Source organism: Battus philenor, unplaced genomic scaffold (genome assembly GCF_028537555.1).
Source record: "Battus philenor isolate CCGP_79_NKW_IND1 unplaced genomic scaffold, ilBatPhil1.0.hap1 SCAF_12, whole genome shotgun sequence".
Classification (NCBI taxonomy): Eukaryota; Metazoa; Arthropoda; class Insecta; order Lepidoptera; family Papilionidae; genus Battus; species Battus philenor.
This window is the reverse complement of record NW_027181674.1, coordinates 7,480,129-7,624,307: the sequence shown is the minus strand read 5'-3', so window position 1 is coordinate 7,624,307 and position 144,179 is coordinate 7,480,129. Positions and strand designations below refer to the sequence as shown.

The window sequence follows — 144,179 nt, the reverse complement described above, 5'->3', positions numbered from 1 at the left end:
TTAAGAATTTAACATGTATCTCGAAAAATAATTGGTAGCCTGTGCTCCAAATTGAGAAGAGTTTCCTCGCTCTGGTTAGCATCTACCCTAAACATATATCCATATGATTAATGACATCCGCAAAATCACCGACGTAGCTTTAAGATCTATGTAAGAAGCCTATGCCCAGCAGTGGGCGTACATTGGCAAAGGTAGAAAAAAAGAAAAAGACGTCATCATTTGTCCAATCGCGTCATCAATCTCACGGCTGTGGTATATGAAATTCTTAGAAATTGTCTCACTCTGATCAGTGTTAGTATAGTGGCCTAAAGAAAAAACAAAGTAAATCGTGAACTACATTTACCTGCATTTGCTTGAAGAGTCTAACAGTAATGATGTAGTGATAAGTCTACTAATATACTTTAGCTATTCCATAATTAACAAATTTGATGAAATTGTTTTTCATTTACTAACGTATTTTGGAATTCTATTTATTCTACCTAATTCGACAAGAATACAAAGCAACAAATTTAAATTCTCCAACTAACATGACACGCTGACTGGTGAAATAGACTGAATAGTTTGATGTTCACAAAATAACGTAAAATTGGAAATTCCGGCGGGAATAGCAATACGCATTCGGATGTCACACTTCAAAGTGGACAGGAAAAATGTTTGGTATTTATTCTACTATGCGAAACTGGATGAATTATATTATCATTGAAATTGAAATTGTTCTTTTCGTTTTGGTTAAAAATTCGAAAATACGCGACGGTGCTAAAAATGTTGAATTGGTTCATAAGCATGTTAAATTCGAAAATGTTTTATTTATTAATGTGTATTGCTTAACAGTTGGCAGCTGAGATTTGTTTTACGTTATTAGTAATACTAATTTGCTCAAACAAATATTTTGTGTACGTCTTTACATATCTATTTAAATATACATTTATTTTTGCTATATAATAATTGCGCCTTTCGATTATTAGTTGTTCATTTCGATGGCACATGGTTTCGCCGATCAGCAGTTCCGCTTACATAAAACATCGAAAAATGTTTTTATTCTTGGATTTCAAATTTTAAAAGACAAACTCTTCTATCGTAAAAAAATACGATAGAAGCGTTTGTTTTTTGACAGAACCTCAGGGCTCTGTCAAAACAATGAGAATATATTATAGCAGGGAATGAGCAATAATTTGAATTTGAAAATTTGCTGTATACTGCATAGCCGGTAGTAGCCAATTGGTCAAACCATCATAGGAGGCAAATTTGGTTCCCAGCGGGGGTCTTTTTTTTTTTATTCTTTTCAGCTGATATCAACTTCAAAGCTTATGCCTTACCTACCCCTACCCTGCCATACCCTAAAAATGTCCATAGGAACATATACCATAACGGCAAGCGGGTTGGCAATCGCAGTACGCGTATACGCAAAGGATGCTGCTACAAATTCTTTGAAAAAGTGTTTTGTGGGCAAAGTAAATTCGATGTAATTAATTCACAAAATAAGTCGAACGCGTGACTATCAATCACAAGTCTAAATCTTGTACCGCCTGGCTACTAATCGCTTGGCATAATTGTAAAAATATACAACATCGCAACCATTCATTAAAAATACGCCATAAATTAAAAACAAAATGCGTGTGACGTATGAAAATCTGTACTAGGCTCGCATAGTGAATAACGGCCTTCTCTCAGAGATGAAACTTACATTGCGGGGCTAACAGCCTAAACCAAAAATGATTATTATCAAAACAAAATCTACAAAATGAGAGCTAGAAACTCTCAGAGAAAATTTTCTTGAAGATATGACAATCTTGTCTATTTGTGAAAGAATAACTAAAAATATGAGAAAAATTAGCAATATTGTATTTCTCTAGACTTAGTAACTCTTTTTTTGCACACTACACTCCCAAATAATAACTCTGAATTCTCATTAAAGAAATTTAAGTTCATGACATTAGAACTTGTAAACTGCTTAGCAACCTTGTAAATGATTTTTGAATTATAAAAAACTTTGAGAATATGATGCTCTGCCAATTGTGTTAGGATATAGTAAAAGTGACCACGAAAACCATTTGAGTTTGTTGTGGGCTCTTCTCAGAAAAGGAGTTGAAAACCAAAAAATTAAGTCAATCCTTTTTTATTTAAAATGCCCAAATTTCAAGAAAATAAGAAAGATAAACATGGCTAAGTACTTATTTAACGTATTTCGATTTAAGCTTAAACTCAATTATTCTCTTAATCTGAAATAAAATATTTATATATTTTCATGATATGTATGTATATATATATATATATGTATTTTTATTATATATATATGGATATATATATATATATATATATATATATATATATATATATATATATATATATATGAAAGTATTTATAAATTTACATATAAGTAGGTTGTTTTTGGTTAACACGGTTGGATAAACAAATTGAATGGTTAAAATTTCAAACAACAAAAAATATTAAGCAAAAACATTTAACCAAATGATAGTCTCTCCAAATGGAAGATATTAAGGACTTTATTCGGTTTTCCTTATTGCAGAAAAAGGTTCGTAAGTAATCTCACCTTACCGACCTCGCAAACTTTTTGTTGCGATAACATGTTTAGTCCATCTGAAACAAAATAGAAAGCCAAACATCTGGGCTTTATTCGCAACCTTTTTGTCATATTAAATCGGCTGACGGGAACTTATTGGCTTAATCTGTTGTGTACTATATTAGTTTACAACTAAGCTTTCTTATTAATGAGAGATTTCTTATAGATCTTGAACTTAGGCAGATATTTCTAAGAACGAAGATTTGATTCCTAAATACGGCTACAAATTTCTGACTTAAAAATATGAAATAACAACAGAATATTCTTCAAAATTAACAAAAAAACCCAATATTTATTTGAACGCAAACTATAGAAACAAAAAAAATCGAGCTAGCTCGGGCTTTGATATGGGTCAAATTCCAAATATTTTTCCCGATCTTTTAGGTGTGAGAAAGCTTGGTGCTAAATAAATAACTCATATTTTGTTTGATACTCGAATACGTCGTCAAATTGATGGGAGCCATGAAATGGTATTGAAATTTGGTGGTGATGGCACAATGCTGTATTTGTCAATATCACAGTTGACGAAACTTCTTAGATCTAGTATAGTGATTTTGAACACAAAATAAAATCTTCACATAGAATGTTTCTTTTAGTAGAAATGCCCAACATATTTAAGAGAAAAAAGGGTAACAAAAAAAATAGTCGCCTCGTTCTTTACTTTGGTTTCAAAGTTTCAACTATTCGTTTGCTATAGGTAAGTTCAAGAACAGCATTAAAACAGAAGAGTTTTCCTTCATCAGAACTAAACGCCAGCGCATTCGGCCAATCAAGCAACCGAGTATTTGACCATAGCCGATGGGGAAATGTTCGCGCATCCTCATTATAGTCCTGACTTAGCACCGTGTTATTGTTGTTGTTACACGTTATTAAAAAAACACTTAATGGAATAAGATTGTAACATGCTAAAAAAGCGAAGGCTGCGTTCGAAAATGCCTTGAGAGGACAATGGGTAAAGGATGAAAAAATCTCTAAGGAGGAATGGGTCTTACTACTGTTACTCACAATAGTTTTATACCTTTACAGTGTACCATTGTCAAAGGGGCTATTCAAAAATAAACTTATTTGACAAGATAATATTTATTTTAATTTTTGGTATTCCACATATATACTTACTCACCCCATCTTTATACAAAAATACTGACAGCGGTAAATTACTAAAAAAAAGTTTAAATGACGCCGTTATAAAATAGTGAATACATAGAACATCATAGCGCCGGTCACGAACTCGTATACATTTTAAAAACTTTTTTGACATAAATAATAAAAACGTTCATACATTTTTACGTATAAATATATAATATACACATAACATTAACAACAAATTTTACGCCAAGCAGAAATTTCTACCCATTGCCTATTGTTGTCAACATAAGATAATAACACGGTTCACGAGGAGAGCGGCAAATGTAATTATGTAAGTTCCATTGCGAAATTGTTCTAAGCCGCTTGACAGTAATTCTATTCGAGACCACAATGTGTAGTTCGTAGCGTCATCATTATACATACAATTGTAATGCCAGGGTTTATCGCCCTAAATCCTGGAACAAAGAAATTTTCTTTGCATGATTAAAGTTTACTTTGAGAAACAATGACGCTTTTGGAACAATACATATTTCATTTATATTTATTTGAAGGAAGTGAAGAACATTGGTATGGTGTGATTTTGAAATTCTTTAAAATTATTGATCAAATTTAACATTTAATAATTATATAAATTTCATACAACTACATACATACAACGTACCATATTAACACGAACATTGTCTGTAATTCTATATTTTAGGCAATACCTTCATGTATTTTTTTATTCGTTTCATACGGCCGCTATTATACTTTATAACACAGAGTTCTATATTACGATATACATATATGTCACTTGAAATCCCTTATTACCTCAAGGCATGAGATGTTGCCTCTCGTTAGCTCTTTCGGTAATATTAGCTATAGAGCCCGACACTCTAGTGTATATGATATATCTTGAATGAAATGTTTTACACAATTCCACAATTAGTTGTTACTTTGCTAATAACACAGTTTTTCTTAATATTCTAACCATGGATTTAAGTTTAAACATATTTTATAGACAAATTTAAGAAAAAAGTGGCTGGGGTAGCAAAAAGGGGTAACAAGAACAATTGCAAAGAAATTTAACTAACCTCACGTAGGTTTTATCAATCTTGTTAAATTAGTAATCTAATATCTCACTTAACAGTCCGGAATCAAACATTTTGCAACAATAGAAAAAAATCTAGATCCCAACTTGAGATAAACGCAATACTGAGGTTTTCGAAATTACTAAATTTGCGAATACTAAATCTAAGAAAAATGAAAATGTAATCGACTTAGTTTAGCAGCAGGCAAGTTAAAGAGGAAAAGCCACATTGCGCGCCAAATGATGGCCACTGGGGTGTTAAGGTTCTAAAAGGAAGACTACGAACCTGCATGTGAGCGTAGCGTAGCGTATGATGGTTATTGTCGTTACCTCGATAATTTCCAAGCTACAACATTTTTCAAATTAAAACATAGTAATACTTTATAATACCAGCAGATACCTATTTCGTTAGACCCTTATTACTTACGACAGTAAAACGTGATTCTCTTAACAAATATCTACGAACCACGGAGAGAGCTATGCTTAGGATTACTCTCCGAAATATATAAAGGATTGGTAAGTTACGTAGACAAACGAGTTACCGAAATAGCCCAACGGATAGTCAAGTTATAGTGGTAGTAGGCAAATCCCATAACGCCCGGAACATGCTTTAAGATTTTGTTGTGGAGACCACGAACCAGCAAGCGCAGCATTGGATGTTCAACCACGAAGTTAACAGACAACGTTGTTAAAGTCGTCGGAAGACGCTGTGGCTTCCAACTGGTCCTATGGGAAATCTTTGTGGGAGGCATATAGCCAGCAGTAATAATAGCTGAAATGATGATAATTATGAGACCAGTGATTTTAATACAAAGCCTTGAGTTCTTCTCTCGAGTTGTCGTCTTCTAATTTCGTAATATACAATTTATTTACAACCGTTAAATTTAAAAATAGTTTATTATCTTACTACAGACCGGTACTTTTTTAAAAAAGATAAATAACGGCTTCTAAGGTATGGAACATTTTAATCCGTCACGAACCATAATAGTGAAACTGTTTTCATTGTTACAAACAACAAAGATAGTGGTACGCTAACTCTTATCTCACACGGTTTATTTGCACAGCGAGAATATATTTTACTACATAAGCAATGCGAACTTTGCTCTTCAATGTTTACATTGTTTTAGAAAACAACTGGACGAATTTTCATTACGTCCATGTAATCTTTAATTCCAGCTGCATGTTGTATATTTGACACTTCTCACCAGCATACTACTTGATGTGTTACGCTGCTAGCCATCTTGTCTTTGTGTAGCTTCGTCGAAATTGAGTTCAAGCAAACAGAGGTCCGTGAGTTAAAAACTTTAGTCTGGCTGATCGAATTCTAGTTTCAACGATGACGCTCGTTATTTATTTAAAACTTAATACAATACAGCATAGTAATAAAATCAATAAAGTGAGTAAAAGTAATCTCAAGAGACATTTTCTTAACAAAAAATAAATTTCTTGCAGTAGTGTGAATCTTTAAATCTCTGAAAATAAATATATTTTAATTGTATATAATCAAGAGAGTAGTGTTATATGATTAATATAACCAAACGTATGTGTATTAATATTTATTGATTAGTGTAAGATTTTTGTATAAACACCAACGTTAAAAATAATATTATAAAATTGAGTTTTCGTTTTTTTTATTATATTTCGCTTATATAAATTGTTTCGCCATTTTGACTAAAATTAAATCTTAATACATTAAATTATTCAGCCATAAAATTGTACATTCATTATGTACGCGATATTTTCCCCGTGTAATGTAATAAAACTTAATTGGATTTTCAGAGATTTAGGTATTCTTTCTGCTACGATTTTGATGTTATAAATATTTCCAAATTCAATACGAAGATGACTTGTAAGTCTTATGCAAATTAAAAAAAAAATAAAGACAGGTTTTATTATCTTTTCAATGTTATTATTATCAAAAATTTAAACCAGATCATGATATTAAAAAATGACAATTTCTTTTACAATTGAATACAAACATGTTGTCATAATTTATTTGATTAGTCACAAGCTTGTACCTTCCTTCAGATCGTGTTCAAGGAAAGTTTATATTGCTTTTTGACATTCTCTCGGTGCTAGTGCTGAACAACTTTCCTTGCTATAACTAAAAACTGTGCTTCAAGCTGGATGGGGCGTCGACACGCAATTCCAACAAGTCTCTGCCAAGCGATCGTAAAATCTTCCTTGGAAAACCGATCTCTTCCCGTTGACTCATATGTACAAGGAATACACGTCCTCGAAGATCGCAGCTGTTATTATTTATCCAAAATTCTAAAAATTAACGCCTTTTTCCGCCGACTTCTATATTTCTTTATTAAAATTTAATGTTGCCAACCCGCATATCCATATCATGTGCGAAACGTCTCAATTAAATTGAAACTAATATCCGATCCCAAATACCCTACAATCTTACCACGGTAATGGTATGTGAGTTATCCACCACCATTGTGGGTGGTTTTAGCAACAGGACCCTGAGGAAAATAAAGTTAGGAGAGCGCTGAAAGTAAAATTAATTGAGTAGCTTTGTTACATACAACTGTTGCAGTTTTCTAATTCTAGCACAAAGGTGACCAAAAGTAAAAAAAATAATTGCAAGGATAACCCCGAATATTTGTGCTGACAAAAACACCTTCTAGAACATTTCCTTATATACAGGGCAATAGCTACCGTCAAGATAAGTAAACTAGTACCGCTGACTCGATCACTGTAACATCGTGACTAAGAAATAAATACATTTCCTTCAAATTCTAAAGACACCACCCTCCCCTTAGAACATTTATTATTTTTTTAAATATCCGTATTTAAAAACAACAGCCGCCAGACAACTGTTCATCGATTACGAATGTGTCACGGATAATGAAATTTTTTATGGTAATTTCTAATTCTTATTAAGACCGTTCACTGGCATCTCCCTTGGGCTAACCTGCCACTGAACAGTTCACTTGAAGATGTACCGTAGATGAATATTGCGAAAGACATCATTCATATATTACCGATACTGGGGACGCGTCATATCCTTGCAATGAAATCATATGATTACCCCTTGTTTTTGAATATATGTCAATGTATGTAGTAAGTTGAAAATATGTTAAAGCTAAAGTAAAAAAAGAAACTTATAAAAAAACATAAAAACATCTCTATTCTTTACGTCGCATTTTATCGTACCTGTCTTTGGCAATGTGTATTGTTTCGGCAACGGTGGTATCAATCGTAGACTGGATCGGACCAGAGGTTTGCGACCTCGCGGTAGTCGTGCACTTTTCCAGTAATCAAAATTGTTACCAAGTTGTCTCCGTTTTTCCTAGCTTTATGTTAGAAAACACTTAAAAAACTCCGTTTTCATATAACAACGGCGGGCGGACAGTCGGCGTTCAATCAGTATCGATGTGTTATTATAGATATTTATCTTTTCAACCTAGCAGTTTTGCAATTTAATAAAGTGTGTAAATAAATAATCTTAATACAATAACATTAAACTCATTCTAGTCTACACCGTTTCTCTAGGTTTTTCAATCTATTTTTATTCTGGAATGATATTTATTTTCGTCTAGACATGAAAACTTTGAAATTAAATTGATTATTTTATGTGTTCAAACTTCATAAAGACTAAGAATATTGCTTATAAAACTTTCTAAATTTAGTTGGTAATGGTATTGTATATACGAATAGGCTGATCATTGCGGTTACACACAAATCAATCAGGGATCTCGTTATATATTCATTTATAACGGCACTAATACAAACGGTGATTTCCATCAACCAAATCATTTCATATATTATTAACGGGCAATTGTAAAACCGAATTTTACGAGACCTAAATTACGATTATTTGAGTTACAACTTTTAATTTTAATTTAACTTTTGATTGACGTATTTAATAAACATTTAAAATTAGGTACAACATAATTGTAACTTTTCATTATTAATCAAATTTGTTTATCTAATAAATTATAACGTGTAAAGAAGCGTTCACACCTAACTACATGGTTGGAAGGCAAATAAAATACCTAATGCCGGTGTAGACATTTAAAAATATTATTCAATAAGAAAAACTGGATTTGATTGCTTATTTTTAACGTATTACATGATTGAATGTATTATTTTGAAATGTATTACGTTATCTTTTTTTGCAAGCGTATACAGGGTAATTTATTATAGGTGCAAAAGCTTTAAAGGGATCATGTATTGCCCGTTAGTTCTCAATTAATTTCACTACAAAAAATTATTGAGCTGTCGCATTAAAATAACAAATATATTAATGTAACATATTCAAGAGTAGTCACTGTACAAACGCGACTAGAAATACGAGAAAGGGTATAAAACTTTTTGCTCACAAATTAAATATTTTTTCCATCAACTTTGTATTCTCCCCCATTTAAAGCTTTTACGCCAACACAATCATTCTGTACATTTCGTTTTTATATTGTATTTAAAGTTCACACAAGAAGATAAAAATCGCCCATAAAATGAACTAAAAAAAATCAAAACCAAAACTATTTCATTAACGACTATTTATGTAAGTACGAAAATTATACTTGAATGTATATGAAAGTGATCTAGCAAAACAAAAAGAAACCGGTATCAACCATGTATATTCTGCTCTAGTCCGTCGTATTGATGTTAACCTTTTAGTAACCGTTCAAAAAAGCTACAGTCATTTTTTGTCATGTCATCTCGAATATGTTCATTGAAAAGCCTTCAGTTGCAATTTAATATTATAAATGAACTCTGCCAGTTACGTTATCAAACAGCAATTTATGTCTAAAGTAAACGAAACATGTTATGAATAGAATTAATTTCCCAAGCGAGCAGCAATTTAGGCCTACGCTTCCAAGAATGGATCGAACGTTATAACCTCTTGGGACATTTTGTTTTAATAAATAAATTGTTTTTCATAATTTTATACAAAAAATCAGTAATGGATCGTTAATGATTTATTTTAAAAAATGATTATGATGAAATGATACGTTAAAGACTTAAAACTATACGAAAGAGTATGCGCTGCCATTGTGTATATATTTGATGCCTTGATAAAATAACAAACACTTAGTAAACGGGTTTAATCTTTTTATTATATTTACACTTTTGTGTGTTAATTATTACTTCATTTTAAAATGACAAATACGAGCTTGAATGTTAAACCGTTTTTAATTTAAATATTTTACTTTTCCATTATCCAGCATTTATGTCTTATAGTTTTAAGACGTGGTTGTTTAAGGTGGGCCTTATCAGAATGGTCCAAGTCACCCAGAAAGCAATGTGGAAAGCGGTCCTTTGAGTCTCGATGCAAGATCGAATTAGAAATGAAGAGATAAAAACTACGTATTAAGAATATATGAAATATCTTGGTTGCCACAACACACTCAATAAGAATAATATTTTATTGATACACGGTTGAAATATGTGACACAATTGACTATAAGTGATTTTTGATTGTTATGTAAACTAAAATACATAAAATAACACTGACAAATTTATTCCTTTGTTCTAAGAAGCCGTTTAATTATATTAAATCGATCTAGAACTCAATAATAAGCAATTACACTGTTATTGTAAATTTAGTTCAAGAGTTAGCTTTCCTTTCCGCTGCGATGTTTTAACTAGGTTAATAATTTTGTATAATTACTACCTATTGGTTATTAAGTTCACCTCTCAAGAACGTTCTTGCTATGGAAATTTACCCTGTTAAGGTTTTCATCTAACTGTCTGTTTTATTATTACATAAAAAAATCATCTATTTACTCTTTTATTTCAAAAACTGTGTACCCAATTTAGCAAAGTTACTTCTTAAAAGAATTCTATCAATTTATGTGGAACATAAATTCTTAAACACGGATTCGATCGACAATAAAAGACGAAGACATCTTCGTTCCATTTACCTATACATACAAATACATACAAATACATAAATACCTCGTTCTTTGATTTCCTCGTTTCTCAATTTTAAAAGCCAATTTACTAAGCAATCATAATTTAAATTAGATCTTGTTAATTAAGGTCTATTTAGGGAAGACAAATAGTAAAAATAAAACAAGTTTGCTGCTAAAAATAAAAAGTGATGATCCAAATTATGTTTAACGTTATAGTCTTTTTCATTATTAGAAATAATTATTATCCTCATTTGAAAGAACAGGTGTTAGCGCTTTTAAGGCAAAAAAAAACAATTAGTCCAGTAGTATTCCAGTAGTTTCAGCATTATATAATTCAAATACATATAATTTTACAGAATTATAAACGAATTCTTTGATATTTTTTATCCATTTCATTATTTTTCACATTGTTATTAATTGGACCTACAAACGATTTTCTTGAACATTTACTCTTTCTTTTAATTCGAATAACATTCTATTATGTGCCCCTTTTTAAAAACGTTAAAAGACTTTCATTTTATTCCCTTTTTATATATTCGTGAATCGTATATTTGACGTTTCGGAAAACAAAATAATAGAGAAAAATTTTACACATGCTCGACTCCATTAGCATTGATACAGAATATTTAATCTAGTTTCCAAATTCAATAATAAAATTATACAAGGATTACACTTATATTTGAAACATTTCCCTAATAATAAACCTTAGAAGGGCAGTGGTAGTCTAACGGTAGGGAACCGACACTTGCGATTGTGGTTCCGTGTTCTATTCCCGGGATACAATCTTATATATACTATGTATTCATAATATAGAATTGCCACTGCTCACAAATAAGCCTCCAGAGGATGTCCAGCAGCGTCCTCTGTGTACCATTACACCACATTGCGATCGCTAACCCGCCTGCTATTTGTGTCTATATATAGATCCCCCATAAATATCTTTGGGGGAAGCCTTGCATTGGTCGTTTATTGACTAAAACGACGAAACCTTAGAATCTAAAAATCTCTTCGTAATATTAAAAAAATAACAACTCTCGTAAATATATATTTAAATTTAATTTCATTGACAATTATTATAATGTCTTGTGTTAAATCTTTATAAATAAAATTTCACATAAACACATTGTTCATTGTTTATATAAATCCATTTGATAATTGAAGCCAAATAGAAATAGTAGAAGACCATACATTTAATGCTAGTGAATTTCTCCTTTCGCTTCTAACACCAAAAGCTTGTTGAAGTAAAAACTAATTAATGCTGATGGTACGACTGTTTCTGCAAAGTTCATTTTCAAATGAAATCATTCTTTTAATATAAATCTGTTATATTTTTATTAAAGTGCATCCGTGTTTATCACTTTGAATTTTTCTTTTTATTTAGTTCAATTGAACACATTTTGATTACGTAAGACTTTTTTTTTAAAATAATTAATGGGTTAAAATTACTTATAATTAAACCCTAAATTATTTAGCGGTTCATAGATTTTTGTCTTCCAAAATTATTCAACATAGTTTCAGCATTACATGAGGTATAATTAGCATAGTGTAGTTCAAATATCATAATTTTTCCATAACCAAGTAAAAACAACTCAACAGATTTTAAACTAATAAAATCTCTAATCAAACATTAACATAAAAAATGTCAATGAAAAATGCTGAAAAAATGAGGGTATAAATTAGATTGATTGGATGGATTATAAAACGTACAATTTTATGTGTCAAAGTAAATGAGAATGCGGAATTAAGCAGTAATTTCCAAAGAATCTTATTTAGTTATTTGTTTTTGTTTTTTTGTATTTTACCATACTTGACATAAAAACCGTTTTATTTATTTTAGTTACATTACCCTCGTGTTCAAGTTTAAAAGTGGCACGGTCGAATAAAGTAAGTAGGGTCGGTATTCAACGGACATTTTGACTTTTGTTACCTTTTCTTATAAAATTATGATAAAAAGGGTTTGAAAGCAATTCTACTCGACTTTTAAAGTTTTACCCAAGAAAATATGTTCAGTCCATTAAAAACAAAATGGAAAGTAAACATCTATGACTTTTATATCTGACCCTTTTCACTGCATTAGATCGCTTTGTAAATGTATAAAGCCTTTTATTCTTTAAAATCTTTTGAGACACGTATTTTTATAATATGTAACGGAGTTGAGGGCTCTTAGAACGTTTTTAAAAGTCGCGATGTCAAAAATCTCTGAGATCAAAACAACTCTGGCTGACAGTACAAACATAATTTGTATGATGAATTTCATGTATCTTTCCAAAGGACTTATGTAGACTTATCGATATGAAGTGAGATTGACAGCAGGTTTAGAGGGTTTTAATACCCTTATGACCTCTGTGCTCTTTACACTCTCTAGGAAATAAACAGTTTACAATGGATAAATGAGCACCAATGTTTAAATTTTATCAATGAGGAGAAATTTGGTCATCTTATTGGTGATGCCGTCTGAGCCAGGCTCTTTATATATGGTATACGTTTAGGATGAGATCAACAAGTCCGTCACCCGTGATTGGATCAATATCACGCTATCTCATTCCACCTGTAGGTGCTATGTGAACATTGCCCCTCCAGGCCTAAGAGGAGGCAGGCATAATTTCACATACTAATCCAGTTAGCGGCTTTGAAATTTTTTAAAATGCAATATGTGTCCATTCGGTTTCGGTGATGTCAATATACGTTACGTCACGTCTCTTGCTATTGATTATGGCTATGCGCCTTCTAGCTTCATGTTGGAATTTAGTATATGCCTTCGATTAGAACTGGATAGAATCGGATAGCAGCGCATGGCCGCGTTCTTGCAACTCAGAAAGCATCTTACGTCGTCTGACATCGACCGTTGCAAATTGTCATCCACTGCGATCTGCTTCGAGTAATGCTTGATGTCAGATTTTATATCCCTTTTTAGTGTATTTGATGAAGAGGTTTGTGGGACTTGCATCGTCTGGACTATGTGACGATCGAACGCACCCGATTTTAATGTTTGTAATTGTAGTGTTGCCGGCGCGTTTGTATACCCCAAACACGACTTTTAGAATATTCATATGCTATCAATAATTAATTTTCAATTTTCAAGTGATTTTACGACGCGATCACGCGGATGTAATATTATATATTTTAGATATATTAACACATAATATATACGCACTATGTAACTGAATAACTTACTTAGAAACCCACAAGAAGCAGCTTAACGCTCTCATGAACATTTTAAGAGACAATTTAAAAACGAAAACAGCAAATTAAACCCGCTTTTGCCGATTTATAATAAACTTTTCCCATATTATCAAAAATTCCAAAGTTAATTCGTTAGATCGTTAATTATTCACATTACCTTAATTTAAAATTATAATCAGACGATCGACCAAAAAATTTATGTTTAAATGTGTACATAAATTTGTGATGCACTTTGGGGAACAATAAATTTAATTTACTGGCCCGTGTTTTCTATCGCGATCGTTGCAATTCTCCAACGTACAATGCGTTTGGTTTTTAAACAAAAACATATCATATCATTTTTATCAAAATATAGCGTTCCCCATTTTATTTATTTTTTTCTTTTGTCATTACGTTGGTATGTATAAGAATCACAACAATATTAATAAAATGAATGATTCGCGCGAATCAAGTTTTACGATTAGTTATAAAATTGTTTAATTTAATATTGTTAACATAATAAATCTTTATCCATTTATAACATTTAAAGAAAGCACGATTTCGGTTAACTTATTAAAGTCTTAACTAAGTAAAGTCTTCAATTCATTTGTAATCTCTATTAATATGAATCTGAATTGAATAAAACTGATAAGAATCTGGCTAAAATAATACGTGTTAATCATTACATTATAAATTTTCTAAAATCGCTTACACTTCATTTATTTTATCTATTTACTTATTTATTTAATGTCGTATCAGGATGACTTATTTCTTTACACTATATGACCTGGGTTTTATATCTGATTGAAATATTTAAGTACATATTCATGTATTTTTATATACCATAATTACAAAAAAATTAATATTTAATTATATAGTAAGACGTCAAGTTTGGGACATCGACAATGGTGGAGAATTACCAATAGGACCGTTCGGAAGCGGGTTGCATTCAGCGCCCTCTGACTACCTTAACAACGTCTTCTAGCCATCCACAGGAGATATGTCTTGACAATTATAATATTGTTAAAATAATTATAGACGATATTTATAACAGTCAACTTTTAATTGTACACGACTCTTGAATTGTGACCAGCCCACGGCTACAGTTTGCATCCGCTACGACAAGGTTACTAGGTCTACCTAAATTTTCTCTATTTTTGTGCATATTTTGTTGAGTGGTTTTTCAACCAAACAACCTAATATGTAATGACATATATATTTAAAAGTACTTAAAATTAGATATGTACAATTATAAATATGACTAGCTTTGTCAAAAGTACTCGTTTACAGAAACAGCTCAATACACAACCACAAGAAATTATAGTTTTATTTACATGAAAATTGACATAAATTCTTTTGATCATAAAGAACAGGGCTCGGTAATATTATTGAAACATGGATCAAAAACACAGAGCTACACTCGTAGTTAAATTTACTAATAATAAACGAGGGATGGATTCAACGAAATAACAACGTCCTTCATGTATGATGTATATCATAGAGAAACTACCAAAAGAAAATCTCAGGTATATGTAAAACTACAATACGAATAGATGTATATAGGATTTTATTGTGATGTCTATCTGTTTTGGGTTACAATTATAGAATAAGAAAACTGATAGTATTTAAAATCATTGAGTAGCATGATAATATACCAATGATTATTTAAGTAGATAATTTAAAGCTAGCCAGACTAATCATATTCATCGTTGTCAACTCAGAAGAAGAGTTCAATTTTGTTGAAGAAGAAACTTTATTCATTGAAAGACGTCAGGGATACTCATAGATTTGCAATAGGACCGATTGGAAGTGATTTACATCCAGCATCTTTCGACGGCTTTAACAAGGCTGTCTGTCCACCATGAGGGTCCCTCCTGCGCTTCGCTTGCCGACTATGTGGCGGCAGCGACCATCTATTCCTTTTGCCACATAGACCACGTTAGCATTCTTACTACCACTGCAACGTGCCAATTCACTGATCTATATCGTTTACCTTCATTTATCTGTTCATTCTCTTTGTCACTCCTCATTCACAATAGAATCTCGTAGAGAAACCCCAAGAATAGCTCTTTCTGTGACTATTATGCTTGCCAATGATACCCGAAATACGAGATCACGTTTCACTCCTGTAAATCATCACTGATAACACACATTGGTAATAGACATATTAAAGAACAATTATAATATCCAAACAAATCTTGAGCAGAAATAATGAAATCGTGTAAAGAAATAATTAGTAACTTTTGGTGAACTTTTATTGTTTGCCTCAAAACAAAATCTTATACGTAACAGAATCTTCCAAGAATATCGACATAAAAAGAAACTACAGTCATGTTTCGGCAATATTTTATCTCGAATTCATAACGCAATATTGCTTGCGGGAAGTGGCCACACATGCTCCTAACAAGACTGTATCGGTCAATATCGTGTACATCAAATATACCCTAAATAAAAAAAAATTATAACATTGTATTTTTTACATTTAAACAGATTATTTTGTTTGTAATTATTATGGGTATTTCATTATCTATTATTTAAATCGTTACTGCATTCTAGAGAGCGCATAGAGACTAGCATAATAATTTTCACACTGCTTCACAACTGCAGAGAAATCATAAGCCGTACCAATTTGATATTAATAATTTATATTGAACATTTAACAAAATTATATGTATTCATCTATTTCCTGAAATGTTCCAATCAGCATTATTTAGTAACAACTGTTTGTCACAAAACATATTATAAATAGATTAAGAAGAAACATTACCATTTTTTACAATTCGATAAAATATTTTTAAGATATAAGGTATAAGAAAAATATTAAGTAAATGGAACGGAAGTCAAAAAAAAAATTTGCCTTCGATTCCTATTTTCGGCAATTGCTCTCATATAAATTGATGTTTGGCGGTTCAACAAGAACCCTATTGCAAGTAACGGCGTAATAAAACCCACTTGGTCCTTAACTATTTAGGGTGATATATTTTAAATGTTTTATAGCATATTTGAGCAGTGACAGCCCAGCGGTAAAGAATTGAAAGTTGTTATCGTGGGTCGCGGGTTCAATTCCCGGGATAGAGGCTTAAATATTATTCACACTTTTTTGTTTAATTATAAATAATTGCTACTGCTCACAAACAAGTTTCCAAAGGATAGGCAACGGCGTCCTCTACGTATCATAATACCACATTGCGATGCTGCCAGCCAAGCTTGGCGATTATAGTGTATCCCCTCATAAATATCTTTGGGGCAGGCCTACACCTTTCAGTGGGCGTCTATGGGCTGAAAAAACGACGATAGCATATTTAAAGTTGACTTTATAGATTATTCCTTTTACATAAATCTGTATTTAATGACATGTTTGGTTAATATAACCTATGGCCACATAAAGACTACAAACTAAATTTCTATTTTTTAAAAATCATTCCAAAATTAAAACGTCTTTAAGTTTGATAATAGAACAATAAATTGCAGCAGAGAGTTAAAACGTTTTATGTACCGAGCACAAATGAAAAAGGTTTTTTTATTGTTATAATATGATATTCTACTTTATTTAAAACCAAATAGCCGCAAAACAATCCCGATTAGAGTAAATAAAAGTATGCTGGTATATACGTCTGTCCGATAAACATTTCGGTTTATAATTTGTTATTCGTAACTAGCTATTCCTAATTGCTTTACTTTGATTTGGATAGGTTAAATAAAACAAGAGGGAAAAGAGTATATTTATAATCAATTGTTTTAAAACACACCATGTCGCATTCGACCGACACCTTTCATACATATAGTTTTTATCTTTTGTTATAGCAGGTATAAAAATTCGTACAGTCAAAATATGAACTAAAACAAAGCAACATTGTTTCAAAAATTCAAAGCAATCGGAAAAAATTGAAGCCTTTTCTTTTTGAATGAATCCGTTCTTTCAAGTTCTATTCCTATTTACATACTTTTTTAAAGCTTCATATATCTCGCCTGTGTACGCACCATTCACATGTTCACGCCGAGGTAACTGTTTACCTTTCATTGGTTAAATCAAGCAGATGATGAAGGACATAAGGAATATCATTTAATAAAAATAATTAAAAAAGCTCATTCAAAATTCGGATTGCTTCATATAAAATTTAGTTACTGTTTACTATCTATTCCTGCAGACTTTGTACTGCCAGAAGTTGTCAATCTATCGCATTCCAGTAAAAAAAAATCAACGTTACATATTTCAGAGTGAACACTTTATACATGGCGATTGAAAATAAGCGTATAAGCCTTAAGAGTTTTGCTAACAAATGCGATATATATTCACCTCATATAAGCCCTACATTCACAACCAATCACTCTTTATGTTTTGGAAATTCTAAACATAGTTATAAAAACAAAACAGCTACGAGTATTTATAAAATATAAATTTATTCCCTCATAATACAAATATTGTACGCTTTAATTGCAACAAGTAATAAATAAATAAATTTATTTGCAACTTCGTTTGTCCGTAAAGCTTTCATCAAGTAGTAGCACAGGTACGCAACAATTTTAAAACATTTTATATATTAAAGAAATAAACATTAATTGTGCATTCCATTTAATAGAATTATTTAAGCTACTCAGTTTTAATGGATTGAATACTAATTGAAAACTGTTTCGTAGATAAATTTTAATTAAAAGCATGTTCCACATAATAAGACATTAATAATATAATATATGATTAGTTAGTACCCCGTTTTGGAAATAAATACAAATATGTATCTATTTTTTTAATTAATTAAACAGTGCTAGCCCAGCGATAGAAGACTGAGACTTGCAGTCGCACGTCGCGGGTTCGATTCTCAAGATAGTCTTATGTAATTCACATGTTGTGTATTAATAATACAGGATTGGGACTACTCACAAACAAGTTCTCAGAGGGTGGTCAGCAGCAGCATACTGAAGTTAATAGAAAATTGTCACAGTTATTTTTTAGAATAATAGTCAACAAAAACTAAGAGAGGAGTAAGATGGTGAAATAGTCAAATAACTATTGTCGTTAGCACAAAATTATGAACTGCATACATAATACACTGCTAAATGGCAATTAGTCCATTTGTAACCATTTAGTGTCGTATGTAGTGAGATATTTTTAAAATAAACAAAAATTATTATTTTAACTGCTAATAACTACACATAATCTATACGTACTTAGAATTTTCATTTAAAGATATAATATATTTGTATTAAGATAGTCTGTTCTTCCCTGAACGGATACATATATAAAATGAGTATTATTAAACAAAAAATAAAAAAGTTTATACGTGTGTGTTGGTTCATGTATGCGCGCCCGCAGGTTTGTGTATGTGTGTGTGTTTATGTGCGTGTATATGCACATGCGTGTGTGTCTTATATTTGCTTGAGTTATATAAAAGGTGTTTAATATCATTATAAGGCTTATAATATTAAACAAAAAAATGTACAAACAACTATTTTATTATTGGTATTCTAAAATAATGCCTTCGAAAATACCATTTATTAAGTGAAGGATAATAAATCTTGCCCAAAAGTTTTCAATTATACTCAGGTCCCGATCGTACATTGATGTATCACTAAGTTAATAGCTTGATGACATTGTCACGAGTAAAATCGATAAAGTAGATTATATCCACTATTTTACATATAAAGCATATTGTTCTGCTATCGTTCGGGAATTGATTATTGTATACTATAATAACCTATTAACAAATTATTTCTGAGTGAAACGATCCTACCTCATCAATACTATTCATTAATAATAACAGGACAATGTTTGTACAAAACAGGACCATTAGCCAGTTTAATTGAAATGGGTGGGACAGTGTGCATTAATCATCACCCTCGTGACACTGGTTTTTGATTATTGTTGAACGTCAATCTAAAAAAGCTTTCAGCGATATCATTCAATGTAAAATGTCATTTGTTTCACATTGTCTTAAAATAGAACGTTTATTTTCCTGTTCGTGGTTACTGTATTGTATAATGTGCGCGGAAGTGCTAGTCACCGCCTATGGTAAGAGATCGCTGAGATGGTGAAAGGGCGCGGTTTTGAAAGAGTACGGGAGATGTACACAAGATATTTGCGAACAGATAACAGATAATCTTTTGTCTGTTTGCCGTCTCGGACACTCTTGAATCCGAATGCTTAAACAGTAGACCAACTGGCCAAGCTAGGGTTACCTCAAGGAGGCCCTTAAGCCTTGTCATCCTATAGAGAGTCCACCTAGCCAGTCTTAGGTCTCTCCTAATTCATTGAAATTTAGCGGCCCATGCAGGGAACCACCGTACTTCGCGATTATTATATAGGTTTAGGCTAAGCGCCTTCTGACTCCTGTCCCCTCAAACTTGTGCAATCTGCAAATGCCAATTTAGCAGCAATATAAGCCAAGTCTAAAAAAAAATTATCTATCTCTTTTGTCTCTCTGTTTTCTGACAGGTCTTTCGCAGACATGCAAGTCTTGTTTCATTTAAAATTATTTTATTAACCGTTATTTGCATATGAAAACAGTAACAATTAAGTGATTGTCGATTAGTTTAATGAAATATTTTTTTTAATTATAAATAGTTATGTGAGATTTAGGAGATCGAAACCTAACTCATTTTTTTGTAAAATATGATCTGTATTTTTATGAGCGTAAAAAATCATAACTTCATCATATTAAAATTCATTGTAATTTAAAAAAAATTCACCCTACTATCGCCATTACCATCATCATACACATGTTAATATATTAATGTGCATAAAAGTAAGCAAATCGCTTTCAAAGAAAGCTTCTGTCCTAAAAGAGACATGAAAAATTAGGCTTCTGAAGGATGTAAATTTTCAAAAAAGGCTATATTTTTTACTTTTGATAAACTGCTTAGTTTCGGACATACTTCGTGATTAGATAGGTCGCCAATGTTAGTAAAATTTATGACATGTTTGTTTTTGTTTCAGAATTTACAATACCTAAACATGTTGCAATTTTTTCATCTTTTTACGCGAAATGAAAAATCGCGTATACTATTATAATAAAAAAAGTCGAGTATTGTTAAAATTAAAGTATAGTAATGGTAATAAAACAAAAATATATTTTATCTGTCTTTTGAAACATTACATCAATGCAGCAATAAAAAGAACTTTTAATCATAACATCATCCAGCTACTTAGCAAAGAATTTTCGACAATATTTATTTTCAAAAACTAAAATATCTTTTGCAAAGTAGATACATATACCTAAGAAAACGTCTTTGTTATGAGCGCACTTGGGTTAACCTTGAGTAGTTCATGCTTAAAAATTTTCAGTAGCTCGTCGGCCAAAGAGTCATAAACTAAAATTATACACCATTATTACACTTAAAATTTTCAAAAGATTAAGTTGATTCAAAAGAAAATAAGTAATATAAGATTTCCGACGAACCGTTTTATTTAACGTATTTAAGCAATTTTATTTATATTTTTCTATTTCACATATAAATCGCGACAGGTGTCTGGGATTCAATCCTCTTACCATCCATTAAGCTCTGTAAACTCACAAAGCTCCTTTTAAACAACATGACTTTCAACTTTGTAGCGTCCATGCTTAAACTAAAACGTAATCTTTAGTGTGAAAAATTCCATTGATATTTGTTTGCTGAGAAGCCATCTTCGGGTTTTTCTTACTTTATTTGTAAAGGTTTAAACCTTTTAAAAATATATATACACTTTTAACTTTTATATGTACATATAAATGCATACATACACATAACTAAATGACAATGAGTATATTTACCCATGTTATGTACAAACTCTGCAGAGTCCTACATATAATCATCATTTCAATCGCGTAAGAGAAGGCCATATTTATGGACATTTGTAAACTATCACTAATAGACCATCAACATCATTTTAGCCTTAGGACATCCAGTGTTGGACGCAGCTTCATCTAAGTTTTTCCAATAAGACCATCTGAAAACGACCTGCACACGGACAAGCTTCTCAAGGGGGCTCCTTGTGAATGAATGTCTTTCGCTGCGGTTGCCATTTGCATTAATAGTTCAACAGCATCTTCCTACATTCTGCTAAAACAAAAAATTAAAAGTCAATTAGTAATCAAACGTGTTGTATACAATTAATTTTAATCACAATAATTACGTTTTAAAAATATAACAACCATACGGGCGAGCCACAGCGTACCGCATCACTTTACATAAACCCTCACCGTTAAACATTTTGTGTAAACTACCTAAGTGCAGGCGGCTGCAATACGCAGCCTTAGATAAAACCTGAATTAGTTTTTGGAAAATCCAAAGTAAATTAACTGAGAGCACATTCCATTTTTAAAAAAGTATCAAAAATTCCGAAACGAATAAGTTAAATGAGATTAAATGAAATAACGATGTGTAACAAGTGAACACGTACCGGTTTACGATGCACAAATAACCGAAAAAAAATATAATAGCTTTACAATCGTTAAAAAACTATAATTTGATTGGAAGAACTGTAATTATACTTTGAATAAAAATGATCACAATTACCATCATATCTCGATCACAAGAGAAGCAATTAAATTTTTCTATCTAATCTATGCTAAATCTTTTATTTTTACTCTTTATCTAGTGGACGTTGGGTCCAAGATTGCTTTTAAATTGAATTGCTTTATAAAGACATAGACTTGGCAACGTATTTGCATTCAAGATCGGTCTATGAACAGTTCCTAAAGATATTTGAAAATATTTAATAATTGTCCTATGATGTATTTTTGCATCAGCTGGGTTTTTTTTACTTAATGTTATAAAAGCTCTTATGTTCATTTCATAATGACGCAGATTTATTTTATCTGACATGAAAACACTGCATATCATTGTTTTAATCACATATAATGTTATGAAATCCTGTGCAAAATGTGAAGTAGAGCGTTAAATAGAAGCTTGATTAAAACATTGTACTCAAATAGTTTTTATTAAAAAAAATAAGAAAAATGTTTGCTAAATTTATAATATTAAAAATTCATTTATACAAATGTGCAAAACGATCCGGAATATTAATATGAATACATGTATACTGTCATTAATTTATTAAAAAGGTATTAAAATGAACAATACCTGACAAAAAAATTGTTTTTGTTGTCCCAAGCAGAGCATACGAAACGAAAATTCAATGCCATAAAGGCCCTGCAAACCATTGTTGTCGCAGACAGTTAATTTAAATTCCCAACTTGTGAAAGGAAACAGTAGAAAATGTGAAAAATAGGCGTTACAATTCCATTGTGTTAGGTAGCTCTGTAGTTAAAAAATAGAGAATTTTAACATTTATGACGTTTAACTTGAAAATTGTGACAATAAAACAAAAAACTCAGAATTATGTTGGTTTTTGGCAATCGTTATATTGATTAAATAAAAATAAATAAATAATTATGGGATAAGATTAAACCGGACTTTGCCTTTTCTCAAAAACATTGAAACATCACATCAACAAGCACTAAGACTTTGTCAACGAAATAATTAGAAATAAATTCATAGTAAATATGTATATGGTGGAGATATAACAGCGAACACCGACTCATTTCTTAAACGGCATTGCAAAAGCACCACCAGTAAGTCTTAATCATTTATAATATGGTTAGGTACAAAATGGAATCTATATCAACAACAATATCAAAATCGTCAAAATACGTCAGCGTGCTTAAATCTGTGGCTGAATGAGTAAAATTAAAACTTACTATTTTTAATTAGCTTACTACTTATATTGTTTTCTTATCTATGTAAATATATACATATACATCTACATATTCATTTAATATTTAATGCTTATTTTGCTATTCTATGTTATATTAATTGTATTATGTTCTTAATAATCAACTCTACTATTATCCATTTAACTATTCCATTGGAATAATATACTTTTTACTTACACGGTTAATATAGCATTCTTTCATATACACTTTTGTAAGCGATTGAAAGGAACAGATGAGGTTATTAGGCAATAACAATTGTCATCATCTTCATCATTTCGGCCACAGGACATGTGGATGTCCAGCAGTGGTGCTGGACATAGGCAATTATAAAGAAATTGAAATATTTTACATACATAAACAACTTGCACTAAAGTTTTAATAGGTTTTATTAAAAACACTGCAGTGGGCGTCTATCGGCTTATATGATGACGATAATCATTGTCAATACGACTAAAAGTGAATGGCTAACGTAGTTTAATGATTATTAAATATTTTATTTGGACGTAATATATTTAAAATGATTTCAGGCTTCGTGAGCTTAATTAAAACCATTATCTCAACTGCCTGTATAAACATTCGCTCATTAATTATGTATACTTTACATTCAACGTATAACCACGCTGATAAGTCATATCCAAACATTACCTTTTGATTGATATAGAAATCAAAAACAAATCTGTACATTTATATAATGTAGTATATAAATGCAAGTGTTTGGAATAATCCGTATAAGAATAGGTTACCAAAGGAAGGAAAATTAATTGATTTGTTTTAAATGATTTTCGACTGTAGATTTTAAAATAAACATAAAAATACTAAACGGCTTCAAGTTTATTAAATTATAAAAGTGTTTGTATATAATGAAGAGCAGAGATGTATACTTGTGCTTATAATGATATGATGGACGATGGTCCATATACTCGTATGTATTGTATTTTAAGAGCACTGTTATATAATTTTTATTATATATGTATGTGTACATATGTATTTCCAACACTTATTTGTTGATCACCTTCTCTATTTTTCCTTATTAAGCCCATTCAATGTCATCCAAATTCCATCCTATGGTTCTCTGGAAGAAATCGCCGCTTGCGATCAGACCGCCCTTTGTAATTAATTCTTTTGCCTTTTTCATTTTATGCCGTGTTGATGTATAATAAAGGGGTGCATAAATAAATAAAAAAGAGCGTCTGAGCGGCTAATATCATAGTGGCTATAATTACTATCGAAATATAGTAAGTAAATATTATGTTCATTAATTCATTTATTCATATTTGGTTCGTTGTATTTAACTTTTGAAGCTTTTACAGCATCGTAGAACTCTGGGCTCACCGATCCGGAACACGCGAGCTAGAAATTGTGTTACGAAATTATGCACACTTAGTAAAATTCAAGGAGCCTAGTATAGCACTAAATTACTAGAGGTAAGCCACATTAACCATTCGGCGAAAGCCCTATTGGTTTGGTCACTTACTAGTACTCGATTATTACGAACATTTCGAACCAAGTATTTCTAGATCATTTTTCTTCTTTTCTTATACTCCTGCGATAAAATTACGAAAACAACAGTAAACAAAAAAACAATACAATAATTTGTTCTAACTTAGGCCTAATGCTTTAAACAGTTAATGATTAAAATTGAATACGCTAAATTTTTACCACAAAAACAATATGTTCCATATACCTTAATAAGAACCTACACAGTGTGACTGCTTTTTTTTATATTTTAGTTAATGGTCCCTAACTTCATTAATTTTACGTACATATCACTATCGGCAAATCGGCTCCAAAGCACATTATAATCTTTATAATAACTACAAATCAATTTAGCAAGCTTGATATAGGATGATTATAACAAAGTTATATTTATTAGACTGCAAGATAATTAAAACGACATTAAATCTTGTTCAAAACGTTATTTATTAATTCAGTTCACTTTAAATTTAAATTCATAATAAATTTATTCTCATACGCTTTTACACGTGCTTTTGAACCGTAGATGGTTTTAACGTTATTAGTAGAAAGCTACCACCGGATCGGAACGTTGATCTGTTAAGAAGAGTCAACAGTGTCTGTATTAAATAAAATTTAACAATTTTTCATGTGTTCATTAAATGACGCAACAAATAAAATTCTATACACTTCGATCTACATTAAAATGTCTTCAATCCTATGATAAGATTTATTTGATAATGTACTTTCAATTCTACTTTTAAAACTAAGAAAAAGAAGGTCTAAGATATCTTGTGAGAACAGTATTATCTGTACACTCAGATCCATGAAGGATTTATTAACTTTTTGAAGACGAAATGCAGGTGTATTACGCTGTATTGTGTGTTTACCTTTTACATTAAATAATACGCAAGTACGATTGTGGTGAACCGACGGCATAGTCAAAGGAAGTCGCTGGATACGGGCAGCGTAAGACTGATCATCGTGGCGATCTTTGGAGAAGGCTATGATATGATGATGATGTTGATGGTTATTGTGATCTTTAAAATTGTTCATGGTCACGAAGTTTCAAGAACTTTTTCCTTGTAATTTTGAATAGTAATTATAACATAGTGCATAAATGATATATTAATTATATTTACAATCCAAGGTTTTGATCAATACATTACAAGCACTTTATGCATTATATATTGTACATAAGATTAAACAGTGCTTACACTTGTTTCCGTGATGGTTCAGTATATTTACCGCACTCGTGGGAAATTCACTCTGTTTACACCATTGTTGGTATTTTCAATCTGGCCATTAAACTACAAGCTTTACGACCAATATCTCTTTACAAATTTATCTTTGATTTATTATCAAACTGTAGTTTATTATTAAAGTTTTTTAATATAACATCTATTAATATAACGTTGTCCGTTATATAAAAGTCTTTAATTTTTTAGTTAAAGTGTTTAATTGTATCGATAATTTCAGTAATAATGTATTTTCAAGTTAAAGGAAAATTAAAATAACATAAATAATAATACATTTCGTTCATTAAAATCAAATTAAATCTTTCAATTTATTTTATTTTAATTTATATTTACAAAGTCAATACCTAATACGCGAATATTATGCAGATAGAATGTATTCTCATTTTATTTAAACTTAAAAGTAATTTCTCTTAAGCATAAAAACCTTTTTCTCGTTCAAGATGTCGAAGACTCCTTTTCAATTTTATGGATTAAGCTTAAAGATAAAATTTAGCTGTTAAATGGCAGCTCATGTATTATTAATTATAATTTTTCAGCGGGTTACTAAAATAAATAATATTTCATTGTTATTTATATTTTAAAATTTTTCGAAAAAAAATGTTAAAAACTTTATCTTCAAAATATTTTTTTTAATTTTCTTAGCAATGTATACACTGTCTGAGTGAAATTCTGTGATTTAAAATTATATTTTCAGCTTAAAAAACATTGCAAAAGCAAAAAAGTAAAATTAGCCCGTCGGCATAAAAAATAAAACAATGTAACTAAGATATCGTTTATTTGACTTCAATCTTCTGCGAGGAACAGCGAAGAGGACAAAAATAAAAAGTAACGTACGATAAAGCGGCCGTATCTCAAATAAAACCACGGCAACAAATCTTCAAAAAGAAAGGAACATCTGCGACCCCTACTACGTTTTAAATTTTTATCTCCAAGGTCGTATTTAAGGTATTTTTAATGGACTTGATTTTTTCTATTGAAATAAGCATATATTATACATGCATATTCTAATAGTACATAAGTACATATGGTATTTATATAATGTTAAATTTTGTTATGTACCTGTACATATATATATGTTATATTTAACCCATTTGGACGTTACAAGGAAGAACATTTCTGAAAGAAGGGATATTTTGTATGGTGATGACAAGACAATCGGAAAATAATGATGTCGTCAAGTAGTTAAATATATGAAATTCTTCTCATCCCCAATTTCTTGCCGCCTGCGATTCCAGAATGCAAATATTAGGTTTTTTGACTGACTCTTTATTCCGTAAATTGATGTTTCATCTTTTAGCGTTAATGAAAAAAATTTAAACTGTTACTAGATAAATATGTTACTCGACTTAAATTTAAACTAATGATTGCCTTTCTTATCCTATGTAGCAAGAGAACCCTGAGAAGCAAGAGAAGCTTCATTAACACTTTAAAAACGAGTCACAGTTAAGTTCTAATACTCGTGGTATGGATAGAGCTCATCATTGGAGGATTTGCGAATGTTACGCTCGCAATTTGTTTCGAAATCTAAAATTGTCTGCATCTTTTTTAAACATTTGCTTATCTTAAATATTTCCATGTTTACGAGGGACCTTTTACGAAAGAAATATGTTTTTGGCAAATATATTCATTTTTAAACAAAGTAAACAAATAAATATATTTTATTTATCACACCCAATACTATGTAGTTGTTTACCAAATAAATGCAATTGCATTACTTCTGAAAGTTTGTTGGCAAGCCTTCAAAGGAAACAACAATTTTGTAGATTGCATTTTAGTTTCAAATTGGTAACAATAAACACGGTTATCGCCACACGTCAAAATGTCAAATGCAACATATGAGCTGGGTTTATCGCATCTTTGGAGTATTTGTTGGCAATCTACCACGAGGCAGGAGTATTGCTTTTAGATGCCTTTAAAGATATTTGATAGCAAATAATATTTTTCTTGAATATGAAAATCGTACCAAAAATAACATTTTTCTTTGTAACATCAAAAATTTTCCATTACCTGTTGAAAAATTCAATTTTCTGTTGAGAATTTAACGAAGGACGAGCATTCATTCCATCAAATTATGTCGCCGTCGTTTCAGCAGACGACCAATGCAAGGCATAGGCCTATCCTACCCAAGTATATCTCTAGGGGAATATATCATAATCGCCACGCTTGTCAGACGAGTTGGGGTTCGCATTGTGGTATTAAGTTACGCAGAACACAACTACTACCCATCCCCTAGAATCTTGCAGTGGCAATCATATATAATCAATGCACAGTGTGCATTAAATGAGATTGTACTTCAGAATTGAACCCGCGACTTACTCTTACCTAGCTTACTCTACCGCTCGGCTACCACTGCTCAAATTACGTAGATTTATATTATGAAACTTTCATACAGAAATTGATTTTTTTAACGTTTTTGTTAGATCCAAGTAATTTTTCTGGACACAATACTTCAAAAATAAGAAATAGAATGGGCTACATTATAACTTCAATAATGTACTAAAGTTCTGGGTTAGAAAATTTATTATAAGGAAAAGTAGATAGACCTCACCATAATTAATTATAAAAACCTAAGATTTTTTTATACACTCTTAAAAGGTGATAAGAAAATAGATATATTTATCACGATCTCTATTTTACTTTCATGTACATTTTTCGTATAGAAAAGGGAAAGTTTTATATTAGTCTCTTACAATTTGAACCTTTTTACTTTAAATTATCTACATTTTCATTTCATCATCGTCATCGGTATTGGCCGATATGTCAATTGAAGCCCAGTGCAAGTCATAGGCCTCCTTCAAATATCGGCGCGATGACCGGTCTTACACTGCCCACATCTAACGACTTCTCGCAACCCTTTTATAAATCATATAGTTAATTTTATTTGTATAATTAAAAGGAAAATAATTATTTGGAAAATATAAGACGTTTAAATATGGAAGATGGTCCGGAGTCATATTGACATAATAAACTTGAAAATGATATCATATGAGTACGAGTATTTAATACATTACACATTATTTAAATTGCGCGCATTCTTAACAATAATAGTGATTGTTTTCGAATTTTTAATAGGAGTTTACACATAGCTTGTCCCGAGTCATAAAGCTTACAAACCTTGATCGAACTGAAAAACCTCTTAGAAAGAAATTGTTAACAGTACCTGATGTCTTCATACCTAAGGAGTGAAAGAACTAAACTTGAAAATTCGATGATGTCTAACTTTTCACAAAAAGGTCCAAAACCAACAACTAATTCGCCTTTGTGCAATTTAAAAAAATGTATTCTAATGAATAAATAACTGAAAAAGCTTAAAAAGTATGTTTTTTTTTTGTATTTTTAATTCAAATTTTGCTTCTATTGTTATGCACAAAATGGAAAAGCAAAACGTAATTTGTTCCGTGTCAATCGTGTTTGTTGAAATATTGTTTTTAAAAAGTACTGCGTCCTATAAATGTATGAAATGTATCATGTTTAGTACTGACTTGGTTAATTAATATCTATCTTGTGTCCAAAATATCAACATTTTGTTAATTCATTATTAAGTAGTGTTCCTTGGTAAATAGATTTATTCTAAATCTATATACTATTCAAGAATCTTGGATAGATAGTGTGTAAAATCCGCTTTAACAAATTTATTTAACATGTTACATTAACCTTTAATATATTTATGTCATTCTTTAATTTAAGTTAATACGTTATTGTGAAAAACACTTTATTATGATTACGCAATTTCTTATTTCGGAATACATTGTATTTGGCGTAATATACATTAATTTATTAAAAAGTAAGTAAGCATTCACGCTTTCAAAGCTTATAACATATTACCAATCGACCTGTAAATAAATAGTATATTTTATAAAGAAATTTAAAAACCTATTTAATTATTATTGTACCTTTAAGCATTTGAGAATTATATTACAAATTACAAGCATACATTAATTACAAATTTATACACTTAAAAGAAAATTTTAACTTGGATTTATCTATTTCATGTCCTATTGTCATTATTATTGTCTTTATATTTTATTAATATAAATGGAACAATATTTTATGTACCTGAGATGATCTGAAGATCTAACTTTTACGCACGCACTATTTTTAAGAATTCCTGATATTTTGTACATCTTTGCATTTACGTTGTTGTTGTGCCTTAAAAAAATTAAAATAAATAAAACAAAATCCCATTTCCTCAAAATCGTGTACTTTTGTTTTGGCATTACGCAGGCGATGATGAGACAATGTCCACGTGCGTATTAGTAGTTTCAACACATGTGGCGTAATTATTGACAAATAGCAACAACTAAAATAAATAGCTTTGTGCTAATTAACAGCAATTGAAATCACGTCGTTAACAAGAAACTGTGACAAATGGACTTGTAATTACGTACTTTATCAACATATTAACATCTATGTAATTACTTCGTACATCATTACGTATATATACTTTAATCTTTAAAAAGTTTTATTATTTATCATTTTAATAAAAAATCGTCCTTTAAGTTATCCACACATGATGTTAACAATTTGGTTTGGTAGGAGAGCTCCACGTCGAGCCGGTACATTGACCTCGACTTGTGCTGTCACTCAAATCGAGTTTAGCTTTAATATTCGTTGCCCTTGATCGTCGAGCTTTAATAACTGACATACTTAACAAGAGTACTGTTCGGATAACTTGTGTAAGGCTATAGTTACTACAACATGACGGTATTACCGCCGTCTGTGATGCGAACCAGAGAAGTGATGAAAAAACCTCCAGCAATGCTCTTCTATCATTACTACGGGTGAATATACCTGCTACGAGTTAATATCAGGGCTAGTAAGTAATCATTATTAAATGTTTTTGATATAACAAATAAGAATTATTTATAATAGTACACATAACTATCTTAATTTAAAATAAATTAAGCAGTCATACGGAAAATATCTATTCATAAATGTACTATAAAGTAGTAAAAATTACAATAATTACATTCGAGTTTCAATGATAGCCAATCAGGTTCTACATTATTTCTTTGTTTGCACCATAATCGACAATAATTTTTAATTCATTTTATAGCTATGATTAGTATCAATGTTATAAAACTCACCAAGAAGAAAAATAAATCCATTAAGTTTTGCCTTTTGACACAAAGACATGAAGTCGAAAGGCAAATCAGAAGCCGTCTAAGATAGCGCTGCGGATCTTACATTATCCGACAAGCACAAGTGCGCAAACATTATTGTATTCCCCTTTGAATGGCGTCGTAGCTAAAGCCTATCAATATTATCTTCACTGGATTTTTAATATTTTTCACTGTATTACATTACATAAATTTAATAATCATTTAAAATCGAAATGCACTTTTTATTTTTGTTAAGTTGTAATAGAGAGACTGTTTCTATTGATGTTGATGCGATTAGCCCGGGAGCTTTTACAGCTTCATCGGCGCTGAGTTCACAGAGCTGAAAGGTCCATGAATTTATCAAAAAAAGTTCCTGGGCAGTCGTACTTCAGATGCATGATAATGTTCGCACGTTGTAAGCAGGTCTATCCGAGTAGAGGTGAGTAGTGCGTTTGATATGTATGCGTCTTGGGACGGTAATCCGCGAGAGGATCCGGATCCTCCCGCAGATCGCCCACTTTGTTCGCGATTAAGGGGCAGAAGGCTGCCCCCCAATACGAATCGTTTTAGTTTATGGTATTTTTGTCAGCAAGAGAAATTACGACACTAGTTTTTATTTCAGTGAATACTGTACAAAAATCATGAGATTGTACAAGATTCTCTTTTTCATCATTTTTGTCAGATAGAAAGAGACTATCACTGATACATCATCAGCATTTTTATCATTTCAGCTGTTGGACGTCCACTACTAGACAAATGTTTCCTCCATAGATTTTAAGCAGAACCGGTTGGATAGGGTCTGCATCCAGTGTCTTCTAACGTACTTAACATAGTAGTCTGTTCACCTTGTAGGACAGAGAACTTACAATACTAAATCTTCCTACTCCATGCATCTTATCCCTACGGAAGATGGTGACCCTTTTTGGAAATTTTGACGTGCACGTCCGTGTTACGCTATCTGTGCCGGTTTTCGGCGTTATGTATTGGTCGACTACCGTGATATCCTCCATGGTTCGGGTCTGATCGGACCGCTAAACTAATAGCTACACTAAAATAACACAAGTAATTGAATCAGTTTATATAAAAATAGAAAAAAAAATATTTTCAAAATATCATATAATATAAGGTATAAATATCTCATACAAATTGTGTGGGAACGCGATGAGTTATGGTCGAGTTAAATTTCACACTATATTGTTCGAGTAATTGACTTCCCGATCACGTCTCATTGGTAAGAATATTCGAGCCACCTGTGCTCGTATTCTATGTGGATTTACCGCTTCGCCTCATTCAATAAACTCGAATCTAAATTCGAGGCGAACGCGTCGGAATATGTTTCGAATCGATTGTGAAACCAATATTCATGCATATAAAAAGTTTTATATAATAGGTAACGTTTGTCCTGCTAAGCATTAACTACTGCTTTATTGAAGTTGTAATAGGTTTGTTTAATTATTAACTTTTAATAGATTGACATTCATTGACTAAACAAGAAATGCCTTCTTATAGACAAAATCAATCGAAATTTGAAGAAATTCGAATCTTCGGGCAGTAAGTTTTAAATTTTTACTGCCAGGTTTTGTCTGAAACTCCAGCAGGGATATTTACGCACAGAAATTGATTTAATTTCACCTGTATAATCCTGTGGTTAAATTGCTTGTGTGCAAGGTTCTGAGAGGCTTATGTCGAGTGAGGATATCCTACGGCTGAAATGGTGATGATAGCGCTTTTTTCATACCTTATCTACGTTTTGTACTATATACCGCTTTAATGTTGTTTTATTTACTATACTAGTAAAACTTTTCTTGTTAAAATCTGAAAGTAAAAACGAAAAACCAAAACAACAAAAAACAAAAATCATAAATACAACAGGTTCGCCCGCTGACAACACAAAAAAATTTGAGCGCTGTTTCCAGAAAACGCTGAACTGAACGTACAAATTTATGACTATTGTACGTATAATTTTTTGCACTTTTGTATCTGTTTTGAAGTTTAATTATTTGTATTCAAACCAAAAATACCAAAAATAACCAACCTCTTTCGAAGAATCGTCTGATTTGCCAGCCTTTAAAAATATCTATGGGTAACCGTTTTGACTCGTTTGTTGTTACAAAATACGTTTTTATTAATATGTATTATCAATAATGATGTATGATCAAATCATTCGAATAATATAGGTCTTTTTACAATACAATTTCTAACTAGATTAAGTACAGAAAAAGGTATTTTTATTTATTAACATAAGCAAACGATGCGTAATTATCATTCTATTAGAAAAATTATTGTGACGTTTTATGTATGGTAATTATTGTGACGTTTTATGTTTTATGTATGTTTTATTCTTGGAATAAAAATCACAACTAGGTTTTGTTATATAAAACTCTGAAAACGTAAATGAAAGCCGTAAAACTTTGAAGCAATCTCATTTCCTTAGTCTACAAGTCATTTCTCGGTTTATTGCGGGAAGCCTCACGCAGATTTTGATGAATGTTTAGCTCGTAGAAAAAAACTTCAGTTCATTTGATTTCATTTAAGTTACGAAAGTCCAGAAATAAATTAGCATTTATTTGCAATTAAAGGTTTCTTATGTCGTCGGTCAACCTAGTGGAGAGGGTTAATCAGGCAGCATCTACCGGCTCCAAAACCTTTCGGCCCTAACGGCCCTCGGCTGCACGAGCGATGTGTGGGGTACCTTTGCTATTTTCTTTATCGGAGGAGCAGTTCTACGCTCTGTCGATGACTTTGGATCTTCTACGTATCACTTTATTTCTAATTCAATCTCGCAGCAAAGCTCCGAGCAAATCTCACTCCATTGCGTTCTGAGAGACTTTGAATCTTCTAATAAGATCCTGGATGCAGGCGGTGTAAGACCGATCAATGTCTATGCCTTGTGAGGAGCATCTATCAGCTGATATGAATGAAAGGTTTTTCATGTGTTCAGTCATAGATTTCTCCTGTATAGTAATGATATATACTGATTAAACTAATGAAAAACCTAAAAAGAATAACAAGTTCAAAGATGCTAAACATTATTAACAAAATTACAAATTATGATATAATGATTTATATTAGGTAGAGGAAATCCAATTTATGGAAGCAGCTGAATAGCCCAATTGCGTATTCTTGGCGGATGCGAAGTTTGCTCATTAGCTTGATTACTGCCAATTTGCTACCTTCTTAGAGAAATTGCGATAAACTGTTTCATTTAGATAGAAAACAAAATTTAAAAATGTTGTTCTTTAGACATACTTGTTAAGAAACTTCAAATAGTGTAAATCGTTCGTTATTGTATTTCAAAATTTAATACTGCAAGACAACAGAATAAAATTTCAGATGGGGTCGACTTTATAATAATTTTCAAAAAAAATTAAAAATCTATTAGCGTATTCGATCTAATTGTAATGGAATCGCACATGTATCCCATTGAAGCTTAAATTAAAATTGTTTCACGTGGAAATGTTTTATTAATTTGGACCTTGGTAACAACAAAATAAGGGCCAATTTTTTGTAATTCCTTACGGAATAACTTACTGCAAATATATACACACAAATGTATATATATATGCATATATATATATATATATGTGTGTATATACATATATATATATATATGTGTGTGTGTGTATATATATATAAAGGTCTCCGACGTAGCGAAGAGAATTGTTCGTCTAAAGTGGCGGTGACCGCCACTGGAGTCGAAAGGTTCTCAGATTACGACCACGAACTGACTGACTGGTTTCTGATGATGATGATGTTGTTAGCCTTGCGGGCTTTCACAACTTCGTCGGACTCAGAGCTAACATTTACATACTATCCTACTGCTGACTCTCGGCGCGTGTGTGCGCTGCAAGAGACTAGCTTGTGTTGCTGTGGCTTTCCTCCTTCGATGTTGGTGTTGGAGTCGGCGTCAGCTTTATCGGTGTCTTCGTCTTCATTTCTTCTGTGATGATGATGATGATGATGTCTTCGTTTTCTTCTTCGATGTTTTCTTCTCGCTACTGTCTCTTGGCAGTAGCTATTCGGTGCGCCCTCTTCGTCGGGCGTGTCCTGGCCACCTTGAATGTGGTCTTCTTGGTGGTGGCCCCCTCTGATGTTTACAGGGGTATGACCACGAAATGCGGCGTTAGCAGGCCCCCCACTGACGTGCACCAGTGACGTTGTCAAGGTCGCGTGAAGTCGGTGGAATCGGGCAGCGCAAGATTAGTCATTGGAGCGATCTATAGGTGATGCCTATGCCTTACAATGAAATATTTGAAAATTCATATATAAAAGATTATATATACATAAAAACTTGAACTAAAAATTATTTTTCGTTTACGCCCGAAGAAACAATAGCTAATAATAAATTGCACATAAAAACTCACTGCGTGTTGTTTAAACGAGAATATGATTTATGCAAAAACATCAGACCGTAAAAAGTTATGTATTGTACTTTTGACAACTTTAAGCGAAAATATTAAAAATCTTTTGCTGTGCTTAATTTATGGCCAAAGTTTCGCAGCGGAATTTCAAAATATGTTTTTTGATAAAAAAAATTGTAAATTGTTTATGAATTAAAAATAATACAAAATTTTCACAGATTACATCTTGAATTATATATTACTTTAGAATTTATTTTATATTACAATTAATTTCAGTTAATAGGGCAATATTGTAAAAATAAATTACACAACTGTTAACAAACAATTCCTTAAAAACATCATATTTATTTTTAATAAAACTTATTTAAACTATAACAAATAACTTTATATGCTATCAGTTTACGACTACTACGTCATTTTGATTTAAGTTGGTAATTATATATAAATATTATAAATTAGTACGTACGTAGATATAAGTTTTTAGTTCACGGGCCCTTATGTTTCGGCGAACTCTTATCGATGAAGCTGTACAAAAGCTTAACGGCTAGCGGCCTTTACATCAAAACATCAAATGCTAAATATTAGTATATCTTAAAATGTTTTCAATAAAATATTAATTAAACTATTATAAATGTTCTCGATTATTTATTCCTATTTTAAATTCTAATGCAATATTGTAGTTTTAAAAACATCATAGCTTATATTTTCAAAGGAATTAAATTGACTTTCAGCTCGCGTTGCTTATATGGCTGCACCGAATCAATTGCATCTCTGGTTAAGAGATAAGTAGCTATAAGTTAGTTGTGTGAGCTCAGAGAATGGGACATTAAATTGTAAAGTGGCTTTTATTTCGTTTAACTTTCCTTACTGGAACATGAGAAGGGCAGCATACTTAAAATTATAACATGGTTTTATCTTGGAGTCTTAAATTTTATTTCGCTTCATCGTGAGCTCTTGAGTAGTAAAAGACTACAGCGTAAAACATCCGCATAAATCAGAATAGTTGTGTTTATTGTTTATATTTCATAGTATTTTATACTATTACTTTGGTTTTTTTACATATTGACAAATAAACTTAATGTTAAACATAATATTAACCTTTTGTGAAACTATAACGAAGAAAATAATAATAATATATTAAGATGAACCAAATGTACAAAATTCATTTGCAGAAATATGAGACGCCCTCCGTATTTATTGTGTTTTTATCTCAAATAAATCAATTTGAATCTCAGTAAGTTATGAAGCAAGTAAAATAGATTCGTTTGCGAAGTGACATGCTAAAAGCTAAAGCGAACACCGCGATATGAATTATTCACATAGAAAATTGTGCAGTGTGTTCCGTATAACCGTACGTACGACAGCCAACATACTCTGCGCGGTTCTAAATGTCTTATAAAAATTAGAACTGCAGTAATTTCATACTATATAAAACTTTCATGTATGCAATTAGTTTATTACAAGAGAAAACCGTCCATTACAAATTTGTTTTTTTTTGTCATTTTTTAACAACTTTGTATCTGTTTAAGAAATTATGAGAATCAACTAGAAAACTATAATGAGAAATCTTTACATTCGATAAACAATTTTCTGGTCAAGATATAAAGATATAAAGACCTAAAGATATAACCCCCCCCCCCCCATTCTCTTTGCGGGTGAAATTCCGAGAAATTCTGAGCTGACTCATTGCCGATAGGAATTACCATCATCATTATGTCCGCATACATGCGCCTGCACTGCAAGGCATAGTACTCCCCTAAGAATTGCTACAATTACCGGCGCTGCCCCCATCCAGCGATATACTGCGACCGTAAGAATGTCGTCGGAATCTACGAAAGAAATATTTCTACTAAAATTCAGTATTTAAATCTTATGATTAGTAGAAGAGTAGAAATTATTAGTAATTTATGCAACGGGATATATTATTTTATTTTACTCGATAAGTTACTAATGAAAATATCAATCTTAATACCTAATAAAATAAAAAAAATGGCAGATCGTGCAGGAGATCGAAAAAAAAGACGAATATCAGTGTAAATCATTTTATTCAGCTAATCAAATACATGTTAAAACAAACAATTAACACAAGTAAAATAAACTCTTGTTACATATAAATAACAAAAGAAAATTAAAGGTATTGTATACAAAAGTTTAACTATGGTAAGTTGAGATAAAAATGAGCAAAACTGACCAGAAACGTTGAAATAAGTCTATAAAGTAAAACGTTTTTGAACTGATACCCAAATAATAACTATACATAATTATTTTTTATACTTTTTTTTAGCAAAAAACTTTGTTTGCATAAAAAATATGTTAAGCTAATTTTAATAAAAACTCCAAACATTCGTTAGTGACAGTGTAAAAATATATGTAACTCATTTAGACTATTGGTCGATCTGATTTTACGTATTGTAAACTCTAACTAAAATAACGATTTACAGCACCATATTACTATTTTTTTCTTTAAAGAAACCATAAAGATATTTCTGTATTTCACTTAATATCTTATGATATATTATACTTTTATAAAACAACGTGATAAAAATCTGTAATTCTGTATGTTTATCTATATTTACGGTATGGCATATATATTACAGTAAGCAATGTCTATATAGAAAGACAATTTTTTTTAAATTATTATAATTTTCTCAAAGTTTTGTATGTACATTCATGAATAATCTATTCAAAATAACTTTGTAAAGTTGCACAACCTCGAATATTTTTACAACCACTTTTTTATTATCTACCGTAAATTAATATTTTGCGTTTGTGAATAACTAAAAGTAAAAATCTATTTCTTTGAACAGCAAATTGAATAGATTAAACTAAGTCCTACAAAGTACACATTGACTACTTTCTCTTTAGATTATCAGGTATGTAGTTATCTTTGCCCACTATTCCAGTGCCGCCAGAGTCTCCCAGCCATGGATATCTAAAAAAAGAATACAAAATAAAATTTTCTGTAAAATTAATTTGAGGGCATTTCCGTAAAATAAGTTTTAATTGATATATAATGATAATCTTGTAGTAGAGCTCACTCAAAAATGAAAATTTAAAAAAAAATAGCTTACTGATGAGGACACTCAGTGCAAGTCTCCATATATCTAGTGTCTGTAAAATTCGTTTCTGGGTGTTTAAAAGACAGAGCGCATTTGTTGGACAAATTGCAAGGGGCTGAAGGCAAGTCACGCTTGTCGCATCTCCAAGGTTCATAATTGTTAAGCGCTTTTGCAGGCTTAGGATCAGTGATCCAAGTCAAAGCTTGAGTAACCGTCACGAACCATACGTCGTTCCTAAAAAGTAAAGTCGATTAATACATTGGTTTTATATATTCCTAAACAGTAAATGTAATATTTTATGTATCTTTCACTTTTGTCTATTTATTTAGATCACTTTTTACACTTGATGTAAGACCGTACTTAATGTTTTAGGCATTTTCTATTTGATAATCCAGAGTCTTATAGAGATGACAATTAGGCAATGTAAATGTAATAAAAATTATAAATACTGTACTTGTTATATAATTCCTAATAAACCTACTTTAAATAAGAAGATATATTATATATAGGATATAAACTTGTCGATCTGAACTTCGTTCTGCCTAACAGTAAATGAATGAGTAAATATCGAATTGACAAAGAATGCTTAGCAATAATGTCGCTGTATTATTTTTTTTTCATTTAGGCTATATCTGACAAAGCGTATGCGGATAAATCGATATTGTTAAACTTTTTAAAAGACGTGTTGTTGTTGAGTTTCGTCTCCACAACTATAACATCTTTTGAAGTGGAGTCAAAAATAAAAAAGATGTTTTTAAAAAGCTGACAGTCAACAAGAGCCCTGTTAAGATTTCCAATGTTAAATAGATGAATTTTGTCTAATTTCATTTTACACGGCTGACTATTGTTTTTTTTTAATAATCCTTAATTGAGAAATATCACATTTTAATGCTTATTATCCTATTCCAGACGAAGACAAAAAAGGAAACACAAAAATCATAAAAATTAGCCTACCAATTTTTGAGCTGTAACTGGCAACTACCACAACATGTATATATTGATTACACATGTACTATTCTTCAGCCAATGTAGTCTTGACCTTCTTTTAAACCATTACGTAAACAAAAGACTGCCTCTCTAATTTCGGCGGGGAATTTATTCCATCGTTGTATGATTTGGACAGTAAAAGAAGAATCAACAAAGTCGTATTTGCGAGGACAAATTAGCAAAAGATTATCTAGCGATCGTAGATTTCTCTCGTTACTTGAGTCAAAGAAAATAAATTTTCTTTATTTTTAACTATATTTACATAACTCGTAGTTAACCACAAGCCAATGTCGATGATATTTTTATAACATGACTCCAATATAACTATCTATTAAAAATTATATTCAATTATTTCGTGAATTCGAAGGTGTCATAAAGATGAACCTGTAATTATTGTTTACAATTTAAATATTCTCCTGTGATACTTGCTACAACTATAATGCTAGACAAGCTATAGTTAAGACACTTCTTTCCGATTCTCCCAATCACTACAAGAATCTTTTATAGATATTATGATGCCAAATTTCTGTTTTTTTAGTCAGCATATGACTACCAAAAAGGTAATATAGTTTTTTTTCAATATAATACCCCTTAATAGTAAATTTATCTTTATAGGTGTGGGGACAGTGTTTGGCTTACAGATCAGCTGCCCAACGGAGAAACTTGTGCAGGCCGTGTTCAAGCTCTTTAATCTGGAACCAGTTAGTGTGGAAAGGCATCATATAGGGCGCACGATTTTGCTCGTAATGCCTGTTAAAATCTTCCTGCAGCCATTCCAGCACCTACAAAAAACATTGAACTTACATTTTATTCCTTTAAAAATTTACTAATACGATGCAGTTAAACACATAATGCACATTGAAATATTAAACTTAAACGTTTGTACATTAGTAAAACAGATTAATATTATAATTTCAATAATAATTGCAAACTCAAACTTAATACAATTGTTGTGGAGTAAATTCATACGTCAATTTTGATAGGTTTAGTAATAATGGGTTTGGTTTATTGTTTTGTATGAAATGTATTTAGGCTATTACGAATTTCCATGAAAAGAGACGAGATTTCTATATGTTATCGAAAGGATCCGGCATAGCTTAGCGGGTTAGCAAGTTGAAGTAACAGTAGGTAGGTTACATGAGGCCCCTGGGGCCTTAAAGTTCTTGAGTGAAGACCACAAACCACTGATGCAGCGTAGGACATCCACACACAAGGTGGACATAAAACCTTGTTCCGGTCGTCTACGTCTACTATATGGGTAAGGTTTATATCAAGCAGTTGACATGATGATGACCATGATGTGCGATCAGCTTTTATATTTCAATGTGCTTTATACCAACCGCACTATGCCAGGTGATATCGGACTATTGCCACATTCGTCTCATCACTGCCGCATAAAAACATATCCAATTCCTTATTTAAGTAATTAATCGACTTTAACATTTTTATTTATAATGAAACATGTTAATATGTTTTCCAGTACTTTAGTTTACAATACTACTATTTAAATAATGGTAATATTATTAGGTTAATATGTTTATAATAACAGATTAAGTTACCTCATCGGAGTCATGATTGTGTAGAACACATTGATCCAAATAAGGGCAGTGTCCACCCTCAAAGGATTCCACATAATGTGCGTTGAAGGGTACCTCCCACAGACCTAGTTAGATAACAACTTTATTAACTTATTTTCCGATAAGGCCACCGCTGGTACTTACAGACCTCCCGAGGGTTTCGAATTATTCCTCGAATAATATCGAAGTAATTTACTAAATAGTTTATTAGGAAAGTTTTTGTTATTTCAAATACCAATTATAGAGTTATTTTTGGCTGTAATGCTAAATGGTGGATAAAAATACTTTTCTTTTCGTGACTTCTTTCATGTCATTTACCATAATACATGATATTTTAACATTGAGATAAATAATTTACTTACCAGGAAAAGATTTTGTGGGACAAGTTCCCGACTTGCATTCATGTGCTATCTTGTAATCTAAAGTATAAGGCCACACTGGTATCGGTAGTGGCGGAACACCAACAGAGCTATCGTAGATATATCCAAAGTCTTCCAACACCTGCAAAAAACATTATTAAACTAGGTTCTAAGAATAAAATAAATATTTAATAACCTTAAAATAAAGTATATTGGATAATTTATGTATTATATATTATCCACTTTAAGGCATCCATGAAAATTATAATAAGTACAACAAGAGCACAAATTGATAAAAACTAGAATCAAATTAAACTTCCTTATAACGACCTCTTCCAACTTAAAGCTACGAAGGTTCTTAACGAGTCCTTACCTAAGAGCAACCCACAATAAACACGGACAACTGTTTTTGGTTATTTTTAACAGTAGTTAGAGCAATTTATTCCCAAGCTTATCGATAAAAAAATGTTAAAGTTTTATTACTATATACTTTTTATAAACAACCTACAATTATTTACATGATGTAGATAATGATCATAATTAAATTTCACACATTCATTAGTTCATTGTACAAATGGAAATATGTCACTATTCGGTGTCTATTTATTATTGTATTCATTGGTTTATCATTATTAGGTGAATGGATATAAAATGCCGTCCATGGTAAAAATTTTCTGTTAGATTGCGATTTTATATAATATATAATTCACATTTCTGAGTTCCAATTAGCGAGAAACATAATGTGTTAAAAACATTTTAGGTTAAAATACGACGAAAGCATGTTATGCATCATATTGTATTACAAAATTTTTTAGACATTAGACACTGTAAGATGTCGTCACTGTATATGTATGGATAGATAGTTTACAATATTTTTAATTATTCCGCCTTGAAACTTATGTTTTAACACCAATTATGCGCGTCTATTCCATTTTGTGTAATATAATGGCTGGCATGTGAATTAACAATTCAATTTCAGTATAATTTAGACTGCGTCGGAAGTAATTCCCGTAGAATATATGCAGCTGTTTATATTGCATCTGTTTATATATTTAACAGCGTGTGTTATTTAATATAGTAACGAAAAGTGTGGATATTTACCAACAAATGCGATGTGATGTTTACTTGTGGTATTTAGCTAACACTTATGCAAATGTACTCTCTATTCCAGCACAGTCGAGCGTACAATTTATAAATAACATTGCATATATTACAGAAATGCAAGTAGATTTGAATTTATTGATTTTGTGCATTGAATTCATGTGTTTTCTTGGTTACATGTTTCTATTCTCAATCATTAATTTTAATTAAAAACTAATAACGTTTTAATTAGGGTTTTTTTAATAATATTTAGTTTGTTTAAAAATAACTAATCAAAATCGGTAAATTTACATTCTTAATATTATGTTATGCGAGATGGTATCAGAAATGTAGAGATCCGCAAAAGAATCAGTATTGCTCATAGAGTCGCTAGTGCAATCGATGAGTGACGATCACGAGCCGGTTGTGCACTAGGTGGATGAACGATATAATTAAAATCGCGGCAAGTCGCTAGATGCGGGCAACGTAGGACTGATCATTATGACTGCCTTTGGGCAAGGCCTATACATATAGACCGACTTGATGTTGATGATGATATCTTATTTTTACCATTAATATTAATCATGGAGATAAGGATAATTTGTATAACAATAAATTTATATTATAACGTTGATTTACAAGTAGGTACATCAATTACCTTCTCATTCATGGTAACGTATTTAATCGTAAGTTTGGCCGATGTACATGATGTATTTAAATGACACATGCTAGTGACCTAATTGCCATGATAGGTAATACTAGTATTTCTCAATCGACTAACCTTAAATTGCGTATTTCTGCCAGGCTTTAGGAATGGCGCTCTTGCTCCAACGATTTCAGTTCGAGATATGTTTGCAAATTTCTTAAGTATTTCCCGCATACCTATCATCTCTCCTGCCCATTCCTCGTATCCTTTATCTTGAAGTCCTTGTTGTTGGGAAATTGTACCCGTAGCGATCTAATAAGGAAAACATTCTCAGTCATAAGCTCTGAAAAAAGTTATGGGTATACCCATATAAGACGTGTACACATTACAAGTTTTTACGCTGTCTTTCGTAATTTTTCGCTTACCTTATAATACACCCGAATTAAAATATTTCGTTTTTGATAAATAAATTATTTGGTATTATGGCTTTATTTTCTCTTCAAAGATACTGTATATACTGTACAGCAGTTTTATTAGATATAAGCTTGCATAATTTTATCTAGGACAGTATATATCTACCATAAGCAAACATATATAATTATAAAGTTTATTAATAGTAATATTATACGTAACTAATGTAAACTTATATTTTGTATCGCTATTTTGGTGTACCCATTTAAAATAAATAAATATTAAAATTTGATACGTAACCATTGCTTTGTAAAATGAATTTAGCAAGGAAGATATGAACCAAATAAATAATGCATAAAAATTTACACAAACATTATAATAAAATTGCAAATAATAATTAATTAAACTTACCTCATGGCCATCATGCGCCAATGATTGAACCATAACGTAATTGCTGAAAATAAAATAACCCATAATTAAACAAAGAACAAATTATATCTCTGGCGTATATTGCGAGTAATGCTTTCGTACATTGATGCTTAATTATGTTAATTTGCATACAAAATAATTAAACGTATTGCATTGAAAGTTACATTCGTACAAGTTTACGTAAATAATTACGATTACAATTTGATATGTTTTATTAAATAATTATATAAATCAGATGTATCTATCTATTGGTCACTGAAAAAAGATTAACCAATACATTGTTATGCATATTAATACATGGTTATAGGTCCGAACGCTTTAGAGAGATGAATGTAAAGTTTATTTTTAAGCAAAAAGCTTTAAAGTTTTTCACTTAGTTCCAATCAACATGTATAATGAGATCACTCTGAAATATTTTCGTTGATTTTATGTTCTTAAATGAAATGCGACACGCCGATAACTTCTGGCAGTAGAAAATCTGCAGTAAAACTAACTAATTTTTAACTAAACCCAAATTTCGGTAATGGAAATTTCTACTATTGTATAAGATTGTCATTAATTGACAGCTAATGAATTATACATTTGTCCTTTTAAATATTATACACCTATAAAAAACTTAATATTAGCCTTGTGTTATAACCTTCCATATCGGTGGGTGTCAAGTTTTATCCAAAGAAATGAAAGGAGTCGGTTTTGGTAGAACGCTTATATCTCCCCGATTACCGGTTCTAGAATCTGCACGTTTTTCAATGATTTTTATTCTAAGTTAACTAGAGTGACGATCTTAAACATGACCACTGATCACAGGGCTGTGACCATTAGTCACCGCCCTTTAAACTCGTTTAAACACTTTACATTTAGAAAAAAAAATTAATGTAAAAATTAATTTATATTTAAAGTATATATTCGAATTATAACTTTAATTATAGACGAAATTGTAAAAATAGTTACAATTTGCGATTGATATTGAATGTTGTAAACGTCAATTGTAAATACAAATGAGTAAATAAAGACATACAATAATTATTGATAAAATTTCAGGGTCTAACATGTCTGGTAAATACAATGAAATATTAAATATACTTTAAAATAAAATAAAAGGATTAAGTTTATGATTTATTGAGTAGAAAATATGTCTCTATTTCGTATTCAATGTACTAACTTTAAAAATACTAACTACGGCCTAAGTGACTTAATTTCTTTATTTTATTAGAAAATTTATAAGAACTCGAACTAAATAATTAAACTCTTAGATTCAATCTTCATGATATAATTTTAACTACATTAAGTGTTTAAAATTTAAATACTTCATAAATATTAATAAGATTACGTAACAACTATTTAAGAATTTGACCAGTTAGTACTAGAAAAACATTGATTTTACAACGACTAATTTAAAACACGGTCCTTGAACAGAAGTCCACTGTAAACAAATGTCGTTTTAAATGCACAGACGATTCCTCGGTATTGACCCTGAGCATATGTACCCTTCACGGACGCACGGGGGCAAACGTGCGGAATTTCAAGTTGTTTTGCATTAATTCCACACATAAACGCATCTAGTTATCGGCACAACGACCGCGATCGTCTGTGAATGTTAACAAGCGAAATAGAGAATAAAACTTCTTTCACTAAAACCTCAAGTGCATTTTTACTTATTTTAATTATCTTCAACATCTCTTACATAACTATGTAACTTTAAATCATTTTGTAATTGTTTTTCCTTTAAAGTTGTCAAACATCAAATAATAATGATATCGTTAATGTAGTAAACAATGTCAAAACAAAATTTAATCAATGAATATTGAAGATAATTTTTTACACAATGCTTTTGTTTCATTTTTTAATAGATTGATAATAATCATTACCTGTATTCGTGTGAAAGGAAGAAAGTTCCACGAATCGGGCAACCGTTAGGATTGCGTATTTTGCCGTTAAAAACTTTCCTGTATAAATCGTAATTATTCAAATTAACAGCACCGTCGAAAGTTAGCATAATTATTTGCGGCGTCTGCAAATAGAAGCAATCCTTGACAATCCATTACTAAAACTAGAAAGCAAACAATTATATCTGTACGTGTATGCTCATAACTATCGTTATTTAATGAGTAGAAAGTTTGAGTGGTTATTAAAATCATGTATGTAAATCGATTTTGAATATATGTTACATCTTGACACACAGTCATGAGGCAGTTATTATTAACACACATTTTGTGGCTCCAAACCCCCAGGAATAATAGTTCCGTCTTTGGAACAAAAGCAATACGGCAGTTGACATTCCGCAGGATCGCATTTCGTCGCTAGGTCTGTTGGCGCCTCTGTTATCGGTGCTGGAGCTAAAACACAAAAAAATTTTGAACATTAATTAGTCATCGTCGTTTCAGTCGCAAGACGTCCACTGCTGGACTTAGGCTCCCCCACAGATTACCAATAGGATCAGTTGAAATCGGTCTCCAACCAGCATCTTTCGATACTTAAAGCTTTCATTTTACTATATCAAATAAAGACCTTGCTTAATTTCGTTGTTCATCTTTAAATTAAGTAATGTTACATAGTTTATTTTCCTTTTATTTATTTACTCTGTAGTTTTCATAAATAAAAGAGTATAATCTGTTATATAAACACATATATATATATATATATATATATATATATATATATATATTTATATATATATATTATGTGTGTGTGTGTGTGTATATATATATATAAATATTCTATTTTGGTAACATTTCATTTAATTACAAAGTTTGTCGAGTAAACAAACGGTAAGCTACATTTGTTTATATCATCCATTTATGATATAAGGAAGAAAGGTTTAGAAATTGATTAAATTTGGTGCTGAATATGTATTTTTTATAAAGAAAGAACAAGAAAATATAACAATATGATCCGGTAGAATGAAAACGTTAAACACAATGAACCATTGTAGCAACATATTGTATTCTGAGAATGAATCTTTAATGCGTTTAGGAATTCCCACAACGTACTCGGTTTCCTTTCCATATGGGCACCAGCACATAATCCGATTTTACTTACTTCAGTGAACGGGACGTGTGTTGGAGACGTTCAATTAATAGACTTAGAGTCGTACTCACTTGTGGAAATGGGACCGCATCGTGCCTCGGCTTTAAATGTACAATACTTGCTAATATCGTCGAAATAGAGCCCCGAGGGACATCTATTCAAATACGGGTACCCGTCGACACACTGTAAAACAATAAGTTCGTAAAATCAAATATGAATAGAAGGGACAATACCCTGATTACATGAAACAAAGGCACAGCAGACGAAAATTATAATGGAAGATGCTATTCACGAACAAAATAAATAAAATACATACTGTTAGTATATAAAATGCCATAAGCAATTAAACACAACATAATCATTTCCAATTAAAACACTCTCAAAATTCTTGTTTTATTTTCTTATAAATGTAATTGACTGTGGCATATTAAAAAATTTAATATAACACGTTATGTCTATTAAATTATATTTCATGAAATGGTAATCGTCAGAACACAATAAATACTAATACGTGTGCGTGTGCATGTGACCAAAATTTCTAGGTTAATGAAAAATAGCGCTATTTTGAATCAATTATTGAAAAATAAAACAGATCCTGCTAACTTATCACTATCCATACTAAACTATTTATAAATAAACTATATTTATAACTGTAAATTTATACTTTAAATATGTATACATTTTTATACCCGACCTATCAGCCTAAGTATATACCTATAGTATATTTAGGTCGCCCTAAGAATGTCGATTTGTTTTTGCAGAAAATTTAAAATTATCTCAGATATTGGATCATGAAATAAGCTCCGTATTATAATAATCCACACATATATCATCATTTGGTATGACGATATCATTGTTAGACATTAACAGTAAATGTCAACATTCTTCCTGGTTGTTATCGATCCTCATGATCGAAATATGAAAGTTTCCTAAAAAAGCTTAATCTTCAAACGTCTCTCTAATATTATACTTATCTCAAACATTATATGAGAACAAACTCAAGTTCATATGCTTAAAAATTTTCAAGGTGCTACATTGTATAGAATGGGACAATACAAGCCAGATTTTTATCAGCGTAATAGCCAGGTACTGACTCACACACGGGGACAATTCCGAATCTTTTTGTTTTAATCTCTTCTAAACTAACATACACATTTAAAAGATTCAAAAATAGAATCAATGTTTAATAATATGTCTATTATGTTGTTAAAGAAATCTCTGATTAAACGTTTGCTATTTGATAACTACATCTTAGCGCAAAATTTAGCATAGGTAGAGTAAGAGGAATTTTATTCTCGCTAGTCCCGATACCTCAAAAATTAATTTATTAAAATTTATAAAACGTAATCTAGATTACTTAAAGCAATTACCATTTTTTCTAATAAGACCTACGACTTGATTTTTATCTCTTAACCAATAGGGCATCTTATTATATTAAAACAATAATAGATATGAAAAACTAGAATATATATCGAAGACAGATATGCGCAACTTTTTTATTTAAATTAAATACAACAAAGCAGTTATCCAAATGGAATGTACAAACAAAACCAAGAATAAAACGTAAGGTCAATAAGACAATAATAAAGACAGAATAAACAATAGGATTTATATAATAGCCAGGACTTGTTAGAAGTTGGCATGTAATCACAAACAATGTAATGACAAAGCGAGGATAATCTATACCCCGGTAATTGATAAGCTTTGGCATTTATTGGTATGTAGCCTAAATATAATCTGTTTATTTAAATTACTGTTACTATTTAGCAGATTTAAAAACAAGTAATCGTTAAAAATAATTGTAATATCTAATATATAAAATTCTCGTGTCACGGTGTTCAAACTTGAACTCCTCCGAAACGGCTTGACCGATTTTTACCAAATTTTACATGCGTATTCAGTATGTCTGAGAATCGGCTACTATCTATTTTCCATACCCCTAAGTGATAAGGGTGGTCCACCCCTAAATTTTATTTTTAATTTTTTAGACAATTTTTTTGGTTTTTATTTTATTATGATACAGCATACAAAAATACATACAAACCTAAATTTTCATCCCTCTACGATTAACCCTTATCTTACATTTGTTAATTAAAAACTTTTATTTTTTTTGCGAAACAACGTTTGCGGGATCAGCTAGTATTTATATAAGAAAAATTGTTGCAATGGAATACATGTATAACAAATGTGAACATTCTGAACCATTTATTTTTTATATTATAGGCACAATGGTGCTTGAAAAAACTCAAGTTAAAAATCCAGTATATTTCGTCGGAAATTTTTACAGTATCAAATTAAATTAATTTATTCATAAAAGGTGTTTGTAAATTCGATTATTTTTAATATTAATGCGATAAGCTTAAATTTAAAACATTGACAAAATAACTACGGTGACACCAGTTTATTACGTTATCTGTTTCGTTTATGTATTCAGTTTATATTTATTGGCAACTAACTAATACTCATTTAAATAATTTGTCTATTATTCCAAGCAACGTTTCGACTATCCTGGGGGACAAGACGCCAACAATATTATCAACACATTAAATCGTTCGTCCAATGCTGACTATGATTCAATTATATTTCGAGAATATTCTTGAATGCTTAAACAAGATTAAGAATTCCAATATTAATATCTTGCGGCCGACTAGATAGTTCATAGTAGGAGGTTTAAGTTGCCGAAAGCTACCTACCCGTATAAATGAGTACCACCACAACGTCTTCCTGTTCCGATTTGAAGCAAGCCGTGACTAGTTAGTATACTCGGCAATTGAAACGTAAAATTTAATATATCAAGGAAATCGTACTACTTAAAATTTCGTTATGCTTATAAGCATAACGAAATTTTAAAGTATACTTTAAAAACATTTAAGTAAATTATTTGAAGATAATTGAAAGAGATCTATAACTGCAGGAATTTATTTTATTTTATTTACTTTATTGGAGATAAACGGTAACAAAAGGCAGTAAGAAAGTACAAACTTAAAAATATAAAATTAGTTACAATTGTTACCTTATAACTATCCCACTAAGAACATTTAATTAATCAAAGTCAAACAATAACACGACAAAGAAAAACATTACCAAACAGGGATCAAAGATCCAGCGCATTCTGCAGATCACACAGCAATAATTACCAGTCACAGCAAGCCCTCACGTTCCAATTATTGAACATACACAATACAGTTTAAATTGTATTGTGTATGTTCAATAATTTCGAATTGTAGAGTATAATAAATTTTAATTAATATTTCAATCAAATTTTTCAAAAAATCTGACCACTAAAGACATAACCTAAACCTACTTTAGTATAAGTTATTAAAATAGATCTCTATAACTCATTCATTTATTACCACCGAAAAGGCCATAAAACCTCCTAAATGGAATCCTTTAACAGTCACATAAATTGTGAAAATTGACATTAATGGTGGCAATGGCTACAAGACAATTATTCTCGATTTCGACTGTCCAATATTTGCTTTGAATAAAAGATTATGCTATTAAGTAATTGTTGGTTTTTAATAAATTACTCGTGAAATACGAGGCCTTCTGTTCAATCGTTTTTACGTGTAATTATTTAATATACAAATAAATATTTTAACATTCATTTCAACTAAAGTTTCTTCCAAAAATACTATTTCTTTACAATATTAAAGAATTTATTATATTATATATTTTTCACATAAAATTTTCATAAAACTCTATGTTGCCTCTTTTTAGGAATGTCAACAAAGCAATGAATTTATTTTAATTGCATAGAATGTTGTGTTTGTGTTTAAGCACACGCAAAGTAACTTTAAGTAACGCACGCATAACAACAAAAGACAATGTGTCTAATACTCAACCCTGATAATGCGAATGGAATGAAGAACATGTCTACAATTATACTGAAAATTGTAATCAATCTTTACCAACGACAAGAATTTACCTTTAAACACATGAACAGCAACTACGTATTGCTAAACCTAACACTCCGCGAAAGCGAACAATACTCGACGGAGCCGACACGTTTTTATACAACAAAGTTACCAAACTGAAGGAACATTCGCATTTTAGGAAAATATTAACTATTCGATTCACTATTATTTATACACCGGAACTGTTTTAACCTGCGTTTGTGTTCGCAACTTTACAATGCTGGTTTTTCGTATATTATGAGTGACGAACGTTTAATGGTTAAGGACATAAGCATCATTGAAAAATAATCATCCTGACAATGCTAGTATAATTAAATTTAAATTGAAGAAAATGTGCAATAAATAATAGATCTCGATTGTTACGACTGTGTTTGTTGTCTATCAAATTAACTTTCTAATGCTTAATTTTAAGATTTTTCGCAAGCATCCATACAGTCTTTGACGAGTCAATTTGGCGTACCTTCGGCCTGCCCCTCGTTTCAGAAACATTTAACTGAAAGGTCGTTAAGTCTCAAGAGTCTATGTTATTCGTATCTGTACCGCAGCTTGGTTTCCTGAAGCTTATCAGCAACGTCGCGCTCACAGTGAATATAATGAACATACTCGTTGCAAATATTTTCGAGTTCTGTTACACTGCATGGGGATACAGGATCTGCAGCTGGGGGCTACCAGAGCCTTTAATTTCTAAAAACTTTTATGGAGCTAAAACGGATTTGAATAATGGCCTGTATTTCGCCAATATACAAGCAGCATGGCAAATAAAAAGAATAACACGCACCCAGAACAAAATGATTTCGACACCATCAATCACAATTTTCTGGACACGTTTTTAGATGCGAAGTTACAAAAAAGACCTAGCATTGTAAAAAGTGTTACATTAATCAATTAACACTAGTAATAATTTATGTTAATTCTTTATATTTTATTGTTATATATTATCTTTGTAATAAAAATTATCTTTAACCATATAATTTAAATGTGTTTTAAAACAATATTTTTATTTTCTTGTAATCATTAATTATATTTTTAACTCCATATTTTATAATAGCTCTCATAACACAATTTAAGTTATGTGTTAAATTCTACTACATAATTCCCGTAAAATTGTTAATATTTTGAGGTTAAATTAAAATGAAATGCAATAACTTCTATATTTAATAATATATATAGCTTACTATCACTTTTTTAAATATTATAGGTAGTTTTACTAAAAGCACACAACATACGTGTATGAATAAGAACATGTAAATGTCAAATATCATTTCCAGTTTTAAAAATCCAGTTATTCTGTCTCTAACTAGTTTTGTATATTAAACGAGAAAAAAATATGCGAAAACATTTCCTTGATCGTTTATATGCTGATTTATTATTTAAATTCTCCTTGAACTAATTTGGCTTTTAATTACTTTACGACATTTTAAATATCTGTTTGATTAGGGGAAAATGTCAAACTATTATCGGAAATTTATTCACAATTCAGAATTACAATTTTTTATTTACTTGTCAATCAACTATTAATACGATAAACTCGTAAACGACAGCAATGATTGTGCTATTAGTCGTTTAGGTATACAAACACACAATCAATTTAACATATCTTATTTAAGATAAAATATACAAAAAAGGCCTTCAAAAATAAATATAATTATTTTATTTTTAAACGGATAATTAGAAAATAAAGAAATATTATTAATTTTATTTCTGAAACCTATAAAAAAACACTAAAGCTATTCGTAATTATTAAAATTAAAATTGTGTCCTAGTTCGTAGATACACGGAAAACTATAGAATTCAGCTTTTAGGTATTCTTGTAGCCAAACTTTAGAAGAGTATTCTCTATACTCTGAATTAGTCAACGCAATTAAAGCTTCAAATTTTAAAGTGCGTCGCACCTGTAATCGATCTGGTTAAAATCAGGCGTTTGGTCCTAATCAAGAAGCGACACTCTATGAAGTCCTGGATCATCAATAAATGTCTTTCATGTCTGTAAGTTGCTGAGTCTTCTATTTTTACTGTTCTATCTTTACTAACTAACACAAAATCTTATTCTTGCTATAAATATGTTTTAGTTCCACTAACCTACTCAAACATCTAGCTAGCAGTAACACGAATAAAGAGCACGAGATTTATTTTTATTAAATAAAGACACGAAGAGTTGCATTGTAAATTAAAAAAACGGTTTTGATCGTTCTTTTTATTCTTTGTAAAAGAAAAAACTGAGATAACTAAACAAAAATATAATCTGCCTTAAAAAAATAACGCTTCCTATAGTCGTTATTTATATTATTATGGACGTGTATAAGATTCCATTAAACATATTCGTGGTATAGTGTCCGATGGAATGTCATTGCAAACATATTTGCAACTTTTCAACAAAATATTGTAGTCGGAAATAAGAAAAAATAATATCTGCTATAATTTCACTATCGTCTTTCTATACAATGGTTAAGAACCTTAAGTATAGGTATTAAGCCTTAAGTATAAGTATTTCTATTGCACCTTTTCTATTGTGTAAGTCAAATGAATAGGGTGTTGTATAAATAAAAAAATTACTGAATACTGTAATATAATGTCTAAAAGAATACTTTGAGAAATTCCCCTGTAGTGTCAACCCTAGAACCTAATGTATTTTGCAGATAATCAATAAATTAAATGACAAAGGTAGCTCTACACCATTTATCACGACTTCTAACGTATTAAATACAATTTAATCACGATGACCGGAGTTCAACTAAGGTCAAGCAATGATAAAATTGCATCAACGTCGTACCGACTACTTTGACAAATAGTAAGTAAATACACGTCAAGGATCGACGTACCTAATTCAGCCTTAGGAGATATATTGGCTAGATCGTAACATTGGAATTATGGTATTTGATTCATAATAACCAAATTTATCTTTAATAAAGAAACACAAATGATCTTAACCACAAATAATGTCTATTCATTGATTATCCACTTGGATCATTTACAGAAACTTGTCTACGTCACGAGAAGAATAAAAAAAATGACGGCGTCCTTTATCTTAAAGCTAAAAGAGCTCCAAACGCGCCCTGATCTAAGAAGAGATCCCAACAAACTTAGACAGATTTTATATTGTTGTCATATTAACAATATCCTAGATACAGTTTTAAAGAAATTATTTTAAAAACATTTAGTTTTTAAAATAATTTCATTATCATTTTAAAAACCTCCACGTTATAATAGGATTTGAAAATGTTTTTTTTTAATAAACTTCATGTGTATTATAATATTATACACAGTATTTTCTAATACTCATCTTAAGTTAAGTCTTTAATTCTGCTTTGGGAATATTTTTTAATACATATATTTATAATGTATATATATAGCTATAGCTATAAATGCTTTGTGTATTGAGCGGTAACCGAATATCGTATGTCGATAACTTGTTATTTTTGCATATTTTGCTACATTTTGACATGTTCTGTTAAATAAATAAATTCTATTTAATTTTATTTAAATTTACTGACTGGTTACTGTGCTATATTAGTCTAACCGTTAAAAACATTTAGTTTTTCAAAGAAATTTCAAAATTTAAACGTTTTTAAACAACTCTAAATGTAATAAAATACTTTCAATTAAAACTTATTTACCGGGGATAGTTAAGTAGAAACTTAAAAATTTTGGTAACGATGACAAACAGGAAGGAAGAAATGGTCATAAAAACAAAAGTGTCAAATTTATTTCATAACATGACAACAAAGGCAGAACTTTCGTTATATGTCACACGGGTGACAATGCAGTGTTACCCTGGGTTTTGAAATAAATAACCTTGCACAATCTAGACTTTGCACTTTGCACATTGAGACTTAAGACAATATACGTCATTGGCAGAATAAATTCTTTGATGCCCTGTAAAGCGAAAGACAGCAATTCAAATCAATTATTACCAGTAGGTAGAAATAGATGCGGCAGTGGTTACCATCTACACTGCTTTTAAATATAAACCTTTAAAATACATAATTACACGTTACACACGTAACAGTAAGTATTGTTTTATATACCGACACTAGCTGATCCCGCAAACGTTGTTTAGCCATGTAAGTCATTTCTAGAAAACATTAAAAAACTAATAAAAATAACGGTTGATCGTAGAGAGATAAAAATTTAGGATTGTATATATTTTTGTATGCTGTATCATAAAAAAATAAAAACAAAAAAGTTTGTCAAAAAAATAAAAAAATGTACTGGTTGACCACCCTTAACATTTATGGGGATGAAAAATAGATGTGCGATTCTCCACCCTGGCCGATATGCACGCTAAGATTCACAAAAATCGGTCGAGTCTTTTCGGAGGAGTTCAATCACGCACACCGTGACACGAGAATTTTATATATTAGATAAAAAATAATAACAACCTATTGTAGAGATACTATAATCAAAAGAAATTGTATCATATATATAATGTGTCAATGTAACACTCATGGCGACGATATTATCCTTTAAAAAATGTTTTATTTCATTTATTGCTATCTTTCTTTTTTGCGTAATACATAGCAATACGATAAATGCATGTCTTGTCTAATATTGAATTTTAAAAAAATATAAACTTAAATAATATTAACTTTCGTTTAACCGTTGTATATATACCTGATAAAATCGTCTGCACGTCGCCGGGTCTGCGAAATTCCCGTTACCTGTTGTTCCTTCGGGACAAACAAACTCCTCCTCTTCCTTAACTTTTTGACAGTTTACTGAAAATATAAAGAAATACATAGAAATACAATCTACGTTACACTATTAGTTCGAAAAAGGATAATGAAAGTACACCTATATTATATTTATATTTAATAAAACTCATATCTCTCTATTACATCATGAGTACCTAGCTATTCTTTATTTTCTTTTACTAATTAAGTGTGCCATGTAATAGGCAGGGAATCTTTAGACAAGGCCTAGTTAGGATATTAGTGATACAAGATAATTATTTTATTTATTATTAGTATTATCATAACACATACCAACAGTTAACGGCTAACCTAACTTTCTAACAATAATTTTCTAAAAATAAATATTTAGTTCGTCGACATCCGCAGTTTCAGACGTCAACTTCAAGGTAATATTTGTTTTAATATTTTGGTTTTACCACCAAAAATGTGATGTTAATTAATAATATTGTATATTTTTGATTAAACTGTATTTATTTGTCGAACATATTCAAATCGTATGATACCTATGTCTACGTAGTTTCTAATCATTCATACTTAAGATATCATCTCCACTAAATTAGCGGAGAGCGCTTTGAACAATTTATTCATATTTTAATTTATTTATTATTTAAGCTCTTTTGCAATGTTATCGCATCTATTTTAAAAATTCATAGAATCAAATTCGACTAGTTCTATACATCAAGCTACAATGACTTTAAGTACGAAAGTTCATTGTTATTTTTTGTTTTAGAAAGTGTTATGACGCGCCGATAGATTACCTAATAGCAAATGATAACCCATATCTCATACCCACATTAGCGTGGAACACCACACCTGCATCCATCACTCTAAGACAAAAAGTCACATCAGTATCTCAGTAATATCACCAAACTTCGTCAAAATCTAATAAAAATACCATAAAGCCTCGTTTCTTGCAGTTTATTTCTAACATTTCCCATTACACGCTAAATATACATTTAATCGGCAGTAGTGTTGCGTTTAATAAAACAAATACTATAGTATATACATCAATATATACTATAGTATTTGTTTTATTAAGCGTATTTAATATATACATTTTATATACTAACAAATACTAGTATACTTCCAACACATTTTATATTTTTTATATTTCATTAAAAAGTCTATCGATATGGACAGTATCATGCGCGTTTATTCATTTTAAAAATTGAGGAACTGTCGAATTTAACTATTGACATTATTCTTCAAAATGGTGAACAAAAAGGTGACATAATACAGGATTTAACAAAATTCTTCAATCAAACACGTGATAAAAGTTCAAGATTTAATACCAGTATATATAAATTTAAGTAAAAACATTAATGATACAAAAGGTCAAAACAGTTATTATAATTATATACATTGGACTGTTTTGAATGGCCTTTTTCCCGTTTTAGTAATTTTTCGAGTTTTATGAAGTGCGTAGCGGAATGTGGGCAGCATATAAAACATAATATTTCAACGTACTTCGACAATACTAAATCATTTACTAGGTTTCGCCTCAGTTTCCGCTCTGTTCTCTCAAGCTAGTAACAACAAGGTTTAACTATTGTGTCTATTTTAGGAACCAACTTGAATGAGACGAGATCAGTATGCAATTACCCACTACAGGAAATCCGAAAGTAACATTACACTTATTACCATCTCAGAATAACAGAACCACAAAGAGTTAAAAAATATAGTGGACAAATTTGTCAAATTTCTCTTTTATCAATAGAATCCAAATTCTAATGTTTGATTATCGCCTATTACTTTGTAAGTTTTACAAAGATTGGTTATCTGTTTTGGACAAAGATTTCTGAAATGTGTTGATACCTCAGATCACCATAGGCAAATTACTTAAAAAATCCCTATTGTAATTATTTTTGCTATGACTACAAAATGCTCATCGATATTAAAACTTTGCGGTTGGTTTAGTGATTAAACTTAACATAATGTACTCAAAAGCTATTGTATTTTATCTCTTACGTAAATACAACAAGTACGAACATAATTCCTACTAAAATTAAAAATTATTTATTCTCATAACTAAACAATACACGCAAGATAACTTAAACAGTATCTTGTCAGTATCTATAAGAACTTGTATTAATTAATAGGGATCGATTTTTAAATTTTATCGACCCTTGGGGTTAACTATTTTTTTTTTAATTACATTTATTTAAAAATATACTTTGTACCGTGCGGTGATTAATAAAAATTTAAATTCATGTTCAAAATAATAAAAAAATCCTTTCAAGAAAAATGCGAAAAATTTGAACAATGAAAATCGTTTTACGCTAGTAAATTGTGGAAAAATGAAATATCCTTCGTGATCCGAGTAATGTCGTCGACATGTAATTTGTCGTCTTAAAGTTGACAAGCTTAAGCGAGCGAACAAATAACTTCATTGGTTCTAGAACATTAATAGGTAGATTTTATTATAAGAAAATTTGATCAGCAAAATTTCACGTAATGTCTTTATATTTTTTATAATTGTACAACAAAACCGTAATTTTAGTTCCATCCTATTTAATCAAATCGTCTTTTTTAAAATAAAATATCTGTTGTCCCATGCTAATTAAGTATTTGCTTGTTTCTTGTGTGTTGATTAGTCTTAAGGCTATAACATACAAATCTACTAAGAGGACTGAGCAATAGAAATCACGAATAATTTGATGTATCAAATAAATCAGAAGTAATAATTTAAGCGATTACGAAAATTATTTAACATCAGTAAAATCTTAAAAAATTAATTTAAACCAACCAAACGCAATTTTACCATGATACATAAAAGAGCTTTTAAAAGGACTTGTCATTAAATTACAATTTATACCTTAGTATATTGAAATTATAACTAATTTTGTTACAAAAGCATGCGTGTTAATATGTAATCGAGGAAGTATGCCATTTGGTTACATCCGTAACAAAGAGCTATTGGGGTAAATAACACATTATATAATTCGAGGCACTCAAGCAATCGACAAAATGTCAATATCCCTCATCATACAACCGGTCACGTTCCAATGTCAAGTGAAATTAAGGACGTGCCCCACGAATGCAATCGGCTACCTAACCGCTGTCTATAGATGTCTTAAGCGCTCTAAATATCTTATATTGTCTACTTTCACGTCCCTATTAGAACACACAACAAAGAAATGTTTTCTTTGCCATGCTTGGAATATTTTAGGAAGTTAACAGCCAGCTGGTTAATGAAAGTGAATCCGCATAGACTTGACTACTAGTCGGATAAACGGTAACGCAGGCAACGTTCTCAAGACCATTTGAAGGAAAAAAAACACTAAAATGGTGGCACCTTTGAACAGCTTGCGTAAGATTACGAATGCTGAACATGATATATGGAACCATACACAATAAAATGTGTATATACTTTCGTTATAAATATATATACATAAATAAAATTTGGACAACTAACCGTACACAAATATGGCACATAAAAGAACAATTCGCGCGTATGTGGCCATGGCGGATCGCGCAAAGTTCGAGCCACGAAGAATCGATATAGCACCTTTCACCATCGCGCGCGCACTGCGAAGAACATAGCCGGTGTTGGTCGCAGCCACCACCCTACTTTATCGCTTACCGGCCTCTACAAACGGCTTTCTCCTGTTGAACTCTGATGCACTGACTGACGAATGTGACTGAATTATAATTAAAAGTACGTTTGCAATTTAGCATTTCAAGATACAAAGCTAATTTCAATAACTTATGTCAGTTTCCAATTTAATTTTTAGTTTAAAATCTTTATTCCTTAACCTTATAAATCTTACGTATAATATAATCCATCTTTATGAGAAAAAACCCAATATCAATATCATTTTATGCTGGGGAATTTACATCGAAACGACTGCCGGCATAATTTAATATATTGGTAGATAAATCAATCCTCGGTGGCCGTTTTAATAACAAAGAAAAGTATGAAATTAATTTTAAATCGGTTAATGATATATGGATTTGCAGGATAAATATGTATACAGGGTAATTGATTATAGGTATAAGAGCTTTAAAAGGGTGAAGTTATACATTTGTACACACTCTAAAAAAAACAATAGTTTCAGCAATTATTAACGTAATGATAATTTAGTACGAAAACATAATTTTAAAATTTGGTTTACTGCAAATTAAAAGTAATTATTGTAAACTATCTGTCTTTGCAGATTTAGTATGGCCACATGTTATTGGTCTGACGCAATTCAATAGAGTTGCAGAGTGTTAACTTTATTCTGTATAATTATGATTGGAAAGATGTGTGAAAGCCTTATAGGTTTTTGCTAATAAATGAACTACACATTCATCTTATTAAAGCTCTTACACTTATCATTGATAATCATTGATGATTGATAATCATCAATTGTAATTAATAACGACCATGAACGAAATTCGTTGACAGAAATTACAACGCAATTAGTTACAGGCAGTGATGTAACAAGCGCATCATACGACAACGAAACATTGTGAGGTAATTTTATTTACCATTACTATTACAGTATATTAGTTTGACATTAATTTAAAACCGTTAAAAATTTATAAAGCTTTTATTCGAAGGGATATCTATTGAATGCAATAAAGTACTGTAAATCCTGTTGTTCCCAGTTAATAGCAGTACGCACTCTTCCTATAGGAAAATTCTTCACTGCAATTCGTATGAATTGATTCAGAGACTCATCATGGCGTTTAAAGCAAGCATTACTCCCTAAAAGTGACCATAAATTATAATCAAGTGGATTAAAATTATGACTAGATGACAGCCAATCTTCAACTCAGAGTAAGTCCGAAACGTTCGTCTCTAACCAAGATTACTGATGGATCGAGCTTTATGAGGCGACGCAGAATCTTGCTGAAAGGACCATTCTTGGCTATGAACACGGCGTTATTAAGGGGCTTAACTACCTCAAGAATGGTATTTTGATACATTTGTGCCGATATTTTGATTCCTTTTTTCACAAAGATATGGCTCAGTCACTCCTTCATAGCTAAGGCCCCACTATACCATCCCTGAAGTCGAATGATGTTCACGCTGTACTTACTCTGTTAACTAATTAGAAAGATTCCTTAGAAGTTTTCAGCATAAATATAGTCATTTCATTTGTTAAATCATGGCTCAATTGTAAAAAAATTCTCTTTTAATTTTATTTAATTATAAAATTTTTCTGTTACTTCTCTTAACGTCCCGATAAGTAGTTGTTTTATTTTAACACCCTATTCTTTTTTTAAATTATCAGTTAAGAAATTACCAGCGTATCTCTTTACAAATTTCCAAGTCATCTTTTAAAATACGCGACATGGTTCTATGTGCTATCTTTATCTACCGAAATAAATCTTTTGCTTTTGGACGAATTCTTTTCCTTAGTGCTTTGATCGACTTTTACTTCGGCACACTACTTGGACGGCTATATCATTTTCTATCACAAACATAGGAGATTTCATTGCAACTAACAATGGTCCGGTATACAAACATTTTAATAATACAAAGCATATGGAGGATTTTTATTCTTATATTTGGCACTTATTTTTTTATGTAATGCAATAACAGCAATTCGGTTCTCTTTATTCCCCTCTCCATTTTAATGTCACAATTATTTTACAATATATTTACGCAATAATAAGATAACCCCATAAACAATCACATAAAAGTGATAGATTTCAAATCCCAATGAAATATTTCATTTATTTTTAATTATAATCATACTTATGGTCAGACTAAGTATAAACCAAAGTCATGTCGTTTTATTTATAACTTAGACAAAGATTGAACCGATTTTTATCATTTTTGTATTTGTCTTCATCTGGGCCTATTCCAGTAATAAGTGTTAAAATATATTAATATTGATTAATTCTTGTTTTAATAAAAAAAATCTATTAAAAACACCAGCTTAGTCGCGTAAAATAATGAACTTAAAATTTTGTTGCAAATTCCACGGATTTGAAGCACCTCTCTAAAGGTAACAAAACTCGAAAACTCCCAGAGACCTTCGACTCGCGCCGCAACATACGACTATTTCACCGGATTGGGTCGAAACTTGCTCGTTTATGGACTGTTAAAAGGAACGAGCTGTACCGAGTCAACTAGTATAAGGAAATGAATAGAGTTTTAATATTTATTTCATTAGATTTATACTAAGCTGGGTTACTTAAGTTAGTTCTAGACCAAAATACAATTAAATATTAGGTCATATATTCAACAATTTTTTAGACACATCAGTAAAAAAAAGAAATAGATCTCTTTCTGCGGGGATGCCTTAAACGCAATGATTATAGCCAAGGCAAATACGTTTTATTAACTGGAAGGTTATTTTTGAAATAAATTTTAATTTATTTAGCGTTAGATAACTTTTGCATAAAAACGTATATATATAAGATACCATTTAGATTCAAGACTTATCTGAGGTGCCTCAAGCTTTTTTCCTTCGTAAAAGAAAAAAAAGTTATGTTTCCTTATTTTCGTACGTTTTAACTCAATTTTAACCATTTGTAACGTATTAATCTTTAAATACAAGTAAAGAGTGTAAATGTTTACAGATTAAAAATAACATCGAACGATTGGTTATACTGGTTAGATTGTTTTTATTACAGTTTGAGCAAGTGCCGGCGAACACCACGCCGGTTTAAAGGCAACGTAATCAAAAAAATTGTTTAGCTAGTAAAATGTACTGTCATTATGTTAGGCGCTGCATATTACATGTATATCAAAATCCTAAGACACATAATTATGTATGATGTATATTGTTTATCATCGCGTGAATTTACTGCTCCTTAGCCATTAAATATTTTAAAAAAATTAATGAAAACATCTAAAAATTGTTTAATTCAAGCAACATCCAAAAATTATTGTATATCATTAAATATTTGACAAATCTTTAAATCAATGATCGGAAATTAAGTGCTCGAAAGTCTTATATTTTTATTTAAGCAGAATTTATTTACATGCAGAGTCACAATTTCGGTCGAAATATCACAGCAATCGTAAATTGCACATTTTCGATTTTTTTGGAAAATTAGAATTTTATTAATGGCTAATAGCCTTGTATTTAAACAAAAGAACCAAAAACAAAGCCAACGTGTCTTTTCCAGTATGTCGGTAGTAATGTCAAAGTGACATCTTATTTTGCTGCTGTGCTGTGGAATTAAAATCAAATTATTTCAATGATAAATTTTATTTCTACATTTGTGGATAACATCTATTAATAGCATATGTATTTAAATGTACGACAGTTTAATATATAAAACGAAATGTCGACTTTACGCGAACGTCAACTAAGTAAGCATTGATTTTTAGATTGAAATGATGATTTGTTTTGATTCTAATAAAATTTAAATATCTTCCCTGGTTTAGATGCTTTAAAGCAAATGCTCAATCTGAACCAACCGCTTACAAAGGCTGTAGCAACTGAACCTACCTGGAAAGTATTGATTTACGACAGAGCTGGTCAAGACATTATTTCTCCGCTAATTTCTATAAAAGAGCTAAGGGAACTCGGCGTCACTCTTCATGTGTAAGTTTTGATATTTTTTCTTACGCGTATTACATAAAGATCAAAACCCACTTTCATTTGAAAACAAAACATAAGAAAAATTATTAGGCAATGAATAAACTAATATCCATAAAAATGTATATTTGTATATATTTTCATTAATTAATCCTCAAAACTTTTAAATACATTGCATATTTTCCTTAACAATTGCATACCCGAAAATTTAAGCAAATACTTATGTATAATGTTTATAGTGTAAACTATATTTGTCTCTAATCCTCATAAAACTGATTTATTTAATAACATTTGTAATACTGTACACAATTAAAAGATTGATTATCACAGGATGAACTATATTAAAATATTATTAGGAATCAGTAACAACTATAATACAAAAAATTGGCCTTTTATTTTAAAAATTTATTTACAACAGTGGTATTAAAATAAGTTTTAAAATGTAGGAACTATTACATAACTGTAATTGGTATATTACACTGAAAATTCTCTTCAATTAGCATTTAAAATGAAAATAATGCGAGAAATTTGTCTTGATCCATGGCAATAATAACTATGTCAATCTGTGGAACTTGAAGGTTTTGTAGCTAAGGCTACAGGTTGGCAAGCTCAGCACAAGTTGTCCAGGTGGACAGATTATACTCTAAAGTTTATCAAAAAATAATACTGTTTATAATTAATTACAGGCTGGATGGAATTGGTCTTTTTAAAAATCTGTTGGAGAGGCCTATGTCCATTAGAGGTGATCCTTTGATTAAAATGATGACCCAGTCAAATCCATACAAGCCTAAAATATATTACTCATTTCCACCCACAGTTATAGACCGAATTTTCATCCCTATAAGGATAACCTGCTATCTGTTTTATTATTATTTTGTAAATAAATTTTGATCCCAAAAGTATATAATTTTTCTAATACAACAGAGCAGAGCCAACACCGAACATGAATAAATAAATATCAATATTCTAATTTGAACATAAATTTATTAAATCTTGATAATTTTTTTTAATTAAGAGTGTAAAACAGACTCCAAAAATGCATCAGAATATCCAATATTATGTACATGTCTAGAAAAAAATATTTTAACCACTGAATTTTAATATTTACAGTCAATTACATTCAGACAGAGACCCTATACCCGAAGTACCAGCCGTGTACTTCTGTTCACCATCAGAAGAAAATCTTGGAAGAATTTGTCAAGACCTTGATAATGGAACATATGATCAGTACCATTTAAACTTTATATCACCTATAACAAGACAGAAACTTGAAGATCTCGCTGCATCTGCAATTCAATCCAATGCAGCACTTAGTATCCATAAAGTTTATGACCAATATCTTAACTACATATGCTTAGAAGATGATTTGTTTATAATGAAGCACCAACAATCTGACCCATTATCATATTATGGTAAGTTTTTTTTTAATCATTTTGATTTGTTAAGTATTATCAATTTATTAAGTTTCTTGCTGGTTTCATTTCAATAGAATAAACATTCCAACCTGGGAGTAGTCTATGTAAAAATACATATCTACAATTATATCAATGTCTTAACATTACAAAAGTGCTTAGCAAAGCCTTTACGAAAGAATAAATATTCTTTCATAGTACTCAACATTTTATTTAGCACAAAAATATATCCAGTGTCAAATACAGTAGTTTCATTGAAATAAAGTTATTTATCTATTTTGGTTTGGGCACTTTATGGTTAATTATTCACATTTTTACCTCTTTTTTTAGCAATCAACAAAGGTGATACAAAAGATACAGAAATGGAAGCAATTATGGATGACATTGTAGACAGTCTTTTTTCAGTGTTTGTTACCTTGGGTATGTTGAACCTTATTTTAAATATAATGTCTTATTTTATTTTTATTAAAATTTACTGTCAAAACAACATTTGCAGCTAATGTAAGCTCTCAATAGTTTATTACAGCCATTAAAAAGCAACAATAGATAACTTTGCACAATAATAATGAAAATTTTTCCGAGAACATCTGACTTTTTTACTTGATACATTTCAGTAATTTTAAAACTTCAAAATATTTTAAAAAAAAACCATGCAAAAAGATGAGGATAGGAAGGATAATAAGTTATAATAAAATAAGTAATAAACTAACAATCATAAAACAAACATAATATTACAAATTGAAATTGAGAATAAAATATAGATTTTCTTTAATTATTAAGGCTTCTGTACGTTTTTTTCTTATATTCTGTTATAAGAGGCTGATTATTAGGTTTCTCAAGTTTATGTAATTCATGATACTCAGCTACAAAAATTTAAGACTATGTTTAAATTGTAATGCACCCTTCATGTACAAATAAAAAAAATATTTAGCGACAGTGTCATAAAAAAAAATTGGGTAGAAAATGTATTTATTGGTACTGGTGAACTGCGGCGTTATAAAATATTATAAAAAGATAGTTGGGTAAATATTTTTTTAATTTGTGCAATCATTACTTATAATTGTTGATGGATATGTAAAATATAGTTTGTCGTATGTGTAATGTGTAAAGATGCAATTGTATTTTATTCACAAAACATAAATTTCTTTTGTAGGTAATGTACCAATTATAAGATGCAGCAAGGCTAATGCTGCTGAGATGGTAGCTAATAAGTTGGACAAAAAGCTGCGAGAAAATCTGTGGGATGCCAGAAACAATCTTTTCCATGGCAACACAGGTCAAACTGGATCTTTTAATTTTACAAGAACAATGCTCATTTTATTGGACAGAAATATGGATATGGCGACTCCTCTGCATCACACTTGGACATACCAGGCTTTGGCTCATGATGTATTGGATTTATCCTTAAACAGGTCTGACAGAAATATCTATGATTAATCAACTAAAAATGTTTTTTTAAGTTTATCATTAATTATTTTATTGTAAACACAAAATACATTTTGAAAAACCCTATTATGTAAATAACTAAATTGTTCAGATATAAAACAAACATCCAATCTTCTGGCACTCATCATGCCAAGCCAGAACTCAGATAAAATCAATTAACCTAAAGTTCATAATGTTGTCTTTTTATTGTTGGAGTGATGCTTATGCACTAGTGAGATTCATGTTTATATCTTCGCAAACAAACTAAACCTGATTGTACAAGTGGTGACTGAAATTTGCTATTTTTTTTAATTTATAGAAGCTGCCTCTATAATGTCTTATCCAAATCCTTTTGGGTTAATATACATTTGATTATTATTTTTCTAGTAATGTGTAAGATGGGATACATTAGATTATGGTTGCACAGACTTATTAAGACTAGGGGCCACTCGGGCAAATCATGAACTGATGGCGGACCGGCCGCCAGAAGTATAGGTAATTAATTTTTTTGGTTTTATTCTGGAATAGAATTCAATATTTTTTTAATGTACGCGCGTATTATTTTTGATGTCGGCGGGCCACCAGTACTCGACCGGCGGTCCGCATGCGGCTTGCTGGCCGCGGTCTGTGCATCCATGCATTAGATTAATGTGAGCGTTGAGCACAGTTGCTTGTAAATATATCAAGATTGCATTAGTAAATACATATGGTATAAATATTTTAGAGCAGTGGTACCAGAAAGCACAACCACTGCGGTACAAGGGCAGAAGTCTAAAACGCGAATATGTGACCTAGATTCCAAAGATCCATTATGGTCTGAACATAAAGGGAGTCCGTTTCCAACAGTAGCAGAAGCTATTCAAGAAGATCTGGATAAATACAGGTATTTTTATAAATGATATGCATGTCACTAAAGTATTGTTTAAATTAACTGAATTCATTCAGCCTTTTAAACAAACGCTGTATTTTGTATAAAATTATTGAATTGACTGAAGTTAAGTAATTGCTGTTTTATGTAATAAAATAAAAGGTTCTTTTTAACCAGAATGAAATTTAATTTGTAATGTATTTTCCATTCTGCTCAATGACCTTTGCCATCTCTCTAACTACTTGAAAATGTCCCTCAATTTATACCGAATAGCCAATTACGTGTAGGGCCTAGTATTATCCTAGTAGAAACTGACATCAAATTGATTCAACAATTCTGGTCGCATTTCTCCTACTGCTGCATTCAATTTGTCCAGCTGCCAAAGGGACCTCTAAACCCACGGTTTTCTTCCTTGGAAGCAGCATAAATCAACCATACTATTACAGATAAATTATCAGGAAAAAAAGTTGATTGTTATATATGAATGGACGAATTATATTTGCATTCAATTTGGTAATTCTGTAAACACTAGACTGCAGAAACCAAGCACCGGCAATATTCATGCCACAAACTCTTTTTCAACCCACAATAATGTACTGACTATCGCTTCGTTGTCATCCCATTGAATTGAAACCTATCTTTAATTACCGCAGGCAGGCCATTTCTAGATAGTTCGACGCAGAGTGGGATGGTGAGGTAAAAATAAAGCTATCTCTGAAGGATAAGATTCTATTCTAGACCGTCCTTTATTATATCTCATGTTCTGTTTGTTGCAATCAAAGATGCAATAAAGCAATGGACGCACACTTGCGCTTTTTTATGTCGCCAGACGTCAGCCTCGTCTGGATTGTTCGTAGAATTCGTTCTCCTTTGTGCCTGTTATGTGAGTGATCAGCACAATATTTACAAAAGATTCTAGGTTTTTTAATAAGGCTCATTTGAAACTGATTAAATTTCAATTTCAACATTTGCAGGAGTTCAGAGGCTGAAGTAAAAAAGTTAAAAAGTTCAATGGGACTTGACGCCGAAAGCGATCTGGCCCTTAGCTTAGTGAGTGATAACACACAGAGACTCACAAGTGCTGTTAACTCACTGCCCCAGCTCATGGAAAAGAAACGACTCATCGATATGCACACAACTATTGCCACAGGTAAAGTAATTAAAATGTTCTAGAGCCAAGGCTAGCATAAGTCCGAATATGTAATAAAAAAATTATAAGAAATAATTTTGCTAAATCTATATAAAATATTTAAAAATGAATGTGTGCCTGTCTGTGCTCGATAAGTTTAAAAACCATACATCCAATCGCCGTGAAAATTTGTAAAATTATTAGATATATCCTTAAGAAAGTTTTTGACAAATTGATCTTTTTTAACATTTTATGTTTGAATTATCAAAACTGTCTTTTTGGTCAGATTTATAAATAGGTACATAACAGGAAAGCATGAATTGATACACCAAGTATATTATATACAGTTATGTTATTGTATTCGGGTGCAAAATGGCAAGTGAGATTGGATAACTATACTTATTTATGCGAGTGACACGCCAAATTTACGACACTTGAATTCAAGTATAGCCCTGTGACTACTACCTTCTGTAAATTTATCTATTGTAGTGCTACCGAAACCGCTGTACTGCGATGCTTAACTCTCGTGGGTAGGGATAGGTTAGTACCGGTCGCTCCGTCCAGTCAGTTCATTTTTAACGGTCGCAGTGGCGGCGTTCATGCACTGTTTTTCCCGGCCCTACCTCGTTGCGCTTTCATACAGCGCGGTACAACAATTTCGGTCGCACTGTATTTAGTTTTTGAAGCCACATTCATAATTTATTTAAGTTAATATGCATTGGAATTAAATGACTAATTTAAAATAGAGCAGAGTCCATTTTTTTAATTAATTAAAATACATTTTGTTATTAACCCTTTCGCGAATAGCGCCTTTTGGCGCTTGGCTATAGGCGCTTTCTCTCAGCGAACAGCGTACATTTTTACATTTTTTTTTATCGTGTCAATAATTGCATGATTATGGTCATTAATTTCTTTATTACCAACGCGATAGCATCATACGCTTCCTGTGCGGATATTTTGTCACATAACCAAATATATTTATTCATCAATTTTGCTCCTATTATGGATAAATGGCTGAGAGAGTAATTCTTTTTTAGGCGCTCCGCAGCGAAATGGTTAAGAAGTGTAAAATTTTATTATTAAAAATAAATCCAAATGTGAGTGGCCAGTGATTGAAATTTTAATTATATTAATATATAGGAGAAGTCTGTCATCTTATGTATCTAGACATGAAACGACGGGTTTTCGCTACTTTTTACCAAGATGGTAACGAGCGTTATTTGTAACCACGACCATTATGTCGACAAATACAATCCCGTGATATTTTGATGTTTTTTTTATTTAATGATATAGTCTCTATATAATATACTGAGTAATAAAGGTTTTTGTCCTATCACTCGCCAAAGTCACGATATGTTTTTGATGACCAAATGCCTTTTTTCACAGTAAATCCGAACACGTGTGGTTCGATGCAGTACTTTGTGTTATGTAATCTTTTGTTATGAGCATGTCGAATAAGTTGTTATGATTTTACGTTCAGATTACAAATCGCTTGTTCACACTTCGTATATTTTTAACAATGCTCTATAGCAAGATTTGTTCTACTTGCAACAGTGATTATAAAGATTTTTTTTAAACTGCGATAATACCTTAAATCTCGATATCTCTTAATCATATTGCTATTTAATATACAAGTATAGAAATGACCCCGATACTGTAACCTGACAGTAAAAATAGATGATAGTGCATATTATATAAATAGACATAAATATCCATATTTATTACACACGTGAACATGAACTGCGTGTGAATCGATGCCAGAATTGACGCAAACGTCTATTTTTATACTTTATGTTGTAGTTGGTAACGGAGTACGTTTTCGTCTACTAAAAGTTAAGAAACGCTCATATTTTGTTTTACAGTCTCTTTCTTTTCAGTTAGTTCCTCACACGAAGGATTGTGTCTTCTTCTGATTGACTGTCTTTCTTAGATACTTATTCACCGTGTGTTATTTTTTTATATAGGCGCCATTATTTAAGACCTCTTGTTCCCTGTATTATGGTCTGGACGGGGACGTTACAATCGATAATTATTTTTTTTTAATTAATTTTGTTAACATCTAAATTCCATCTCGTATATACCCTCTTTCATATATAGCCTACCTTCCCTCATCATTCATAAGTTTGTTTTACACTATCACAGTTTATCTCCACGTGTTATGGTCTCGTATTCTACTGGTAGTCACTTATATGCTTCGGCCTAGTGATCTCTCTTTCCGCTTCGATGATCTTTTCTTAGTTAATATGTCTTTATACATGCAAAATTATGAATCTTATCTGCCCGTCTTCTTTAGACATAACTTCCTAAAATTATCTTAAAACTTTATTTTTTGTTGTAATTATTATTATCATATCAGACGATGTCGCCAGTGCATGGCATAGGTCTCCACTGAAGATGCCTCAATGACAGGTCAAGCGCTGCCCGCATCCATTTTGTGTTATGATTGATGTCAAATATTTTACCGCTAAAGACATGCGTTTTTTTAATTTATCCTGTGGTCGGTTTGGATATATTATTGACTTTTACTATTGTTCTCGTCGATTCTTTATTTTTTTCTCTATAAAAACCTTCTTCGAGCCTACACGAATATATAAAAAAATAACTGAATTAATCAAGCCGTTTTCATATTTTACGCTTACCAACATGTCTGGTTATTTATTTATATTGATATAGAATGTATTATATATATTATAAGAGGAATACTTCAGCTAAAAACTAAATAATTTAACTATATTTTTAATATGATCCTTAGCATGATATTGACACGGATAAATTTTAGTAATAATTGGAAAACTAAATATATTTATAAAAAAAATTAAGTATTTCCGTGTATTAATAATCTATATGTTATAACTATTACGTGTATTTACTTGCAGCAATACTCAATGCAATAAAATCACGACGACTGGATTCGTTTTTTGAATTAGAAGAGAAGATAATGAGCAAAAGCAGCGGCGTCGAGTCCAAGGCTGTCATGGATCTTATATCGGACGCGGGTGCCGGCACGCCAGAGGATAAAATGCGACTGTTTATTATATATTATTTATGCACCGCACAGATCCCGGATGAGGAGTATAAGAAGTTCGAATCCGCTTTGTTGGCAGCGAATTGTGATATACAGCCAATGTCTTACATGAAACGATGGAAGTAAGGAAATGTACTTTTTTATCAAAATATATGATTTTTAAGCAACCAAAAATTCGAATTATAAAAGTTAACATATTGCTGCTATGATATTGATTTTAATGTTTACGTATACATAAGTGAATACGGATTGATAAAGTTAAATTCATCATCATCTTGTCAGTCGTTGCTACCTGTCAGCGGGCTTACCCTCGCCACATCTACTGGCTCATGGTCTCTAGAACCTTTTGGTCCCAACAGTTTTACAAGCAGTGTTCCACCCACTCCCACTCCAGAATGCTAATCTTAAATACTATATTAAAGATATAAATAAAATGCAATACAAATGTTCGCTAATATCTGCGATAAGCTGCTTAAATCTATGTGTAATAATATATAATTAATAGAATTAAAATTGTAAAATTTTACCATTTCAGAGGATTCACCAAGATGTCCAGTCAATATGAAGGCGGTGGAACGAAAACCGTGTCCATGTTTTCAAAACTCGTGTCACAGGGGTCGTCGTTTGTTATGGAAGGCGTAAAGAATTTAGTCGTTAAAAAGCATGTGAGTTTATTCCTCGTCCCGTAATATCAGACACTAAAAAAAAAACTTTTATCATATCTAAGACTTAGACGCAAATTAACAATATTAACACCAAAACTTTTTCCGATAACACTACAAAAATTTTTCAGACCTTAGAGGTCTGTAGAGCTGTAAATATCAACATTAGTCCAATCAAATCAATATTTAAAATTAGGTTTTACATTAAAAATCTGATGAAATAAACAGGAAATCAACCTGAAGAAGAAAAAAAGTAATAAAAAACTTGTAATTATTTTAAAAATATGTATTAGGGGAACAGGAAAGTAATGTCGTTTTTGTGCATGTTGATATTCGATAGTCATTCGGTAGTTCATTACGTACTTGGAAAACGTATACCAGATGGCAAAAGATATTTTAGATTGTTGATAACGAAGATGAAGATATTGTTGATTAGAAATAAAAACTTGTAAAAAATGTAGTCGTGTGAATTTAACTTAAGAAAGCGACCTTACTTTCCGGTTTCTTAATATATTTTTAGAATATGTCATATTAATTCTTAACCTATATCATATCTCCCTGCTGACTGTCCTAGTTATCTGTCGATTTAAAATTTAATTTCAGAGTGATGACTTTACATCTTTTCAGACGAAAGGCGCCACTGCAAAACTTAGGCCTCCCCCAAAGCCGGGTCTCTACCGGGGATTCTTAGCACCCCTTGACCACCTATAATTGCCTTGGCCGCTACTGTAGCCAGGTACAGCTCGGTCGCCGGGTGCTGGGGACTGATTTGTATTGTAGTTCAACATTAATGTTCATATATCCCACAAATAGCATAATCGCCAAGCTTGGCATCCAGGTTGGAGGACACAGTGTAGTTTTATGATATGCAAAGTACGCTACAGCCCATCCTCTGAAAACTGACTTCTCTGTCACCTTATATAGTAATTAGAAATAGGTGCAAAAGCTTTATAGCTTTTTACTGATAAATGAACTTTTCATCCACCCCTAAGCTTTTACACCTATAACTATTCAACCAGTTTATAAGTAGGTATAAACGTTTTACTCTCAGAAACTGCCAGTAAGCCGTACAGTAGAAGCGGCTCTGTGCGGTGGTGAAGACTCGGAACTGACATGGCTGGACCCGAAGGCAGCGCGCACCGACGCGACAGGCCGCGCTCGAGCCGCTAAGAGCCAACCTCCATCTGACACCGTCGTCTTCATCGTCGGCGGCGGTAACTACATCGAATATCACAACCTTCTCGACTTCGCTAAGGTAAAGTATTCGCACATTTGATATACCATTCTGTTGAGTGGGTACCTAGCCATATATATGACTTTCTTAACATAATAAATATTTATATAAAAATAGGCACAGTCATATGATAAACATAAGAAATAAAAGTAAGCTTGTAACGTCTAAATTTCGGGTTCAAATAGTTTACTAATCTATCATTGATTTGAATGTACATACCTATATAGTTCCACAATATATCTTCGACCTCCGACCAAAATAGGTTTGTTGTTTCATTCACATTGTCGATGTTATAATATACACTACATTTTTGAGTTTCTGGTCGACACTCAGCAGAGCAGCATTCTGAGCCAGTGACAGATAACTTATGGTGTTAAAATAATTGATAATTTAGGTGTGTAAATGACCTACTTGATAAAACATATTTTGAATATCGTGGTATATTTAGATAACCAAAGTATTGATTGATTTTTAAATTTTCAGCAACAAGCGGCAGGCGGCGTACCAAGAAGGTTAATCTACGGCGCCACGACTTTGCCAAACGCTTCTCAGTTTTTGAAACAACTGTCTCTCCTTGGCGAGGAGATACAAACATAAACTTTAAACATTCCCGTTGTACTGGAGATATTATTTATATGTAATATAATTTAATAAATGTATAACTTAAAGTTTTTTTTTTAACACATGACAAAACTGAAAATAACCAGAATTTAAACTATCAACTTATTGATGTGCGAAATAGTCCGCTTAAAAATCTATGCATTATAGCATCCTATTAAACCATTATGAGAATTAAATAAGTCCACTCTTTGGGGGTCTTATTCCACGACGTTATCGAACACTACCGACACTTCTGCGCCACCTCAAATAATGTTCTCAGAAGTTTTACTTTTATTTTTTGGAATAAATGGAAGTATTTTGTGGCACTACGTATAACTAACAAAGCTATAAGGCAGATGTGGATTTGATACATCGACCAATGTGGTAAACGAATACGACACGTCCTTATAAGGTATAACTACAGCCGTTCTTCTCAAAAAGTTTTTACAAATTCTTTATACCAAGATATTGAGAAGAATTGACATTATACTGAGTAAAAGAAACCAAATGGCTCTTCCCTTCGGAATATTTTTTATTAACAAAATTACATAGCTATTTATACGGGAATAATGTCAAAGTTCCTACTGTCGCCGCTGCAAATCAAATGTGCTTAGTGTGGCTTTTAACTCAAAATTCATTAACAAATTAAGTATCAATCTAAATGCCATGAACTTATGACCATGTGGACGTTTAGAATCTCATAATCATATACAAATCCCAGTTAGAAGTCATAGTTAACCACCCATCTAATATTTATTACAAAGAAATAGAACTGGAACACAGTATAAATTACTGGATACACACACTATATTGGCGGTGCACTATTCTCTTTAGATCTATAAAGTTTAGTGGTATCTATTTTTTTTCTTTCGAAGCTTCACTTTCTATAATATATCGGATATAAAACACTGAAATAAAACAGAATCTTCAACAAATTGGCATTTTATTTACATTGACATTGAAAATAGAGCTAACATCTAATATCTACTAATAAATTTTGATTGTTTAGAACAAGAAGTATAAAATCTAAATCACAATAATATTATTTCAGTAACAATCAGATCTTAAACCATCGTCAACGTTATGCTCATTTAAAGTTCCGGTCGCGTTACTCAAGATGTCCTACGCACGTAAACAAAATTACAACCAAATCAACAAAATAAAAAAAAAACGAATAAAAGTGATGAAATTAAAATTCTTCATAAAATCTAATAGATAATCTTAAAGTATTGTGCTTGGTTATAACTAAAAGATTTATTTGTTTAAACACATACTAAATAACCATCGAAAAATAGTTACTATATTATGTGTATTATACACTAAACATATAAGTAAAACAGTACATAGTTCAGCTTACTGACCAAGGAACTTCCACTGTAGCACTGCAAGAAGATACTGCTATAATAGTAGAAAGATAAACGTACTATGTACTAGCGTACAAGATTCTTATTTAAATTGTCAATGTATATCACTTTGATTATGATATGGTTTGGCACAATAAACCAATCGCAGCCACTTAGAGATTGTGTAAGAGAGCAAGCTTGAACTTATAAGTACGATTTAAGTTAAGCCAAAGCCAGGACTGCTCAGCTTTGTAATATTTTTAAAGTCATTTCAAGTAATCCCTCATTCGTGTCATGTTTTAACATGGTTAGTAACACGTATAACTATTATTAATTTATATTTATTATAAAAATTAGTAAGTAGATAAAGACCCCATTCATTGATTCTAATAACTCGTAACTTACATCGAGAGAAAATTTAAACAAATCTATTTATCCGAGACAAAGTCGATTTATAAAATTTTAGGTTATATACTTGACAGTTAATAACGCATAGCGAAAAGATCGTGTTTCGTGGAATACACAAGAAGTATAATAGATTCGAATTAGATGTAATGAAAGTTTACAAAATTTATATGGTTATATTTCCCTAACACTAGTGAACTTCAATCAGTTTAACAATAACACACAGCGTTTAATAAGCTTATATAGTCATATTTGCGGAAACTTAATTAATAAAATTTTAATGTGAACTATCCGCAGACTAGTCAATGACATAAAACGTCTATTAAACCAGAGGAGTTACATAGAAAAAAGCTTGATAAAATTTTTAATTAAGAATTATCGTGAATTAATCACAATTTTGTTAAATACCTTTCCACTTAATATTAATTTTGTATTGAGCTTAGCTCATTAATAAATGTTTTATAATTGCCGCCATTATAACAAAATATTAAAGAAAATAAATGTTAACATAATCGTAATAAATTTTGTTTTCATAAATAATAACAATACATAACATAAATGACGAAATAGTAACAAACAAAATATTAATTTGTAAGATATTTTTATACACCGTTACTCTGAAATATAAGACAATATAAAAATAAGTTATAGAAAAAACAATGAGTTAAGGTGACCTTTTAACAGTAAAGAACATGATAATAATCAATTCATTATAAATACAAGCAAAGCATCCAATACAGAAAACATATTTATTAACAATTGATTTATGCATGGAATCATTTCAGCAAAAACTGGGCCAAAATTAAACATTTTGATTATACAATATAAAAATAAGTGAGGAAAACATTCCCTGACAACTGACAAACGCTACTCATGCTCTGTAAATAGAAAAAGATAAAAGTTGTAACTTAAGTACAAACAAATATACTCTAATATGGACACAAAAAAAAAACTAAAACAATACAAGTTCCTTTGATGGCACAGTTGCATATAGAGTAACAATTCACTTAAATAAAACCTAGCTAAGTGTATATAATGTACTAGTAATCTGACAATTCCAGTGTCGACAGGTCAAAATATTAATAAACAGAGACAAAATATAACTCCTGGAATTTTCGACAATATTTTCAAGAATACATAAACTTATTAACTATGTCAAGCTGTTGATAAACTCAATCGTATGAAACTTATCGAGTTTGAGATATTTTCATTTTTAGGCAAGTAAAAGTAAATTGCTGAAAACTATTACGGATGTTTTCAAATGTTAAGGTGCATTTAAAACGTTTGCTATAACATAATATGGAAAATAACATTACAGTAAACATAATAAAATACATACCAATATCTGTTGACCACTTGTTCTTTCAGAAACGTGTTTTAAATTAATAAAGAACCATTAGTTACAAAACAGTAGCAGCATATTCCTAGATTTGTCCAGAAGATTTCAAAATGTTAAATTTTTCTTACTCTATTTAGTTAATGTAGTGTTTTTTTTAAGATGCAGCATTAATTTAAGAACACCTTTAGATTAGTCTCTTAAACAATATAATCAACCTGAAATCTTTTAAATTTTAGTAATGATAAGTTTGGTAATACTACATAATCATATTTATTATAAACAGGCTTCAATGTCACTTTAACATTTTTCATAATTTTAAGAAATATCTTTGTGTAAATAACCGGTCCTTGTCTAGTAAACATTCTAAGAATTTTAAGTGGCTTTTAAGTGGGCCACTATCATTTTACATCACCATCTATATTTAGTTGAAGAAAAATTATGTACAAATAATTTTCAAAAAAAATAACATTTTATAAAGAATTAAAAAAAATAAGAAGATAATGAATAATTAGACAAAACATAATGAAAAAAGAGCATACATGCCAAAAATTAATGTCATATCTTAACTTAACTTTATTATGTTATCGTAATAAAATAGGAGAAAAATATAGTTCATTCAACATTTTTTTAATTTTTAACAGATACTGATTTGCTTTTTTGACGGTCTATGGGACGGATGTCAATTGGAACATCAAATAAAAATATTATAATATTGGAATTAATAATAGAAAATGTATATTATGCCTTGCGAATAATATTAATAAGTTTTTATTGTTAAAAGCCACAATTCTTGCCAGATTTTAAGAAATAATTCAAGCATATATAACTCAAAAATGGAATGTATAATATTTTTATCACAATTATATCTTTTTAGATAATGTGTGGCAAGTTTATCATAAATTGGTGTATCTGTAAAATAAATGGATTATGGAATGTACTGGCTTAAACACATAAACAATGTTTAAGAGAAAGCTTCCCCACTTTTAAAATATATATGCCCCTTTGTTGTACATAAAAAAAATGCATAGATTTTTTTGCAGTATAGGAGTCTATGCTATTTTATTATAAAATCTTTCTTAGGCCCACAAAAAGAATTACAGAAGAACATATCATTTACATATATTGGGGTACCTGCTATTGATATAGCTAAAATAAGTAAAAGTGTGTTTAAATTTTTACAAGCAGTCATATGATAGTGTAAGAGTGACTAAGTATAATATTCCATTTCAAGTATTATTTAATTGTGTTCAAAGAGAGGAATCTGCATAAAGATTATATATTATGTCTTAATCTAGAATAGCATATTTTCTTTTATACTAAGATTAAATATAGCATAAAATTATTTTGCATGAAGTCTTAAAATCTTATATAATTATATTTAAAGATTATAATGGTATACAACATACAAAGAATTAACAGACAAGAAGTGATTCTAATTATTTGTTTATTCTCATCACAATAACAATGCAAGCCTTTTAGATTTTTTACCCATACAATATTTTGTTAGCCACTTTCAAGACACTGAGTAATTGTAAATATTTTAACATTACAGTACCCAAGTACGAAATATCAAACCTAGATAATTTTGACATTTTTTGACAATGCTAGCAATTTGAAATAACTTTACATTTACTCTACTAATCACATTCCTATTAAGCCATTAGCCATTATTAGCTCACTCATTAACATTTATAGTTCAGATAATTCAGATCTTTAAATTGTCATGTCTTACTTGTTTTAAAGTACAAGCTAACAAGAATCCTGATGAAAAAATGTCAATGATCTTTTATCAATTATGATTTCATAATATTGTAATGGGGTTATTTAAATTCTTTATAATTATTAATGTGCATCAATTTGCAACACACACTGTGTCATGACAAAATTTGCTCTCTGATTTTTTTGAGATAAATTCAAACTTGAGATTCTGAGTATTGAATTGATTGATATAAGTTAATCACTCATTAAAATACTTATACAAATAAAATACAGTATTGTTGACACATATTATGGATTCTGTGAAGTCATAGTTTATCTTGTTTGAACCATCAACAACTAAACGGCATTGATTAATCTCTTATGTATAATATAAATAACAGATCTTGAAATACCTAGAGTTTTGAATTTTAAGTAGATGATTAAATGTGACTAGCCAATGTGATAACTTCATTGTATTGAATTAATATATCATTTTCTCTTAACACTACTTTTTTTACTAAAAAATTGAATCATGTTGTAGTAATGGTAATATAAATAAATGAGATAAATTTAAAGCTCTGCTGTCAGCCACCAATTATTACAGCAACAACTTTCAATTAATGGTATATGTTGGTCTGTTAATATGTCTCGCCAAAATATGGGTGCAGCAAAAATTTCAAAACAATGTGTTGTTTAAGTAGTATGTAGATGTTAAGTACTTTACCAAGCTTGTTCACAATATTCAGGTTATTATTATTGGCATTTAAGTTAGCTACTGTTTGGGCTGGGGGTTGGAGTTGCGACTTGAGCTGCTGCTGCTAAGGATCATTTTCTGCATTTGCCGAATCACTGTGGTCGCATGATAGGCTTGTTTCCAGCGAGACTTAGCAAAGTTCTTCTTCAGCTGCTCAGATACAGTTCCATGTATGTTCTTATTACTGGCAGCATTACCTGATATCCATGGATGTGCCAAAGCTTGCCTGTAAAAATATTTTAATTATTACACACTAGTTAAAATGTAAATCTTGTAGTCTTAAATATTTTAAATGTTGTTATCAATTTCTTTTATTTTATTATGTCTCATCACCCACAATCAGTCATAAAACTCATAAAAGTCATAACCAGATATGTGAATATTGGTATCAATAGAGCAGGATTCCAACGCCTCTTTGTTTTAGCAAGCTGATTGAGATCATAAGTATGAATTTTTGTTAACTTGAAATTTAAGTATAAAGTAGAATGATTATTGTAAAAATCTTCATTTGTTTAGTAATTTTATTATATGTCCTAAAAGAATTGTTAATCCAGTCTATATACACAAAGATAATGATATGAGGAAACATCTTGTAACAAATTGTTTCACTATTTCCCTGTGAATATAGTAAGATCTGTCTGTATCTTTATTTTTTACTTATTCTACTATTCTATTCAGATGAGAACTAAATAGAAATACACACTGTACTGCATTGTAATGAAAATATTGATGTAGAAATAATTTATTTATCCCAAGAATTACCTAGCAGAAACCATTATGTTGTAACAGATGTTAGAAAAGTAAAATAAGTTTCAAGATATATAACTCATGCAAATATTAGATCATATTTATTTATAACTTAATCAGATTTACTATTTACTGAAAACTAGTTCTTACAATAACATTAGAAATAGGCTTCTTCCACTTTAAAATAGTTTCTTACATAAAGAAAAAAGTTGTGTATGAGTTATGATTTCCATCTTAAAAAACAAACTACTATATATACTGAAAATATCAATTCATTACAAGTTTTAAATGAAAGTATAAATCCAAAATAAAAGAAATAGCTGAATAACAGCCTAGTATTAACATTAGTACCTTAATAACCAAAGTAATATAAACTTGTAATAATTTATTGTAATATTCAAAGAGTGTATATTCAGACCCATAATTACCTGAAATGAAATGTTGACTTATAGTTGCAAACATGTTAGAAAATAATCTTGGGAATGAAATGGTCATCATTGTACCCATGTGGAAAGCTATACTTACATCTGTGTAAGAGATGACAAACAATAAAAAGCTTCATGTGCTTAATTCCCAAAAACACTTCTTGTTTTTAATTTATCTATATGCCTTCAGAATAGCAATAATACAATTTCAGACAAATATGCATATGAACATTCCATTCTTGGTAATAGTATAATTTTATTTACTTTTATGATATACACATAAAATGACTAACAGATCTACATCTTTCTTAATTATAAAACAAAGTATTCTATTGGATTCTAACTAAATATACTATCAAATTTTATCAAAGTAACAAAAGAAATAAAAAGGTTCTCAATGGATGCCAGTAAAAATTTTATTTTTACCATGTAATATAAAAAAGTAAGTTTCAGATGAATAGCATTAAACTATTACTTACTTGCAAGTGTACCTTTTCTCAACATCAACACACATCAAATGCCGTATGAAATCCTTAGCAGAATCACTAATGTCATCCCAATAAGGCGAATCAAATTCAAAATCACCCTTCAAGATCTGAGCAAATAAATTTGCATCATTTTCATCATAAAATGGTGGGTATCCACAAAGCAAGATATATGATATTACTCCTATACTCCAAACATCAACAGCTTTACCATAGGGTTTCTGGGCCAATACTTCAGGAGCAACATATCCAGGAGTGCCACATGCAGTAGCCATTACTCCCGAGTCTTCAATTTTTGATAAACCAAAATCACTTATCATAATTTTACTTTCTTCATCTGCACTATAATAAAGAAGATTTTCAGGTTTCAGATCTCTATGGACCACTCCCTGGGAATGCATATAATCAACAGCTTCCAATACCTGTCGTATAAGATTAGAAGCATCTTTTTCGGTGTAAGAACCTTTCTCTACTATTCTATCAAAAAGTTCTCCCCCAGTTACCAGCTCCATGACAAGGTACACTTTGTTTTTATCCTCGTAAGTTTCTAACAGCTGGACAATATTCGGATGAGAAAACATCTTTTTTTCACCGCCTTCAACCTTTGATTGTTCACTAAATCGTTTAAGAACACGAATCTCATTTTCTAAAGAATCTTCTTTACCTTTTAAAGCCTTTTTGTCTATAATTTTGCATGCAAACATCTGTCCATTTTCTTTGCTCTCTATTAAGCGTACTTCGGAAAAGGCACCTGTGCCCAAAAGGTCCTTAACTATGTATTTGTCTTCAATTGATGGCTGTTTTTCAGATTCTCTACTATCCTTTTTAGATTTTCTACCGAAATCTTTCTTACCAAAAAGAGGCATTTTGAGCCCCGTCCCTCACAGATTCGGTTTGAACTAATATCTACACGTCTACGTAACTATATCGACAAATGTTCACTCATAGTCATAGTCAAGTCAGAGTTCACAATTCACATTTTACACACCCAACTCCGAAAATAAGGGCTGTTATACATAAACGACGTCAATCATTTCGTTTTTCGACGTGTATTCCGATTCTAAAGTTATCGATATTTTAAAACCGATAGTGAAAAGTAAAATAATGTGATAAACGGAACCAAATTAATACTTCAATTACCAATTAACCATATGCCGTACCAAAATCTATGAAATTCTTATCGAATACTATTTTTATTATTTTTTCATTATAGTTAGACCTTAGAACAAATTCGAAATAACCTTATATTAAAACCTTAGCAGTAGCAAGAGACTTTTAGTCAATTAATCCATAGCGTTATAGGTAGTTTCAAAAAGTTTCCTAAGCCTAAAATAAAACATTTTTTAAATAATTAAAATATTCGTAACAATCCTTACCTTAATTGAGTCAAGAATAAATAATACCAAAGTTATTTTTCGATTATATTATGGTCAAGTTCTTTAACTAACTACTTTTTTACTAACTAATCGAAGAGTTAATATAATGCATGGTAGTGGTGTCTGCCTTTTTAGTCTTTCGCTTCCACTTCACTTTATCCGATGCATCGTTTTGAACACTTTGTGAGCAGTCTCACATTACTTCAACAAATCGATTCATTGTATTTTCGGTATACCTTTTCGTTTTGACCTGTAAGTTGATGATTCGAAAGATCTTCTGTGTATTGTAGTAGGAAAGTTCACGCTGTATTTTTCCACTATGCCACATCCTGCTTTCTTAGAGAAAATCGGCAAGGTCGCCTACAAAAAACGTTCGTAGTAAATATTAATAAGTTTTGTTCAGCGACATCATTTGGGGCACTTGTATGGAACGGATAAGGATTTAAAAAATGTTCTATTTTTTGCATTAATACCGGTCTAATTAATATAATAGAACCAGTCCGTAAACGTCAGCAATCTCAGGTTGATACAAAACAGTTGTATTTGCGCCTCCTTGTATAAAAAAGTCAAGTCTTCGTGTTTCTCACATGGATCAGTGCCAGTGTGTTGTATATTGCATACCTCTATAAACACATCTTTTTCAATTCAGCCCCATTAACTTCTAAGTGACTCTTCATTAGCATACTGTGCGTTTCATGAGTTCTTTGTGATATGCAGTACAAATTCCAACGTCGTTAACGAACTATATGAAAGTTCAGGACGCTAAATTTTGAAGGTATGTAGTAAAGCAACTATTACCAAGAAATAAGCTCAAAATCTTGGTGTACCCTCTTTAATAAACATAATTGGTTTTAATTGTTCCACAAAAATTCTGATAAATCAATAAACACTTTGCAAATATAAACATATAAATAACAAATTGGCGATAATGGTGATGATCTTACTGGTATGATGTTTTACAAATACTCCACCAGATAGTTTGGCAAATAACTCGATTAAAAACGACTGCATATTTTTTAAGATAGTTGTTTTAGGTACTAAATTCTTATGTAAAGGTGTTTCGTGCAAATATTACTTAGCGGACAATCCTAAATAAAACCGAACCAGTTTAAAGATATTTATTATAACATTATCTATAATTGTTGTTTATACACGTTTTTTATTTATTTCTGAACTAAGTTTAAATTTTTAAATTTCTGTAATGTGTAATATCTGTAATAAAAAACGTAATTCACGACTACCGATTTATAGCAATGTATAATGTAACTTAAATAAAACATAATGGAAATTCAAAAATGTAGTTATTTCACTAATATTTACATAGGTACGTTTAAAAGTTATATAAATAAAATCAATTTATTAATCGATGGTACTTGGTATTGTTGAACTGACTACTTTTGTTGCAATTACTACCGAAGTAATAATTGCTGACAACATTTTAGATGATACTTCATGATCTTAACATGACTTTTGAATTCTAAAGCTTCTCGCCGAAGAAAATAGATGTAAAAACTCAACTGAATAAGGGTGTTTCTTTATCAACAGTTAAGTCGCCAGCTTCCCCTATTTACCAGGAAAAAAGCTTTGAAAAAGTTACGTCATTCTGTATATCTTTGCAGAGCTTGGAAAGCTCTAGTCGTGCCGATTAATATTACTTTGTACATTTCATTTTGAATTTTTGATAATACTTTTTTTCAAATAAGAAATCTTAATATTTATAAAACTTTGCTAATTTGTTTACCGAACATTGTTAAGAACGTTGAAAAAAAACAAAAAGAGGAAGAGAAACTTAAAGCACGTTTCATTATTTGTTATTACTTGTCTGAATTAGAAATATTACACGCGAGATAATATTAAAGTTATTTGTGACTTTAATCATACTTATGCATTACAAGTTGATGTTAAATTAGCCCTCCTAATATAACATATTGTTGTAACGTACCTAGTACAAATTAATTACACATAGTTTTTTTTTAATGTAGTCGTGTATAATATTGAAACATTTTGAAAATGTTTTATTGTTCTCTTCCAGAAACAATATTTTCAATAACAGTAGTTTATCCCTCAATACATTCAGAAACGACCCTTATTTTACTTTGTCTATGGAACCACCCCCTGACGTCACTGTGAAAATCGACCAATCCCATCTGGCACAGTATTGGATGACCCTCAGCGATATCAGTGTCGCATAATATTTCGTGCAGTCTTTTATGTTTTCGTAGTGCGACCCCGTCAGTGGCTTAAAAATGACTCCAATTGCGATTAAAATCGGTTAAAATGAAGTAACAATCACATTGTTGACTGTGATACTATTGTCTCATTTTGTTTATATCATCAGTATACTTTATCAGTGTCACAAAACAATATTAGGGGGAGGAACCGTGATGCCAGTTCGCAAGCAAGGTGAACTATATATCCATATTAATTATTAGAAGTTTAATAAATAGAAACATTATTACTCATGTGCTTAAATCGTATTATTTTTATTTGAGCATGTAAGTATAATGATCTTATTCGTCATAAAAAAATGTCTTAATTTATTGCTACACAATTTCAAATATTTATATAATTGATCATTAGATCACGGTGTAGCACACTTAGTAGCATATGGTTTCCTTATGTACGCCCACTTCATTTGAATTAAATTATCGAACATTAACATTTTTTAACGTAATATTCAAAAGAAAAACTACAAAAATACGACTTTTTTATTGTAATGGATAAGAGTTAGATGAATGATACGGTAAAATACCTTCATTCGGTTCGCTGCCGACCCTCTAGCCTTTTTGCGGCTTCTCTTTGATTTGTAGAAATAGCGAAGTCCTTCTTTTTCAACTGGTTTGAAGCAGAATTTTTACTCAGTAATCTTAAAACTTGATGCACATGTTGTATTAGTTAATACCTCCACTCATTGCCACTTGCTTGGTACCACTGCACAACTGCATAGTAAATAATGAATATTTATTATACTTAACAAGTAGTGAGTAAATATTATGAAATTCTTAATTTTTTAAGAACATAACTGTATGTAAATTGTCACAATTACTTATACTTACGATTATTACGTTTTTCGTACTTCTTTGGAGCGAATAACGCTGACCATAGACTTCCAAAACCCAAAAGATTTACTTTTATTGTGATGTGTGTTGTGACTTCTTAATTCCAACAACATTCTTTATAGTGATTGTTGTTGTGTGGTTTGCTGTTTATAGATATTAAGACATGTTACTTACATGTCTTTTAGGACACCCGCTTAGCGAATCTTTACCTCGGCCAGTAAAGTGCCATATCGATGATTTCCACACGACTCTATTGAGAAAGGAATAGATTAAAAATATTCCAACTTCTATAGGTTAACCACAAAGACTCTTACTCAGACAAGACAAGATCGCGCTCTATTCGAGTCTATTCAAAATATTAGCTGCTTTCTTCCAATCTATCTATATATCTTATATAATAACGTAATTAAGCAGGAGAGATATCTTAAAACATTTTTTTTCACAGAGGCCCACCGAGCTTTAGAATTGCTGGAAGACTATCACAGCAAATTAGTAAAACCACAAGACCGCCAACTCAGGCTAGCTATCGAGAGAGTTATAAGAATATTCAAATCGAGGCTTTTTCAGGCCCTTCTTGGTAAGTATCCTAAATCTATAATTTTTACAGCATCGTGGATTTTACTACATCCGGTGAATGATTATACCTAGTTCGAAGAAAATAAATAGTGGAAAAGAACTTGAAAAAAAAAAGTTTTAGTACAGTGACATCTAGAGGACGAAGGTACTAATAGTTTTATTTGAATAAATAAACACAAGGCTACTAGCATGTATCTTTTCCGACTAGTGTATAAGTTTACATGATATATAAAAATACATATAAATCGAATCTAAGCCTTCCCTAGCCTGAAAGACAGCAAACACGTATGCAGTTATTCTTCATAAATGTGTCAACATGAATTAGGATCTTATTTCTTCGAGATGAGCGATCATGACAATGTTTTTATTTATACCCAAAATCAGGATCGGCATATAATTTTTTTTTATTACTTTAAAGTAACTGATGCTTAAAATCTTCGAAAAGTATTCATACTAGAAATCATAGACACAGTGTTCAAATAAAGATTTTATTACCAAATAATTACATTATAATTATTAATACATTTTTGTTTTATAATAATATGTTCATTTTTAATTAAAATAATATTAATCGTAATTTTAACATTGAATAGTCTTTAAGAAATCAATTCTTATGGCTGAAGCATATGTGTATGTTATGTTCTCAATATATTATATCTCTTTGGTGTTTTCGTGACATAAAACACTTTTTACAGCAACATTTTCAAACGAACAATTCTAAAGTAGTTTTTAATATCAAATCAATCAAATGTATGTACCATTAATAACATATCGAGCGTAGTAGTAGTAAAAGTCAATAACTGTTGGCTTGGCTGTTTTAAAATATAGTATAAATTTCATGTCTAATACCTTATACAATATGCAAAGCATGTAATAATATTTTTTTTATTTTATCATTGTTATTTCTGTTCTTAGTTATTTTTTATCTTATTAATAACGCGAATTCAATTTAAAAAGAGGTTCGTGAAACAGAATATTTTATAATCATATGCTAGTATATATTCAGATTTACATAAATACAGTAATGTAATACATTTGTTATGATTTAATATCACAAATATTTTAATTACATAGAAACTTTCAGTGTTCGGTATAATGTTAGTTTCAGGTGTCAGGTATATGTTTTTATGCGGCTGTAATGTCTGTAATAATAATAATATGATATATAAATTTTTTAAAATGAATTAATTAAATTTGAACAACACAGATTATAGTCAATCGTAAGAATAACAACACAAAAAGTTACAGAAGTCGCAGAAAAGGGATTTTTTGATTGTTAAAAATCATTCAAGGGCTTTAAATAGTTTAAATGGTTTGGATTCTTCATACAAAGAAAACGTTAATGTTAATAGACTTACGTTATTTATAAATAATGTTCGATGAGAAAAACTTAAATTCGTTAATGTAGAAATAAAAGTTACTGTTAACACTTTTTCTATAAATACTTTTTCGGGCAATTAAATTAATATCACACACCGATTGATTAAGTTACTCTAGACTTTATGGTTTCGCGAATCCTCGAAAATGTTCCTCGCATTTTATTAGAAGTAGGGAGGCCAAAGTTACAAAATTATGTATTACATAAGATATTTGGAAAAAAATGTGTAAATTTTAAATACTAAAATGCATAATGAACATTCTGGTAAGTTTGGCGAAGTTTGTCCAAAACGCGACTAGTCGACGAGGGCATCTGCCTAAACTAAAGGATACAAAGAATAAATGTGTAAGATGCTTCAACGGTGGATATATGGTTCCAGCAAGGCATAGGCCTCTCCAAAACGCGCTACAATGACCTTGCGCTGTCTGCGTCCAGTGACTTCCCGCGATCTTAACTATGACGTGGGTCTACCTAGTGACCTTCCACCTACCACTTCAGACGAGCATTTCTTCGAGCTACGTCGGTGACCTTAGTTCTTCTGCAGATTGAATCATTTCTGATTCGATCTCGCAATGAAGCTCCGAGCTAGTAAACCTTGAGTCGTCTTGTAAGGCCTACCGTGAACGATTGAGTCTCCAATCCATATGTTCATATATTTACTTTAATTTGGAATCAGATCCATAGTTCAGCAACGCCGGCGGCTTTATTCTATTAATAATCGAGCGAGCGCGTGACCGCAACACGCGTCACTATAGATCTTGAATGTTGACCACGACACTGCCATTGTTGTTCGTATTATATTTAGATAGTCATAGCGAGCATAAAATTCTTACGAAGGACTTCAATTTGAAAAAAAATTATACTTGTAATTAGTAGATAGATGATTTATCATAAATAGATGCGTCAAATGAAGTCTAGATAGGTTATCATTTTTATTTAGATTCTAAATGTATAAGGCAATCGCTTTATAATATAGATATACTAGAAGTATATAGCAATCGCTATATACGAGTACTTTTAATATATCAGGCAAACAAGAAATTTTCAAATGTTCCATTTTAAGTTTGATCGTTCATTAAAATTATATCGTTGATATAAAAAGTATGTTATTATGTTGCCCTGATTTAAATTATGTGATTTTTTTTATCGCGTCGTTTAAAACTGTTATTTTAATTTTCTCTGGAAATTCCTTTAAGGTTGAATTAAACTAATGAACAAGCCTAAAACTATAATGAATGAAGGTTGAACATATCATTTTGTCGTATTTTAAAAATAAGGAATTGAGCAACACTAAACATTTTCAAATTCCTGAATGTATTAATATAATAAACAATTGTTTATTCTGTTTTAATTTTTTTTATTTTTAATTGTACCGATTTAGCGTACATTTTGACAATATTTTTGTTTCTTTGTTTAAGATATCTTTTCAAAGGTTACTATTTTCACTTTGATCTCTTGTGTCGTAGATCCGTTTCAATTTAAGTTGTATAAAGATGATCTAAATAAACGTTATCTCGACGTTTTTATCAAATTTATTGACATGAATGTTCATACTATTTATTTTTCTGGTTGCTTCAATTCTAATTAGACGTATTATTTTGCCAATAGGCTTAAATCCAAAGTCACTTCAGTTATTTTCTTATTAAAGTAATATGACTTTTCACAAATAGTAATATCCACATAATTAAAGTTACCAGCATAGCTCGCTTTGATTAAAATAGATCTGACATAGGGCTGCGCTCCTGAAGGGCAGAAATAAAATGGAACCGAGCTCGAAAATGCGTTGTTGCGTAAATGTTTCGGTGCGTTTTAACACGATGAAAAAGTAACATCTCAAAACGTTACATAACATAAAACACGGTAATAGCATTTTTTTATTCACTAATATTTTTAATATTATGAACTTTTCAAAAAGTATCTTAATAATTACTAAATTCTACATCGCTGTTTTATAGAAAAAAAACTCTTTTATTTTGTATTTTTGTCATTTTCTTCTCGCACTGGACCGGTGTCATACCTAAGATCGAAGGCGTAGTTGTTATGAACGATGATATGCGATCCTCGTTTATTGATTCAATACTCTCTTGTTTTTATGTATTAACCCTTCTCGTTTTAAAGTTTTTTGCTCATGGATTCCATACCCGAGAGATCTAAGTGCAACAATACAATATGTTGTGAAGGCAGTGGCGTACCTAGGGGGGGGCGGTGGGTGCGGTCCGCACCGGGCGGCACTTACCTTGGGGCGGCATTTTTTAAATTTACTTATAGTTGTAAAAAGCAACATATTCATTTCATATTTATTTTTTTTCTTGAATAATAAATTAAAATTCTGTTCCCAACATTGTAATTTTGTTAAGAATTTTTTTAACAATTTCAATCAGTGTCGGTAGTTGCGAAAGAAGCTTCTCAAAATTGAAGTTGATAAAAAATTATCTTCGTTCTACAATGAGTCAATTAAGACCAAAAACTCTTGCAATATTGCCAATAGAACAAGAAATTACAAATAATTTTAATTTTGTGAGCATTATACACGATTTTTCTAGTATGAAAGCTAGAAAGAAGAGTAGATATTATATAAATATGTTTACGAGTGCATACACATGTCTAAAAAAATTTACTCTGTGTATTAATTAATATTGATTAAATAACTTAATAATTTATTTATGTGTATTAATTTATAAAAAACCACTATTTGATTGACTTATAATAGAAGGGGCGGCAAACTAGAGATCGCCCCGGGCGGCAAAAGTTCTTGGTACACCACTGTGTGAAGGCCTAGGATAAAGGCGAAGAAAATACCCAAATATGAGTTAATCAATAAACTGTATTTCGAATATTATAATCTTACGGAACAGAAACGCAATATTTGACTTCGGGATCTCATTGGCAAGCTCACATTCGCGCATCGAGCAATGGAGAAAATAAAGCTGGAGATTTCTCTGCGGACATAATCGAAACTTATCGACCCCGCAGACTGATAACTCGCAGTGGCAGTGGGCCTGGCCACATAGCGACCTAGGCCTTAAGGTTCTGGAGTAGGGACCACAGACCGGCAAACGCGACGTAAGACGTTCAACCACAAGGTAGATAAGTGACCCTATTAAGGTCGTCGTAAACAGGCTGCATTCGGTTTTTCGGGAAATCTGTGGAGAAGGTCTAAGCCCATGGGCGTTGGAGAGGCAATGTAACGTGATCGACAGCGGCGCATTGAAAAGGGGAATTTCTTAGAAATGTAATTTTTTATTTACATCGGTATTATGGCAGCAACATTACACCAATATCAGCGGCGCATCGAAAAGAGGAATTTCACAGAAATAAAATAGTTTATTTACGTCGCAATAAATACGAGCGAAGCTCGAATAAATTTACACACTTCTACTTCGGAATTCTTGTTGTTACTACCTCATGACCTACCGGCCACAGGAACAATCCCATAACGTCATAAGATTGAAATGATGATAATGGAGGAAATCTCACATAGTGAAGAAAAATATCGAGGTTCATTTCAAATATCCTAACATTTAAATGTGATATGTTATACTATGTTGCTTTGTTACTATATTAACACAGGAAAAGTTTCGTGAAGACCGCACACGCCGTAAAAAAAAAATTTAAATTACTAATAAAAAAATTTGAATTATTCAATTGTCATTAAGTTAAAGATTGCAGGCTTATCCTTCGTTTGGTATAAATAAGTATATCTCATTACGAGTTGGTTAATGTGTTTGTATATAAAATGGACTATGAACGAATTGTAGGTAGATATAACAGAATACTTTTATAATTTTTTCAATATTCTGGAAAAATCACAAATATATTTCGGATACTAAAGGATGTAACAAATTAAAAGTAATTATGATATTTAAACACTATAAGAGTTATAACTTTCAAAGAAGTATTTGCGGACAAAAATTTAAATGAAAGCAAAATCTAAATTAAACTTGATGCAACATGTTATATGTTTTTCCAACCAGTCAATTTAAGCGAACAACACGGCTGTGAGATTAAAACAAGTGACCCTTTAACTAAACAAAAATGTTCAAAGTAAAACCATATAGGTTTTTATAGAGCTGGTCTAGTCAAATTATCCTACAATCGCTTTCAACGCACTCGGTGTTTTTAGTAATATTTCATCGAAATATTAATACTTTTTAAACCAAAAATTCAACTTCAATAGAATAATAAATACACTATTCCAAAGTTTCACTTTATATATGCTTCATTTATGAAAGAGACTCCTTGTTTGTCTACCAAACAACGTTTGATAGTGTTATTTGCAGCTCAACGAACTGTGCAACTAAAGTTTTCATTTTCCATTCAAGCATATAAATATCCCAGCTTAAAAATTTAATTTTCAAAGACTATTTTTTAATATTTTATTAGACAGGTTTTCTAAAATATCCTATTTAGAAAATCTATGAAAAGATCGTGTCTATTATTTTTTTATTGTGTTCGTTATATTGACATATATATTTGTACATCTAATACAGAAGTATAAGGTATGCAATTTTCCATTTAATACTAAAGATAAAATATATTTTAATAAAAAAGAAAGATGCGATCAATGCGATACCTCTTCAGCTGCCGAAAATTCGCATTAACCCGACTGGGGTCACAGAACTCTGCACCACCTAGACGTTAATAAAGCTAGTGGCCTTGATCAAATACTAGCCATAGTCCTGAAGAGCTGTGTATCGGTATTATATCGTCTGCATTTTGGAAAGTGCGCATCGGAATTAAGCCGAATAATTCACCCATCTTATTTCTTTTATCAGACAATAAACACCAAATACAACAGGTTCGTAGACCTCGTTATCGCGGAACTTCAAGCGAAACAGATTAAATAGATTTCCTATAAACGACTACATATTACGTTCGTATTACTACATATTAAAATTACTATTTACAATATCTCCCTGCAGACTTTAAACTGCCAGAAGTAATTGGTCTGTCGCATTCCTTTAGAATAATTAATTAACGTAACATATTTTAAAGTAATCACTTTACAGGTGATTGCAAATATGTCTAAAAGCTTCGAAGCTTTTTCTGACAAACGAACTAAATATTCACGCATTTAACGATTTATACGCCTGTAACCAATAACCCTGTATAATGTGCCAGGAATAAAAACGACATAGGTATATACTTTCTAATTTTTGTAATAAATTTAAACCAAAATCGGGTACTGAATAGCTACTACACTCTTAAAATGTAATTTATACGATGTGCACTTAAAACGCATCTAGTACCGCATATACATCGTACATTTTTTTGGTATAATGGAATTACAAATTAAAATAATTTGTGGAATTTCCGTGAGAATGGGTACAGGCGATTGAACTCTGTAGTTATAATCAATTTGTAATCTAATATGAATAGCAAAAATAGTACAAATATTATCCACATATAAAAATAAATACAATTTTGAAAAGATTGTTTAAATGTTATAATTCGATTTGCGATACAGTAAAACAATTATATTCAAATATGGTAGCAAACATTTGTTATTTTATATTGTAGAATGAATTCGTTATAGTTAATGAATTTTATCGTTGAGTTTCTTCCTGGTTCTCCACAACAATAACACCTTGTGAAGCAGAGTAGAGTCAAAAATAAAATAGATTAGAAAAAAGTTGCCGAACAAAAACAGTTAAATGTTGAATAATTAAATTTTATCGTTTATCTTTATCATAATTTGCAAGAACGACAAACGATAAATTATTAACTATCAATCAATCTCATTATTTCTCTATCTCCAGTGCAACACGAAACACTATCTCATTTTGTTCCCAGATGTCGAAAGTGAGATACATATGATTTGAGAAATAATAATTATAATTGTGAACATTCATTGGAACTACAATCTGGCTGACCTATATTTCGAGATATAGGCCACTGAAGATGGAACTCGTTGACGACACGATTCAATGTTGTTCGACCATTTCTAATTGACTTTTGTGGGGCTGAATTCTATACAAAAATGTTTTAAAAATAATTTCCGTAAATTGTTTAATTCATTCAAATAAACAAAAGATCGCTATTAATTTATCACTTGACGTTTTTAATTTTTATTTATAAGTGTACTTTGTAATTGAATGCAGAATATGTATGAAATCCATAAATAAAGTTTTTTTTTAAACTGTATGGACAAAATTTTGCCTTTAAGTTGTTCAACATAGTAAACCAGTAGTAAAACATTACTGACAAAGTAGCAAACTGTTTTATGGACAATTACGACGCATAGACTCTTAAATTACTTAACAACTTAGTTTTGCGATGCGGTTAAAGTTATTATTTGTTATAAACTTGTAACCACCACAACGTAATGTTTTCATGTATATATTACGTACTTAAATATAATTTTTATAAACGATTTTGATGTTTGAAATTTATCATATTAATAAAAATATGTATGTATATGTTGAACTTAAAAGTAATTTTTGGGTCATTTTCAAAAGCCTATCTCTGCTTCTTTCATTTGTAAAGACTTGTTTGAGGCAGCAATTTTCTGTAAATCTTTAGATTTTACCAAAAATGATTTGTGGCTTATACTCAAGTTCTATTACATGGCGAGTCGCTATTTAAACTTTTGCATAGAAGTTTTTACCTATTTTAAAATGCTGTCTTGTTTATAGTTTACGGAGGTAGCTAATATTTTTATTCAGGAAATCTCTGAAGAAATGAATACACATTGAATAAACAAGCTTTAAGCAAGTGGGTAAATTTTGTCAGAGAATACTTAAGTAAAAATATTTGCTAACCTCTGCTAAAATTGTAGTCATGACTGTATTTGGAAAAAAGTAAAATTTCTCTAAAACAATGGTTTTGTTATTGCTATGAAGTCGAACTTAATATAGTTAGTTATATAGAAAATTATAGACTGTTGTCATACGTAATGTTTTGAAAATTGCTCGACAGAAAAATCTGCGCCGGTTGAATTTAATTGAAATAGGCTCAAATTTTCAACATCGGTTTTCAAATTTTAAAATCGGTAACTTAACCCCGCGCATTTTTTGTTGAAAAAAACTAATCTGTTCTTAAGGATTTGTTTTTAAAGATTTATTTAAACTTATATAGGTCATAAAAACAAAGCAAATTGTGCCACAGAAGAGAGACGTGATGCCTCAATAAAGAGACATGATATTTTGGACTTCACATAAACAGAATTAGTTGAGAATTTTTAAGAAAACTTAAAACAATCTATATTTATTTAAGTTGGCCTAGTTTTATCAACTTTAGGTGCAGATTGCCAAATCCGCAGCACCTTTGTGTTTCAGAATGTCGTTAACCTAAATACTACAATTATGCTAAAGTTCTTAACGGCCGAAATAACGTAAGTTATGTAATTACCCTCCCCGTATAATAACAATACTATAATGTTTTATATTATTATAGTTAAGGAGAATTTATGTTTTACGGAACTAAAACTTAATTTTAGAGAGTCATTTCCTCACCTAATCCATTCTCTAATGTTAAATATTTTAACGTACAGATTGATTTAAATCACTTAAATATGTAATTTATTTTTCTTAGAAAATTTTTGGGTTTATAATCAGATTCGAAGGAAAATCAGTTTTATCTTTTGAAAGAAAAAATATTTTCCGCATATAGCATACAAATATCCATTTATATTTATTAGTCTACATTCTGCTGATAACGTACACACGCATTTTCACTGAAATGTTACTCGGACACCGGAAATAATTCACTGTCATTGCCGTATAAACCTAAAGACTGGGTCGGGTTGAATCTAGTTTGGGGATCAGGAATGAGGAGTGCATAGTGAAGATGCAGTGGATTGGCCACATAGCATGCTGTGCAGACTGCAGTTTAGGCCGTAAGGTTCTGGAGTGGAAACCACAGCCCGGCAATCGCAGAATTAAGTTTATCGCCATGGTGAACAGAGGTCCTTGTTAAGTTCTATCATACGGTTTTATTGGAAATCAATGGGGGAGGTCTCGGTCTAGCAATAGATGTCCTACAGATGAAACGATAATGAAGTGAACCCTTGCTAAAAAAATAACTATTGTTTGCTAGTTTTAAAAACTCAGACTCTCTTCTCTTCTATATTTCATAAACATAAGTTATATCAAAATTTTCAATCTATTAACCCAAACAACTGTACATTTTAATCAAAATTAGTTCATAATCCAAACATTAAAATGTTATGATAACTAATTGTCAATAAAAAAATAAATTGACTATTCGACCTTGTTGGTTTTAAAAACGAAATTATGAAGCTATCTTAAAATTACATTTTATAATTTCTTGAATCTAACAAAACTATCAACGTGAATTAAAAAAAGACCGGCTTTAAAAGGATGAATGTACAACTCCTTTGTCTTAAAACAGTTTTAAAGCTTTTACACCTATTTCCAATCATCTTATATAAAGTCATTACTATGAAATATGTTATATTAGTTTAAATTATCTTTTGGAAAGCGACAAGCCAATCACTTTCGAGATGTCCAAAGTCAGAAGACGGATAGTAAGCATTAATTATTTTTTAATATGTATTAATTCAAATTTTGATCGCGGTTTTTCCCACATATTATCATAACGTTTTTTATTATTTCTGAAGGCAGTAAATGAGCTATACATTTACCCCTTTACACTCGTTTGTATCGCCCTGTTATTATACAATTTTCTTTGATATCTGAATGCTTAGTCGTAAAATAGGTGGAGTATAAAACAATTTTTTTTCTATTTAGGTAACAGTCGCTCTATGTTTATTATTACTCGTAATCTAAAGATTAATGTTATGATTTAAATTTATTGTTACCAGTCATAGCAGTGCTTTATAAACTACCCGCTACCGGGGGTCGCTGGCCGTTCACTCGATATCGATCTTGGCGCGACTCACGCGATGTTCGCTGTATGTAGTAACCATGATCGACTTTTAAAAAAGGAACGAAAATTATCCTGAAATTCGGAGAAATATATTTTTATTTAATGGTGTTGTAAAAGTAACCAGTTTTTAATTTTAATTATTTTTTATTATTTTGTGTATTAAGGATTTACGACGAAATTAACAAAATTAAACACAAATATGGAGCAATTCAAAATACAGGACTAATTGCAATTTATATGACGGGTAACCACAACACGGGCTATGTTATTAAAAATAAAGGAGGTATTGAAAATAAATGTATATATACTTACTTAGTCCTCACTACATTGTTATTACTGTTACATGTCCTTAGCACAAAAAACTAGAAAATGCTTTGTTAGCCTACTGAGAAGAACTAACAAGAAACTCAGTGATTTTTCATGATTGTTTAAATATCTTTTTTCCTTAAAATTAAAACAATTCCTCTCCAAACATCTTTATCGTGAATATATTCTGGCATAGAATATGCCTTTTAGTAGAGACTGTGCAAACTATTTTAGAATTAAAAAAAGGTTAATTTACCTCGTCGTTTGACAGTTAGTTATAAAATCCTATAAATTTACCTACGAATGAGTGAGGCAGTTTATGGAGCCTAATAACGGGTACGGCAAGTTTATTTTATTTATTATATTACGTTGATGAATATCACTATTTATTATATTTTTTTCTATGATTTTTACGTTCATACATTAGGTTGTCAGCTTAATAATAAGGTAGGGCCATTATTAATGTGATATTTTCTCGTTCGACTATTAGAACTACATAAGACATTTTATTAAACTAATCGAAATATTTGGTATTCGACGAACTTATTTAATATACTCATTTTTTATAGTTATTACTCTTGCTACCGGTATAGCTTTTGCAAGGTTCATAAGATACTGATCGCGGAAGCAAAAAAAAAAGAAACTTATCGATAAAATGACCAGAAAACCCATAGGATTTTTATTTTTTGCCTTACTACTCGGTTTATATAATTGCTATTCGGGCGTGGTTTTATTTAATCTAAACTGAATCGTGACGGTGCTCTTCAGCGTGGAATATAATGAACTTAAAGTAAAAATAAATGTTCATTGCTAAAACGGCTATGATGTTCAAGGAATAGTAAAAATGTCTCTACTATAATGATCCGCTAATATTTTTTTAGCCTGACAAATGATTTTTTGATGTGGTAGAGCTGCAATACCTGACCATCTTCCGTGGTACTGGTACATCTGGGCACATCATGTTAGCAGTGCTTCACGTTGAAACGTCAGATGGTTCATTTCTTTGACCTGATTATATTTATCTACTACTTAATATTATTATTTTTTATTTTGCTGCAGATATTCAAGAATTCTACGAGCTCACTTTATTAGACGACACAAAATCTATCCAGCAAAAGACTGCGGAAACTATACGCATCGCAAACAAATGGGAAGCTGACGGTACGAGACGTGAGGTAGGAATTGGAATTACTTAAGTTGTTATTCATTATTTCTAAAGTATAAAAAATAAAAACAAGAAAGCGATGAATAATTTTGTCTATCATCATCATCATGTCTGCCGATAGACAGTGTGCTGCACGGCATCTTCCCTAAATTGCCACAATGACCGATCTTGCGCTGCCCGCCGCCATTTTCCCCAGCCATAAACTGCCTCTTAAAACGGGTTATTCTATTTTAATATCTATACTTTCTATTTTTTAAAATTAGGGATTAGTACCATATTCATTTTCTCATAGGCCCATATCGAAAAGGCGTTTCTTTTACAGCAATTGTTTCGCAGTACGTGGTATACAACATATGGTTAGTAAAATTATTGAAAAATAAAACATATTAAAATTGAATTACTAATTGACGTTGTCCAGAAAAAAAACAGTAGTTTTAAAGTGAGAAGCATAATACTTTAATAACATAGTCACAAAAAAATTAAACATAGTGGCATCAACGCTCACTGCTATAAAATTAAATACTTTTAATAGCCGACAGTAAACAAAAATAAAAGAAAATTATTGTCATAGATATCCAATTACTAATTAATAAATATAAAAGAAGGTTATAAATATTATACAGAATATAAAAATTTTTATTTCATAGAAAAGATTTTTATGGATCGCAAAAGCCCGTATCTATAACTAAAAATAATATTTGATTTTTGCCGCTAATTGTATTGTTAAACAGATATAGTAATTTTTAGAATAAGATTTAAGGTGCATGTGTTTTATAGGTATGACTGGGGTCAATAAATATATATATAAATAGATATTTAAATGTATATGATAACAATGTCCTTCGAAGTAACTTAGAATAGCCTATTCGAAAGAATAAATATTTGTTTCATTGTTTGTTTAAGCGACGAGAACAAAAAAAATCCACAGTGAATAGAACCATCAGATAGTTTTTTGGCGCGGTTAAACTCTCCGATAAAACAAAAATAACGCTATCGTATATACACTGCTCGCGGCCTTTTCATTCGGATTGTCAATAACACTGTATTTATTTCAAAGCTGTTTTTTTTTTCAACTTTAAAGCGATGATAACTTTTTATTAAGTCCAACAAAACCGACAAATAATTTTATCAATATTACTACTTAATAAGGTTACTTACGACGAGTATTTCTAAGTATATAATTTATAACGAAATAATTATAAATTAAAAATGTTTTAATCGATGAAGCAACATGAACGACATGAACAAAATGAAAACAATGTCTTAAATGTCTATTTATAACAAAGGAAACAAGAAAATTGATAATGATTAAGATAATGACGATTTTATGTTATATTGAGGTATTCTTAACATACAGGTTAAAAAATAGTCAAGTGTAAACGCTTCTGTAAGCTTCTTATAATTATTGCCGCCCGCTACATTTACCTAGCCCTTCCGCTTATTGACAAAATTGCCATCGAATCTGGCGAATATACATGGTGGAATCACTGTACTAATTAAAATTATCTCGGAGAATATGCGTCTCAAGGTAATGAGCAGATGCTGTACATACGAATAAACGTTAAAAAACGGCGTAGTAATCCACAATGTTTAGTGATTTACGTCACCGGATATCGGATAATCGTGGTGGTGAATGGATAGTTCATATGCCGTCTATTATACGTATTCCATTATAGTAAGAAAAAAGCGTTTTTGTGATTCGGATTAGTGCATATCAAATTTATCATATTAAAATATTAGTATATCTGTCCCTGCAAGGTTTGCACTGCCAGAAGCGGGCCTGTCGTGTTTCAGTAGGAAAATAAATTAATAAAACATATTTTAGAGTGATTACTTTACACAGGGTGTTTGAACATAAAGCTTTTTACAATCTTTACAATTATTGCTGATGAGAAAAGAGCTATACATTCACCCCTCTAAACCTTAACCTGCCTTGCTTTATTAGCAAAATTCCGTAACCAAGAGGATTTTGTTTTTTTTTTTAAATCCTTCCGTAACAAGTCAACGCAGCAACAGTCAACAGCTAAACTAACTTGCTTACAAAATATTGTCACGAAATTATGTTAAGTACGCCAAAAAGTTTTTAGTAGTCAACTCGTTAAAGTTGACTACTACATTGTTAGTTTGTACATTGTATATTTTGGTTCCATCGCTGTCTTGTAATTTTCATTAATAATATATTTTTAGTGTACAAAAATTAAACTTAACGTAAATGTGGGTTCAATTATTTGGTACCTATATATAATCTATCATCAGATAAATACATCATCATCATCCTAGACGCCCACTGTAAGACAGAAATACGCCTCCTTCAAAGATCGCCAGTTTATGACCAGTTTTACGCTGCCCACATCCAACGACTTGCCGCCACCTTGGCTACCGTCGCGTCTACCAGTTCGTGGGCGATACTCGAGAACCTTTTGGCCCCATCGGCGAAGAACCCGCCAACGATTTTAGACTCATATATTATCTGTCTCTTAATTGTTTAAAAAAGATGTAATTCTTTGTTCAAATCGAATAATAATTTATGTTAGTTACAAGAATGCTTAGTCAGAGATAATGACGTAATTCTAGGATACTATACATAATAGCACTGAAACATGAAATGAGCTCACAATCGGTCAACTAAGCCTTGCACTGTAACTTAGTATTTCTCTAGGAAATTTAATACGGAATGTGAAAACCCGTAGACAGAGCGGATTAGCTAGTTGAAATAACAGTGGGCAGGCCACTTACTGCACAGAACTTATGATTGCTTAAGCTTTAAGTTTCTGGAGTGGAGATCGGCAAGTGCAGCGAATACGTCAACTGTTTAGGTAGACAGAAAACTGTTAAAATCGTTGAAAAAAACTTCCGACTAGTCTTATTGGAAATCTATGGGAGAGGCCATGTCAAACAATAGAAGTCTTACGACTGAACTGATGACGATGAACAGCCTGCACAAATCCAAAGGTTTGAAATCGCTATCGTTTCTAATGGAAAACCTAATTAGTTCTACTGATATTAACGGAATACTAAGTTCTGGATTCTTTATTTCATAGATAAGCAATTTGTTAACATTTTGACTTTTATTATCGTCTACAGTTTTGAAAATCGCAAATTTATAATTTTTGGGTTATACGAGTAGAGTTCCATTATCCGCGATGGTTATTTATGTTTGTTGCTAAAGAATCTAATAAGTCTGAACAAGTTTGTGTATACATCCAACATAATACAGAGAGTAAAAAGATTCATTTAAATGTTCAAGTTAATGTTCGAGTGGATCTAAATCTAAATTGTGTTACTTAAAGTTTTTTTCTCCTAAAAAAATATTATTTTATAGTTTTGTGATTGATAAAATTACAAATACAGCTACTGTTGTTTATTTTATGTATAGAGGTTTATTGCAGTCTACATATTTAGCTCTTGCCTAGGTTACATTTCCAGAATTAGGATAAAAAGAAACTATAATTATTTCAGATACACAATGAGGAAAGTGACTATAGATCCATATCAAACGCTTTCCTACAGGACAACAACAGAAAAAGCGAACACCGCAACGATGTTACTCCAGATTCGGCAAAGGTACGATAAAAATTGAACTTGATTATACCAAAACAATGTAGACTGCCTAAAGCTAAATAAGACTAATGCCATGCATTAACCATAATAAGTGATACAAACATTTTCCACTTCTTTGTTTTGATTTATGGTGTAGCCTTAAAATTTTTGTTTAATTTCTTGTCGATCGAAAGTTTGAATTAAACATCCTAAATCTTTTCTACTTTACTAGATTTTAATAAATAAAAATAATACTTAAAAGTATAATTTATAACCGTGTAAATCACGTTCTGTTATTACTATCAATCACTCGATGAACTTTATTTGTGTGTATGTTAACAATATACAAATGTTATAGTAGTTACATAACTTTATATAAAAATACTAGAGATAATTAAGGTCCGCCTAACCGCAATGAGTGTGTTTAAAGACTTCATTGAACATTTTTTATGAGGAACCATCGTTCCAGTGATAATGACAATAAAAATAAAACGTGTCTGTATTGGTACATATTTGGTACGACTTTAAATTTCTACTACCTTGTAATTAAGTTATTAATGAACAATGATAAAAAGTAAAACCATATTCGAGTAAATATTTTAGATTTTTTTTCCTTTATTGTTTGTATTTGCTCGCAGATGGGGAATATACCATCTATGTTATCACCCACTGGAGACACGGAAGAAAAGAAGGTACTTATAAGTAATATTATTTTCATATGCAAATATAATCCAGCTAAAGTACATACATAGTTAAATTAATATGAGGTGGTATTTCACTTACAATGTAACGTAGTTTACCAATAAATGTATAATATTTTCGGATATAGTACCTTCGGTCAATACTATACCGTTATTACTATTCCGGCTACTCAGTTCCTACCAGAAACCCTACTCGCTTGCACCAAAACCTATTTTAATATGGTAAAAAGTTTACTAAAATTCGAATAGGCATTATTTACGTACATAAAAACGGGACTAAAAATTTTAAATTGTACATTTTATTGTAATAACGCCATCTAGTAGAGATGATGCAAAATAACTAGTATTTACCGATACTTGATCATTTTCGTTTGGATTTTTCTTGTGATGACGTGACGAGGCCAAAGGTAGGCACCGAAACGCTGTTCAACAAGTGATCGGTAATGGCGGATGGTTGGTGTTTCGCGTCCCGTAGAACTATTTATAACCTTAAATACAGTACAAGTTTTCAGCGATATGTACGCTAACGTTTCGCTGTTGTGTGGATTTGTGCCGTTAAATTTTACAATTGTGCCAATGTCGAACGGACTGTGCGTTGATTAAAAAATAAAGCTAATAAATAAATTTTCAGTGAAATGATATTGCACATATAATTTTGACATTCACACTGCTGATATTTCGTATTCGTTACAAGTAAGGCCATTTAATATACACTAATCTATTTTTAAACATTTAGTAATTTCATTATAAGTTGAGAACGATTTCAATATATTGGAGAGATTAATACGATTCCTGAAACAGTTATGCTTGAGAAAAATAGCTATCTTACTGATTGATAATTCGTTACAGCAAATATTACCAAACAATCATAAATTGCACGTTAAATAACGCAACACGGACATTTTAATTAAAGTTCATCGCTTTGACATTCATTCCATCCTATCATTGAACACAATCTGTGACAAAACCAATAACTACCAATACATCGTTATAACATCGCTATCAGAAAAGGGTTTGGCTCAATTATAACATTCATTTGATAAGGACTTGGTGCAATTTGCAAAGTAAGCTAACCTGTTAAATGGCTTAAATAATGGCATTAAAATACTTACAAGAGGTGTATTATTTTGAATATGGTCATAAATGTTAAAAAATATTGGTGCAAGCTAGAAGTGGGTTCTAGGTAAAGAATGGTGCATGCTGATCGTCGCAAAGTACGGTGCTCAGAACAAGCACAAGTGTGTAACTAACAATGCATGCAGTGTACATAGTGTAGTGCAGATATCAATATAAGTGCGAAAAGGCTATGCACAATTGGTCGTCAAAATGACAGAAAGACGAAAGAAAAAGACACATAATGGATTCCTTCGAAAAGTATCCTCCTTGTTTAATCTTGATACGGTAAGTGAGTTACCAATGCTTGTATATTTATATCATAAAAGATAATGTACCATCTTGATCTACTGACCAACATTGTATATTGTCGAAACATGTTTAGTACAGTGAAAGTAATTTGTTACATTAATGTAGGTGAAATGCCACCTCAAAAAAGTACACACAATGTAGCAACTTCACTGCTGCATATTTATTGTTTATCATTTTCAAATGACCAGTGCCAATATTTTAATGTTAATGCTGTTAAGTCCTTAGCAACTAACTCATAGATGATATTACATTTTCAGGCCCACGTTTCGACACCTGAAATGAAGCAGGTAAATTTTTATATTACCCAAAATCAAAACATACTAATACATTACATAATAATCACTCAGCGATTTAAGTAAATAAATAAATTTTTTAATAAATATAAACTGACTTCTGCAGAGAAGTGTATCAAAATATAAATATTTATTACATAATATAAAAATATGAATATTTCATAAGTCAATGATACACCCAATTATTACAAATAAAATTTAAATAAATGTCTTATTTAAATATTATTATTTATAGATTGTTAGAAGATTAAGAGGAATAAGTGACACAAGTTTTTATTAATATATATAAGTACACCATATTTTATTTTGTACTAGTTCTTTGATCATTAATTTTATTTTGAAGTTACAGATAAATGGAATTGAGGGAGGAGGATTGGAAAGGACAATAGGTGACGATGGCTTCCTGTATTTAACAGTAGTACTTTCTAGAGCAGGGGGTGCTGGCCTTGGTTTCAGTATTGCAGGGGGTTCAGATAACCCACATGTTGCCGATGATCCTCTCATATATGTCACCAAACTGATACCTGGAGGAGCAGCGGCTGCAAGTCAACTTCTGATTAATGATGCTATTTTACAGGTTTGTTTCACAAGTAATTTATAAACAAATTAACTAATATAAAAATTAATCTGCAAATGGTGTTGAATTTCTGGTACTCAATTTGTAGAACAGCAAAATAAAAATTGTAATAATGACAAACACTAATTGTAAATTTACAATATTGATCTAGTACTAGAAGTATTTAAAGAATTTGTATTTATAATGATAGACAAGATATTCTTACTATCTTCTGAACATTATATAATGTTTTAATGATTATTGACCATCATTTTTCTATTAGTGATTGAACAATATTTTTAATTAAACCCTATTAAATTTCAAATTTAGGTCAATGACACAAATGTTGAAAATGTGACCCATGCTGAAGCAGTTGACGCTTTAAAAAAGGCAGGCAATTCTGTAAGACTGGTAAGTGATTTAACTGTATCTAATTTTATTTATGTTGAAGTAATATAATATTTAAATATTTTTAAATATTATCACAGAAAATTAGAAGACGGACTGCACCAGAAGATACTTTGACGGTACCAACCTTAACAAGTAAAGAACAGGCTATAGAGATAGAATTAGTCAAAGGAGGCTCAGGTTTAGGGTTTAGTATAGCAGGCGGAGTAGGAAACCAACATATACCAGGCGACAATGGTATCTACGTTACGAAAATTATGTCGGGCGGGGCTGCACACCGCGACGGCCGTTTGAGGGTCGGCGATAAACTTCTCATGGTCAAAAACACATCGGTTAGTATGGATTATATTAAACCCTGTGCTGTCTGTCAAATAAAACACATTTACATTTTTATTTTAGTCATTTATTTTTGACACGTATGCTTTATGAACCAGCAATAATCCTATTGAACTACTTTTTTCTGACTAAGCCAAAATTCGTCAAAAAAATTATTTTTATTTATTGAGATTTACATTTTAAAGTATGTAAAGAACGGTTTTTGTTTTTAAGGCGATTATAATTCCGATGCCGTCAGTAATATGATCCGCTATCATAGCATTGCATTTGGGTTAATTTTGAGAAGCAAATACATGCACGGGTGGCAGTTTATCTCCGCTCGCCAAACGCGTATTTACGTATATCATTGTTTACGTTAATAAAAAACCTAAAAATCTTTATTCAATTTGAAAACTACGTCGTCTATGTTGGGCTGTTTGATAGTTGTAATATATGGCTTGTGGAAACGTTTCCGATGAACCTTTTATGCGGCTCGCGTGTGTCGCCCGCAGCTCAAATTAATCAGTGAGAAATGTCTTACCAATGGGCACAGTGGTTATGGAAACACTCGATTTTTTACATAGACTCAACTTTATAATTTTATTTGATATATAATTTAGTTTTCAACGTCAGAAATATAAATTTGTATATGTAGTTGTGTTATTGATAAATATCTTTATATGTCGTCAGCTGGCTTAATGTTAAATAATATATTCTTTGTTTTGCTAGAAAGGCGATGTGAACTTGGATAACGTGACTCATGAAGACGCAGTTAGTGCATTGAAAGCATCTGGTGAACGTGTTCAGTTGGTCCTTGTGCCAGGACCTAGACACGGGCAACCCTCGCCGCGAACGTCTCGAGCGAATACACGTAATATACAAAATTTTTTATTACATATAAACATTTATTTCACACTACAGATACTAAACCACATAAAAAATGAAAACTAAAGACATAAAACTACTGTAAAACAAAAATTTGTGCAATTTTTAGCGAAAAATTATTTTTTTTTTCCTAAAATTAATTGTTCTCTATTTACAATACAAATATATTTATATATATATATATATATATATATATATATATATATATATATAGCTAAATATTAATCGTAAAATTACAATACCGCGACAATTTTCTTTTCTCGCGTTTTCTTTTTTTGCTTAGCCTATTTATTTCTTTAATGTGGTATTAAATTAATTAATTATTATAGTATTAATTTCAATAATGATAATGACATTTAAATTGTTTTCGATTAAGGTCAATCAAAATTAATTATTAAGTTAAATTGGAATGTGTTGGATATTTATAGCTAATGATATTTTTGTGTTTTGCAGCTTCGAGTACGGCCAATTCTTTACGACGAGAAGATGTTACAGATAGCAACGAAGAGCCACGGGTTGTAGATTTAGAAAAAGGTCCGCAAGGTCTTGGATTTAATATTGTTGGTGGAGAAGACGGGCATGGAATCTATGTGTCGTTCCTACTTGCTGGTGGACCAGCTGAAAGGTCTGGAGAACTTCGAAGAGGCGACCGATTGTTAGCTGTCAATGATGTCGACATTACACATGCCACGCACGAACAAGCAGCGAAGGCTTTGAAGGTATGTGATACTATAATTTTCTATCTAAGTACAAATTGTGCACAAATAGTTTATAATTAAAAACATCAAAAAAATTTATCATAATATTAAGATAAAAAATTATCTAAGAAATTAGTTTCTTCGCTTAAATTCCAAAATATAAGAAATTAAATAATGTCATGTTTTAAACAAAACTTGGTTTCAGTTTATATTTTAAAAAAAATCACCCTTATATCAATGAAAAATATGTATATTAAAAGATCAATCTTTATGCAATGTTGTGTAAATATATTTCGAAGACATTATTTTTTGGAATGGAATTTGTAAAAAACTATAATTATTGAACTATTCACTGGACAGTCTTGATACAAAAAAGAGCAAAACTCTTTTATCATTCCATAATAAAAAAGAAGTAGTGAGCTTTATTATACAGAAGTCTGAACAGATTTGAGATAAAACTTTAATTTTATATATTGATTGGACTGGTCTTTTAGGTTAAGAAAAAATGAAAAAAATTGAAGTAAGATAGCACGAAAGTCCTTTCATTTAACTAACTTGACCCCTTTTTTTAATCATTTACTTTTTTCAAAAATAATAATCCAATATACTAATAACAATAAGTATTTACAGTTTTAAATTTTTTTGATGTCTTTATGTAAATTTGAAAACGCCAATACGAAAATCCCTAAACATATTATTATTCTTTTTTTATTTTGCTTCTCAGAGTACGGGACAAAATGTAAAATTAACAGTTGTTTATCGACCACAAGAATACAATAAATTCGAAGCTCGCATCAATGAACTTAAACAACACCATACACTTTTAAGAACGTCACAAAAACGATCACTCTATGTTAGGTAAGTTTTTTTTTGCTATTTATGTATGTTTTATAGTAATTTTTTAAACAGATCCAATTTGCAAGAATAAAAGTGTTGCTAGTAAATGTTTCCGAACTTGAATTATAAATATAATAATAAGACATTGATTTAAAATCAACAAAAACAGTCTATGCTACACAGGAGTTCTCCAATGATTGTTAAAGTTAGTTTGTTTCACTGTGCCCCATACATCCTAGAAATTATATTAACATTTGAATAGGCGATATGAACTACGTAAACTAACATTAAATTATTAATCTTTTGGATATGGTTTTAATAAACAATAAGTAGCTTTTTCAATTAAATGACGAATTTAATAACATTTACATAATGTATTAAACAATAATTCTAAAGCGATTAGAATGTAAGTCATGTTATTGAGTGCCAACAAATACATCAATCACCAATTCTTAAGGCTTGCAGGCTGTAGTTTTTAATACAAAAATATTTTACAGGGCATTATTTGATTATGATCCTGTAAGAGATGATGGATTGCCATCTCGAGGACTACCATTCCGATATGGCGATATACTACATGTCACTAATGCTTCAGATGATGAATGGTGGCAAGCGAGGTAATATGCAGTTTGATATTTATTATGATGTATTTAAAATATAGATTTGTTATTCATTTTTTGATAAAATTCAAAACCGGGAATTGTTTTGACATCGAAATTAGTAGATAAGAAGTGAATTGCTCTTTGATTCAATATCTTTCTTTTTAAATGATAATCTGATAAAATGAAATTATTATTAGAAAAAAATTGTCTGGAATTTAATTTAAAAAGACAAATGACAAATAAACTTGTTACTCAAATCGGCGCAACATATACAAGGACTATTTAAATTTAATATAACAATACCAAATAATAAAACATCACAGTAATTATCTCAATTTATTCAAACAATTTATATGCATCAAGCTTTATCATATTATAATTAAGTGTCATTCAATTAGTGTGATTGGAATTATAATAAGTGAATCGATTGTTCAATATTAATGTCAAACTAGGCGACAAACACGTTTTTCTTATGATAGTATGTCTAATATGTAAAAGAATCTATATTTCAATACCACCTTGGAGTATTTGTTGTACAAAAATAGATGTTATTTATACAATGAAGAAATAGATACCAGTTATCGCACAAGTCCCTCCGAAACTGCTGTACCACGCATTTGCCACGGTTTATATTAAGTGACCCACTTGAGGCGGCATCGCCCAATAGTGGGAGATGAAATTTTACATGCCTAAACAAACTATTACTTTGGCGGCCTCACAATCACGTGTTAGTGACATACCGGGCCAAGTCTAGGCTCCTCAGGTAGCTCTCGAGGTTAGATTTCGCAAAGCGTACTACAAATGCTTATAAGGCACTGAGTCCGCCATTACACAGTGTGTTCAAACAGTAAATAAATGAATAAAGATTACGTGTATTCAGTCCTATATTACACTTAGCCCGGTGAAACATTAAATAATAATCCCAACTAGCTTTGTCACTTAATTAATAATTTGCCTTACCCAGAAACAATTATTGTCAACTTCACAGCTATAAGAAATTTTTTCACCTCGCCGCGCGGTCCACAAGGCGAGTTGGCCCAAGTTTCGGTAGCACATTTAAATGTTTATATGTGCTAGGTGCTAAATGAGGATTTTGAATATACATATGTATATATAACCACTACTCTGTGACGTCTATCGCTTAGATATGAATTAATGGTGGAAAATTATTTTACTAATAATAATATATGTGTTGAATAATGTTTTATTTTCATTATTAAAATCGCAAAAATGACACATAAATTTTACAATAAAGTATATATGTAATGATTTTTATTATAAGTTGATTATAACTTGCAGACGACTAGATACGACGGACGCTGACGCAATAGGCATAATACCATCGAAGCGTCGATGGGAAAGGAAGCAACGCGCGCGGGATCGACAGGTGAAGTTCCAGGGACAGGGTACTCCCGTAAGTACTGTAAGTTATAAATTCCCTAATTTTTATTTTTTGTGTGATTTATTTTATTTACCTTGTGCATTGATTTAATTTAAAATTTATGTTCTTTTTACTTTGTGTCGATATTTCAACCAGGCTTTAGTAAGAAAAAGGGACATATGATAATAACGGGCGTCAACAATTGTAAATTAATTTAAAGAGGCGTTTATATGCGGAAACTTTCGCCTTTTGCTAAAAAATCTTCAAGTAACCATTTGTGTTTATTTTTGACTTTATTTTTTTAATACTGTTTTCTTGGTTGACTAAAAATATTGGCCCGACCTTTTTAATGATAGATTTTCGGATGTACTAGCCATCTTTGCGAGAAACTCACCAAATGTAATCAACACAAGAATATTCCAGATTAAATAGAATCCGATTCAAAAAAAAGTCCTAGGGTCAACACGAACAATTAATGTGAATAAGAATGCGACAGACAGATTCATGTAAATGCAGACTTATCTTGTTACCTTATCACTAACTATTGAGATAAGTGGTGCATTTTATAGTCAGCGATGAGTTGACTTAATAGCATCATGTTCTCCAACAATTTATTATATTTTATGAATGATGTCGTATGACAGTCATTATTTTAAAATCGATTATGTTGCAGAGCCAATCAACGCTCGAGAGGAAAAAGAAAACGTTATCCTTCAGTAGAAAGTTTCCGTTTATGAAGAGCAGAGAGGATGGTAAATCTGAAGATGGTTCGGATCAAGAACGTACGTATTCAAAAATTCACGCATTCTTATTAGTGATACGTAATTACATTAATGCTAGCAGAGAAAGCTATAAACGGAGTTTTGCTGCGAGATCGAATCATAAATGAGGAGGTCCGCTGAAGAACCAAGGTTACCGACGTAGCTCAAAGAATTGTACATCTGAAGTTGCACTGGGTTTGACACATCGCTCTTACAACCGATGGCCTTTAGAGCTGAAATTTCCTCGTGCGGTGACCACGAGCTGGTGAACGCTGCATAGGCGCCCACTAGGTTGGCCTGTGATATAGTTAGGTTCTCGGCGTGGCAATCTATATGGAGAAGAAGAAACATTAAGAGACAAAATAAATTTCCTCAGGTCCTCATTAGTTTACCGTCCCTGAATTACCCTTTATAAAAAAAAAACCAAGATAACACGTTAAAAATATTTTTTGTTGCAGCTTTTATGCTATGTTACACGCAAGAGGATGCCAATGCGGATGGTAAGTTGTGAATTTTTTGGTATATGAATTTTTATTGTATGATGGTTATATGTTGGTTTATAGTTAGGCTGATTTTTTTCAAATATAAGTTTGGGCATACAAAGACATATCTAAATGCAATATTTAAATTTAATTTTTAATCTATAGTTTTCGTTTTTTAATATTAAAAAGTATAATATAATACGTAATTATTTACATAAATATATGAAAGTTTATAAAAATTTCTCATGTATTCAGATTTTTAATTCTGATCTGAACATAACTCATCTTAGAGCAATATGTTCTATGATGATATTATAGTCGTCTGTTATCATTTAGATATGTCACATGCATAATAAATGTATTACTAAATAAAACTGTGTTACAATCTCCATCACATCAATGCCAACGCATTTTTCGATAGCTCCATGAAGGACTACCGCAATTTAAATATACATACATATATATATATATATATATGTATGTATAGCTATTGCGTTAGTCTTCCTTGCAGCTATCGTTATGTGCGTTCAACAGTTCTTCACAACATTCTGCATAATATTTCGGAAGTATATTCAGATGTTTTAAAAAGATGTTCATAATTTTATTTCTGTACAGTGTTCAATGACAAAAATTGGTCCATCGGTCATTAATTAAATATTTAATATACTTTAGATTTGATGAAAAAAATTACATTGTTTCTATGTTAATTATACGAATAACAACACAGCATGGATAGTAAGAACCCAAAAAAAATTTTGAGATTTGGAGAGTAGCCATTCTATATTTTATTTAATTTTGTAGATAATCTATTAGTTCTGTTCCATTTGAATTACCTATTCGCAGATATGCTGTAGAATAATTTTATGTAATGAAAAAATATTACTGGTTTTATTTTAATAATCTTTGTATTCTGATGCACAATTAATTGAGAAAACTACAATATTCTCTTTATTTAATAGTAATCTTAAAAAAAGTGATCCCAAAACAGTGAAAAACTTCTCGAAAAATCTTGCCTGTTTTGGAATTGTGCCATATTTATAATTTTTATTAAATAATGTCATGTCTTTCTATTTAGTGTTCCTAAAATACCTTTAGTTCATTATGTAAGTCCCTTAACAGAAGACAGTAAATTATAAAATATGTAAATTGTTATTATTATAATTGTGATATTGTTAGGAAGCTGTATAAAACGTTATGTTTTACGGAAATTCGATTTATATTTGTAATTTTATTTATGCAGTAGTTACATGCCTTTAAAATTGAGGAAATATTAGTTTTAATAAACCCGGGAATCAACGTACCTCAAAATAATTATAATAGATTTAAAAAATCCGTGCCACATGTATATTTCTATAAATAAGGTCATCGTGTTAGTTTTATATGTAAACCGATGACAAAGCAACAGGTGCTATTCTTAACTGTGGACAAACTACTTCCGGTTCTGTCTTGGCTATTAATTGTAATGTTTAATAAGTACTAATTAATCCCACCGTGTCTATTATGTCAATAATAGTGATCCATTTCGGTTAACGAACGTAAGTGAACGTATAAAATATAACATACAATCGCTAGACCATACAAGTACCCTTAGCGCCATCTAGCGGCTAGCTATCGATGTTGCGTTCTTATAAGTTTAAAAAACTGCATGTTAGCTTGCTTCTGTAATAAAACATGTGAAATTTTGTTCGACTTAGCTTATAAAGTAGCAACTACGGCAAGTAGTCGGATATAACAATATTTCTTATGCGATTAACATAACCGATGGTTAAATGTTTACATCAGGCAGAGGAAGCAATTTGAAGAGTAGGAGAGAACGTTCCTTTAAACGTATATTAGATGGCTGAGTGTATTTACCTAGGTATTAATATTCGCTTTGCACAGCTGTGTGGTTAGACATTAAAACAATAACATGTAAGTTGCGGAGGATGTCGCCGCAGCGAGCACACGGATTGGTGTAGGAAACGTTCGGCCGCCGTCCCGTGCTTCTAGTTGCCTGACCACAGACTGCGTATCTGTTTTCATACGATTATTGTGTCTTTTTATTTGCACTTTATGTTCTCATGCGCTGTTCTGAAATTATCGATGTATCTTCAATTGTCACCATCGGAGGTTACTTCGGAAACTTTTAAGTTACGCAACATGTTCACCATTTTGCCCCTGTCGTTCACACGGTTCATGTAGACTATGTTTAAATGTATATAACGTTAATTTTTCTACGTGTAGGGGAAATCTTGTACCGCGTGGAACTTCCCATGATGGAGGAGATAACGCTCATTTATCTCGAGGACGAGAGTAAGTTTTGGGAGTGAGGCGTAGCTTGCGAGTGCAGTAGCCGATACCTTACCTCCCGCATTCTGGTTATGATCATCAATTTAGAGACGTAGTTTTCATTTTCAATAACACTCGATTTTTTTTTACTATTATTTGTTAATTTCAGTTTTTTTATTTTATTTTCCTAATCCATACAACGCGAAAGTTCTAATAGCATAGCACACGAATATCTTGTCATTGACGCTCACGAAGTTTCATTACGTAAATAAAATTGAGGTGCAATTAGTGTAACGACGGGCCGAGACAGCCGGTCGATGTTGAGATTACACGCGCCTTAACGAGTTGGGTGGTTGGGAGAGTGGGGCCACTGGAAGCACACGAGGACACTAGAGCCGCCTCTGTCACAGCTGACGCGCTTCGCCTCTAGTCACACATTCGTCATCAGCATGACCTTGCCACGAGTGGTGGAAGCTCACAATACAATCATTACATACGGGCTTGTTTTTCAGTTGTTTTCTTTCCAGAACTCTGCTGTGCTGGTTTCCTTTCAGTATCAATTATGTCGCTTCAAACACATAGACGCTGTAATTATTTTATTAGCCGCCTAGTCGTGTTTCTTTTACTATATGTATATTTGCTTTTGTATTATATTTAAGGAATAAATCAAATCTGTATTTACTAAGAAATTATTTGTACGAAAAGGAATATGTAATTTCAGACCTTGTTTGCTTCTGGTTTTAATAGCCAGGTGTTAAAATGTAACAGGAATATTGATGTCAACATTCTTGATACATTTGTAAATGAAGTTTATTGGCATGTGTGAATTTTCCTTTCGTTTGGCTTTTTATATGTAAGTACCTTATCTGACCGGTACAAAAAAATAAACTTACTGAAATTTTGAGATGGTCCCAGTGACAAGATAAGATGCTTACAGAAACGCTTACGAAAACGCGATAAGGTTTATGATGAAAATACCGAAACTTTATTTTAAAAGTCGGACATAAAGTTAATCAATCTCACTTAACCTAATTTTTACCCTGTTCGGTAATAAATGAAGCACTTTCGATAAATATAAGTGAAAATAATATTCCATCGAAGAGTGAATCGAAAACAACAGTAAAATATTCATAGGTGATTGAAACTAGATTAGACACATAGCACGCCTCGCACGAATACATACGATTATTTCTTACATTAAAACTTGTTAAAAATTCACATAAAGCAAATTCTTTGCTTTCATTCTCGCCATCTGTTCTATTTATTTCTAAGGCATGATAATATATGATACAAGGAATTTGTTTTCATATTTAGTGTAGAATTATTGAATTTTATGTATATTTCATATAAATAAAATTAAACAATTTTAAGGTTCTCCTAGAGAACAGAATAAATTAACTAAGAATGTCTTTCTAGGTATTAGTGTATCTCATTGTTTTCAACTATCGACCTCCAATATGCCAATATGTTGTTTTTTATGTTTACAGGCCAAGACGAGACTGTGCTCTCGTACGAGACGGTCCAACAGTTGACAATTAATTATACGCGGCCCGTGATTATCTTAGGCCCGCTAAAGGACAGAATTAATGACGACCTCATTTCCGAATTTCCCGACAAGTTTGGCAGTTGTGTGCCGCGTGAGTAATGTGACATTTCTAACAATTATTCTTATATTGATTTTATTTGGAGACGGTTCAAGTCCTTGGTGTATTGTATGCTATGCTATAGTATACGAAATTTTACAAATTATAACTATATTTATATTAAAGTGTTACCGAAAACGCTCAACCGCGCAATGGGTATGCGCGCAGCGAGACTGGGTGTACTTTCCTAAGTCGCGGTGTAGCAGTTACATTAGCACTATATTGTAAACAGATAGTAAAATTGCCACAAAAAACAGAAATTTTTGTGTAAAAAAACCGATTGATCTTAAGTTCGTCTAGTCCGTCACGTCAGACGTCCAAACGCTGCTTGCTTATCCGTGGTCTTTACACTAGATCCCTATGGACTTTACAAATCAAAACCATCTACACTTTTTTGAGAATCCGAAAGCAGCTTTGACGTTTTATACATCAACAATCATTAGTATTGGCACACCTCTTGGAAATTAAAAAAAAAATAAAAATATGTCTGTTATTAGATACAACTCGGCCGCGGCGTGATTACGAGGTGGACGGTCGCGATTACCACTTTGTGGCGAGCCGCGAACAAATGGAGCGCGACATCCAGAACCATCTGTTCATCGAAGCCGGCCAGTACAATGACAACCTTTACGGCACGTCGGTCGCATCTGTACGCGAGGTCGCGGAGAAGGTAACGCGTTCAAACGAAATAATAACAGATCATTTTCAATACGATCATTTCTGCTTTAAATATTACAAAGTAAAAACTAATCGCTGGGTAAACCTCTAATTCAAAATATGATTACAAAAGTAAATCATAATAAGCATTTGTGTTATAAGCTTCTGCAGGTGTTCCATAAATCAATGTCAAGATTATCTGATGATTGAGTGGGTAGTAGCTAACGTATTTTTAATAATTATATATATATATATATATATTATTAGGCATCCTGTAAAATCCGACTGTCATTACAAACATTTGCTTTAGTATTTTTTTCTACTTTCACGATGCAAAGAACAATGATATCTGTAAACAATTGAATGGCCAGATTAAAAAAAAATAATTTAAACTTTATATATATGTGTTAGTGTGTATTTAACCGACCGCCTTAAAAATGATTTATTTAAATTGATTTATGAGATTAGATCATTAACTGCCACTACACCCACCAAATTGGTTCATGAGATTTCAATTTTCTTTAGGAGTATCGAAAGAGCATCCATATGTGTATATACATGGATATATATTAATTTTCAATTCAGTAATAAGAATCATAGCTATATTTTCAATTTCACTACTCTTGTTTCAAAAGTGTTATCTTCAAAGACTATATAGTAAGACTATGTTAATGTTAAGAAGGAAATAGAATAGAAGCACTAAGTTGATTCTGCAATTATCCATACTTGAAATTTGAAAAACAGTCCTTGTTGTTTTGATAAAAAGTTAATAATTTGTTTTGGTTTCTCTAATTACAGGGCAAGCATTGCATTTTGGATGTGAGCGGAAATGCCATAAAGAGACTGCAAGTGGCGCAACTTTATCCTATTGCCATATTTATTAAACCAAAGAGCGTAGATTCTATAATGTAAGTTAATTTTATTTTGTTTTATCTGATTTTTGTACAAATATGTCAACGTCACTTAAAAGTCACCAGATACAAATAATATAAAAATGTGTTTGTTACTTTGTCAAATGGAGTTAATATTGTATTGATAAAATTCTTTCTTTAAATCTTGTAAAACTTAAAAAGTTAATTAAACAAAAACTTTTACAAAAACCTTCTTATAGTGTGAAAGAAGAAGAAAAAATGGTTTAAATAATGATACAGCATGCAAATGAATTGCTATCATATAGTAATAAGGATGTTGTGAAAGTGACCCCAAAAAAAAAATTCGTCTTGAGTTTGTTGTAGGCTTTTCTCAGAGCGCGTTTGAAACCCTAGCTTTATGATGAAAGATGTCAATATAGGGGACTTCAATCTGATTCCAGTTTCCACCAAATTTTGGTCTTCTGACATTTTTTCCAAGAAATACACAAGTGGTCACTTTAAATGATCCTATAAAAATATGAACATGTTAACTTTTATTACTTTTTATTATTATATATTAACAGGGAAATGAATAAAAGAATGACTGAAGATCAAGCTAAGAAAACATATGAACGTGCACTGAAAATGGAACAAGAATTCACTGAATACTTTACCGGTCAGTATCACAGTATTTTATATTATGTATATCTAACTCGTGTTTAAATAATATGGATATAGAAAAAAGGTTCTTGTGGCACTTGTAGTTCGGCGACCTTATTCGCCCGTCCGTTATATCTTTACTACTGTACTTTAAAATCGTCACGCAGATGATTCACTGTACTCTTTTTACTTTTGTTTATATTTTATGTGACTTATATTTTTTTTACAGCGGTAGTGACCGGGGACACGCCGGAGGAGATCTACTCGAAAGTGAAGGCCGTTATCACTGCAGAGAGTGGGCCCACTGTGTGGGTTCCGCGGCGCGAGCCGCTGTGAGGAACCTCGCCTTCGTGCACTGACTCTAAGTGGGCGAACGTACGAGAAACCATCGTAGATTGGGACTTTAATACCCTTACTTCAGGCAAAAGGCGGAGGCAATAAATTAAGACGTTGGGTGGTTTTGTGACTGGTTGTAGGAAATGAAAATCTTCTGTTAATAGAGTTGATATTTGATGTGACCAGTATTAGCGGATAGGTTATTCTCTGAAACTCGTTTAGAATCTTAACGGGTATGTGTTTTCATGATCCATTATAAAAAATGCATTTTTTGGCACTTTAAATATGTATAGTTGGAAAGACTATACAGTTTGAGTTCAAAAAATATGTATTTATTATTTTCGTCGAGCAGGAGAATGACAATATTCGAGATGTCAACGATCGACGCGCAGGGAATGTTAGAATTTCCTTTACGATTGCAATAACCAATTAGCGACGTGGTTCTTTTGGGCCAAAAATTTTAAAATTGAAGCAATATATTCATTTACATAAAGTATCGTACGTTGAACATGATTTCGCTACTTTTGAATTGTTAAAGAATGTGTATTCCTGTACTTTCGCTAAATTAGTAATAATTGTATTACTTTCAAATATACATCAAAGGAATATGCGAAGCATGTAATGCTTCAGAACCATTCAGTTGATTCTGAATGAGAAGAATTGAAGAAGAGATTTTAATTAATGATATATGATACTTTATTGTTAATGACAGCGGTGAGTGGCAGCCGTTGAGAGATGTGCATCGTTTTATCACTGTCACTTTTTAAAAGTCCCTCTCGAGGGCACGTCTAGCGTAAGTTGGTTTTGAATTTCTAATTTCAATGTAAATTTTCACTTGAGCGTATTTCCTAACAGCTTTCACTGTAGAGTAATGCTTTTGTCCATCGTGCGAAATCTAATAACCTTAGAGATCATGTTATGTGAGAAGTAATGTTGACATTACAATTTAATTCATTAATATTAAAAGGTAATGCTTGGATTAACTATGTAAATTGTATATTATATAAATTAAAAAGTGTTATTTTTACCCAGGTTGCTAGATGCTATCTTGAGCGCTAAAATATAATAATAAAGCAACACAAGTATTTAAAGTTATTGCGTCAAATCACGGTGCACGGAGAACGTTGAATTCTTACAAACTAGCTGTATTAGTTGTTTACCGACGGTACAGTCGCGACTGGTGACCTCCAGAATGTCTCTGTATACGCATGTATGTCCTCGCGATTGTACTGTGTGTTCGAACCCACCTTCCGCAAGTTCTGCATGGCTAGGCTAAGAGATATTATATAATATATCAGAATTATTTGCTCAAGCGGCAATCTGTTTCATAGTCATTGAATCTCATGACATCCGGCACACCGACGTCCTATCACAGTTAGGCGATGTGCAAAGTTGTTTGTTGATCATTTTTATAGTAAGGAATTGTGTTATACGGTGTGAAAATGTCTCACCATATAGTGTTTGACATTAATTTATTGAGAATTTTATTTTCTTACGAACTAAAATGGGATGCCCATCTGCAAATATGGCGCCAGCACGTATTATATTGATCCAAACTGTCAAATTAGTCCCGTGGCCTTTGTGCAACCGTGCGCAACAAACGCTGTACTTAATTAATAGCACTTCTGTGTGAAGCATTTGTTGATGTTTGTTAAATGAAGACGGAGAAAGAATTACGACTGACTATTCCTCTTTTTGATACACCCTTATTGACGAATAAGGGACCTATCAAAATTTGTTACCAAAGTTATTCAGTAACGGTACGATACCACCGTGATGTGCGGAATGTCTAGCGAGTCAAATTTATATTTTATGTACTTAAGGTGTTCATATATGGACGTTGCCGCAACGGTGTGTAGTTGGTCGTGATTTTTATTCACCAACATGTATTTCTCAGTATTCGTAATTGCGGCGAAGCTTTGTTTTTGCTTCAGTGGGCCCGTGTATTTAGTCATTGGGGTGCACATTGTATTGCTAAAATTTTATTGTATTTTAATTTATACATTAAGTTAATCCGACCTGATATTTTTAATGTAATTGTGAAAATGATTTGTTTTAATAGCTATTTATTTTATAGTACTAAGAAAAATTGTATTCAATTTATTGTTATGATTGTGTAAATTAATAAATTTAATCTCTTTTTAACCTTTAGTGTTTTAACATTTTATCGAAATCCCATATTTGCAGATGTACAATGTTTATCAGTTAGTGATGTTCAATAGACTAGTTTTAATAAAATTATTTACGTTGAAAATTCCTCGCGTTATTTTATTTCTTTTATTATCCCTTTTGAAATAAAAATACAGGTTTATGAATTAAGCTACAGGCTGACAGGCTTGACTTCTGGCAGTACAAGATCTGTTAGGACAGGTAGTAAATGATAATTTATTTTAATATGTAGAAATCTGACAACTGCACAAGTTATTTATTATTTCTGAAACCATTGGTTTTTTGGGTAAGGCGGTGTACTATAAATTGAGAGCAAATGAGCTACACATTCACCCCTTTAAACCTTTTACACCTATAGCCAATAATCCAGTAAACAAGACTTTTTGATGTAGGAAGTTTAACGGTCGGTTGTTAGATTTTAAAAATAAAATGCTAATCAATTAAAATATTAATTCAAAGCGGTTTTCGAATATCCGAATCCTTATTTCGATGAGTTACATATTTAAAGCCGGAAAGTTCGAACACTACATACTCTTGTAATGTAAACAAATTTAAAATATCTTAACGTATTTCGGTGTTGCCGTATTTAAAACATTACTAATACTATAAGAATTCACGTGATTACATAAATGCTGATAACTTATTTTATCCGAAAAGAATAAAATCGAAGATAACTGCGGATTATTTAGATAACAATAAAAAAACCTTCAGTGCGGTGCGGCTTACTAACTAGTTGATACTGGTGCTTATTTTATAGGTAAGAACGATTTTGTTTTATTACGTAATAATATATTAATATCGTACATGAACACTTACCAGTAATAGATGGGTAAATTATAACAAAGAGTAATATGCTTTTTGTGATTAAACCTAATGGTGAGTATAAGTGCGATAAAATTCGTTGGTGAAGTATACTCGGCTAGTAATATACTTCTTTGCGAAATATATCACCTTAACGCATTTCTTTACATAATCTCATAGTTTCATCATGATTTAAACCGTAGGACATTCACTGGTGAACATAGATTTTCAGAAGTACTGGAGAAGGGTTATGGGTTTGAAAGAGGTCGTCTGGTCCGCCTTTCATGGCTTCCACTCCGAAACCTTAAAACCATAGGCGCCATTCCTTCTGCACATTATGTAGCCTGCCAACTGTAACTTTAATTTGCCTCCGCTGAGCTATTTCGATTACTTTCAATCGTTTACGAATCCTCTTAGTAAGGATTCTTTCTCGTAGAGAAATCTCAAATATAACGCTCTACATGACTCATCGACTATGGACTTGTCAATACTACAACTTACAATATTATTTTCGGGGGAAGTGGGCCTTGCCTGTAGCCTTGCCTTTCAACGAGCGTCTATCGGCTGAAATGATGATGAGGAATGAAAGTATTATGGTACAGTTTTGAAAATAGAAGCTATAAACGTTTATTTTTTTTTAAATATATACCATTGGCAGGTTTTTTAATAAGCAGCACTTAAATAACTTCTATAATATTTAGCATGCCATAATAATATAATAGGAGTGTTAATTGACATATTTTAGCAAAACTAATTTTTTTAAAGTAAAAATGAAATTTATGAAAATGGTATTAAATAAAAATTAAATTCAAGGTATGATAACACATCACTGCGAACTGTTGGTGAAAAATAATGTACCTGCTCTCACCGCAAATTATAAACAGCGAAGTTAATTTAAAATCTTCTCAAAATAATTTATCTCTTATATATTCAATGAAAAAATCGATATTCTTTCAACACGTTATTTGAAAATACGTTTAAGATGATGCCAATGTAATATCTGTAGTAAATAAACTATAAATTTAAAATAAACGCCCGTAATGTAATATGCAATATAAAACAATATTCACGCATTTAATAAATAGGACAATATTCACACACAAATCCTTTAGTAGCATTGATTTCTGAAACAATTTTTTTTTCATAAACACGGTCGAGTTTCTGTTATATCAGGGCAGAAAATCAATATTTCTCTAATTTAATTAAAAGCCATTTGAACAATACACGTTGTAGGCAATTGAAAACGTGTCTCGTCAGCTGACGATATATATATCCACACTTCACTTCATCGAATCTGCGTTGAGAAATTGGAAGGTAATATCAGAACCTATCATTTATGCTGCTCATTACCTTTAATCTTTAGATATTCCGCACGTTTTTTTCTTACTATGTGGAAAAATATCATAACATACTTTAAAAGTTCACACCTTTAATGTTTTCTTGGGCATTTATTAGTAAAATAATTGTATAAATTTTATATATATTTAATTCCTTGAATATAAAATTATTTAAAATAAAATTATATAATTTTATTTATTATAAAATACTCTCCGTGTATTTACAATCAAATTTTATATGTAACATGTAACCAACCTATACCAGATAATACTTGTTTCGTAATAAAGACCAATTTCTTGATAGGATTGTGTTACGGCTCCAGTGCATAGTTCTAAGTTACGAGGTTTACTTCCTTTAACACATATTTATAAAGGAGTTCCTTTCTATGCGATTTAGACAAAATGTTCGCGTCTCTTCTCGAAGCAGCACGGAAGTCTCCGTTCCATGGACCTATGACGACCGCTATGTGTGAAGACACCGCACTCGCCACAACAGAATCTACACAGGTTGGCCTTAAATTTTTGTTTACCAAATAACGATCTTTATTTATATCATATTGTATTTATTCTGCTTGTTAACAAGAATCGCATTTTTCTGTAAAGGACATTTAATATTTGAATAAAAAGTTCTACGAGATATCTTATTTTCTAAAATATAACGTATATTTTTCAGAATGCAATTGCGTCATCGGCTGAACCGGTGCCGACTTATTCCTGCGAGTTTGGTTCAGCAAAATATTTCGCATTATGTGGTGTAGGTGGATTGTTATCATGCGGTAAGTTTTTTTTTTCAATCTTAAAAAAATATCAAAATGTCATTTTAACGCACAAACATTTAGTAATTATTATTTAATGACGAAGGGTGCATGTAAATAAAATGCCAACAACTGTGTTAAATAATATCTTTGAAGACAAACTCTTATCGCTATTAAAGTAAGTCAATCACGGGCAAGGCTAGATTATAAAAATACCTTATCTGTACACAAAAAGTATTTTTGTTCTTTTAAAATTAATTTTTATAATATTATCAGGTTTTTAAAAACGCGGTTGAAGAGAGGAAATGTTAAGAAAATATTGGATTTCTAATATTAAGTCATTATTGTGTGTAGTAATTATTATTGTGTCATATAATTTATTAATATTGCCATAAATAATCAAGATATAACGAACGATTGCTACTTTTGCATACTTTTGTTGAAACCTTATATAGAAATTAAGCATAAACAAAATACCACTTAAAACAACAGAATTAAAAAATAACAAAAGCTTATATAATTTCATTATTGTTAAAACAGAAAAAATAATTTTGATTAAATAGGTTTAACTCACACGGCGGTGGTGCCTTTGGATCTCGTAAAATGTCGTCTGCAAGTAGACCCTGACAAGTACAAGAATGTAATGAACGGATTTAAGTTATCTGTAAGAGAGGAGGGCGTGAGAAGTCTCGCCAAGGGATGGGCTCCAACATTAGTCGGATACTCTCTCCAGGTACGGAAGGAATTTTGTTCTTTAAAAATTATTCAGTAAATTAATTGATATAACTTTTTTTTTTTAATAAAATTAAAATATGTATATTATTTTATTATACGTAATAAGAAATATGACTTGTGATTGTTGGTCGTGGATTGTGACACTGGGTACAATTTTGTGTATTTACCTTTACTGCTGTTGAGAAAAGAGCTCGTTGCACAAATGATGAAGAAAAAGATCGTAATGAAATCTGCTTTTCTTAAGGACAAAATAAAATAAAATATTGGCTATAACATTATTTTCTTTTTTACCAGGGATTGTTTAAATTTGGGCTGTACGAAGTATTCAAAGTGGGTTACTCGGACATGTTGGACGAAGAGACGGCGTATGTGTACCGGACTTTCGTATACCTCGCCGCTTCAGCGTCCGCTGAAGTGTTCGCCGACATTGCTCTCTCGCCATTCGAGGCTGTGAAGGTATATTAAACAAATAAGTATCAACAAATCAAAGCATATAGACCGGATAGAAATAATAATCAAATTGAACATAAGTAAAGTTAATGGGAATCTTTACGATTATAAAAAACGACTCTACCATTTTCACGTTATTGCAAGAGAGAGATAGCAACACGTACGTTTTATTACCGCGATACATTAAACACCTATAATGTTTTGTTTAACCTTTTTCTACTGTGCCTCATGTATGTCGACGGCGGTAATCACAAAATTATAGGTCAGGGGTGGCCCAAGCTCCTTGACAGTTCAAGCCGTTGTTCGAAATTTTAAATCGTGAGCCGCAATTTAATAAGCATTTAAAACACGCGGTCGAATATTATTAAAAAAATAATATATTTTTTAAATTATATGACAAAAGTAAGTATAATATGTGTATTGAAGTTAGATATAATGACACTCGTTTATATCCGCATACCTAATAATGGTTGAATAATAATTATTATTACTCGCACCAGTAATTTGTTTCTATTTTCCAGGGGCTGACATAATTTATTTAAATATAAATAATTCGACAATCAATCGGAGCCCAAAATAATCGTTTAAAGAGCTGTATGTGACTCGCGAGCCGCAGTTTGGCCACCCCTGTTATATTTAATTTTTTTATAACTAGTCATTAATACTCATTCCCACGGGTGGTAGTACATATCGAGAGTACATAAGCGTTCGGGAAGCAACGATCTCCCAACGGTCATGATCAAAGACGCGAGATGTAATAATAATAATAATATGAATGATTCAGACTATAACAATGTAATAATACCACACATTTAATTAATTTTACTATTTAATCAATAAATTTATTACAGGTCCGCATCCAAACCATGCCTGGATTCGCAAACACGATGCGGGAGGCGTGGCCTAAGATGGTAAAGAATGAGGGCTACGGTACTTTCTACAAAGGTCTAGTGCCTTTATGGGGCCGACAAATTCCTTACACAATGATCAAATTCGCTTGCTTCGAGAGAACACTTGAAATGTTCTATAAGGTAAGTCGCTTAATATTCCTATAATTTACTTACTTATTCTGGGTTCTTTCATAGGTATTATAATAATTTATACATAACATAGTATAAAAATTACTACATTCAAAACGTCAATTACAAAGTACCTATTATGAATAATTAAAGTGGACAAACAAAAACGAAAAAGAGGATAGGGTTTTATAAATGTGTTTGAAGTGCGTATGTTGAGTGTGTGTGAAGTATATACTTTATAAATAATTTTATTGTATTATAAGTAAAAGGTAACAAAAAGAGAGCTTTGACTATTCATTCATCGAACTTTTATTATTAGGTTTAGAGTTGTTTTATTTTTATCCATATACAATTAATAAATAAACTTCTAATATTTTGTTCACACAAAAATAAGTTGAAAAGATAATCATTTGATTACTAGTTTTATTTAATATACGCATTAATGCCCAATTCCATCAAATTAACGAAAAAAGGCAAAATGCAAATGTTTCTACTAATATTATATCAAATTTATTATATTTTGACTCGTTCATTACAAATCGCAAGGAATGCGTCGAGTTATCAATAACCCGAGCCGAGACTCCGGGAGAGTCGTTCAAACTTTATTCATGTGAAGAGATGTACAATGAATGCCTGCAGCAATCTTACACCAGAGGAAAATGTAAAATATTTCAATTTCTATGTTTTTTTATCATTAGAGTAATTGGAATATATGATCTATAACATTTATATAAATTGTCTACATAGAATTATGTTATATATGTTCATGTGTACGTTCTTTTACCTTACTTATATTTTCCCTTTCATTTAGATTTATTTTCTCCTTTATGATATTAACTTATTTCATCTGCCTCCATTAAATTCTGCCCCGTCCCTACGGTTATCCAGTAAAAAACGCCGTCGGCTTTAATTTACCTTTAAATATGCCTAACGGTGAAATATTAATAATAATGTTAGAAGAAGTTTTTAAATACATTAATGTTAACCAGCGCTAATACGTGACAAAAAAATGGCAACAACTGTTTTTTTCAGTATGTTGTGCCGAAACCACGCGACCAGTGCACCAAGGGAGAGCAGCTGGTAGTAACATTTGCGGCTGGCTGCGTAGCAGGTGTCTTCTGCGCCATCGTCTCCCACCCCGCCGACACCGTCGTCTCTAAGCTCAACCAGGTAAGTAACGTTATATTATGTGCCTGTATTGCGTCGTCAAGTTAACTTCCCTGCGGCAAACAGGCTCCGCGGGGAACCCCAAATGAGATATCAAATCTCGCTAAACAACGCAGTTGTTCTCACCTAAATAGCTCATCGCAACTTTTGTAGTGTTTCACAGCATGCAGTTGGTGTTAATATAAAATAAGTGTTTTAATATTAAAATTATATTTGTTAGCAGAAGTCTAGAACAATGATTCTCAACTTTTTTACTCGCAGCACTCTTGGTATGATTACTAAATTTGGCGGCACACAAATTAAGATGTTCATATTAGTAGTAGATATAAGCCTCCCCCATAAATTTCCAATACGGCTGGTTAGATTCGTCTGCATCTAGCGTGCATTTTTCGATGACTTTAAGAAAATCGTCTGCCAACAATGTGGGTCCATGTTCTACGTTGCGCTTGCCGGTCCGTGTTTTGACTCCAGAAGACTCCAGCATCCATTTTTCCGCCACCTTAACTATGTCGTCGGTCCACCTAGTGGGGGCCTAATTGATACTACACTATTGTATTTATATTTACGCAAAACAATTCGCATGTGTTTAATCTCAAATAAATAATTTTAGGACAAATCGGCAACGGTTGGTTCAATCGTCAGTAAACTGGGATGGGCGGGCGTTTGGAAGGGTCTTGGAACTAGGATTGTTATGATTGGAACGCTAACCGCGTTGCAATGGTTCATCTTCGACGGGGCAAAGGTATGTATTGAAATTATTGTTACGCATTACATGCTAAGTGTGTATTTCAGAGATCACTTCATACAGGGTGGAAATAGGTGTTTATTGAAAAATTAAAAGTATTTTTACTGACAATTGAGCTATTCATTCGCATATTTACACCAATAAACAATCACCAATATACAGGGGTACAAGCCATTTGCTGTCAATTATTGTATAGTACACCCTATTGAAAAATCAATGGGTTAGATATAATAAATAACATCACATAGTAAGGAATTGTTTTTTTTTTAATTCGGAGTACTACGAATTAAAGGTAATTATTGTTTACTCTGACCTGGACCGGAAGTTATTGACAGGGCATTCCAATAGAAAAAAATCAATCAATGTAACATATAGCACGATGATCACTATATACGGATAGGATAGGAAGATATAAAACCTTTTTGTTGAGAAATAATATTCACCCATTTAAAACTTACGATTATAACCATACAACCAATTCTAACATATATAATGAGAAATGTTTTAATTTCTTTATGGAAATACTTCTAACCATTAAACGAGACTATATTTTTTAGGTAATTCTAAGAACCCCGCGACCTCCACCAGCCGAGATGCCCGAGTCGATGAAGAAAAGACTTGAAGCGGAAAAAGTAGCCAAGGATAATTGAAAGTATACTTTGTATCCCATTCCCTAGTTTAAGCGCCAGTGAATACACGCAAGTTGAAAAAAATCAAAAGCTCTAAAACCTTAATTGCATTTATTTATATAGAGAAAATTTTCATTTTGTAGGATGCAAGAATTTCGAAAATAATGTAGTTTAGGCAGAGAAACGTTAACTTATGTAATAAATATTTTGTATTATTTAACTATTTCATTTATGCCTGAAAGCCAATTTATTGTATTTTATTCCGTACAAAATCTTTTTGTAAAATCAAAATTTTATCGAGATACAATAAGTTTGTGTTAACTAGTAAGCCTTCAAATAGGACTGTAAAATAAATAAATATTTGTTATGCTAGTTACAAAAAACACAACTCTGCAAATTGAAAGATGAAAAACATTCCTGACATATTTATTTTGTATTAGCCAATCCATGTCAATGACGCGAATTATCTTTTGTCAACCATTTAATTTTTATCGCCCCGAAAGTAAAATCGAGTATTTACATAAATAATAATCCTCAAGCAGTGAAATTACGTACAAAATGCAAAATAAGACCCATTAAAAGATATTAATTATCAAATCAGTGTCAACATAAAGGAATACTAGCGTAGTGCAAATACAGTTGTAATAAAATTACTTTAAATACATTGAAATCATTAACCTAAAAACGCAGTCATTTCATTTTTGAATATAATAAAAGCGACATTAAGATTTACACTATCCCGTTACGCAATAAGTTGCTGCCATCTAGTGATAATTAGCGACACCGCTGATACGCTTTAATCAAAAAGTACTCTACTTTCTGCCATAGAGGGCGCTAGAAAGGAAATTAATAACCAGATGTGTTTCAATATACAGCAAAGTATAAAAAAGCAAAATTTTAGATATGAAAGTGTGTAGCAAAATCCTAAAATCCATCTTTTTAGAAAAATGGAAGTGCAAGTTTGGATGCAATAGTTTTGTCTTGTATAACATAGGACACGAAATGTTATACCCAGGACTAAGTCAATAAGCATAATAAACGTAAAATTTTCTTGATAACAATAAAGTTGAAGGTGGAAGAAGTGATCACTTCTATAATAACATTATGTTTCTGCTAAAAATTATTAGATTTCTCACTTTAATGGGGCATAAACACCCTGGCTAAAATAATCAGTGTGGATCAATATGCAACTAAAATTAATGTTATGTATACTATTTTGTCATGACTAACTGTACTGATTTCAATTTTTCTGTTAGTAAATAAAACTAATTAGCTAAAAATTAATAGAAAGTGTTAAAAACGAAATATTTAAATAAAACGAAAGAATTCAAAGTTGTTATTTAATGATCTTATATCTCGTCCTGTACAACAGTAGTCTTCTCAGACACATATAGACCGTCCAAGAACTTTCTGATATCCTTATTTTTGACCATGGTGGACTGTTGAATCAGCGCTGCTGAGCTAGAGACATCTTCTATAGAATTGCCTTCAATAATCAACTCGTCCTTTTGCTTCGGCGAATTGATCACAGTGACACCTGGTGCCATTCTTACCCTTCTAATATACTTCTCGCCAAGGAAGTTACGGATCTCAATCAATGTGTTACCTTCAGTAGTTACACAATTAATGGGGAAATGGGCATATACTGCTCGCATTTTGTATTGGAATCCCTTTGTTACACCTGGAACAAGAAAGTTTGAGATATTTCAACTGAATATTTTAAATTATTACTTATTGTACTATTTCACACATGTACAATTACCCACAACTGTTAATAAACAAGAATGTATGTTGAACCCTTTTTTATATTTTAATGCTACTACTTTTTTAATACTAACTACCCAGTGTATCATTAAGAGCTATTGTTAAACAAAATCCACATTGTCACAAAATTATTAAAAATTGTTATCTTGTTAGAAAAGCAAATTTAATGGCTTTGATCTCCTCAATAAATACAGTTCTATTTTAAAACAACAGTTGGGCTGTAGAACTAGGAACTTGGTGATACAGCCTTATTAAATTGTCTCTCATAATTAAATCCCAATATTCAGATGGATATTTCCCTAAAGTTGAAATTATGGATTACCAGGATTTTTTCCTATTAATAATAATTGTGAAGGTTAGCTTAAAAACATTTTTTTTTTTATTTATTAATTTGGAAAACAAAGTATATAAATAAGTACCATTAAGATAATCTTGGAATAAAGTATTGTACACCTCACCAAGTATTCAGATTACTTAACATAGTGTTAAGTAATCTGAAGACTTGGTTGGCAAGGCATACATTTCCCAAAGATTTTATAATTAACAGGTATAATAATATATACCAATAAGGAAATATTTGTATTATATATTTTAGTTAATGGAATTGGACTATTAACCCTTAATAACCTAGTTTCAATTTTGATACCAATCTTTTAAACCGAATGTTCACATTACACCTATCCCCCAATTTACACGGTACCTGTTTTACACGTTTTCGCTTTTAAACGGTTTTCCAACTAAGTTTTTTATTGCACTCTACGAAATACTACCGTGATTTAACACGTGTGCTGTGTACATATTTCATGGGGAATCCCGAGCTTATGCGCTGACTTGCTGCACACGCACAGTCTGTATTTCTTCGCATAAAATTAAAGTTTTATCTACAGAAAATTGTAGTTGAGTGAGAGTTTCACAGTTTCAGAAAGATTTAATTTTCCATATTCGTAAATTACAAGTGAGTACAACATAATTTAGATTATTATAAATAAAAAAAATTGTGTTTCCGTAATATATTAAATATTTTTACTTGTCAATGCATTTTTTTTTCTATGTACACCTAAAAATATTGAAAAAAATCAAACTGTTAAATAGCAAAATTATGCATTTTCTGCAAGCTTTTCGATTTACACGGTTTTGATTTGAAAATTTTTAATTTTCGATTTACATGTTTTTCTCAGGAATGTATCTACCGTGTAAATCATAAAATGGGATTGGTGTACTAATAGTTTGTTTTTTATAGGTTAGCTGTATGTATTTTACTGTTGTATAATATTCGTTCCAACTAAATTAAAAAAAAAATATCTGTTTTTCCCTTTATCTTGACCCTCAAGCAAACATATATTAATAAAAATCACTTTCGTAAATCAGGCTACTAAGGGTTAAACTTTTGTATTAACTTATAGGTATCATGGTTTAGAGCAAAGAGCCTAAACACATTAATAGCTATTTCGAAAATTCAGTTTTTTTTCTTAATCTTTTGTATGTATTTAACATAAAAAGGATCCTGTATTGAAAGTAGTTATACCTCTTGGTAAAGATACATTTGTAACTTCTGTGATCATTTGTAACAGCTGTGCTTAAATATTATAACTGTATATATTCTGATAGTTTATTATTAAAATAAGTCTGTATAGAACAACCTTCATAAAAAAAGATAACTATTGGTTTTTAGAACACAATATAAGGCTGTAAATGCAATAAATGTACTGTTTATTATTGTAAGAACAATATATAGCATAGCAATGATGGTGGACAAAATAATAATTTCCTATTCTCAGGAAAAAAAATTATAAGGGAAGATGTCTTCATTTCAACTTAAATGTTTGTACAGATTTGTTTCAAGTTTCCATCAACAAGCATCAATACATAAATTTGTATACTAATAAATGAGTTTAAAAATGTATAAATAAACATTAAAGTTATTATTATTTTCTTTAGAAGATATTTGAAACAATTTAATTAAAAGTATTAAATAAACTTGTCCCATATATCTTGAAATGTGTAAAGATTACGTTAGATTCAAAACGAACAATTCTTACCTTTAATCATGTTCTCGACGTGAGAGCATACAGTTCTTACAGCAGCAAGCTCTTTCTTTGATCCGAACCATTTCTCGACTTTCAATAACCGAGGGTTCACCATGCGAATGTCAACAGCCAAGTGTTTGAAATTTCTTTTAAGAATGCCTCGGGGCCCTTTCACTGTTACCAGGCGGGACTTCACGTGCACCGTGAGACCCTCAGGAATCTTCACTTTTTGATTAGCAACTATTTGCTTCATCTTAAGGCCTAAAATAAGAAATATTCATAAATATAACCTCCTCGACACTGACAATTATTTGTATTTGTTTTTTATCCGTAAATGGGAAAATATTAATGAAAACTAATTCAGCATTACAATATTCACAATTCTTCACAATATGACACTTTAACTATTTCAATAATTTAAGATTAATTCAGATTTTTTCATTTAATACAAAAATTCTGCTTACTTTCAGTGACACAGAGAGCCGGAAAAGAGCGCAAGAGTTGCCAGTTATTTAACTTTTAGTGACAGATTGTACAAATAATATTCGACATTAAAGTTATACGTATTATAACGTAATATTTTTTCCTTTACTGGTGTAGAGATTAATGTTTACTATGAATGGTTTTAGTTTTTTTTAAAAGTAAATGTTATAGAAATAGTCTTAAAATGGTTTTTCACCAATATTTCTACAACAACAGTCGTAAATAAAGTTTTATTGTTTGCGAATTGGTTTTCACATTGCATTTGCAGGCAGAGATCTATTAATCAAAAACAGTCTAAAAATGCAGGTTGCCTAAGAATAAACACGTACGTACTTTCTCTTTGAGACCTATCTTTAAATCAGAAGCAGCAATACAAGCAACAATTAACTATCGTTTACTTCTGTACCTTTTATTAACCTTTTTTATTTTAAATCAGTGAAGAATATCCGCAATTTGTCTACTAATCGCGTACTTTGCGTGTATACTGGTGAAATATTTAATTTCAATTTGAACTTTTTATATAGCTAGCTGATATTTACTTAAACATTTTACGAATTTGCTAGATTCTTTACCGTATATATTTACCGCTTTTCTCCATTGTGTTGCAAGCGTTCCTAAGGGTACAATGATTATTTAATTTTTTTTGAAATACCGCTTTCGTGCTTGAATAATTTTTTTTAACATTCTTGTATCATGTTGATGGTAATTATACTTAAAAAAGATGGCAATAAAAATGAAAAAGACGTCAAAAAGGTTGGACAATCTTTTAGTTTCTATTAAAATTACGTTTAATAAGGTTATATTTATTTCCCTTTCTAGTTACACTATATTCGCAGTGCTTGGAGTGAGAAAAGTAAAATGATAGTCAAAGCTTTATTACGCACAGAAATCAACCACTGTTTACGCATTTGTATGAGAGGTTGTTATTTTATAAATCTTTAATTTTAATATCTATATTGTTATTAAAGAAAATAAAACATAATATACTATGAATTTATTTCACAGGTTTAAGTTTGAGATCTCAATGGGATATCGTAACAGGAGTCTGTGTGGAACGATTACCTGTAGTCACCCCACCCTTGAATGATATACAAAAAAGGTATAAAGAATTGTTATGGACTATAGAGGTTGAGAAAAGCCTAAAATCTGACCATGAGATAAGACACGAAAACGATAAGTAAGTTAAATATACAAATAGTATATATATATCTAGTTATTTATATTATTTTAATTTTTGGACAAAAAAATCACTAACCAATTACTAATTAATAAAATTTACAGAATTCAGGCCGAACTTCTTAAGAATGATGCCCATGATGTGGATTTAGACGCTGTGAGCAAAATTACTGCTCAGGACTTTGAAGATGCGGCAAATGAAGAGTTAGCACAATTTAAATTTGCCAGTATTGAAACTGGTAATACAATCCAATATTTGCATTGTGTCCTATAATTGAGTGGTTTTTTATTATTTTTTTTTAATGTATGTTAACCTGTTTTCAAAACTTTATTGTTAAAATGTCTCCTACAAAATAACAAGTTCAAAACCACAAGGCCCTAGGTGTTCATAGAATCATAGGTCAGCTGTTCTGAAGCCAGGTAGACAACCAGTCTTAAAATGCTATCAGAAGTTTGCTGTTTAACACCATCTTTCACAAGGCAAGACACCACAGACATGGAGCAGACGTGTGTAGGCCCTCCATTAGGTTGTCCAATGACATAGTTAAGGTTGCGGGAGGTCGCTAGATGTGGGCGTAATTTTTGAGCGAGGCCTATCCATTGCAGTGGACATCCATCCATCTGCTAATAAGTAGGAGAAACATTTCATACACTCTGTATACTAATTTTTTTTTTCATTAATTTAGAGGCAGATAAAACTTGTGATAAAACTACTGCTGACAGATGTTTGCAAAGGCATTTGGTACTTGTTACTCCAGTGAAATTAGGCAATGAGACAAAAATGTTACTTCCTCAAGGAAACCGACAAGAAGGAGAGACTTTACGGCAGGTAAAGTTTTTCTCTTAAAACATGACACTAAAAGATATTTATATTTTTATAAAGTATTTATTTTAGGAAAATTTTGTCAAAAATTAAAAAAAAATATGAAAAGATGTTACAAATTCGCTAATTGTAATAGGTGTTAAAATGCCATAGTGTGTTCAATTTTATTGAACAGGATGAGAAGTAATAGATACTATATATTTTGTTTTGGAGTTTTTTAAAAATTAAGATCTACCTCGTTAATATAATCATTTAGTCTACCAGATATATGTATAAAGACTTTCCAAAAAGGGTCTACCATGTTAGTTTTGTTTTTTTCTCTCAGTTGGAATTAATAACAATTTCATTGGAATTAATGATTCATACTGTATTCAACAGTTTTGTAAAAATTTTATAAATTTTTAGACAGCCGAAAGAATTTTAAAGGAACACTGTGGACCAGATCTCAAAGTACAATTCCTCTCAAATGCACCATGTGGTTTTTATAAATACAAATATCCAAGTAATATTCAAACAGAGGGTAAAATTGGAGCCAAAGTAAGTTGTTATGTATATTACAATGGATTTGTATATTACAAGTATATTTTTCTTAAATTGTTTAGAAAGATTATTTTAAAAACTATAACAGAAATCTGCATGAAATAATTATGTCGACATAATCTGTTAGGTTTTAATATACCACCATGTTTACTCATAGTAAGTCTTCTTATATATGAATAGCTTAAAATTAGAGATTTCTGCTCTTGGAAGTATGCACTTTCTTTATTTGGTGCCACACAGCAAAATTTTATGCTACATTTTTTTTTTAATTTTAAAATGAAGTCAAAGCAAACCTTCCTTATAAGTTGTTGTACCCCATACCATAAATAAATAAAATTCCCACTTACTATATGCAACTTTATAAAAGTTTATTAACCTCAGAAAGTGTATGTGTAATTTTAGCTAGAAGTTTTATGTTATAAAGGTCTCTTAAATGTTTCTTAATTAAATATTTACTTGTTGTTAGTAACTAGAATTACTGCTGCAGTATTTTGTGTATTGTTAGACTGACAAAAAATTGTAATTTTTCCGCAAGAATGACTATTGTTAAAAATGTTATGATGTCTTGCATTTCAGGTATTTTTCTATTACGCCAATTACAAAAGTGGATGTGCAGAAACAAAGAATAACACAAAGTTTAATTGGTTGACAAGAAATGAATTAACAGAACTTTTACCGGCAAAATATAATAAGTCAGTCCAAGAGTTTTTAATTGACGAAACATATTAATTAGTTATAAATGAACTAGAATCTTAATTATTTTATTAATTTTAGTGTTAGATTAAAATATAATTATAATAAGGTGTCTTATTTTTGGTATTATTGGTAAGCTTCAAGTTTCAAAGTATGGAGCTTCTCTCCATACTCTGGATTTCTCTATGAGATGTAATTGGAAATGGAAAACATGTAAACGGCCGAAAGGAACCTAAAGCCTTAAGGTTTTGAGGTGAGGACCACAAACCGGCAAACGAAGGGTCATAAGTTCACGAGATAGATATACAATCTACCCAATTAATCATAATATTTATGTTATTATAAATTATGTTGCAAGTTAAAATTTAACGTATTTATCTCGGTTATGTCTACATTCCAAGGAGTTTTAGGAATTGTCTTGGATGCTTTTTGTGCAACTACTTGATTATAAACTCATCAGTTCCAATTAAAAATTGCAACTGTTTCATCTCAAAATTAAAAGCTTTTGTTTTGAAGGAATTCTGAATAAATGATGATACAGGATAATTAATTTTCGGTGTAAAATCTTTAAATTGTGTAATATTTTATACCTTTTTTGTATGCAAAAAGATTTAAAGCTTTTACACCTACTTCCAATTACTGAAATATATTAATCTATTTTTAGTAGGAATGCGACAGGTTAATAACTTCTGGTAATACAAAGTGCAGAAACAGATAGTAAACAATAATTATTTTTAATATCCAGTGATCGGAATCTTTTGTATGTAGTCTTTTTAAAAGTAAGTATTATCGTTACGAATTTTTTTTAAATTATTGATTTCTGAATAGGTTGTGCCATACATTATTGGCAGTGTATAATCTATATTTTTCACATTTAAAACTAATCACTTTTATATCGAAACTTATCTAATCCACGATGATGAATTTTTACTTTGATGCCATCTCGCGGCTAAACACTGTACTGTACAATGTTTGTTGTTACTGTTATTAATATAAATAGATAGATGGCTCTGTCCTTCATTTTACACATTTGATCTAATAAAAATTATTCGACTTTAAAGTATTGTGTATGCCTGTTGCTAAAGAATCAGATAAAATCTTCTGATAGTGGAGGATATTGGGATATTTGAGCTGTATTATCAGAAGAAATGGCAACAACTTGGAATAGTGATTACAGATGTAGTTTAAAGGACAGGACTAAACCAGCACCTCAACGAATACAGTTGTCCGTGTGGATATGGACTCGTTTGAAAAGACTAATGGCGACAATAACAAATTGATCTAGTTGGTTACGACCCTGTAATGGTTCACATTGATATTATCACCAGCAAAAAATAATTCTTTACCGTTTACAGTTATAAGAATAAGTGATGCGATTTCAGTATCAAAAGATTAAACCCAACAAGTTGATCCAAAATAAAAAAAATAAATAAAACGGCCATTATTTATGTTATCGGAAAAAGGCGCGTTCGTGTTATGGCAACATTTTAAGTACTAAAAATAATTTTATGTGTTGTAATCACTTTATTCGAAAAGATACAACTTAGTGTTATAATTTCTTATCTGTGTTTGTGCACATAATCAGCTAACGTTGGTTAAAATAATGTATTCTGTTATGTGTATATTTATCTATAGGTAGCGGAGTGTCTCTGGACCTATTTTTATATTGTCCCAGTTTTTGGGACCTCTCGTTCCTCCTGCCATCTTTGGGGCAGGGACGTTACATATTCGGATAAATAATGTTTTTAAGTTAAAATTTTTATTTCTCATTCTCCTATTATTTACAAATTCCTTTGTACTTTTCTTTCGTCCTTTACAGTATCTATTTTTCCATCGTTTACGTATCATTTGCCTTTCATAGCCTTCCTTCTCTCTTCTACGCTCTTAGGTAATAGTTTGAATTACAATTAAATTTTGGTATCACAGTTTTGACTTATTATTATTCAATTTATTTCTGTTTTTTTTTTTTATATTTTTTTACAGTTTTTAGTTAGCACTATTCTTATTTTTCTTTATTACAAAATTTACTACTTTACTTAATTCACTTGCCTTAGGGTCTTGCCCGACATCTGTACTACTCGTGAGTCTTCTTTTTATTTATTGCATACTGCAAATACCTATCTACCTGACTACCTTTCTGCAAATACCTAAGAACGATGAACGCAGTTGGTTGTCGCTCATTAGGGAGGAGACGCTAAATATTTTTATTTTTTTTCTCCCATCTCTTACTCGGAATCAGAGCGGACTCCTCCAAACATAGAACAGCTTGCGATGTACCATGCACCACGGTCAGGTCCACTTTCGGGTCACAGATGCACGAGGGGCTCTCCTTGAGCTTAAACCTATACGGGTACTTAGAGAATCTTCTACGAGCTGCCATTAAGCCTGTAGTGAGAGTTCGGCCACAGATAGGAATGGTTGGCAGGCAATAGGAATTATCGAAGTCGAGGCCAGGCCTTTTAGGACACTCTTTTGCCATAATGCTATGTTACCTAAATTAGGGTTAAGGTTACGTGTCTTCTGGGCTCTGCCTTACCAAAACTGAGGAATCTGAAAACACAGATTCCGTGGTTTTGCGGGCGCAGTTTTATGTTTGGTTTAATAAAATAAAAATTTAAAGTGGTGTTCAGAATACATTTATTTCATTACAGAAGATACAACTCTTGTTAAAAGGTACAAATTTTTAATGCCTTCAAATAGTCAAATCTTTTGTTACTTTATAAATTACACATTCAAATTTAATGAATTAACAGACTTATTTTTTAAAAAGTAGGTGAAACATGCTGATGTTGTCGTGATTGAAATTATATCTATTTACATCGACGTTTAAACTTTATAATAATGAAGATGGTACTTTGTACAGGTTTTTTGAAACCATTGCTCTGTAGTTTTATATGGTGTTTTAGTCCAATTATTAAAACTTAAGCATTGTACGGACTGGCAAACGTAGCGTAGAACGTCTACTCTTGAGGTGAACAGATGCTTTCGTTAAGGTTATCGGAAAACACTGGACTCAAGCCGCTTCCAACCCGTCTTAATAATTATCTAGAGGCAATGGATATCCTACGGCTGAAATGATGGTGTAATGATGAAAATGATGTACACGGTAGTAACTCTTGGGTTTGTAAATATTGAATCTTTTGTCTTCAGTAAGTCGATAATATATGTGACAAATGCTCAAAATAAAAATTGTGGTGGTTTTACTCAGTGCTAGAATAACAAAATAGTGCAGAAGCGAATGTTTTGGTTTGAAATGAAAATAAAATTTGTGGCTTGTTAATCTATGGTCAATTTATTTTGACAACTAATACGGCTATGACTCTGTAAGCTGTTTACCCACGTCCTGAGAGCTAACATAAACATGTTATTATTTGTAAGATTCTCTTTAGTGCGCAGTTAACTGCTACTTCCCACATTTACAATGAAACAATATTTAGCGAGAATCTCGCGCGGGGAGCGCTTCGCGGTAACGCTTCGAAATAGAAGTTTACTTAAACAATGAGCGTGATTTATGAGTAAACAAATTTTGGTGCTCGGTTCCGAATCTCCGAAGGTATGAATTCGAACCGCTTCATATTAAACCTTATGTCCGGTATTCATGGGTAATTATGGTTTAGCACGAAATAAGAAGAATACAATCGATATTGCCTTTGAAGTTTAATTTTATTGCCACGCGATGAGAGTTTAATTTGGCTTGTGAAAATAGGTTAAGTCTGAAAACGTTAACTGCACTCCTCAAGGCTCACGTTCGTCTTTCCAAATTCGTTTACAAACACATCGGACTACTGTTTTTCGTTTGCGAGATTGTAAATTAAATAATTTTCATCGAAAAGTAAATAAGCACAGTGTATACAAACGGCTTGTTATGTTGATCTCGTGGAGCAACTGTATTTGGTGTTGTGACATAACAAAGACGTAATGTTCTTTAATAACAATTGTAAGGAAATGTTTCAAGGGATCACGTAATTTAAATAAGACGATTCCTATAGTTTTAAGAAAGATATTGCATCTATTTATACATACGTTTTACAAATATTGAAATTGCAATCTGGAAAGACTGGAACATCACGACAAATACGAAAATAGAGCTGTTCAATTTGTTGGTCCATTTTATATTCAACCATTGTTCAGAAACGTGGTCCTTGAGAGGACCAGTAGATGTCGAGTGGATGCATTTGAGATTTAGTTCTAGAGAGATTTTGCATCAACGAATCCGTTTTGTGCGATCTCAGTATCAAAACAAGGCTTTCTACCATTTGCCATAGGAAGTTTTCAGTCACATGGTCCGCCAAAAATATCGAACAATTGATGTTGATTAAAAAAGTCGTGGACAAACTTCCAAAAGGGTCGTAGTCCCATGAGCTAATCGAAACTAATCAGCTTGTCTTTTGATACCAATGTTCACGATGTAAAAGATGGGGTCAGGTGCAGATCAAAATTAAGATGAAGCTTACTTCGTGTCCATGGAATCACGACTTTTTTACCTCTTTTTATTACTAGTGTAATAGCGAACTTAATACCTTATAGGCATTGTCTATCAGTTAACCCGCCGACGATTAGTAAGTGTAAAAGCTTTAAAGCTTTTTGCTGACAAATGCGCTAAACATTCCCACCTTTAACACTCATAAGTAATAACTCTGTATAAAAACAAAGCAGCTTATGATCCGCCAATGTAAATTAATGAAGTTTTGTGTGGTATGTCTTTTTATCATAACTACTGATACGGGTTAAAATAGATATTTATTTTGAAAAAATGGCATATTCATAAATATACATATAGGTAAGTGATAGAAATTTTAATTATCTCTTGTAACGTTTCCTTTGTTCTTTATCTTTTTAATTATATATTATGACTTTTTGTGTTTTTTACATTCACTGACTTTAATATTGACGATATAAAACTAATATCCACTACAACACAGAGGACCTCATGAGGTCTGAACTCAGAGGTCACCAGGACTGCATAAGTTGCGGCGGGCGAGTCTATAGTATGTGGCAAACATAGGAGCCTCGGTAATGGAAAGACTGAGATTCCGTAACGCCCTGGGCGCAGTGCAAAGAAGGTTCACTCGCAAGATTTCCTATAAGTTCTATCGCATGGTCAATCTCAATGCCGCGACGATCTTGGCGGCGATACTGTCTCTGGACCTGAGAGTCCTCGCGGTTGCCAAGCTTTATCTATACAGGAGGGGTCGCATAATTGACGGCATGGGTGACAAGAAGCTCGAAGAGTACGTGAGCATACTGGAAATGCTCTGACAATGCGCTTACGCCGCGTTTCTTCGTCCTCATTGAAAAAATCGTAAGCGAGACTCCGGAAAGGAACGGCAGAACATTGCACACGAGCACTGGCAGTTAGGAAGAATCGCGCGGCAGCTGTGACCGGACTCAATAAGAGGAATGAAAAGGAATTAAAAATAGGAATAATAAAGAAATAGCTAACTAAAATAGATAAAACAGTCTGTCAAATGCCATCTGTTTAAAGAATAATTGACTGGCACACGTTATAGAAGTAAAATTATAACAGAATAAATAAATAGCATTGTACAAAGTTGGATTAAGTATAAGGTAAAGTAGATAAAAAATCCCTAAAGCTTTCCACAACAGTGTGGAGAACAGGCAAAGAGGAGAACGACCTAAAAATAAAGATAGGTTGACATAAATACTTATTAGTAAGAAATTTGAGTAGGCTAGAATAGAGTAAGATAATAATGTAAAAATATTAGAGTAAAGCCAAAAACCGGTCAGATTAGGAAAAATGAAATAGAATAAATAAATAAACAAAAACCTAATTTAAAATAACGGATTTCCCGCAAGTAGGTTTCTTTTGCACGTATACAGAATATTATTTTGAACTGAATCCTTGTATTTAACTTAATATGTTAAAAAGACACTCGGATAACTTAATTCTGTAATTACAGAATTTTTTGTGTATTTTAGACAGTTTAAATCTTTACGTACTGACTAAAAATGAAATAAAACCAGATAGAAATCATGGTAAGCAATCTAGGAAGATAAAAAAAAACTCTTACGAGTTAATTGTACCGTGTTGTATATAAATATATAAATAGCATCTCAATAAATATGTATTATAAATAACTAAACAATCAAGATGATAAAGATGGAGGAATACTAGGTTATATATTTTTCATCTAATAGCATAGAGCATGTTAATATTTGCAAAAATCCTTAGTATTTTCTACATTAACGTACAGGTGAGAATCGTCGATCTTTAATAAGGCCGATTGAGAATATATCCGAACAACTAGGCAAGTCAAGGCAAACATTTCTGAGTTCGAAGACCCGTCAGATGAAATGAAACTTTTTGCTGCGCTCGAAGCCAAAGATAGGTGGCGCAGCATAATCAAGACAAGGGTTACTCCTTGTTTTGAGGATTGTGATGTCAATCCTCAAAACAGGATCAGCTCACCTCACCCAACGATGACCTCAATGACTGGTATTGCGCTGCCTTGCATTTAGGGTCTTTCCGCGACCTTAACGATGCCGTTGGTTCATCTCATTCCCTCATGATTCTCAGAAACGCTAGATGCGAGTAGGCGGGGCTTCAATAGTGACCCTCAACAATAAGCGCATCATGCGAGGAGGGCGACTGATATTTACACGGTACTACTTAACTGTAGCAATGAGCCAAGCGGTGATTCTTATCATGACCTTCTGAAAATGATACACTACCCAAAGAACATATTATAAAAGAGATATTAACTATAAAATAATAAAATAAAATGTTAATATCACAACACGAACTGCCTTATTTTTAGCGCATTCAGACTTAAATAAGATAAAATTGACTCCTAATGTTGTTGAGTTAAGTAAATTAAACGTAAAAAAGAATGTTATTTATAAATGAATGATAATAAAATTTGAAGCATTTGTAAGAACAGTCGTTCCTTCCACATTAATTTAGGCCGGCGTAGTATCTCTGCGGGGTACACCACCTGCGGTTCCGGAGTATCATAATTGATAAAATTCTTAACACACATAACTATTCCGTCCCCACATTCTCTAATTTCATGGATGACTCGGGAATGTGGATGCTTTTTTAAAAGTAACTTCAGCTAAAAGGATTCCAGAGTTTGTTAATTAATTAGAGGGTGACATATTGCTATTAAAATAATCTAGGCGGTTGTCTCAGGAGATGAAGTAATTAAAAAAAGTTTGAATCTATTTTATATTAGGCTTTGGTTAAGTTTATTGTTATAGTGTTTGTGATACTTTCTGCTTAAATAAAATATTAACTGTATTTACATGTTAAATTTTAATAAACTATATTTTTTTTAAACATGCTACTAATTTATGTCTGCCTCACCAAATTTCTAACTGGAATAAAATTCCTACGATGTTACGTTCATCGTTATACTTTCTTTAAGAAGTGTTTAAATAAATAACAAAAAATATCCAGTGTAACACTTGCGTTAATATTCTAACACATTATATTTGTCATAATTTATCATATCCTTATCAAATTTCGTTTGTTGTTATACATATTTTATATTTACATATTAAAACTATAACATTAAAAAATTAATAGTCTTCTATTTATTTATTCATCTTTTTACAATTCTTGTAAGGGTTAATTTAATGCCTTGCACTTTCGACCAATCAACCCTAGGTGATGTAGAGTCAAACACTGGGCTGGTGTCCAATCGTATAAAAGATTTCCAAACATTATTTAGTTATACAAACATATGCAATCTATATAAAACAATTATTATAATTACTTTTAAAGACATAGTTAATTGAGAGGACACAATGTGTACATAAAATACACTGATATATGCTACATACATAATTCGTTATTAGAGAGTTATTACGATTCTTCTTCCAATAGGACTCGAACCTATTTTTCAAAAATGTACCGATTTGTTGACTTTTTAATTCCGAGGAAAGATTTATTCCAAAGCAGAACATTTTGGATAAGAAAAGAAGAATGAACGTAGTAATTTTTGTGCAAAAGACAAAGTAGTAAAAGATTATTTGAGAACTGTAGATTTATTTGATTTTCCACGTGAAATTAATAGAATGTTGCAATAAATTTAGCATTATTAACTTGTTAACGTTTATTAAAAACATAAATCCTAAATATCGATAAAACATCTTTAAAGATTCTGTTTTTAGAAATTTATTAATTTTGTTTAAATTTTTAAGGTATATTACCTTAAAAATTTAAACAAAGATTACCTAAAAAATACGAATAAACAAAAGAGGAGTATTTAAAAGTGTATGTTATCTTAAATCCCTTAAATAACTTGAAACATTCCTTTCAGGGCAATAATAATAATAAAAAAAACCAATCAGAAGTTCAAGAAAAGCGTTACTTTTAATGACCACACATCGTTATTTAAAGCTAAAAGGAGGCCGACAAAAATAACATAATCTGCGTCAAAGTTAGATAAACTGGGTAATAGAGAGCGAGTGGGCCATTGTTCCAGTTCTAATGGACCACCGACCGATACGACACATAAACTTCGCAAAAACCCGCTTCGAAATGTTCGGCAAAGAAAAAAGAACACGTAAGACAATATATTTCGTCATTGAGACGGGGCTTCGATGGAATTAGTAAAAACCGTTTTATCTTTTGCCTTCACAGGTCGATAACGGTGGCAGTGTTAAATCGCAGACAAGACAAACTTATCACTGAAAAGTGAGAGCCGTTAGTAAGTTCTAGTGATAAAATAATGTGTACACCAATACACATAAATGACATTTTCTACGAATGGTAACATCTACTTTAGCTTCCTTTATTTTTTTAAAACAACGTTATGAAAAACTATAAAGAATTTGTTACTTTTCGTGTAATTGTTTTTAGTTATATTTTGTTAGCTTACGAGACAATAATATTTCTGTCGTCTAATTCTCTACTTTGTAATCGACTCTGAATAAGGATATAGGGTAAATGATATTACATTATAATAATTAGCTAGTTTAATCAAATATAATAAATATAATACACATTTGAAATTAAATTCAAATAATAGTAATTTTTAGCTGCTTAATATTTTTATGCGTTATAAAAGTCTCTTGAATAAATTTATACCTTTAGATTAGCACTCTTGTGTTAAATAACTAAATTTACGTTTTAATATTGCTTGTAAATTTTTTTACTACACGATGTATTAATAAATAATATTCACAGTTTCCAGTGTAGCCACACGCATACATCATTGGCATTTTTTTAAAAAGCCAGTCTAACTGTAAATATATACTTCTTACATCATTAAAGATAAAATAAGTGACAAATCTCAACAAAGAAATAATGCAAAAATTATCAGGAATTTCTCAGAGAGTACCGCAAACATCCCTTTGTAGATTACTCTACATTCCTCAGATAACAGCAACGGCCACCATAAAGCTATGCCTGTTACTTGAGAGGTATATAAACGATTTTTTTACGTATCTTCGTCATATTGAAAGGAATGTTTCTGAACCGTTTTTTTTTCGTTTATAGGTATTATGAAGAAGTAATTTGAATGGTAATGCCTAATTAAGAAGCGATTTTTGATATTAAAATTTATGCCAGGAATAAAATAAGTTTAATTTATTAAAAACAACTGAATAACCTTTAGACGTTTATACAAACTGCATTGTGGTTATAATTAAGTGTTAGTTAATTATTAAAAGATTTAACTTCACGATAATTTCCTTTCACAGGAGTTACAAAAGAATTAAGCCAGATTTATATCCACATCGTCCCTTTTTAAATCTTCCGTTCCCCTCTTGAGTTCTTCTTGGCCTAATGCGAGTTTAGCGCTTTAAACGATCGGACGTTTCTCATGACCATCCCACCTCCCATATGCCTGACTTGCAAATAGGTTCCATTTCTTGCACCTCGGTGTAAGGAGCCGCTGTGCTTTAAGTGTTTGGAGTGTCGGAAGTGTCTCCGGATTTTCCCGCCTCGTCATAAAGGGAACGTCATAAAGTCGACCCGGAACCTCGACAGAGATAGCACGTTCGCTACGCGACCCCAGTCGCAACCACCGCTGTCCG

The 144,179-nt window shown here is 31.2% G+C and overlaps 7 protein-coding genes across 17 annotated transcripts; 4 read left to right on the top strand and 3 right to left on the bottom strand.

Annotated features, from left to right (window-relative positions):
- Window positions 1-38,260: 38,260 nt before the first annotated feature.
- On the bottom strand, window positions 38,261-59,377 carry Cda4 (chitin deacetylase Cda4). Its single transcript, XM_068776373.1, has 12 exons — window positions 59,230-59,377; window positions 55,735-55,838; window positions 47,278-47,389; window positions 46,388-46,515; window positions 46,048-46,190; window positions 44,162-44,204; window positions 43,475-43,651; window positions 41,617-41,755; window positions 41,237-41,340; window positions 40,317-40,459; window positions 38,703-38,924; window positions 38,261-38,563 (listed from the first exon to the last, which is right to left on the bottom strand). The coding sequence occupies exons 1-12, from the start codon at window positions 59,330-59,332 to the stop codon at window positions 38,482-38,484; spliced, it is 1,500 nt and encodes a 499-aa protein (XP_068632474.1). The 5' UTR covers window positions 59,333-59,377; the 3' UTR covers window positions 38,261-38,481.
- Window positions 59,378-62,906: 3,529 nt separating this feature from the next.
- Window positions 62,907-73,709, top strand: Slh (sec1 family domain containing Slh). Its single transcript, XM_068776307.1, has 11 exons — window positions 62,907-63,072; window positions 63,148-63,307; window positions 64,412-64,713; window positions 65,044-65,133; window positions 65,867-66,125; window positions 66,863-67,021; window positions 67,981-68,156; window positions 71,012-71,282; window positions 71,696-71,825; window positions 72,874-73,077; window positions 73,540-73,709. The coding sequence occupies exons 1-11, from the start codon at window positions 63,045-63,047 to the stop codon at window positions 73,651-73,653; spliced, it is 1,893 nt and encodes a 630-aa protein (XP_068632408.1). The 5' UTR covers window positions 62,907-63,044; the 3' UTR covers window positions 73,654-73,709.
- Window positions 73,710-74,597: 888 nt separating this feature from the next.
- Window positions 74,598-81,828, bottom strand: LOC137932769 (calcium/calmodulin-dependent protein kinase type 1-like). Its single transcript, XM_068776439.1, has 2 exons — window positions 80,847-81,828; window positions 74,598-79,421 (listed from the first exon to the last, which is right to left on the bottom strand). Exons 1-2 carry the CDS (start codon window positions 81,716-81,718, stop codon window positions 79,214-79,216), a joined length of 1,080 nt encoding a protein of 359 aa, XP_068632540.1. The 5' UTR covers window positions 81,719-81,828; the 3' UTR covers window positions 74,598-79,213.
- Window positions 81,829-82,531: 703 nt separating this feature from the next.
- dlg1 (discs large 1) lies at window positions 82,532-119,098 on the top strand. 10 transcript variants are annotated; one of them, XM_068776809.1, is made up of 21 exons: window positions 82,532-82,599; window positions 85,733-85,864; window positions 97,457-97,572; window positions 101,022-101,126; window positions 101,741-101,794; window positions 103,486-103,515; window positions 103,871-104,098; window positions 104,408-104,488; window positions 104,566-104,817; window positions 105,530-105,671; window positions 106,139-106,404; window positions 107,108-107,241; window positions 107,718-107,837; window positions 109,122-109,245; window positions 109,877-109,985; window positions 110,423-110,464; window positions 114,202-114,351; window positions 114,855-115,027; window positions 115,813-115,922; window positions 116,450-116,541; window positions 116,755-119,098. In XM_068776809.1, exons 1-21 carry the CDS (start codon window positions 82,548-82,550, stop codon window positions 116,859-116,861), a joined length of 2,619 nt encoding a protein of 872 aa, XP_068632910.1. In that variant the 5' UTR covers window positions 82,532-82,547; the 3' UTR covers window positions 116,862-119,098. The 10 variants fall into 10 exon arrangements, with proteins under 10 accessions (XP_068632910.1, XP_068632911.1, XP_068632908.1 ...); XM_068776810.1 differs by having other exon boundaries at window positions 103,865-104,098; window positions 109,122-109,236; XM_068776807.1 differs by having other exon boundaries at window positions 103,865-104,098.
- A 610-nt stretch (window positions 119,099-119,708) lies between these two features.
- Window positions 119,709-127,005, top strand: LOC137932624 (phosphate carrier protein, mitochondrial-like). Its single transcript, XM_068776235.1, has 9 exons — window positions 119,709-119,787; window positions 121,566-121,675; window positions 121,842-121,944; window positions 122,487-122,656; window positions 122,953-123,114; window positions 123,960-124,139; window positions 125,160-125,297; window positions 125,905-126,036; window positions 126,597-127,005. Exons 2-9 carry the CDS (start codon window positions 121,571-121,573, stop codon window positions 126,687-126,689), a joined length of 1,083 nt encoding a protein of 360 aa, XP_068632336.1. The 5' UTR covers window positions 119,709-119,787; window positions 121,566-121,570; the 3' UTR covers window positions 126,690-127,005.
- Window positions 127,006-127,994: 989 nt separating this feature from the next.
- Window positions 127,995-130,976, bottom strand: RpL9 (ribosomal protein L9). Of its 2 annotated transcripts, none has more exons than XM_068776311.1 (3): window positions 130,924-130,976; window positions 130,472-130,720; window positions 127,995-128,349 (listed from the first exon to the last, which is right to left on the bottom strand). In XM_068776311.1, exons 2-3 carry the CDS (start codon window positions 130,710-130,712, stop codon window positions 128,018-128,020), a joined length of 573 nt encoding a protein of 190 aa, XP_068632412.1. In that variant the 5' UTR covers window positions 130,713-130,720; window positions 130,924-130,976; the 3' UTR covers window positions 127,995-128,017. The 2 variants fall into 2 exon arrangements, with proteins under 2 accessions (XP_068632412.1, XP_068632413.1); XM_068776312.1 differs by lacking the exon at window positions 130,924-130,976 and adding an exon at window positions 130,830-130,917.
- Window positions 130,977-131,705: 729 nt separating this feature from the next.
- On the top strand, window positions 131,706-134,225 carry mRpL46 (mitochondrial ribosomal protein L46). Its single transcript, XM_068776657.1, has 6 exons — window positions 131,706-131,861; window positions 131,948-132,119; window positions 132,224-132,357; window positions 132,805-132,947; window positions 133,347-133,478; window positions 134,058-134,225. The coding sequence occupies exons 1-6, from the start codon at window positions 131,801-131,803 to the stop codon at window positions 134,208-134,210; spliced, it is 795 nt and encodes a 264-aa protein (XP_068632758.1). The 5' UTR covers window positions 131,706-131,800; the 3' UTR covers window positions 134,211-134,225.
- Window positions 134,226-144,179: the final 9,954 nt, after the last annotated feature.

What these genes read in the sequence shown, in the direction of transcription:
- Cda4 (XM_068776373.1), bottom strand. Translation starts at nt 59,332, where the DNA reads ATGGTGAAAGGTGCTATATCGATTCTTCGTGGCTCGAACTTTGCGCGA. An exon ending in CGTGCAGACGATTTTATCAG is followed by an intron (nt 47,390 to 55,734) that starts GTATATATACAA and finishes ATTGTTTTACAG; the next exon opens with TGTGTCGACGGGTACCCGTA. An exon ending in ACAATCATGACTCCGATGAG is followed by an intron (nt 40,460 to 41,236) that starts GTAACTTAATCT and finishes TGTTTTTTGTAG; the next exon opens with GTGCTGGAATGGCTGCAGGA.
- Slh (XM_068776307.1), top strand. Translation starts at nt 63,045, where the DNA reads ATGTCGACTTTACGCGAACGTCAACTAA. An exon ending in TTGGATTTATCCTTAAACAG is followed by an intron (nt 66,126 to 66,862) that starts GTCTGACAGAAA and finishes TAAATATTTTAG; the next exon opens with AGCAGTGGTACCAGAAAGCA. An exon ending in GAAGATCTGGATAAATACAG is followed by an intron (nt 67,022 to 67,980) that starts GTATTTTTATAA and finishes CAACATTTGCAG; the next exon opens with GAGTTCAGAGGCTGAAGTAA.
- LOC137932769 (XM_068776439.1), bottom strand. Translation starts at nt 81,718, where the DNA reads ATGCCTCTTTTTGGTAAGAAAGATTTCGGTAGAAAATCTAAAAAGGAT. An exon ending in GAGAAAAGGTACACTTGCAA is followed by an intron (nt 79,422 to 80,846) that starts GTAAGTAATAGT and finishes ATATTTTTACAG; the next exon opens with GCAAGCTTTGGCACATCCAT.
- dlg1 (XM_068776807.1), top strand. Translation starts at nt 82,548, where the DNA reads ATGCCACATCCTGCTTTCTTAGAGAAAATCGGCAAGGTCGCCTACAAA. An exon ending in GCTTTTTCAGGCCCTTCTTG is followed by an intron (nt 85,865 to 97,456) that starts GTAAGTATCCTA and finishes ATTTTGCTGCAG; the next exon opens with ATATTCAAGAATTCTACGAG. An exon ending in AGATGGTTCGGATCAAGAAC is followed by an intron (nt 109,986 to 110,422) that starts GTACGTATTCAA and finishes TTTTTGTTGCAG; the next exon opens with CTTTTATGCTATGTTACACG.
- LOC137932624 (XM_068776235.1), top strand. Translation starts at nt 121,571, where the DNA reads ATGTTCGCGTCTCTTCTCGAAGCAGCACGGAAGTCTCCGTTCCATGGA. An exon ending in AGGTGGATTGTTATCATGCG is followed by an intron (nt 121,945 to 122,486) that starts GTAAGTTTTTTT and finishes TTGATTAAATAG; the next exon opens with GTTTAACTCACACGGCGGTG. An exon ending in TCGTCTCTAAGCTCAACCAG is followed by an intron (nt 125,298 to 125,904) that starts GTAAGTAACGTT and finishes AAATAATTTTAG; the next exon opens with GACAAATCGGCAACGGTTGG.
- RpL9 (XM_068776311.1), bottom strand. Translation starts at nt 130,712, where the DNA reads ATGAAGCAAATAGTTGCTAATCAAAAAGTGAAGATTCCTGAGGGTCTC. An exon ending in CGTCGAGAACATGATTAAAG is followed by an intron (nt 128,350 to 130,471) that starts GTAAGAATTGTT and finishes TTCTTGTTCCAG; the next exon opens with GTGTAACAAAGGGATTCCAA.
- mRpL46 (XM_068776657.1), top strand. Translation starts at nt 131,801, where the DNA reads ATGATAGTCAAAGCTTTATTACGCACAGAAATCAACCACTGTTTACGC. An exon ending in ATAAGACACGAAAACGATAA is followed by an intron (nt 132,120 to 132,223) that starts GTAAGTTAAATA and finishes TAAAATTTACAG; the next exon opens with AATTCAGGCCGAACTTCTTA. An exon ending in ATTTGCCAGTATTGAAACTG is followed by an intron (nt 132,358 to 132,804) that starts GTAATACAATCC and finishes TCATTAATTTAG; the next exon opens with AGGCAGATAAAACTTGTGAT.